Genomic DNA, 144,179 nt, shown 5'->3' on the forward strand with positions numbered 1-144,179 from the left:
ATTTTAACAGGCTCGGTTTCCAAATAGAGAGACTAGATTAGCATGTCCAAATAAAATAATATGAAGCAAGCTCACTCAGAGGCAAAATATCTTAGATTTTAAAAATCATACTGTATTTGTAGTATAGCAATGAATAAATAAAAATGTCTTAGCTCCAAGCACTAATGTTATGATAGCATATTAGAAAATACTGTTAATTGGAAATCATTTTTACCAAAAAAAGATAAAAGAACATGAATTGTGAACAGGGATAAGTAAAATGCCTTCTTAAGACCTTCAAAACAAATTCATAATAACTTTTAGCAAACTTACATTAGGAAAAAACAGACATTTTGGGACATCTATAATAAATATATTAAATGTAAAACATTTCAAACATCCCCACCAGAGTCCAGTAGAATTCAAAGAGGTACTCTATCAACTCTACTAGCAACCTGAAGAAAATATGTAGCTAGTATGCAAATATGACCAGAATATCAATGTAAATAATAAATACAATTAATAAAAATAGATAATAGTGATAATATAATCTGATTTTTCTAAAAATGTAATTGATGCAGGAAATATTTAAATATATGAAGAGATTCAGAAAGGTGGGATACAAAGCATCAACATGGGGAAAGAAAAAAAAAGAAATAATAATAGCTTAGATTCTAAATGTGCATGGAGCTACAACTTGTGTATTACCATGTCAGGAAGTGGAGGCAGGTTTGCAGAATACAATGGAGGCAGATGATAGAATCATTGGGGCAGTGCATTGTTTTCTGTTTCAATGATGGAAGCTGAGAAAGGAACTGCACCTGCCTTTACCATGGAAAAATATTGGGGGAAAAAAACAAACATTTGGTTTCATCGAGAAAGGAGGAGTCCAAAGATTGCACTAATAATCCAAAACCTCTTTAGTGGATGAAGCCTTAGCCATTCACATTAGAATGAAATTTTAAAGTGAAATTCAAAATTCACTTTTACAAGAAATTAGAATGGCAACTTATCACAGTGAGTATCAAATAAGGGTAGATATTCATTCCGGGATGTTTCAAATACAGAGAGAGATGCCAGTCAATAGAAATCTGAGGAATGATTGTCAGGCTACGGAGCTTCCTTATTTCTGGGGGGGATTTTGCAGTTTATGTTAAGAAGAAGAGGATGAGTTAATATCAGAAGGCAGCATGAGAACCTGAGAGAAGACAAAGATGCCACATAACTCAAAAGAGACAGGACTATACAGACTCTTCTCCGGACACTTCACGCCTCCAATGTACACTTAACTTACAAGCCATAGCCAAGTCTGGGAGGACCAGGTGGTCATGGAAGCAGTGTGTCAGTACTTGCTATCAGGAGTCTAGGAGAAAATTTCAGTCTTAGGGAAGGTCTGGCCTCAAGTCAATAGAAGGGAGGTGGGCAAGTAGCTACAAGTCATCCAGGTAAGACAAATAATGAGGACAGAAGACCCCGTCCATCCAAGAAAAGGGACCCCACAGATTCACCTGTATTGAGAGAGCCTAGGCATGGATGTTGGACTCAGCTTTCAACTACTTACTATCTCAAGAATCTCAGTGTAATGAGATCCTTGGCCTGAAGACGGTTGACTCATCTCAACCAAGAGAGAAACCACAGAGCCCATACAAAGGTAAGGTAAAGAACTTATGTGAGTTCCCTAGGAACACGGCTCCCCAAGAACAAAGGAGGAATGACACAGCCGCACCCGGGTTGTTGTACTCGGAGGGCTAGGGTGGGGGACCGGAAGTAGAACCCCTGACTTCCTGTTCGCCCCCTCTGGGCCTGAGGCCTTGTCCGGAGAGGGACCGCTACAGAAGACCTGAGAGACACATCGAAGAAGTGTCCGGTGGTTTGGTAAGCACCCTGAATTATTAAAAAGTAAAATCAAAGCACCCGGTAAACTTCGAGAACCCAGAATGTGTTTTTGGAGTAGGAGGCGTCCCGGGGACACCAAGCGGCTTGCGCTGGTCTCAGGGTCCGCGGAGAGTAGTTAGGCCCAAAGGCCGGCCACTACCCGAGGGGCTCAGGTCGCAGGCTGGGGCATCGGGGCCGGCACAGAGGGACACCTGGGCCCTGTAGAGTTGATCAGAGGACCGAGGGGAAGACAGTGGACTCCTGCCCCCAAACTCGGGATGAGGGTGGGGAAGGCCCCAGAACTCGGCCTGTTTGGTCCTGGGCAGCCTGTCCGCAGGGGTCCAGCCCCAGGTCATGGCGAGAGTCGCCGTTTGGACTGGCCAAGGTGGGAACCGACCTGCCCTGGCGAAAGAGCGCCCTTGCCTCAGCCCTAGGAGCCAGGTGTCCCAGAGTGAAGTGGCCTTGGCCACGCCCACCCCTTTCTCCACTCCTCCTCCTCCTGGGTTGGCACTGTGTAAATACTCTGGAAATGTGCAGTGTTTCCTTATGGTCCGCACTTGGCAAACAGTGGATGTGGTGGTGCTGGAGGTACCCTGATTGGCCTCTGACCCCTCAACCAACGGCCACTGCCTCTGGCCCCCAGTAGTCCCAAACTCAGCAGGCAGTCATGCAGGGGCCTAACACTCTAACTTCCTCCACAGGTTCTTGGCAAACAGGCCGCCAGAGAGCAGGAGCCTGGTGAGTTCCCAGAGCATGGTCAACCCCTGGCAGACCCCCCAGAAGGGCCTGGCTCTAAGCCAAGGTGCTCTTGCCCTGAGCACGGTACTCACTGTCATTCTCCCCCATCCAGGTTGCCGCCTTGCAGGCTGTCCGGCCTGGTATCCCTGACTCCAGCCATCATGCCGCGGGGTCAGAAGAGTAAGCTCCGTTCCCGCGCCAAGCGCCAACAGGAGCATGGGGAGGCCCAGGGCCTCAGAGGTGCTCAGGCCACCACAGAGAAGGAGGAAGGCTCTCCTCCTTCCTCTCCTGTTGGAGTTCCCCAGGAAACCGAGGGAGCTCCACCCTCTAGTTCTCTTGATGCAGGTGTTTCCAGTACAAGCCCTGAAGTGGAGACCGAGAATCCGGATGCAGGTGCAGGTGCAGGTGCAGGTGCAGGTGCCGCTGGGGAGGAAAATTCCAGTGCCTCGGGAGCAGCAGCTCCCACTCCGCGTGTGCGCAGAGATCCTGTCACCAGGAAGACCAGCCTGCTGATGCAGTACCTGCTGGAGAAGTTCAAAACCAAGGAGCCCGTCACAGAGGCAGATATGCTGAAGGTTATCAACAAGAAGTACAAGGTATTGCTCCCAGAGGTCCTCAGGAGAACCTCGGAGCGCCTGGAGCTGGTGTTTGGCGTGGAGTTGAGGAAAGTCAGCCCTAGCGCGCAGTCCTACAACCTTGTCAGTAAGCTGGGCCTGTCTAGTGAGGGCAGTCTGAGTGGCAGTAGGGGCTTGCCCAAGACGGGTCTCCTGATGACCCTCCTGGGGGTGATCTTCATGAAGGGCAACCGTGCCACTGAGCAAGAGGTCTGGGAATTCCTCAATATGCTGGGGGTGTATGCCGGGAGGAGGCACTTAATCTTTGGGGAACCCCGGAAGCTCATCACCAAAGATTTGGTGCAGGAAAAGTACCTGGAGTATCGCCAAGTGCCTGACAGCGATCCTCCAGTCTATGAATTCCTGTGGGGTCCCCGAGCCTATGCTGAAACCAGCAAGATGAAAGTGCTGGACGTTTTGGCTAAGATCAGTGATACTATCCCTAGTTCCTTCCCTAATCTGTATGAAGAAGCTTTGGAGGAGGAGAGAGAGCGAGCTGTGAGTGGAGCTGGCGCTGTTAGTAGGGCCAGGGCTGGATACAGTGCCCTGTCCCACAGCTCCTCCCACATCTAGATGGGTCTGAGGTAGAGGTTTCACTAGATGCTTGAAGAGGAGTGGAGGGTTGGAGAGTAGTATGGCTTGGAGAAAGCAAAACGTTTGTCTTCTTGTTCGTGTTTCATATGCATAACTTAGAGCTCTTATTAATTGTTGTTCATTGTTGCTATATTTGTTATTTCTGAAGTGTGTTTCTTTGTTGAGAACAGATCTTGCTACAGACTACCTATAACAACCTGTCCCACAGCTCCTTCCAGTTCTAGCTGTGTCTGAGGTAGAGTTTTCACTTGAAGTCTGAAGAGTTGTCAACCTTCTGTGGAGTGTGGAGGGCAGTATGGCTTGGAGAAAACAAATTTTAAACAATTGAAAAAATGGAAACAAATATTTGCCTCTTTTTTCCTCCTTATTTTGATTAGTTATTATTCAATGTTGTTAATAATTTGTTATTTATAAAGCATGTTTCTTTGTTGAGTATTTACTGTGCAGACTATATATCTTGTCAATGACATGACTGTCACATTCACTGATTGCATATGGGATTGAAATTTACAATCTTAGTATTTATAAGACAAAAGTCACAAACCATATTGGCTTTATGATCCACAACCAATAACAGGATAGTGGTAATTTTATGGAAATGTGAAAGAACCTCATTAAGAAATAGTTGACAACATGAAGTGGTTAAACAATAGTATAATTAAGGTTGACTGTATTCTTTTTTCACTTGATTGTAATGAAATATGCTGAATTTTCTTACTTCCTTCAAACTGTACAAGAAATTCAGTATCTTAATAAAGTCAACTTCTTATTCATCCTTTTTTGTAGTTTTTATCTATTTTCTCCAAATATTAGTTAAGCATCTGTTTTTGGAGCTCTCCTTGACAGGACTGGAAAGAGTAAGGAAAAGAAGACCCATCCATTTATCATAAATTTTAGAATCTAAGAGCACTTATATAGGAGAGTAGAGCGATACTATCTAATATATGCACACAGGTAAGCAGAAGGGATGAAGATGAGATTTAAAATAAATGAGAGCTGGGTGTGGTGGCGCATGCTTGTAATTCCAGCATTTGGGAGGTTGAGACCGGAGGACTGTGATTCGTGGACAGCCTCAGCTACTTAGTTAGGCCCTCTGCAACTCAGTGAGACCCTGTTTCAAAATAAACAATAAAAAATAGGGTAGGGGATGTAGCTTGGAGGTCAAATGCCCCTGGGTTCCATCCTCAGTCCCACAAAAAAAAAAAAAAAGAAAGAAAGAAATGAAAGGGTAAATTATCTGAAGAAGGCACTTTTAAGCTTTTGGGAACTGAAAGTCTCTCAAGAGGAGGGAATTCAAGTGAAATGCATGCCATGCTGAATGAGGCTCTATTATGCTGAGCAAGGGTCAGACCCTCAGAAGGTGCACCTCAGTTTAGAGCACCTTAGTTTTGAGTTGCTAGAATAAGTCAGGTATGGGAAATGAATCTTAAAAGTTCCTTTGGAACTGTTAAGTGTACTGGACAGAAATCCTCACCTATGCAGCAATAGAAATGGTCTGTGCCTACATGTAGGCAAACATGATGCAGAAACTATACACTGAATATTCAGGGAGTTTCTGAGAAATATGGGCCCTATTTTCTTGAGATTAAATGTCCTTGAGCCACTGATCTGTCCTCCTTTCCTGGGCTGGGAGATCCATATTCTGATCCATTAAAAGGACATTTCAAAAGGGAAACACCCTAATTGTCATGATGTATATTCATAAAATTATCAAATTCAATCACTAAACATAATGAGGGAGTGGGAGGGAAGGGGATGGAAATTGGGGAAAGAAAAATAAGCGATGTGAGCATGTACGTCTTTACCATTCTATACTCAAGCTGTATGATTACAATGTACCAATCAATTTTAAAAAGGAAATGTTAACTGGGTTGCTTAGAACGTAATTAGCTAATCTTAGAATGCTCAGTTTTGGGTGGTGATAGTGTAATGAAAAATAACAAGTGCCATGGGTCATAAAGCATCTAGGAGGAGAGGTGGTAGGTCCTTGACAAAAAATGGAAACTTTGAGTTGCCTATAGCTGGGTAAGAACAACCTCAAACCCAACCTGTAGAATATTCTTTGATGGAGATATACTACTTAGTGTCATTTGCTCAGCACCTTTTCAGCTGGTGTGCCTTTCTATGGCATTTAATCTTGCATTTTCTAAAAACCAAGTTCGTTGAGAGATGGTTTTACCATCTTGGGTCAAAATAATCTTAGCTAATTACTGATACTCATTAAAAAACAAAACTTTGCCCACTGTGTCCATTGATTTACATATAACTGATATGTGCCTAAATCCTACATGATTTTTATTGGATTCACTTTGAAGAGTAAAAACTTGCAATTTTCTCAGGTTCACAAGTCTGGTAAGTGAAAAGAGTCTTAACCCTGACTGATTTCTACTGCACCATTGGTTGTTGTTGTTGTTTTGCTTTTTGTTTTTTAGGTTTTTTGTGGTAATAGGGCTCCTGGAAACCCTTCTACCTCTAGGCTACATTCCTAGACCTATTTTTTATACTTCTTTATTTGGAAACAGGGTCTATTAAACTAGCCTGGTTGGCTTCGAACCTGTGTGATCCTCCTGTCCCCGCCTCCCAAGCACAGGGATTATATACTTGTGTCACAACGCCCAGCCTAAAGCAGACCTTGTATAATTTATTGATTTTATGCTCATTACTTCAAAATGCCTGTAATTGCAGTACTTGGGAGGCTGAGATAGGAGGATTTCAGGTTTGACAGCACCCTAAGAAACTTTGCAATACTCTCAACAATCTAACACGATGAGATGCTGATTCAAAAGTAAAAGGGCTGGGGAAGTGTAGCTTGTACACTGGAGAGAATACCCTGGATTCAATCAGAAATGCAACAAAAATGTGTTTCAAGTGATAAAAAGCAAAAATTCAAACACAAAGTACTGTTTTGAAATACAGAGCTCCACATATTAGCAAAGAAAAATACTTAAATAAATGTAAGACATGAATAAAGAGGTTTTGGTTGGCAATATCATTACTCACGAAGTCAAGGTCATAAACCTCAGGAGACTAAGGAACTCGAAAACTCATTGGGCTAATACTTCTTTCTGTAGAATCGATGTACATTTGAGAAGTTACATTAGGGTCTAAATCTGTCAAGTGAATAGATATGTCTTTAGATACAGAGAGAAGACAAAGTATAGATATGTGCTTCCAGGTTCTACAATGAGAAAGCACAGCCCTTAATTTTTTATCTCTTTCTCTATCTCATTCTCTCTTTCTGTCTTTCTCTCTTTCTGTCTTTTTTGCACACTCTCTTTGCTTCCTTCCCGTGCGTTCCCCAGATCCAACCTGACATAGACTACACACTAAAATCTCCAACAAACTGAGAAAATACATCTTCATTGCTCGAAGTTTTGTGCTCAGTTGTTTTGGATCATAGCGAGACCATTTATGGAATCTGAAAGAGTTGATCTCAAAAGTTAGAACTGTTGATACCAGATTTAAGGAAGAGTGGTAGGTGGTTGGGAACGTTAAATCTAAGTTACAGTTAGGTAAGAATATATCCAATTACAGTTAGATAGGAGTAAGACATTCTGGTGTTCTATTGTACTATAGTGTGAAGATAGGTAAAAATTCTATATTTAACATTTCAGAGAGATAGAAAACTTATTTAGAAAATTTAACTATAAAGAAATAGTAAATGTGTGAGGAGACAGATGTGTTTAAACTGATTTAAAAATCACACAAACTATACATGTTTCAAGACACTATACGATGCCCCATTTACATGTATATTCTTCTTTGCTTTATTATCATTTAAAAATAAATAGGAAAAGGAACCTCAGGTACTACATGGAGTCAAAATTAGGACAGTGAGTGAACACTGAGAACACAACATTCCTCGAAACAGAGACCCAAGTAGCTTGAATCATTCCTGGTAGGAAACAGAATTAGCCACATGTGCTACTCCCTGGGGAGTCTCAGGGAATAAGAATTTTGGTACAGTAGAGAAAAAGAGGTGTCCCATACCCTTTCAGGAATCAAATGTGGAACTGTTACTGATATCAAGGGGACCAAAGAGCCCAGACAACTGACAGTTCACAGAGATCTCTGTCAGATTAACCATTATAAGAAGGATCTCAGGAATTTTATAAAAGCCTTCAGCACAGGAGATGGGCCTGTGTATAAGCAAAGGAAGGAGTCCAAGTCTCAGCCAGGAGTTAAAATGACTATCCTGAGAGAAAACTTCTACAACACTCCACCCTCAGAAATGAGAGGACCAAATAAGGACCCACCCTTGCTGTAACCCCTGGATACCTGGGCATTGTTGACATAGTATGACATAGTCTGTGGTGTCACAAAGGAGTGAGGGACTTGGCCTGAGAGTTGTGCCCTAAGGTCAGTAGTGCCAGGATTTCCAGGCTGGTCCGAGGGTACAGTGAATGCTCTGAAGTCGAAGGGAACCACACAACAAAGAACACTTGGGACAACACTGAATCCATTCCTTCCTCTCAATCTTCGAAGACCATGAACAGGTAAGTTCAGATCAGAAGATTCTCATATCGCATGGATCCTTTGGGGTGTTTTTCTCCTTATTTTTAGGGAATAGACCTCAGAGTCAGGAAAGGGGGAATGCTAGGTCATACCCAGCATTAATGCAAGTGCTAATGGGACCATTCTTTACTAAGTAACAGAATGGGGGAAAATTGGGCCCTGCCCTGGTGTCAGTAATTGAAGACCAAGAACATGGTTTACAAGCAGAAGCTCTCACAACTTACATTTATCATAGGTCCTAGAAGGGAGATCCTTAGAAGATACAGCCACCATTCAGAAAAATGTGGAGTGTATCCCAAGATCTTTATGCTGGTATAAGGAGCCTGAATGAGGATTAAGGACCACCACCATTTCAGGACAGAAAAATCCCCATTAAAGGCACCTAAAGAGCAGTGATTAGCATGGGAGCCTTTTTCCCTTCTTTTGGGTCCAGAGAGACTTGTGATATCAACCTCAGATAGCAGAGGGGTCTCCCATGGCTTACCATCCAGTTGACATAACGTTTTGAAGGTGAAGTGAGGACCCCACAACTTAGGAAACCTCCAGCCTCTGCTTTCACCCCAGAGTACCTGAGGCAGGGCTGGCAAGCTCTAGGCAAGCGTTCATTCTCTCTTCCTCAACAGGTTTTCAAAAGGACAGAGGGTCAGATGAACAGGAGCCCAGTGGGTTCCTAGAGCAGTTCTCCCATGGAAAACTACAAATATAGCCTTCCTTAGAGCCATGGTGGGATTTCCATGCTGAAAGTTTACACGCCTTCCCAACTTCCCTCCTCTAGTGGACTCTCCCAACCTGTTCTCTTACCTACTCCCTGCTATTCCTGACCACAGCCATCATGCCTCGGGGTCAGAAGAGTAAGTTGTGCAGGCATCAGAAACGCCATCATGCCCGACATGACTTCCAAGGCCCTAAGGAAACACAACCCACTGCAGCAGTGGAAGAGGAGACACCCTCTTCCTCTACTCTTCCTGAGAATATTTCCCAGAGCTCTTCTACTTTGGAGTCAAGTAGCACTGCCCAAGGGCCTTGTAGCATGCCATCCAGCACCAGCCCTTCTACAGATGTTCTTGCCACACGTTGTGATGAGGGTGATGACAGCAGAGATGAACAGCATCAAAGTTCCTCCGAGATCCCACCCTCCACTGAGGATGATTCTCTAGCTGAGACGGTGTATTTGCTGGAGCAGTTCATACTCAACAAGTATAATATGAGACAGCGCATTACCAAAGAAGACATGCTGCAGGTAATGGACCAAGAGTACCAAGACCGGTTTGATGAGATCCTTAGAAGAGCTGCTCATCACCTCCAGGTTGCCTTTGCAGTTGACCTGACGGAAATCGACTCAACCTTTCACGTGTACAACCTTGTCAGCAAACTAAAACTCCCCAACAATGGCAGAGTTCGTGCTGGCAAGGGGATGCCCAAGACAGGTCTCCTGATGACCGTCTTGGGTGTTATCTTCACCAAGGGCAACTGCGCTACTGAGCTAGAGATGTGGAATTACCTGAAGACGATGAAAGTCTATCCTGGGAGGAAGCACCGCATCTATGGAGAGCCCCGGAAGCTGATAACCCAAGATTTTGTGAGGCTAGAATATCTGGTGTACCAGCAGGTTCCTGACAGCCAACCTCCAAGCTATGAATTCCTGTGGGGCCCAAAAGCATACACTGAAACCACCAAGATGAAAGTCCTAGAATTTTGGGCACGGATCCAGGGTACTGTTCCTAGTGCATTCTCCGAGCAATATGAAGAAGCACTGAGAGACGAAGAAGAGAGAGCCCGAGCTGAAGCCGCAGCCCGTCCTGGCAGCAGTGCCATAGCCAGGCTTGTTCCATGGCCACTTCCCATAACCTCTCCTACTCCTACTGAAGTCTGAGGCTTTGATCCAGACAAGAAACTGTGACCCACAGTAGGGGTTGTCTTGGAGATACAAACCAATCCCACAATAAAACATGGGATAATGGAAGAATAAAACAAAAGAAAACATGATCTATAATGGTTTTGCGCATTTCATTTTCTCTTTTGTTAGCTATTAGTGATTGCTTTATGCCTTGAGTTTCTTACTTCATTTAAAAATGTAGAGGAAATTAAATCTTAATAAGTTAGACTTCCTGCTCACTGTCCATCTTATTTCCCAAATATCAATGAGTATGCTTTTGAAAGCCTCTGTGCTAGTATAGTGGATAAAGATATAGCTTCTTCCCATATAATTTATTAATTTTTTTTACATCTTTGTTACTAGGGATTGAATCCAGAGGCAGTCTACATCCACATTTCAGCCTCAGCTTTATTTATTATGTATTTTGAAACAGAGTTTCACTAAGTTCTGAAGGGCCTCACTAAGTACCTGAGGCTGGCCTGGAACCTGAGATCCTCCTGTCTTAGCCTCCCAAGTACTGGGATTACACACATCCGCAACCACACCTGGCTGTCCATAGTATTTTACAAGATGTCCCTTATAATCATATGAGGAAAATGTTAAGATACCCTCAATGACTTTCAATATATAAGGAAGAATGTGTTAAAATGAGGGTAAATTGCCTGAGGCAAGACAGTTTGAATTTGGGGAAAGTTCAAGACAAAGTGATAAAACTTGTAAATTAAGGTTTGTGGTAGACATTATGAGGTTGTGGGTTTGGTGAGCAGAGGCTCCACCCTCAGCTGATGTGTTAAAAAGTTGAGCAAGTAGACCCTTACATAAAAAACTGTACTGTACGTAAGACCTAACATTAAAGCCCCAGCGGGTCGTGGTGGCGCATGCTTGTAATCCAGATTTGGTGTGCTGAGACAGGAGGATCTTGGTTTGTGAACAGGTTCAGTTTCTTAAGCCCTCTGCAACTCAGTGAGACAGTTTCAAAATAAAGGAATAAAAATATGGCTGGGGGAGTGCTTCGTTTAGAATGTTCCTGGATTCCATCCCTAGTGTTTCACAAAAATTTAAAAAATGAAATAAGAAATCCAATATAATGTGTGGCTTTGACATTCAGGAACAACAGCAGGGCCTCCAGTGGCCTTCCTGCAAGCTCCCCTCTATACTGTGTACTTTCAGATCAGATCACCTTGCTGAACAACCATCTCTAACAAGGAGATCAAATACAGATATTGTTTTTGCCAACATGGTGGTTTTCTATTCCATAGGAAATTTTGCACTTCTTCTAAGGAGTAAATCCCATCCTCTCATGGCAACTAAAGGTCAACCTCTTCCTTATTTGCAATCCTGCCTTCCACAGACCCTGTTTATCACTGGTTCTGAATTCACCTCCCATATGGCCCCATGTGGCATATCATGCCTGCCTTCCCCTGGCTGTGAGTACATGAGTACATATGATTCATGAACTGCTAGCAATACCATCTGCACATTGTCCAGTGTTGTGTGTTTGGATACCACATAAATATACCATGAAAACTCTTCCCTCAATAGTGGAGTAAAAAGGAGGTCATTAAACATGGTTTTAGAAATTAATTTTGGATCATTGATAATATACATCTTAAGAAAATGTCTACTTGGAGAAATAAATTAGAGATATTATCAAAAATACCAACTTGGGGCTGGTGGTGCATGCTTTCAATCCCAGCATTCGGGAGGCTAAGATTAGAGGATCATGGTTTGCAGACAGCCTCAGCCACCAAGTTAGGCCCTCCTCAACTTAGTGAGAACCTGTTTCAAAATCAAGAATAAAAATTAGGGCTGGGGCTGTTGCTCAGAGATAGAATGCCCCTGGGATCTATCCCCACTGACACACACACACACACACACACACACACACACACACACACACACAAGCCACAATAAGCTGAATGTCTTACAAAGCAGAAATTTATCTTCTCACCATTCTGGAGGCCACAGGTCCAAGCTCAAGGTACCAACTTGGTTTGTTTCCTCTGAGACCTCTCTCGGTAATTCTTAGAGGGCCATGTTCTTGCTTTCTCTTAATAGAGTTGCCGCTTTGTGTGTGCCCATACTTGGTTTTTCCTTTAAGTCTGGAGACACCAGAGATAGAGTCACCAACATATACTCTGCAAAGGGAAGGTCATCAGAAAGGAAAATGTTCTCTGTGCTTCAAGTGAAGCCAAGTGGTCAGCAATACAATGACATGACCTGTCCTAACAGATGGCACAGGTGGTATAAGTAAAGCCTCAACAAGTCCCTAAGTGAAACCCTGAAGTGCCTTGGCTGATATTAACAGCAAAAAAAAAAAAAAAAATATATATATATATATATATATATATATATATATATATATATAGTTGCCCAGCTTGGCCTTGAATTCCCAGAAAACCAGTATAACCAAAGGCAATTATGCTATTTCAAGGGTGATAAAAAGGATCTATACTAAAGACATTTATATAGTACTTCTATTTTAAAACCTACAAAATAATGAGATATGACACCAATACCCAAAACCTCCCTCCAGTTAAGTCCTAAGATTCTTAAAGTTAAACTTGTTGTTCTTGAGGTTTGACAAGTCCAGGACCATCTGATTTCTAACAAAAAGTGGAAATTCCTTTTCCTGTAAACTCCTATAGGATCCGAGTCCTATTCAAAATCCTACAGACACAAACCCTGTTTGAGCTAAGCAAAAAATTACATGCTGGATCTTTTTCAAGATTTGTGCCACAAAAGCTTCGCAGTGTTACATATAATGAATCGCGGCCTGTTGCAAATGGGTTTGGCTACCTGGCCTCAACTTAAACTGCTAACAATTGGATGACACAAGGTAATGGGTTATGTCAAAACCATTTTGGTGCGATATTGGGATTACTGTAACAGGTTTTTCATGTAGAATCTCAGCAAAACACCATAAATGACCTTGAGCCAAGATAACTAGACTCCTTTAGCCCTCCAGCTCCAGATGATTATGATCAACCTTGTTATGCCATTTCCCCCAAAATACCCTCATCCAAATTTGCTTCTTTTCATCCTGCCTTGCTTTCTCTGCCCTGGAAGTTCATCCCTTGCCCATAGTTCCCATAACAGATAAATAGGCAACAATTGATTACCTGCTCTTACTCTATCATTTGGAATGTCAGAGATTTCCTGGGATTTGTTGTTGAAATGTTACTGATAATTCAAAAGCATAACTAGTTTAATATGTGATATGTAAAACAACTGGAATATTGCAAATTACATGGAAACTTTGGGTATGGGTCCTCCTGGATAGCATGGCTCTTGCCATTTCTAACTCCTTAGTCCTGCTCATCTTTGGGCCATGCATAATCAACCTGATTATGTCACAAGTAAAAAATCACTAACTAGCTGGGCACGGTGGCATACACTTGTAATCCCAGCATTTGGGAACAGAGCCCTGCAGATTGTGGTTCGTGGACAGCCTCAGCTACTTAGTGAGGCCCTCTGAAACTCAGTGAGACCATGTTTCAAAATAAAGAATAAAAAGTAGGGGAGGGAGTGGGGCTCAGAGGTCAAATTCCCCTGGGTTATATCCCCAGATCCGCAAAACAAAAAATCACTAACTGATCTGTTAAAGAGGTTCTTCTCTTACAGACCAAAGGCTAATACATCTCTTCCCAAATGCACAGGAACTCTGAAGACCCTCAGCTCCAAGCCCTTGGTCTATTTTAATTCCATTATCATACAGTAAGTATCCAGAAGAAATCCAGCTGCCCATTTCCCAATATAAATATTATAAAACCTCTGGAATATGGACACTGTGAGGTCTGGATGTGAGGCCTGCCCAGAGAAGGTAGAGAAGAAAGAACTCCAGCAGTGGCAGGAAAAAGTGGCCCTAACCAGCTCTTTGCCCCCAGCCTATAAACCAACCTGTCTGGTCCCCTGTCAAGACCACCAATGGGAAAAAGCCTTAGTTATGACTGTATAATTATCCCTCCCTACTAATGCCCCATAAACACTCTCTAGTCTGTAAGACAGGACTCCCTAACTCTAGTCTCCTGTTCAGTTCCCTCCTCCCAAATTTATATACAAAAAAAATGTTTCTGCTGTCGAACTGTTCACTCCTTATCTCGATAATTTTCCAACATATAATATTTACCAACAATCTAAAAGAGTAATTTTTATTCTCCCTAGTATTTCTGTGTATAAGCACACATACAAAATATATACATATATAATTATATGTTCAAAATACTATAGAGCATTAAGAGATACACATTAAGCTTATAAAAACTTGAGCACTACACAATACAATTCTATTAGCATTCTGGTTTGAAATAAACCAAGTGACAGTCCCAGGAATACTTATTTCATTAAATTTATGTAAAAGATATATATTTAAAATATCCAAACAATTCAAGAAACTAGAGAATGGATAGCATATTAAACACAAAAAGCAAAATGTAGAAAATAATGCAGACAAATGCAAAAGTGATAAATTGGAAGAGTGAAGCCAACAGTGCAAGCCAGTTGTTTGTGTAATTTAAATAATTTTATAAGTACTATCAATTACAAAAACAAGAAACAAAAATGAATGTTAGTTAAGAAGTAAAAACAAATATTATCTAAGAAAGATTGTATAAACTTGTATACAGAAGAAATGTAACAGAAATAAAGAACACTATAGAAGCATTATGATCAAAATATCATGGTAACAAATGGTTGACCAGGAAAAGGTTCTACCAAAAAAATGTCAAGTAAGAAACTCAAGTGAATTTTAGAATTCAAGACTCACCATGCTATAGGCCCTCAGAGATTAACAGATAAAGGTGATTGCTGCCAACATCATAACACAAACTACAAAGGACACCAGGTATATACTAAAGGAAGTGCACAATGTCATCTATAAATTGCATTGACAAGAAAAAAACCAGCATTTAATGACAATAAAATTCTTCTTGAATTGAGAATTGCTGATGACAAATGTCAGGTAATAGATTAAATTATTCTATTATTCTATTTTTAATTATTCTATTCCCTATTCCCTAGACTACTCTGTTTTTTAAATTTTCATAGTAAATGCATTAGTTATAAATATCATTCCTCATATTATGAAAACAAAAGGAATTGGGTGCAGCGGTAATTGTCATTTTAATGACTCTAAAGGCTGAAACTGAAGAATGGCAAGTTCAAGGCCAGTCTGGGTAACTTAATGAGTTTTTTCTCTAAATAAAAAATGAAAAGGGTAGAGCATCTCTGGATTCCATCCCCCAAAACAAAATAGGTTTTAGAAAGTAAAGAAAAAAGTAAATCTGAGAATTCTTAGCAAAATATAAATGACTGATAGGGTCCAAAAAGAAACAGAAATATTCAATTGCACAGCAGAAATTGAACATATAGTGAAAACCCAAAGTACCATCAAAACACTGTATGGACAGCCATTTTCGTGGCCTATTAGATCAAATGTGAGAAGAAAAAGAATAAGGTCCATATTATATAAACTCTTCTAAATCAAACAAAATATTTGGGGATTACTGAACCATTTTAACAGAGTAGGAGCTTCCTCATTTTCTCTTTGGAGATTTTGCAGGTTATGATAAGAGGATGGGGATGATTTAATATGAGAAGAGGTTGATCCCAGGTTTTGGCAGAAGTCAGCAGGAGAACGTGAGAGAAGACAAAGGTGCCACATAACTCAAAAGAGACAGGACTATACAGACTCTTCTCCGGACACTTCACGCCTCCAATGTACACTTAACTTACAAGCCATAGCCAAGTCTGGGAGGACCAGGTGGTCATGGAAGCAGTGTGTCAGTACTTGCTATCAGGAGTCTCAGGAGAAAGTTTCAGTCTTAGGGAAGGTCTTGCCTCAAGTCAATAGAAGGGAGGTGGGCAAGTAGCTACAAGTCATCCAGGTAAGACAAATGATGAGGACAGAAGACACCGTCCATTCAAGGAAATGGACCCCACAGATTCAGCTGTATTGGGAGAGCCTAGGCATGGATGTTGGACTCAGCTTTCAACTACTTACTATCTCAAGAATCTCAGTGTAATGAGATCCTTGGCCTGAAGACGGTTGACTCATCTCAACCAAGAGAGAAACCACAGAGCCCATACAAAGGTAAGGTAAAGAACTTATGTGAGTTCCCTAGGAACACGGCTCCCCAAGAACAAAGGAGGAATGACACAGCCGCACCCGGGTTGTTGTACTCGGAGGGCTAGGGTGGGGGACCGGAAGTAGAACCCCTGACTTCCTGTTCGCCCCCTCTGGGCCTGAGGCCTTGTCCGGAGAGGGACCGCTACAGAAGACCTGAGAGACACATCGAAGAAGTGTCCGGTGGTTTGGTAAGCACCCTGAATTATTAAAAAGTAAAATCAAAGCACCCGGTAAACTTCGAAAACCCAGAATGTGATTTTGGAGTAGGAGGCGTTCCGGGGACACGAAGCGGCTTGCGCTGGTCTCAGGGTCCGCGGAGAGTAGTTAGGCCCAAAGGCCGGCCACTACCCGAGGGGCTCAGGTCGCAGGCTGGGGCATCGGGGCCGGCACAGAGGGACACCTGGGCCCTGTAGAGTTGATCAGAGGACCGAGGGGAAGACAGTGGACTCCTGCCCCCAAACTCGGGATGAGGGTGGGGAAGGCCCCAGAACTCGGCCTGTTTGGTCCTGGGCAGCCTGTCCGCAGGGGTCCAGCCCCAGGTCATGGCGAGAGTCGCCGTTTGGACTGGCCACGGCGGGAACCGACCTCCCCTGGCGAAGGAGCGCCCTTGCCTCATCCCTAGGAGCCAGGTGTCCCAGAGTGAAGTGGCCTTGGCCACGCCCGCCCCTTTCTCCACTCCTCCTCCTCCTGGGTTGGCACTGTGGAAGTACTCTGGAAATGTGCAGTGTTTCCTTATGGTCGGCACTTAGCAAACAGTGGATATGGTGGTGCTGGAGGTACTCTGATTGGCCTCTGACCCCTCAACAAAGGGCCACTACTGCTGGCCACCAGTAGGTCCCAAACTCAGCAGGCAGTCATGCAGGGGCCTAACACTCTAACTTCCTCCACAGGTTCTTGGCAAACAGGCCGCCAGAGAGCAGGAGCCTGGTGAGTTCCCAGAGCATGGTCCACCCGTGGCCGACCCTCCAGAAGGGCCTGGCTCTAAGCCAAGGTGCTCTTGCCCTGAGCACGGCACTCACTGTCGTTCTCCCCCATCCAGGTTGCCACCTTGCAGGCTGTCCGGCTTGGTGTCCCTGACTCCAGCCATCATGCCGCGGGGTCAGAAGAGTAAGCTCCGTTCCCGCGCCAAGCGCCAACAGGAGCATGGGGAGGCCCAGGGCCTCAGAGGTGCTCAGGCCACCACAGAGAAGGAGGAAGGCTCTCCTCCTTCCTCTCCTGTTGGAGTTCCCCAGGAAACCGAGGGAGCTCCACCCTCTAGTTCTCTTGATACAGGTGTTTCCAGTACAAGCCCTGAAGTGGAGGCCGAGAATCCGGATGCAGGTGCAGGTGCAGGTGCCGCTGGGGAGGAAAGTTCCAGTGCCTCGGGGGCAGCAGCTCCCACTCCGCGTGTGCGCAGAGATCCTGTCACCAGGAAGGCCAGCCTGCTGTTGCAGTACCTGCTGGAGAAGTTCAAAACCAAGGAGCCCGTCACAGAGGCAGATATGCTGAAGGTTATCAACAAGAAGTACAAGCTATTGCTCCCAGAGGTCCTCAGGAGAACCTCGGAGCGCCTGGAGCTGGTGTTTGGCGTGGAGTTGAGGAAAGTCAGCCCTAGCGCGCAGTCCTACAACCTTGTCAGTAAGCTGGGCCTGTCTAGTGAGGGCAGTCTGAGTGGCAGTAGGGGCTTGCCCAAGACGGGTCTCCTGATGACCCTCCTGGGGGTGATCTTCATGAAGGGCAACCGTGCCACTGAGCAAGAGGTCTGGGAATTCCTCAATATGCTGGGGGTGTATGCCGGGAGGAGGCACTTAATCTTTGGGGAACCCCGGAAGCTCATCACCAAAGATTTGGTGCAGGAAAAGTACCTGGAGTATCGCCAAGTGCCTGACAGCGATCCTCCAGTCTATGAATTCCTGTGGGGTCCCCGAGCCTATGCTGAAACCAGCAAGATGAAAGTGCTGGATGTTTTGGCTAAGATCAGTGATACTATCCCTAGTTCCTTCCCTAATCTGTATGAAGAAGCTTTGGAGGAGGAGAGAGAGCGAGCTGTGGGTGGAGCTGGCGCTGTTAGTAGGGCCAGGGCTGGATACAGTGCCTTGTCCCACAGCTCCTCCCACATCTAGTTGGGTCTAGTGGAGAGTTGGAGAGTAGTATGGCTTGGAGAAAACAAAATGCTTGTCTTTCTTGTTCATGTTTCATATGCATAACTTAGAGCTCTTATTGTTATTCATTGTTGCTATTTATTTATTTCTGAAGCATGTTTCTTTGTTGAGAATAGATCTTGCTACAGAATACTAATAATAACCTGTCCACTGCTCCTTCCAGATCTAGCTGGCTTTGAGGTAGTGTTTTCACTTGATGTTCCAAGAGGAGTGGAGTGTGAAGGCCGTATGGGTGAAAAAAGCAAACAGATATGTTAATAACAAAAATAAAATGTTTTACTCTTTTCCCCCCCTCTCATATAAAAAGCAAGATAAAAACAAAAAACATGTTAAAGATGTTTTTATTTCATATATGTATAACTTATAATTATTTGTTATTTTTGTTATTAATTTTTATTTATCAAGTGTGTTTCTTGTTGAGAATTTATTGTGATTCAAACTGTCCATAACACCCTGTCACACAGTTCCTTCCAGAGTTTTCACTTGATGTCTGTAGAGGAGTTAAATTTCTCTGGAGTGTAGAGGCTAGTATGTGTTGGAGAAAAATAAAATGTTAAAAAAAAGAAAACAAAATGTCTCTTTTTTCCTCTCATTTATTTATAATTTAAATTTTTTAGTTTTTATTCATTTTTAATTAATTTTTGTCATGTGTATTTCATTGCAAGAATTTTTTTTGTGCTTCAAACTCTAGCTATAAGATCCTATCCCACAACTCCTTCCTGATATAGTTGAGTCTGACAGAGTTTTCACTTGATGTCTGAAGAGAAGTCAACCTTCTGTGGAGTGTGGAGGGTAGCATGGCTTGGAGAAAACAAATTTTTAAAAAATTGAAAAAAAACAAATATTTGTCTCTTTTTATTTCCCTCAAAATTTTATTAGTTGTTATTCGTTGTTAATAATTTTTTATTGATAAAGCATGTTTCTTTGTTGAGTGCCGGAGCCAGCCGGCAAAAGTACGGGTTCTGAAAAGAGGAGTGAGGATGAAAAGAATTTTATTCAATGAATTTTATTCATAGAATACTTCATTCTCTCATGGAAGGATCGGCACTACACTCCCGGGTCGATATCTCTACTGACCGATCCCAGTTTTATCGCTCTCATCCTATTTATACCGCTCCCGGTCAACCAACCCTCATGACGTCACCACCTATGTGCGCAACGGTCAAACCAATCAAGCCTGTGCAGTCACCACCTGTGCGCTTAACGGTCAAAGCAATCAATTCCACCTGAGCTTCTTTCAGATGTTGAACTTTCCATGACCCCAAACCTTATTGGCTCTGGGCGAAGGACAGTCAGAAGTATTCTTAAAGGGGAAAACCTTAATGGCTCCTCACAGTTCCCCCTTTCTTATTATATTCAAAAGAATACTGTGCCTGTCTTAGGTTGTTTCCTTCAGGTATCAAGGATTACCCGTCTTTGGATAATACAGAGCTAAGCTGTATATCCTGTCTTAGGTTTCCTTGTCCCAAGGAAATCTTACCCGTCATTGACTACTAGTCTCTTAAATGGGGGTACTTTTTAGATGTAGATCATGTACTTCTGCTGAATAAAAATGTTCTCACTTCATCCAAGGTCACACTTTGTCCCAAGCCTCTAATAAACAAGTTATTGGGTATAACATGAAAAATGGGTATTTCAGTAAGACATTTTTTCCAGTTAACACTAGGATTTCCACTTGTTAAATCAGTTTAACAGGGTATACAAGTTATTGGTGGGCTAACATTTTTATCTTCTTTCCCTGTGTAACCGGGGTCCCACAAGACCACATCTTTAATAGCACAATTACTCTCAGTCTTAGTACTTGTCTGCAATACCACGGGCATCAACTGCAGACATCCCATCTTTTTGACATTTTTAGGAAAACATAAGAGTGTACCAGTTCTTTGTCCAAAATAACCAAAAGTTCCAATTCTTTGTCCAAAATAATTAAAAGTTTCTGTAATGGGTATAAAGTTCAAAGCAAGAAGTCCCAGCAATTGTGAGTTGTCACTGAAGACAGTGATCTTCCGTTGTTCCCAAACAGCTGGATGAATATGGGATGATGTAGAACGTAAGTCCATGTTTCATTCAACATTGAAGCTAGGAGCATCATCAGCATTGAGCTGAGATTCTTCCATTTTTGCTTGATCCATATGTCGTACCAGCTGCTCAGGTATCCATCGTGCATTATCTTCATCCTGTGAAAAAACACAAACATGCCCTCTTCCCCATATTAGTACAGGGTCAGGACCTTTCCAAATTTCTGTGCAAGGATCTTTCCATTTCACTAGGGCAAAATTGTTTTTGGAGGATGGATGCCAATATCTATCTGCTGCTGTGCAACCAGTTTTGTCAGCCTTCAAGAAATTAAGAATGAAAAGAGCATGATTTAAAGAGTTCTGTGGTGAATGGGGATATAACTCCCCCTTTTTATTTATTTTCAAAAGTGTTGTTTTTAAAGAATTGTGGGCACGTTCTACAATGCCCTGTCCTTGAGGATTATAGGGTATACCTGTAATATGCTGAATATTGTATGTATTGCAAAATCGTTTAAAAGCCATACTTGTATATCCTGAACCATTATCAGTTTTAATGTAGGTAGGAAGGCCTGAGAAAGCAAAACATTTCAAACAATGGGAAATAACATGCTTAGCGGCCTCCCCAGTTTGGGCTGTAGCCATAATAAATCCTGAAAAAGTATCAATAGACAAATGAACATACTTTTGTTTACCAAAGGCAGAAATGTGCGTAATATCCATTTGCCATAAATTATTGGGAATCAATCCCCGTGGATTTACACCTAAATGAGGAACAGGTAAATACTCTGGACATATAGGACATTGTTTAACAATTTGTCGTGCTGCTTCTCGAGTAATTTGAAACTGTTTACGAAGACCAGCACTATTTTGATGATGTAAAGAATGTGCTCGCTGAGCTTGTTCCAATTGAGAGGGGCAGACAAATTTTGTAGCATCGTCAGCAATTTGATTACCTTCTGCCAAAGGACCAGGTAGAGCAGAATGTGCTCTTCTATGCCCAATATAACAAGGATGTTGGATGCCCTACCATTTGATGAGCCATCAGTAAATACCAAGACCGCTTGAGATATGGGAGTAGCATGAATTATCTTAGGAAATATAAGAGCATGTTTATTAACAAACTGTAATAATTTATCATGAGGTAACTGATTGTCAATTTTTCCAATAAAAGATGCAAAAGCAATAGCCCATGAATCAGCATTTTGAAAAAGCCATTGTACTTGTTGTTTAGTAAAAGGAACACTAATAAGTGAAGACTCTTTACCAAAATATTTTATAGATTCTTATCTGACAGAACACACCAAGCAGGCAACTAATTCCCAGTATGGCATTAATACCAAAATATTTTATAGATTCTGATCTGACAGAACACACCAAGCAGGCAACTAATTCCCAGTATGGCATTAATACTCTGCTTGGAGTAGTGGGTAAATGTATCCACATTAATGGTCCATTCTGCCACAAAACAGCAGTGGGCGTACGTGCTGATGTTAATATATAAGCAGCCCATTCTTTAGCATAGTCAATGTACTGTTTTCTTTGACATTCAATAGCCAATTCAACTTTTTTAAAAGCAGCACGTCCTTCCTCTGTTAAGATCCGAGAGAAAGTTGGGTCTGAGTCTCCTTTTAAGATATCAAAGGTTTTAATTCTCCAGTAGTAATATTTAAAGATGGTCTTAGTCAATTAATATCTCCTAAAAGTTTTTGAAAATCATTTAACGGTTTTAAATTATCATTATGTAACTGATTTTTTTTAATTTTAATTTTTATTTTTTTTGGTGGCACTGGGGTTCCTGAAAGCCCTTCTACCTCCGGGCTACACTCCCAGACCTATTTTATATTTTTTTTTATTTGGAAACAGGGTCTCCTAAGCCAGCACACGCAGCTGGCTTCGAACCTGCGTTATACTCCTGTCTTTGCCTCTCAAGCCCGGGGACAAGCGTGCGCCACCACGCCCGGCCACAAGCTGTTTTTAATTCTTTTAATTGTTTGAAAGGAAAGGGTCTATGTCCTCTAATCATGCCTCCTCGACCATCAGGGTCTTCAGTAACGGGGAAAACTCTAAATCCCCTAGTATCTGCTCCGTTTTCTGCAGCCCGATTTATAGCCGCTTGAAGTGGTGATATTAAAGATAAAGGTTGGTGTTTTTCAGTGCTTTGTTTAGCAAATGCTACAGTTGGAGAATTTTGAAGGTTCGTATTGCTGATAATAGGAGAATATTGTTGAGGTCCTTCTTTTTCACTATTTGAAGGAGCTATCTGATCTAAACATTTAAAGTCTCTATGGCTACTTCTAATTGTTTTATACAAAAAGTGGGCTCCAGAGGTTCTGGAATATCAGGATAAGCCCCTAACTCATTTCTATGGAACTGAGCAGCAGTTTCCTGAAGCCGCTCCTCTTCTTCAGTTTCCTCATCTTCCTTAGGAAGTGAAGGCAAAACACCTTTGTGTTCTATCTTAGTTTTACTTACACCAAGCATATCTCTTAACATCTGTACAAAACACAAAAGACTATTTTTAGACCCATTGTATATTACAACTTCCACATTACTCACCACCACCACAAGTCGTCGAGTGCGCTCTCTTTCTCTTCAGCGGTGTCCTTCACTGCGTCCTCAGTTTCAGAATCTCCCCGTACGGGCCACCACCTGCCGGAGCCAGCCGGCAAAAGCACGGGTTCTGAAGAGAGGAGTGAGGATGAAAAGAATTTTATTCAATGAGTTTTATTCATAGAATACTTCATTCTCTCATGGAAGGATCGGCACTACACTCCTGGGTCGATATCTCTACTGACCGATCCCAGTTTTATCGCTCTCATCCTATTTATACCGCTCCCGGTCAACCAACCCTCATGACGTCACCACCTATGTGCGCAACGGTCAAACCAATCAAGCCTGTGCAGTCACCACCTGTGCGCTTAACGGTCAAAGCAATCAATTCCACCTGAGCTTCTCTCAGACGTTGAACTTTCCATGACCCCAAACCTTATTGGCTCTGGGCAAAGGACAGTCAGAAGTATTCTTAAAGGGGAAAACCTTAATGGCTCCCAACAGTTGAGAATTTACTATGCAGAGTATATAATTTGTCAATTACATGACTTTCACAATCACTGCTTATATATGGGTTTGAAATTTACAGCCTTAGTATTTATAAGACAAGTCACAACCCATATTGTTTTTATGATCCCCAACAAATAACGTGATAGGGGATAATTTGGAAATGTGAAAGAACCTCATTAAGAAATAGTTGACAACATGAAGTGGTCAAACAACAATACTCTAACATATAGTTGACTGTATTCTTTTTTAACCTGATTGTAATGTTAAATGAAATGTACTGATTTTTCTTAATTCTTTCAAACTGTACAAGAAATTCAGTATCTTAATAAAGTCAACTTCTTACTCATCCTTTTTTTTTTACTTTTTAACTATATTTCCAAACTTTAGTTAAGCCAGTTCTCATAAATTTTAGAATCTAGCAGCAGTTATAATAAAAAAGGAGTATAGAGATACCATCTAATATACGAGCACAGGTAAGCAGAAGGGATGAAGGAGGGTAAATTATCTGAAGAAGGCACTTTTAAGCTTTTGGGAATTGAAAGTCTCTCAAGAGGAGGGAATTCAAGTGAAATGCATGCCATACTGAATGAGGCTCTATTATGCTAAGCAAGGGTCAGACCCTCAGAAGGTGCACCTCAGTTTAGAGAACCTCAGGTTAGAGATGCTAAAATAAGTCAGGGATGGGAAATAAATCTTACCATTCCTTTGGAACTGTTAAGTGTACTGGACAGAAATCCTCACCTATGCAGCAATAGAAATGGTCTGTGCCAACATGTAGGCAAACATGATGCAGAAACTATACACTGAATATTCAGGGAGTTTCTGAGAAATGTGGACCCTATTTTCTTGAGATTAAATGTCCTTGAGCCACTGATCTGTCCTCCTTTCCTGGGCTGGGAGACCCATATTCTGATCCATTAAAAGGACATTTCAAAAGGGAAACACCCTAATTGTCATGATGTATATTCATAAAATTATCAAATTCAGTTGCTAAACATAATGAGGGAGTGGGAGGGAAGGGGATGGAAATTGGGGAAAGAAAAATAAGTGATGTGAGCGTATGATTACAATGCACCAATCAATTTTAAAAAAGGACATGTTAACTGGGTTGCTTAGAATGTAATTAGCTAATCTTAGAATGCTCAGTTTTGGGTGGTGATAAGTGTAATGAAAAATAACAAGTGCCATGGGTCATAAAGCATCTAGGAGGAGAGGTGGTAGGTCCTTGAGAAAAAATGGAAACTTTGAGTTGCCTATAGCTGGGTAAGAACAACCTCAAACCCAACCTATAGAATATTCTATGGTAGGGATATACTACTTAGTGTCATTTGCTCAGCACCTTTTCAGCTGGTGTGCCTTTCTATGGCATTTAATCTTGCATTTTCTAAAAACCAAGATCGTTCAGGGATGGTTTACCATCTTGGGTCAAAATAATCTTACCTAATAACTGTTACTCACTAAAAAACAAAACTTTGTCCACTGTGTGCAGTAAATATATATATAGTATGTGCCTAAATTCAACATGATTGTTTATCAGATTCGCAATTATCAGAATTGCAATTTTCTCAGGTTAACAAATCTGGTAAGTGAAAACAGACTTAACCCTGACTCTGATTTCTACTGCACCATTCTAAGCCTAAAGCAGAATTTGTATAATTTATTGATTTTATACTCATTACTTCAAAATGTATTTTATAATCGGGTAGGGTACACATGCCTTTAATTCCAGTACTTGGGAGGCTTTGATAGGAGGATTTCAGGTTTGACACCAGCCTAAGCAACTTAGCAAGACTCTCAAAAAGCTAGCATGATGAGATACTGATTCAAAACTAAAAGGGCTGGGGGAGTGTGGCTTGTAGAGAGAATACCCTGGATTCAATCCCCAGTATCACAAAAATGTGTTCCAAGTGATAAAAAGCAGAACTTCAAACACAATGTACTGTTTTGAAATACAGAGCACCACAAATTAGCAGAGAAAATACTTAAATAAATATAAGACATGAATAAAGAAAGAGTTTTTGGTTGGCAATATCATTACCCACAAAGGCAATATCAGTAATCCTTAGGATATTGGGTAACTCGAAAACTCATTGGGCTAATACTTCTTTCTGTAGAAACGATGTACATCTGAGAAGTTACATTAGGGTCTAAATCTGGCTGGTGAAGAGGAGTTATATGTTTAGATACAGAGAGAAGACAAGGTATAGATATGTGCTTTCAGGTTTTAGGCTGTGAAAGCACAGCCCTTAATTTTTTTCTCTCTTGCTCTGCTTTCTTCCCCCATGGCCTGAGTTTCACAGGTCTAACCTCATATAGACTAAACACTGAAATCTCCAACAAACTTTGAAAATACTCAGCTGTTTTGGATCATAATGAGAGTATTGACTTAGACAAGAGCTCATGATCTCACTCATTTATGGAATCTGAAAGAATTTATCTCAAAATTCAAAATTTATAATTCTTGATACCAGAATCAAGGAAGAGTGGTATGTGGGTGAGGAAATTTGACCTAAGTTATAGTTAGATAAGATTATAACAAGTTACAGTTAGAGAGGAATAAGACATTCTGGTCTGTTATCGTACTATAGGGTGACTAGGTAAAATTTCTGTACTTAACCTTCCAGAGACATAGAAAAATTATTTTGAAAATTTATTAAGAAACAGTTTATATGTGAGCAGATTGATGTGCTTAAATGGATTTGAATATCTCACTAACTATACATGTTTCAAGATATTATATAATGCCCCATTAACATGTATATTCTTCTTTGATTTATAATCATTTACAAATTAATAAAATAGAAAAAGAAACCTCAGGTCCTGCAGGTAGTCAAAATTAGGACAGTGAGTGAGGACTGAGAACAAAATCTCCACAAAAAAGAGACCCATGTAACTTGAATCAACTCTGTGAGGACACAGACAGGATTACACACATGTGGTATTTCCTGAGTCCCCTCTATGGAATCTCAGGAAATAAGAATTATGGTAGAGAAAAAGAGGTATGCCATACCCTTCCAGGAATCAAATACAGAACTATTAGTGATATCAAGGGGACCAAAGAGCCCAGACAACTGACAGTTCACAGAGACTTCTGTCAGATTAAGCATTACAAGAAGGATCTCAGGAACATAAAAGCCTTCAGCACAGGAGATGGGCCTGTGTATAAAGCAAAGGAAGGAGTCCAAGTCTCAGTCAGGAATTAACATGAAGATCCTGAGAGAAAACTTCCGCAACTCTCCACCCTCAGAAATGAGAGGACCAAATAAGGACCCGCCCTTGCTGTAACCCCTGGATACCTGGGCATTGTTGACATAGTATGACATAGTCTGTGGTGTCACAAAGGAGTGAGGGACTTGGCCTGAGAGTTGTGCCCTAAGGTCAGTAGTGCCAGGATTTCCAGGCTGGTCCGAGGGTACAGTGAATGCTCTGAAGTCGAAGGGAACACAACAAAGAACACTTGGAACAACACTGAATCCATTCCTTCCTCTCAGTCATTGAGACCAAGACCAGGTAAGGTCAGATGAGAAGATTTCATATCTCCTGGGGGATTCTTTGGGGTGTTATTGTTCTTATTCTGAGGGAAGAGACTGCAGAGCCAGAAAAGGGGGAATGCTACACCATACCTTCTTCCCTTCTTTTGGGACCCAGGGAGATTTTATCTCAACATCAGAGTAGCAAAGGGGTCTCCCATGGCTTACCCCCAGTTGACATAATGTTTTGAAGGTGAAGTGAGGACCCCGCAACTTGGGAAACCTCCAGCCTCTGCTTTCACCCCAGAGTACCTGAGGCAGGGCTGGCAAGCTCTAGGCAAGGGTTCACTCTCTGTCCCTCAAAAACGTTTCAAAAGGACAGGGAGGTCAGGTGAACAGGAGCCCAGTGGGTTCCTATTGCAGTTCTCCTAGGGTAAACTACAAATGTAGCCTTCCTTAGAGCCATGGTGGGATTTCCATGCTGAAAGTTTACACGCCTTCCCAACCTCCCTCCTCTAGTGGGCCCTCCCAACCTGTTCTCTTACTCACTCCCTGCCTACTATTCCTGACCACAGCCATCATGCCTCGGGGTCAGAAGGGTAAGTTGCACAGGCATCAGAAACGCCATCATGCCCGACATGACTTCCAAGGCCCTAAGGAAACACAACCCACTGCAGCAGTGGAAGAGGAGACACCCTCTTCCTCTACTCTTCCTGAGGATATTTCCCAGAGCTCTTCTACTTTGGAGTCAAGTAGCACTGCCCAAGGGCCTTGCAGCATGCCATCCAGCACCAGCCCTTCTACAGATGTTCTTGCCACACGTTGTGATGAGGGTGATGACAGCAGAGATGAACAGCATCAAAGTTCCTCCGAGATCCCACCCTCCACTGAGGATGATTCTCTAGCTGAGACGGTGTATTTCCTGGAGCAGTTCATACTCAACAAGTATAATATGAGACAGCGCATTACCAAAGAAGACATGCTGCAGGTAATGGACCAAGAGTACCAAGACCGGTTTGATGAGATCCTTAGAAGAGCTGCTCATCACCTCCAGGTTGCCTTTGCAGTTGACCTGACGGAAATCGACTCAACCTTTCACGTGTACAACCTTGTCAGCAAACTAAAACTCCCCAACAATGGTAGGGTTCGTGCTGGCAAGGGGATGCCCAAGACAGGTCTCCTGATGACCGTCTTGGGTGTTATCTTCACCAAGGGCAACTGCGCTACTGAGCTAGAGATGTGGAATTACCTGAAGACGATGAAAGTCTATCCTGGGAGGAAGCACCGCATCTATGGAGAGCCCCGGAAGCTGCTAACCCAAGATTTTGTGAGGCTAGAATATCTGGTGTACCAGCAGGTTCCTGACAGTCAACCTCCAAGCTATGAATTCCTGTGGGGCCCAAAAGCATACACTGAAACCACCAAGATGAAAGTCCTAGAATTTTGGGCACGGATCAAGGGTACTGTTCCTAGTGCATTCTCCGAGCAATATGAAGAAGCACTGAGAGACGAAGAAGAGAGAGCCCGAGCTGAAGCCGCAGCCCGTCCTGGCAGCAGTGCCATAGCCAGGCTTGTTCCATGGCCACTTCCCATAACCTCTCCTACTCCTACTGAAGTCTGAGGCTTTGATCCAGACAAGAAACTGTGACCCACAGTAGGGGTTGTCTTGGAGATACAAACCAATCCCACAATAAAACATGGGATAATGGAAGAATAAAAAAAAGAAAACATGATCTATAATGGTTTTGCGCATTTCATTTTCTCTTTTGTTAGGTATTAGTGACTGCTTTATGCCTTGAGTTTCTTACTTCATTTAAAAATGTAGAGGAAATTAAATCTTAATAAGTTAGACTTCCTGCTCACTGTCCATCTTATTTCCCAAATATCAGTTGAGTATGCTTTTGAAAGCCTCTGTGCTAGTATAGTGGATAAAGATATAGCTTCTTCCCACATAATTTATTATTTTTTTACATGTTTGTGTTACTAGGTATTGAACCCAGAGGCAGTCTACATCCAACCTGCAGCCTCAGGTCTATTTTTATTATGTATTTTGAAACAGAGTTTCACTAAGTTCTAAAGGGCCTCACTAAGTACGGCAGGCTGGTCTGGAACCTGAACCTTATTTTTATTATTTATTTATTTATTTATTTATTCACTCATTTTTTTGTTTGTTTATTTTTGGTGGTATTGGGGGACCTGGAAATCCTTTTGCCTCTGGGCTATATTACCAGACGTATGGAAACAGTGTCTTTAATGCCAGCCTCCCAAGTATTGGGATTACACACATCCACAACCACACCTAGCTCTCCATAATATTTTACAAGTTGTTGCTCATAATCATAGGAGGAAAATTGTTAAGATATCCTCAATGACTTACAATAAATAAGAAAGATTGGGTTATAATGAGGGTAAATTGCCTGAGGCAAGGCATTTTGAATTTGGAGAAATTTCCAAAGTGATATAAGTTGTAAATTAAGTTTTGTGGCAGACATTATGAGGTTCTTGGATTTGTGAGCAGAGGCTCCACCCTCAGCTGATGTGTTAAAAAGTTGAGCGAGAAGACGTTACATGAAAAACAGTACTGTAGTGTTATACCTAACAATAAAGTCGCAGCAGGTCGTGGTGGCGCATGCTTGTAATTCCAGATTTGGTGTGCTGAGACAGGAGGATCTTGGTTCGTGAAAAGGCTCAGCTACTTAGGCCCTCTGCAACTCAGCGAGGCAGTGTTTCTAAATAAAAAAATAAAAAATAAAGCCTGGCATGGTGGTGCAGCATTGTAATCCCGTGCTTGAGAGGCAGCGACAGGAGGATCGCACAGGTTCAAAGCAGCCAGCCTCGATGGCTTAAGAGACCCTGTTTCCAAATTTAAAAATATAAAAATAAGTCTATTAATGTAGTCCAGAGACAAAAGGGTTTCCAAGATCCCCAGTACCACACACAAAAAATAAATAAATATGTAAATATATAAATAAATAAATAATAAAACATATGGCTGGGTTGGGGTGCTTAGAGGTAGAATGACCTTGGGTTCCATACCCAGTGCGGAACAAAAATAAAAAAAATAAAATAAACAATCCAATATTATGCATGGTTTTTGACATTTAGTACAACAGCAGCAACTTTAGTGGCCTTCCTACAAGTTCCCCTCTATCTGTGTGCTTTCAGATCAGATCCCCTTGCTGAACAACCATCTCTATCAAGGAGATCAGGCACAGGTATTGATTTTGCCTACCTGGTGGTTTTCTACTCCATAGAAGTTTTTGCACTTCTTCAAAGGAGTAAATCCCATCTTCTCATGGAAGCTAGAGGTCAATCTCATCCTCTTCCACAATCCTGCCTTCTACAGACCATGTTAATTACTGGTTCTGAATTCAACTCCCTTATGTCCCCATGTGGCATATCATGGCTTCCTTCCCCTGGCTGTGAGTACATGAGTACATATGATTCATGAACTGCTAGCAATCTCATCTGTACATTTTCAAGTGTTGTGTGTTTGGATACCACATAAATATAGCATAAAAACTCTTCTCTCACCAGTGGGGTTAAAAGGAGTTCATTAAACATTGTTTAGAAATTAATTTGGGATCATAGATAAATTATACCTAAAAGAAATATCTGCTTCGGGAAGTAAATTAGTGTGTTAGTGATACTATCAAAAATAACAACTCCGGGCTGCTGGTACAAGCTTTTAATACCAGCATTTGGGAGGTAATACTTGAGAATATTGATTCGTGGACAGCCTCAGCTACTTAGACCCTCCTCAACTTAGTGAAAACCTGTTTTAAAATCTGGACCTCTGAGGCCAGAATCAGATCCTGCAGAGGGGTTAGGACTGTGCCGACACCAGCGAGGCACAGCATGAGAAACTGAGTGAAGACAAAGTTGCCACATAACTCAAAAGAAACAGGACTATACAAACTCTTCTCCGGACACCCCCCACCCCTAATGTGCACTTAACTTACAAAGAACAGCCAAGTCTGGGAGGACCAGGTAGTCATGGAAGCAGTGTGTCAGTATTTGCTATCAGGAGTCTAGGAGAAAGTTTCAGTCTTGGGGAAGGTCTGGCCTCAAGTCAATAGAAGGGAGGTGGGCAAGTAGCTACAAGTCACCTAGGTAAGATACTTAATGAGGACAGAAGACACCGTCCATCCAGGAAAAGGGACCCCACAGATTCACCTGTATTGGGAGAGCCTAGGCATGGATGTTGGACTCAGCTTTCAACTACTTACTATCTCAAGAATCTCAGTGTAATGAGATCCTTGCTTGAAGACGGTTGACTCATCTCAACCAAGAGAGAAACCACAGAGCCCATACAAAGGTAAGGTAAAGAACTTATGTGAGTTCTCTAGGAACACGGCTCCCCAAGAACAAAGGAGGAATGACACAGCCGCACCCGGGTTGCTGTACTCGGAGGGCCAGGGTGGGGGACCGGAAGTAGAACCCCTGACTTCCTGTTCGCCCCCTCTGGGCCTGAGGCCTTGTCCGGAGAGGGACCGCTACAGAAGACCTGAGAGACACATCGAAGAAGTGTCCGGTGGTTTGGTAAGCACCCTGAATTATTAAAAAGTAAAATCAAAGCACCCGGTAAACTTCGAGAACCCAGAATGTGTTTTTGGAGTAGGAGGCGTCCCGGGGACACCAAGCGGCTTGCGCTGGTCTCAGGGTCCGCGGAGAGTAGTTAGGCCCAAAGGCCGGCCACTACCCGAGGGGCTCAGGTCGCAGGCTGGGGCATCGGGGCCAGCACAGAGGGACACCTGGGCCCTGTAGAGTTGATCAGAGGACCGAGGGGAAGACAGTGGACTCCTGCCCCCAAACTCGGGATGAGGGTGGGGAAGGCCCCAGAACTCGGCCTGTTTGGTCCTGGGCAGCCTGTCCGCAGGGGTCCAGCCCCAGGTCATGGCGAGAGGCGCGGTTTGGACTGGCCACGGTGGGAACCGACCTCCCCTGGCGAAGGAGCGCCCTTGCCTCAGCCCTAGGAGCCAGGTGTCCCAGAGTGAAGTGGCCTTGGCCATGCCCGCCCCGTTCTCCCCTCCTCCTCCTCCTGGGTTGGCACTGTGGAAGTACTCTGGAAATGTGCAGTGTTTCCTTATGGTCGGCACTTAGCAAACAGTGGATATGGTGGTGCTGGAGGTACTCTGATTGGCCTCTGACCCCTCAACCAATGGCCACTGCCTCTGGCCCCCAGTAGTTCCAAACTCAGCAGGCAGTCATGCAGGGGCCTAACATTCTAACTTCCTCCACAGGTTCTTGGCAAACAGGCCGCCAGAGAGCAGGAGCCTGGTGAGTTCCCAAGCAGGGTCCACCCGTGGCAGACCCTCCAGAAGGGCCTGGCTCTAAGCCAAGGTGCTCTTGCCCTGAGCACGGCACTCACTGTCATTCTCCCCCATCCAGGTTGCCGCCTTGCAGGCTGTCCGGCTTGGTGTCCCTGACTCCAGCCATCATGCCGCAGGGTCAGAAGAGTAAGCTCCGTTCCCGCGCCAAGCGCCAACAGGAGCATGGGGAGGCCCAGGGCCTCAGAGGTGCTCAGGCCACCACAGAGAAGGAGGAAGGCTCTCCTCCTTCCTCTCCTGTTGGAGTTCCCCAGGAAACCGAGGGAGCTCCACCCTCTAGTTCTCTTGATACAGGTGTTTCCAGTACAAGCCCTGAAGTGGAGGCCGAGAATCCGGATGCAGGTGCAGGTGCAGGTGCCGCTGGGGAGGAAAGTTCCAGTGCCTCGGGGGCAGCAGCTCCCACTCCGCGTGTGCGCAGAGATCCTGTCACCAGGAAGGCCAGCCTGCTGATGCAGTACCTGCTGGAGAAGTTCAAAACCAAGGAGCCCGTCACAGAGGCAGATATGCTGAAGGTTATCAACAAGAAGTACAAGGTATTGCTCCCAGAGGTCCTCAGGAGAACCTCGGAGCGCCTGGAGCTGGTGTTTGGCGTGGAGTTGAAGAAAGTCAGCCCTAGCGCGCAGTCCTACAACCTTGTCAGTAAGCTGGGCCTGTCTAGTGAGGGCAGTCTGAGTGGCAGTAGGGGCTTGCCCAAGACGGGTCTCCTGATGACCCTCCTGGGGGTGATCTTCATGAAGGGCAACCGTGCCACTGAGCAAGAGGTCTGGGAATTCCTCGATACGTTGGGGGTGTATGCCGGGAGGAGGCACTTAATCTTTGGGGAACCCTGGAAGCTCATCACCAAAGATTTGGTGCAGGAAAAGTACCTGGAGTATCGCCAAGTGCCTGACAGCGATCCTCCAGTCTATGAATTCCTGTGGGGTCCCCGAGCCTATGCTGAAACCAGCAAGATGAAAGTGCTGGATGTTTTGGCTAAGATCAATGATACTATCCCTAGTTCCTTCCCTGATCTGTATGAAGAGGCTTTGGAGGAGGAGAGAGAGCGAGCTGTGGGTGGAGCTGGCGCTGTTGGTAGGGCCAGGGCTGGATACAGTGCCCTGTCCCACAGCTCCTCCCACATCTAGGTGGGTCTGAGGTAGAGGTTTCACTAGATGCTTGAAGAGGAGTGGAGTGTTGGAGAGTAGTATGGCTTGGAGAAAACAAAACGCTTGTCTTTCTTGTTCATGTTTCATATGCACAACTTAGAGCTCTTATTGTTATTCATTGTTGCTATTTTTTATTTCTGAAGTATGTTTCTTTGTTGAGAATAGATCTTGCTACATAATACCTATAATAACCTGTCTCACAGGTAATGTTTTCACTTGAGGTTTGAAGCAGTTTTGAGTGTGAATGCTTTATGGGTTGAAAAAACAAACAGATAAGTTGAAAAATAACAAAAATAAAATGTTTTCCTCTTTTTTTTCCTCTCATAAAAAAGCATGTTAAAAACTAAAATAAAACATGTTAAAAAAAGAAAATGTGTTTTTTTTCTTTTCATATATGTATAACTTATTTAATTTTTGTCAAATGTGTTTCTTTGGTGACAATATATTGTGATTCAAACTATCTATAACACCCTGTCCCACAGCTCCTTCCAGATCTAGTTGTGTCTGAAGTAGAGTTTACACTTGATGTCTGAAGAGGAGTCAAACTTCTCTGGAGTGTGGAGGCTAGTATGTGTTGGAGAAAAATAAAACATTAAATAAAAAGAAAACAAAATGTCTCATTTTTCCCTATATATTTAAAATGTAAAGGTTTTTTTTAGTTTTTATTCATTTTTAAATTTCTGTCATGTGTGTTTCTTTGTGAGAATTTTTTTGTGCTTCAGACTAGCTATAAGATCCTATTCCACAATTCCTTCTAGATCTAGGGGTCTTACGTAGAGTTTTCACTTGATGTCTGAAGAGAAATCAACCTTCTGTGGAGTGTGGAGGGTAGCATTGCTTGGAGAAAACAAATTTTAAAAAATTGAAAAAAAGAAAAGAAATATTTGCCTCCTTTTTACCCTAATTTTGATTAGTTGTTATTCATTGTTAATTATTTGTTATTGATAAAGCATGTTTCTTTGTTGAGAATTTACTATGCAGACTGTATAATTTGTCAATGACATGACTGTCACATTCACTGCTTGTATATGGGTTTGAAAGTTACAGTCTTAGTATTTATAAGACAAGTCACAACCCATATTGTCTTTATGATCCATAACCAACAAAATGATAGAGGATAATTTTATGGAAATATTAAAGAACCTCATTAAGAAATATTGACAACATGAAGAGGTGAAACAACAATACTATTTTGACTGTATTCTTTTTTCACTTGATTGTTATGTTAAATGAAATATGTTGAATTTTCTTACTTCCTTCAATCTTTACAAGAAATTCAATATCTTAATAAAGTCAACTTCTTACTCATCCTTTTTTTTTTACTTTTTAACTATTTTTCCAAACTTTAGTTAAGGATCTATTCCTTGGAAATTTCCATGACAAGACTGGAGATAGTAATAGAAGATCCGGCCAGTTCTCATAAATTTTAGAATCTAGCAGCAGTTACAATAAAGAGTAGAGAGATACTATCTAAAATATGAGCATAGGTAAGCAGAAGGGATGAAGATGATAAGATTTAAAATGAAATCAAAGGGTTACTTATCTGAAGAAGGTACTTTTACGCTTTTGGGAACTGAAAGTCTCAAGAGGAGGGAATTCAAGTGAAATGCATGCCCTGGTGAATGAGGCTCTATTATGCAAAGCAAATGTCAGACCCTCAGAAGGTGCACCTCAGTTTAGAGCACCTCAGGTTAGAGTTGCTAGAATAAGTCAGGTATGGGAAACAAATCTTATGAGTTCCGTTGGAACTGTTAAGTGTACTGAAAAGAAATCCTCACCTATGCAGCAATAGAAATGGTCTGTGCCTACATGTAGGCAAACATGATGCACAAACTAAACACTTGATATCCAGAGAGTTTCTGAGAAATGTGGACCCTATTTCATGATCTTATATGTCAAGGAGCCACTGATCCGTCTTCCTTTCCTGGGCTGGGAGATCCATATTTTGGTCCATTAAAAGGACATTTTAAAAGGGAAACAGCCTAATGATCATGATGTATGTTAATAAAATTATCAGAGTCACTAAACTGAACATAATAAGTAGGGTTGGAGGGAAGGGGATGGAAAATGGGGAAAGACTAATGAGCAATGTGAGCATGTACATCTTTACCATCCTATACTCATCATGCTGTATGATTACAATGCACCAAAGAGTTTTAAAGAGGACATGTTAACTGGGTTGCTTAGAATGTAATTTATTAATCGTAGAATGCTCAGTTTTGGGTGGTGATGAGTGTAATGAAAAATAAGTGCCATGGGTCATAAAGCATCTAGGAGGAGAGGTTGTTGGTCTTTGACAAAAAACGGAAACAATGAGTTGCCTGTACCTGGGTAAGATCAACCTCAAACCCAACCTATAGAATATTCTATGGTAGGGATATACTACTTAGTGTCATTTGCTCAGCACCTTTTCAGCTGCTGTGCATTTCTATGGTGTTTAATCTTGCATTTTCTAAAAACCAAGTTCGTTGAGAGATGGTTTTACCATCTTGGGTCAAATTAATCTCAGCTAATAACTGGCACTCATTAAAAAACAAAACTTTGCCCACTGTGTCCAGTGATTGTGTGTGTGTGTGTGTGTGTGTGTGTGTGTGTGTGTGTACATAAAATCTGATATGTGCCTCAATCCTACATGATTGTTTATCAGATTCACTTTGAAGAGAAAAAAAATTGCAATTTTCTCAGCTTAACAAATCTGGTAAGTGAAAACAGACTTAACCCTGACTGATTTCTATTGCACCATTCTAAGCCTAAAGCAGACCTTGTATAATGTATTGATTTTATGTTCATTACTTCAAAATGTATTTTATAATCAGGTAGGGTGCACATGCCTTTAATTCCAGTACCTGGGAGGCTGAGATAGGAGGATTTCAGGTTTGACACCAGCCTAAGCAACTTAGCAAGACTCTCAACAACCTAGCATGATGAGATGCTGATTCAAAACTAAAAAGGCTGGCGGTGTGTAGCTTATAGAGAGAATACCCTGGATTCAATCCCCAGTATCACAAAAATGTGTTCCAAGTGATAAAAAGCAAAACTTCAAACACAATGTACTGTTTTGAAATACAGAGCTCACGGAATTAGCAAAGAAAATACCCAAATAAATTGAAGACATGAATAAAGAGGTTTTGGTTGGCAATATTGCCCACAAAATCAATATCAGTTATCCTTAGGATACTGGGGAACTCAAAAACTCATTGGGCTAATACTTCTTTCTGTAGAAACGATGTACATCTGAGAAGTTACATTAGGGTCTAAATCTGGCTGGTGAAGAGGAGTTATATGTTTAGATACAGAGAGAAGACAAGGTATAGCTATGTGCTTCCAGGTTCTAGGCCATGAAAGCACACCCTTAATTTTTTTTCTCTCTGTCTGCTTGCTTCCCCCATGCCCTGAGGTTCACAGGTCTAACCTCATATAGACTAAACACTGAAATCTCCAACAAACTTTGAAAATAAATCCTCCTTTCTAACGTTTTGTGCTCAGCTGTTTTGGGTCATAATGAGAGTATTGACAGACAAGAGCTCATGATCTCACTCATTTATGGAATCTGAAAAATTTATCTCAAAAGTTATAATTCTTGATACCAGAATCAAGGAAGAGTGGTATGTGGGTGAGGAAATTTGACCTAAGTTACATTTCGATAAGATTATAACAAGTTACAGTTAGATAGGAATAAGACATTCTGGTGTGTTATGGTACTATAGGGTGACTAGGTAAAACTTCTGTACTTAACCTTCCAGAGAGATAGAGAAATTATTTTCAAAATTTAACTATAAAGAAATAGTAAATATGTGAGCAGACAGAAGTGCGTTAGCCGATTTGAACATCTCACAAACTATACATGTTTCAAGACATTATATGAGGACCCATTAACATGTATATTTTTCTTTGGTTTATTATCATTTACAAATTAATAAAAGAGAAAAAGGAACCGAAGGTTCTGCAGGGACTCAAAATTAGGACAGTGAGTGAGGACTGAGAACAAAACCTCCTCAAAAAAGAGAGACCCATGTAACTTGAATCAACTCTGTGAGGACACAGACAGGATTACACACATGTGGTATTTCCTGAGTCCCCTCTATGGAGTCTCAGGAAATAAGAATTGTGGTAGAGAAAAAGAGGTATGCCATACCCTTCCAGAATCAAATGCAAAACCATGAGTAATATCAAGGGGAGCAAAGAGCCCAGAAGGCTGAGGTTTCACAGAGACTTATGTCTGATTAAACATTATAAGAAGGATCTCAGGAAAGTAAACGCCTCCATCAGAGGCTATGGCTTGTATAAAAGTAAAGGAAGGAGGTCAAGTCTCAACCAGAAGTTAAAATGACTATCCTGAGAGAAAACTTAGATAACTCTCTACCCTCAGAAATGAGAGGACCAAATAAGGACCCACCCTTGCTGTAACCCCTGGATACCTGGGCATTGTTGACATAGTATGACATAGTCTGTGGTGTCACAAAGGAGTGAGGGACTTGGCCTGAGAGTTGTGCCCTAAGGTCAGTAGTGCCAGGATTTCCAGGCTGGTCAGAGGGTACAGTGAATGCTCTGAAGTCGAAGGGAATCACACAACAAAGAACACTTGGAACAACACTGAATCCATTCCTTCCTCTCAGTCATTGAGACCAAGACCAGGTAAGGTCAGATGAGAAGATTTCATATCTCCTGGGGGATTCTTTGGGGTGTTATTGTTCTTATTCTGAGGGAAGAGACTGCAGAGCCAGAAAAGGGGGAATGCTATGCCATACCTGACATCAAAGCAAGTGCTGTGGGGACCATCTATTTCTAAGTAAAAGAAATAACAAAGATTTGGCCCTGCCTTTGTTTCAGTACTTTAAGACCAAGAACAGGGTTTACAAGATGAAGCTCCCACCAGTCATACTTATCATACCTACTAGAGGTGAAATCCTTATTTGGAAGATGCAACAACCATTCAAAAAAGGCAGGAGAGTATCCCAAGACATATATACCAGCTCAAGGAGCCTGAATGAGTATTGAGGACCACTAAAATTCCAGAACAGAAAATGCCCCACTGAAGGCACATAAAAATCAGTGATTAGCAGGGGGGCCTTCTTCCCTTCTTTTGTGTCCCAGGAAACAAGTAATCTCAACATCATAGTAGCAGAGGGGTCTCCCATGGCTTACCCCCAGTTGACATAATGTTTTGAAGGTGAAGTGAGGACTCCACAACTTGGGAAACCTCCAGCCTCTGCTTTCACCCCAGAGTACCTGAGGCAGGGCTGGCAAGCTCTAGGCAAGGGTTCACTCTCTGTCCCTCAAAAACGTTTCAAAAGGACAGGGAGGTCAGGTGAACAGGAGCCCAGTGGGTTCCTATTGCAGTTCTCCTAGGGTAAACTACAAATGTAGCCTTCCTTAGAGCCATGGTGGGATTTCCATGCTGAAAGTTTACACGCTTTCCCAACCTCCCTCCTCTAGTGGACTCTCCCAACCTGTTCTCTTACTCACTCCCTGCCTACTATTCCTGACCACAGCCATCATGCCTCGGGGTCAGAAGGGTAAGTTGCACAGGCATCAGAAACGCCATCATGCCCGACATGACTTCCAAGGCCCTAAGGAAACACAACCCACTGCAGCAGTGGAAGAGGAGACACCCTCTTCCTCTACTCTTCCTGAGGATATTTCCCAGAGCTCTTCTACTTTGGAGTCAAGTAGCACTGCCCAAGGGCCTTGCAGCATGCCATCCAGCACCAGCCCTTCTACAGATGTTCTTGCCACACGTTGTGATGAGGGTGATGACAGCAGAGATGAACAGCATCAAAGTTCCTCCGAGATCCCACCCTCCACTGAGGATGATTCTCTAGCGGAGACGGTGTATTTCCTGGAGCAGTTCATACTCAACAAGTATAATATGAGACAGCGCATTACCAAGGAAGACATGCTGCAGGTAATGGACCAAGAGTACCAAGACCGGTTTGATGAGATCCTTAGAAGAGCTGCTCATCACCTCCAGGTTGCCTTTGCAGTTGACCTGACGGAAATCGACTCAACCTTTCACGTGTACAACCTTGTCAGCAAACTAAAACTCCCCAACAATGGTAGGGTTCGTGCTGGCAAGGGGATGCCCAAGACAGGTCTCCTGATGACCGTCTTGGGTGTTATCTTCACCAAGGGCAACTGCGCTACTGAGCTAGAGATGTGGAATTACCTGAAGACGATGAAAGTCTATCCTGGGAGGAAGCACCGCATCTATGGAGAGCCCCGGAAGCTGATAACCCAAGATTTTGTGAGGCTAGAATATCTGGTGTACCAGCAGGTTCCTGACAGTCAACCTCCAAGCTATGAATTCCTGTGGGGCCCAAAAGCATACACTGAAACCACCAAGATGAAAGTCCTAGAATTTTGGGCACGGATCAAGGGTACTGTTCCTAGTGCATTCTCCGAGCAATATGAAGAAGCACTGAGAGACGAAGAAGAGAGAGCCCGAGCTGAAGCCGCAGCCCGTCCTGGCAGCAGTGCCATAGCCAGGCTTGTTCCATGGCCACTTCCCATAACCTCTCCTACTCCTACTGAAGTCTGAGGCTTTGATCCAGACAAGAAACTGTGACCCACAGTAGGGGTTGTCTTGGAGATACAAACCAATCCCACAATAAAACATGGGATAATGGAAGAATAAAACAAAAGAAAACATGATCTATAATGGTTTTGCGCATTTCATTTTCTCTTTTGTTAGCTATTAGTGACTGCTTTATGCCTTGAGTTTCTTACTTCATTTAAAAATGTAGAGGAAATTAAATCTTAATAAGTTAGACTTCCTGCTCACTGTCCATCTTATTTCCCAAATATCAATGAGTATGCTTTTGAAAGCCTCTGTGCTAGTATAGTGGATAAAGATATAGCTTCTTCCCATATAATTTATTAATTTTTTTTACATCTTTGTTACTAGGGATTGAATCCAGAGGCATTCTACATCCAAGTTGCAGCCCCAGCTCTATTATTTATTATGTATTTTGAAACAGAGTTTCACTAAGTTCTGAAGGGCCTAAGTACCCAAGGCTCGCGTGGAACCTGAGATCCTCCTGTGTTAGCCTCCCAAGTACTGGAATTACACACATCCGCAACCACACCTGGCTGTCCTTAGTATTTTACAAGATGTTCCTTACAATCATATGAGGAAAATGTTAAGATACCCTCAATGACTTACAATAAATAAGGAAGAATGTGTTAAAATGAGGGTAAATTGCCTGAGGCAAGACAGTTTGAATTTGGGGAAAGTTCAAGACAAAGTGATAAAACTTGTAAATTAAGGTTTGTGGCAGACATTATGAGGCTGTGGGATTGGTGAGCATAGGCTCCACCCTCAGCTGATGTGTTAAAAAGTTGAGCAAGAAAACCCTTACATAAAAAACTGTACCGTAGTGTAAGACTTAACATTACAGGCCGAGCAGGTCATGGTGGTGCATGCTTATAATCCCAGATTTGGTGTGCTGAGACAGGAGGATCTTTGCGAGCAGGCACAGCTTCTTAGGGCCTCTGCAACTCAGTGAGACCCTGTTTCAAAATAAAGGAATAAAAATATGGCCAGGGGGGTGCTTCGGGTAGAATGCCCCTGGGTTCCATCACTAGTGCTGCATAAAAATTAAAATAATAAAATAAGATATCCAATATTATGCGTGGCTTTTGACATTCAGTAACACCAGCAGGGCCTCCAGTGGCCTTCCTACAAGTTCCCCTCTGTGTGCTTTCAGATCAGATACCCTTGCTGAACAACCATCTCTATCAAGGAGATCAGGCACAGATATTGATTTTGCCTACATTGTGGTTTTCTACTCCATAGGAATTTTTGCACTTGTTCAAAGGAGTAAATCCCATCCTCTCGTGGAAATTAGAGGTCAACCTCTTCCTCATCCACAAATCCTGCCTTTCACAGATCCTGTTTATTTACTGGTTCTGAATTCAATCCCTATATGTCCCCATGTGGCATATCAAGCCTGCCTCTCCCTGGCTGTGAATACATGAGTACATATGATTCATGCTCTGCTATCTATCTCATCTATACATTGTCCAGTGTTGTATGTTCTGATACCACATAAATATACCATGAAAACTCTTCCATCAACAGTGGAGTAAAAAGGAGGTCTGTTTTTAAACATAGTTTTCAAATTAAGTACAGATCACAGATAATAGACATCTAAAAGAAATGTCTACTTGGGTAAATAATTTGTTTGTAAGTGATACTATCAAAAATACCAACTCTGAGCTGGTGGTGCATGCTTTTAATCCCAGCATTCGGGAGTCTAAGATTAGAGGATCGCAGTTCTCAAACAACCTCAGCTATGTAGTTAGGCTCCCTGCATGTTAATGAGAATCTGTTTTAAAATAAAGAATAAAAAATAAAGAATAAAAAATACTGCTGGTGTTGTAGCTCAGTGGTAGAATGCACCTTGGATCTATCCCTAGTAATGCAATACACACACACACACACCCCATAAGGTGAAGTCTTGAAAAGCAGAAATTCATCGTCTTACAGTTCTGGAGGCCACAGGTCCTAGCTCGAGGGGCCATCTCGGTTGGTTTCCTCTGAAACCTCTCTCAGTAGTTCTCAGAGGGCCATGTTCTCGCTGCCTCTTCAAAGAGTGGTCCCTTTGTGTGTGCAAATCCTTGGTGTTTTCCTTTAGGTCTTACTGTCTTCTTATGAGGACACCCCATTCAGACTACATTAGAACCAACCCCAATGGCTTCACTGTACTCAGTTACCCTTTTAAAGACCTATCTCCAAACACAGTTATGCTGTAAGGTACTTCCGTGTATAAATTTTGAGGGAGAGGGTGTACAATTCAGCCTCCAACAGGCAAAACAGGAGGTGTCTTTGCCCTTATCTCAATGCAGGAGAAGAGAGTCCACAAATAAGTCTTATCTACATTGTTTCATGGAGTTTCTGGAGAAACTTGTCTAAGTAAAGCCTCACCAAGTCCTTAAGTGAAACCCTGAGGAGCCTTGACTGACCTTAACAGCAAAAATTAAAAAAAATACATACATACATACATACATATATATACATACATATATATTCAAGGCCAGCTTGGCCTTGAATTCCCAGAAAACCAGTAGAACCAAAGGCAAATGTACTATTTCAAGGGTGATTTAAAAGGATCTATACTAAAGCCATTTATTCAGTACTTTTATCTTTAAACCTACAAAAAATAAGATACAACACCAGTACCCAAAATCTCCCTCCATTTAAGTCATTATAAGATGCTGTAAAGTTAAACTTGTTCATGAGGTTTGACAGTTCCAGGACCATCAGATTTCTACCCCACAGTGGAAATTTCTTTTCCTGTAAACTGTACACATTCCCCTCAATACCCTCCTCCAAATTTGTTTCTTTTCACCCTGCCTTGCTTTCTCTGTCCTGGAAGTTCATCCCTTGTCCATAGTTCCTCTAACAGATAAATAGGGCAAGAACTAATTACCTGCTCTTACTCTATCATTTGGAATGTCAGAAATTTCCTGGGATGTGTTGTTTAAATAGTACCAATAAATCAAAAGCATAACTAGTTTAATATATGCTATACAAAAACAACTAGAATATTTGCTAATTAAGTGGAATCTTTGGGTATGGTTCCTCTGGGATACCATGGCTCTTGTCCTTTCTAACTCCTTACTCCTCATTATCATATCTTTGGGCCATGCATAATAAACCTGATTAGGTCACAAGTCAAAAAAGTCACTAACTAGCCAGGTGTAGTGGCATATGCTTGTAATCCCAGCATTCTGGAGGCTGAGACAGGAGAATTCCAGTTCACAGACAGCCTCAGCTACTTAGTGAGGCCCTCTGAAACTTAGTGAGACCCTGTTTCAAAATAAAAAAAATAGGGCAGGGGGTGTAGCTAGGAAGTCAAATGCCACTGTGTTCCATACCTAAATTCTCAAAAATAAAAAAATAATCACGAACTGCTCTGTAGAAGAGGTTCTTCTCTTAACATCTCCTCCCAAATGCACAGGACCTCTGAAGACCCTCACAGTTCTTTTATTCCACTGTCATGCAGGAAGTATCCAGAAGAAAACCAGCTGTCCATTTCTCAGTATAAATATTATAAAACCTCTGGAATGTGGGTGCTGTGAGGTCTGGCTATGAGGCCTACCTCTAGGAGATAGAGAACAAGGAACTCCAGCAGTGGCAGGAAAAGTGGCCATAATCAGCTCCCTGCCCCCAGCCCATAAACCTACATGTCTGGCCCCCTGTCAAGACCACCAATGGGAAAAAGTCTTAGTTACAACTGTGTAACTATCAGTCCCTCCTAATGCCCTATAAAAAACCCCTAGTCTGTAAGACAGGACTCCCTGACTCTAGGCTCCTGATTAGGTTCCTCCTCAGATTTATTTCCAAATAAATGTTTCTGCTGTCGAGTTGTGCACTTCTTGTCCTGATATTTTCCAACATATGATATTTACCAACAATCCAAAAGAGTAATTTTTATTCTCCCTAGTATTTCTGTGTATAAGCACACATAGAAAATATGTGCATATATAATTATATATTCAAAGTACTATAGAGCATTAAGAAAAATATATTCAGCTTATAAATGTTTAAGGACTACACATAAAATTCTATTGGCATTCTTGTTTGAAATAAACAAAGTGACTACTCACAGAAATAGTTACTTCATTGAACTTTTTAAAAATACATATATTTAAAATATACAAACAATTCAAGAAACTAGAGAATAAATACCATATTAAACACAAAAAGCAATTTATATAATTTTATAAGTACTATCAATTACAAAAGCATGAAACAAAAACGAATGTTAGTCAAGAAAGAAGCAAAAATGAATATTAGTTAACAAAGATTATATAAACTTATATACAGAAGACATTTAATGCAAATAAAGTAACCCTATAGAAACACTATTGTCAAAACATCATGGTAATAAATGGTGGACCAGGAAAAGGTTTTACCTAAAGAATTTCAAGTAAGAAAGTAAAAGGAATTTTAGAATCAAAGAATCACCATGCTACAGGCCCTCAGTGATTAACAGATACAGGTGATTGCTGCCAACATCATAACCAAAAAAAATGGACATGTATATACTAAAGTGTACAGTGTCATCTATAGATTGAATTGGCAAATAACCTTTAATATCAATAAGACCCTTCGTCAATTGAGGATTGCTGATGACAAATGTCAGGTAATTGGATTATTCTATTTTTTATTCTATTATATTTTATTATTTTATTTTTAATATTTATTATTCTATTCTCTATTCCCTATACTACTGTATGTTTTTTAAAATTTTCATAGTAAATGGATTTGTCATAAATATCATGCCTCTAATTATGAAAACAAAATCTCTTGGATACAGTGGCACTTGTTTGTAATTTTAATGATCCTAGAGGGTGACACAAAAGAATGGCAAGTTCAAGGCCAGCCGGGGTAGCTTAGTGAGATTCTTATTCAAAATGAAAAATAAAAAGGGTAGAGCATCTCTGGATTCCATCCCCAGCACAACAAAATTAAAAGAAAAGAAAAGAAAGAAAATATGAGAATTTTTAGCAAAATATAAATGACCAAAAGGGTCTATAAAGAAACAAAACTATTCAATTCACAACAGAAATTGAGCATATAGTGCAAACAAAGGAACCATCAAAACATTGTATAGGCAACAAGGTTTGGTGGCCCAATACATCAAATGTGAGAAGAAAAAAACTACGGTCCATTTTATATAAACTCTTCTATATCAAACAAAATGTTTGGGAAATACTCAACCATTTTAACAGAGTAGGAGATTCCTCATGACTTTTTGGAGATTTTTGTAGGTTATATTAAGAGGAATGGGATGATTTAATATCAGAAGAGGTTGAAATCCCAGGTTTTGGCAGAAGTCAGCATGAGAACCTGAGTGAAGACAAAGGTAACACATAACTCAAAAGATATAGGACTATAACAGACTCTTCTCCACCCCCCCCCCCCACAATGTGCACTTAACTTACAAGCAACAGCCAAGCCTGGGAGGACCAGGTGGTCATGGAAGCAGTGTGTCAATACTTGCTATCAGGAGTCTCAGGAGAAAGTTTCAGTCTTAGGGAAGGTCTGGCCTCAAGTCAATAGAAGGGAGGTGGGCAAGTAGCTACAAGTCATCCAGGTAAGACAAATAATGAGGACAAAAGACACCGTCCATCCAGGAAAAGGGACCCCACAGATTCACCTGTATTGGGAGAGCCTAGGCATGGATGTTGGACTCAGCTTTCAACTACTTACTATCTCAAGAATCTCAGTTTAATGAGATCCTTGGCCTGAAGACGGTTGACTCATCTCAACCAAGAGAGAAACCACAGAGCCCATACAAAGGTAAGGTAAAGAACTTATGTGAGTTCTCTAGGAACACGGCTCCCCAAGAACAAAGGAGGAATGACACAGCCGCACCCGGGTTGTTGTACTCGGAGGGCTAGGGTGGGGGACCGGAAGTAGAACCCCTGACTTCCTGTTCGCCCCCTCTGGGCCTGAGGCCTTGTCCGGAGAGGGACCGCTACAGAAGACCTGAGAGACACATCGAAGAAGTGTCCGGTGGTTTGGTAAGCACCCTGAATTATTAAAAAGTAAAATCAAAGCACCCGGTAAACTTCGAGAACCCAGAATGTGTTTTTGGAGTGAGGAGGCGTCCCGGGGACACCAAGCGGCTTGCGCTGGTCTCAGGGTCCGCGGAGAGTAGTTAGGCCCAAAGGCCGGCCACTACCCGAGGGGCTCAGGTCGCAGGCTGGGGCATCGGGGCCGGCACAGAGGGACACCTGGGCCCTGTAGAGTTGATCAGAGGACCGAGGGGAAGACAGTGGACTCCTGCCCCCAAACTCGGGATGAGGGTGGGGAAGGCCCCAGAACTCGGCCTGTTTGGTCCTGGGCAGCCTGTCCGCAGGGGTCCAGCCCCAGGTCATGGCGAGAGTCGCCGTTTGGACTGGCCAAGGTGGGAACCGACCTCCCCTGGCAAAGGAGTGCCCTTGCCTCATCCCTAGGAACCTTGGCCTTGGCCACGCCCGCCCCTTTCTCCCCTCCTCCTCCTCCTGGGTTGGCACTGTGGAAGTACTCTGGAAATGTGCAGTGTTTCCTTATGGTCCGCACTTAGCAAACAGTGGATATGGTGGTGCTGGAGGTACTCTGATTGGCCTCTGACCCCTCAACCAACGGCCACTGTCTCTGGCCCCCAGTAGTTCCAAACTCAGCAGGCAGTCATGCAGGGGCCTAACATTCTAACTTCTTCCACAGGTTCTTGGCAAACAGGCCGCCAGAGAGCAGGAGCCTGGTGAGTTCCCAAGCAGGGTCCACCCGTGGCAGACCCTCCAGAAGGGCCTGGCTCTAAGCCAAGGTGCTCTTGCCCTGAGCACAGCACTCACTGTCGTTCTCCCCCATCCAGGTTGCCGCCTTGCAGGCTGTCCGGCTTGGTGTCCCTGACTCCAGCCATCATGCCGCGGGGTCAGAAGAGTAAGCTCCGTTCCCGCGCCAAGCGCCAACAGGAGCATGGGGAGGCCCAGGGCCTCAGAGGTGCTCAGGCCACCACAGAGAAGGAGGAAGGCTCTCCTCCTTCCTCTCCTGTTGGAGTTCCCCAGGAAACCGAGGGAGCTCCACCCTCTAGTTCTCTTGATACAGGTGTTTCCAGTACAAGCCCTGAAGTGGAGGCCGAGAATCCGGATGCAGGTGCAGGTGCAGGTGCAGGTGCCGCTGGGGAGGAAAGTTCCAGTGCCTCGGGGGCAGCAGCTCCCACTCCGCGTGTGCGCAGAGATCCTGTCACCAGGAAGGCCAGCCTGCTGATGCAGTACCTGCTGGAGAAGTTCAAAACCAAGGAGCCCGTCACAGAGGCAGATATGCTGAAGGTTATCAACAAGAAGTACAAGCTATTGCTCCCAGAGGTCCTCAGGAGAACCTCGGAGCGCCTGGAGCTGGTGTTTGGCGTGGAGTTGAGGAAAGTCAGCCCTAGCGCGCAGTCCTACAACCTTGTCAGTAAGCTGGGCCTGTCTAGTGAGGGCAGTCTGAGTGGCAGTAGGGGCTTGCCCAAGACGGGTCTCCTGATGACCCTCCTGGGGGTGATCTTCATGAAGGGCAACCGTGCCACTGAGCAAGAGGTCTGGGAATTCCTCGATACGTTGGGGGTGTATGCCGGGAGGAGGCACTTAATCTTTGGGGAACCCCGGAAGCTCATCACCAAAGATTTGGTGCAGGAAAAGTACCTGGAGTATCGCCAAGTGCCTGACAGCGATCCTCCAGTCTATGAATTCCTGTGGGGTCCCCGAGCCTATGCTGAAACCAGCAAGATGAAAGTGCTGGATGTTTTGGCTAAGATCAATGATACTATCCCTAGTTCCTTCCCTGATCTGTATGAAGAGGCTTTGGAGGAGGAGAGAGAGCGAGCTGTGGGTGGAGCTGGCGCTGTTGGTAGGGCCAGGGCTGGATACAGTGCCCTGTCCCACAGCTCCTCCCACATCTAGGTGGGTCTGAGGTAGAGGTTTCACTGGATGCTTGAAGAGGAGTGGAGTGTTGGAGAGTAGTATGGCTTGGAGAAAGCAAAAAGTTTGTTTTGTTCATGTTTCATATGCATAACTTAGAGCTCTTATTAATTGTTATTCATTTTTGCTATTAATTTTTTTATTTCTGAAGTATGTTTCTTTGTTGAGAATAGATCTTGCTCCATAATACTTATAATAACCTGTCTCATAGCTCCTTCCAGATCTAGCTGGTTTTGAGGTAATGTTTTCACTTGATGTCTGAAGATGAGTGGATTTTGGAGGCTTGTATGGGTTGGAGAAAACAAACTAACAAAAACAAGTTAAAGAAAAAGAAAAGAAAATGTCTCTCCTGTCACATATGTATAAAATATACTTTTTAGTTTTTTTCATTTTTCTTAATTTTTTGTCAAGTGTGTTTCTTTGTTGAGAATTTAGTGATTCAGACTAGTTATGATACCCTATCCCACAACTCCTTCTACATTTAGTTGAGTCTGAGGTAGTTTTCACCTGATGTCTGAAGAGGAGTCAACCTTCTCTGGCATGTGGAGGCTAGTATGGGTTGGGGAAAACAACATAAAAAAAAAGTTAAAAAGAAAACAAAATGTCTCTTTTTTTCTGTTATATATGTATATTATAATTTTTTAAAATTTTTTTCATTTTTGTTAGTAATTTTTTATTTGTCACGTGTTTCTTTTTTGAGAATTTTTTTGTGCTTCAGACTAGCTATAAGATCCTATTCCACAACTCCTTCCGGATCTATTTGGGTCTGAGATAGAGTTTTTCTCGATGTCTGAAGAGGAGTCAACCTTCTCTTAGTGTGGATGCTAGTATTGATTGTAGAACACAAAGTAAAAAAAAAAAGTTTTAAAAAAGAAAACAAAAACAAGTTAAAAAAACAAGTTAAAAAAGAAAACAAAATATTTGTGTCTTTTTTCCTGTTATGTGTGTATAACATATTTTTGGTTATTCATTGTTTTTATTAATTTTTATGTGTCAAGTGTGTTTCTTTGTTGAGAATTTATTGTGCTTCAGACAAGCTATAACACCCTGTCCCACAGCTCATGCCAGATATAGTGGATCTGAGGTAGAGTTTTCATTTCCTGTTTGAAGAGCAGTTAGCTTTCTGCAGAATAAACATCAGTATCACCTGGAGGAAGCAATATGTATGTTTTTCCTTTCTGTATATGCGTAATTAATCGGTATAACTCATTGTTATTTTTCAAGATTGTTTCTTCAAGTTGAAGATTTATTATGCTTCAGATGGTAACATTATCAATGATATGTCTCTCACATTTAGTGCTGTTTAACAAGTGGAAAGCTTCAGTTCTAGTGTTTATAAAGCAAAATCACATACTGTATTCTCTTCAAGATTCAGAAGTATATAGCACTGTAATGAAATAAGAATTTTATGGAAGTATGAAAGAATGCCACATTAATGTATGTGTATCATTTTATGGAGAGAAACACTAAAAATAGTAATGTAAAAGTTATTTAATTTTTGGTTTTTCTTATTAGTATTTCTTTTAATAAAAATAAAACATAACTGAATCTTTGAGTTTCAGAGTGTTCATTTTCTTTTCTTTCTTCTTCTTTTTCTTTTTCTTTTTTTTTTTTTTTTTTTTTTGTGTGTGTGTGGTACTGTGGTACTGAGGATGGAACCCAGGGGCATTCTACCTCTGAGCTACACCCCTCATCCTATTTTTTTTATTCTTGATTTTGAAACAGGGTCTCACTAAGTAGCTGAGGCTTTATGCAAAGTGTAGTCCTTTGGTCTCAGCCTCATGAATGCTGGGATTACAAGAGTGCACCACCACACCCAGCTGAGAGTGTTTGTTTTGTAGTAGTTTACTGCATATTCTCTGCTATCTACTGGACAATAAAAAGAAAACCAAAAACAGGAAACAAGACCTCTGCTTGTTGGTTGGTGTTTTCACAGTTTAGGTTAACCTTATTCAATGTAGTTATTCATATTAGCCAGAATCTGTTCAAGTAAGCATGTTTTTAAAGCAAGGCTGCTAAACTCAAGAGACTTCCAAATATGTTTGCATGATGTCCAACAATTATATCATTCAGAAAAATAAAAAAACCTGTTTTCAAATATATGAAGTAATAACAGTAATAATAATAATGTTGAATAAATATATGAGTTGACTAAAATAGTGACAATGTTACCTACATATACAAATTATGATAACATGAAAAGATCATGAGCTCACAAAATCATGGTGCTTTGCTTTATCCTTGTAGAAAGTATATCTGTTCAAAGCAAAGTTCCATAACAGGCTAATTCTGGCTGGTGATGCAAAGGAATGGATCAGTGTTTTCTCTCTGACACTACAACACCTATTTTGGGTGTCCGGTCTTTAGTTACACCTTCTCTTCTCATCTAGTGTGTGGGGAGGAGTCTCACATTTTACCCTGAATCAAGGTTAGAAGCCTGAATGAGAACTGAGGGAGTTAGTGACTCCAAAAAAATGTGGACTCTTACAGAATTCTGACCATGTATCATCCCTTAAGAGCTCCCAACAGCTTTAGCTATATTTGGTTCCTCTTGAATTCCAATTTGGAGATTCCAGGAAGATAAAGTCCTTGGTTCAAGAATGGCCTTAGGTCATTGAAGGATGTTTGTAGGTCTTGTCATGAGTTAAGATGAATGTCTTTAGTGAGAATAAATGGTATACTCACCATAGAACAGAGGAAATGTCCAGTGTCTTGCCTCTTTTGTCAGCTCGAGGATGCCTAGGGCAAGTCTATCAGGATGAAGTGGTCTTCTCATTTCATTTGGGACGTCTCAGGAAAGTAAGAGCTTTGGTCTAATGAAAGCAATCCTATTCAGTGGAGTGGAAAACTAGTCCCTAAAAAGAGTCAAATTATTGCCCCTAAATGAGGATAACATTACCCTTCCCCTGGGGAAACACAGAGCCTTGCCACTGATGTCCCCCTTTTGGCAAGCCTGGAAATGTTGGTATGATGAGTCCCATTCATTTACTTTTGGGGTATCTCAGGGAGGTGAGGCGCTAGGTCTAAGGAACCAGCTTCAGGTTAGCACAAAGAGGAATTTCAGATCATTCTAAGAGTCAAGCTGAGTCTTCTGAGTCTAAAGGAACCACTCAAATCCTAAAAGTAAGGAGTCACACAATCCCTTCCTTATTGTCAGCCAGGCTGGACCACAACTCCTAGGTGGTCTCAGAGAATTATTCTATTTCATGAGGGGATAGGTTCCTAGGTTGTAGGAATATTCAGTGTGAGGATACTAACTGAGGAGTGAGGGGAGTGGCAACATAGAAGAGAGAGGACCCTTCCCCCAAATTATTCCCCTTTCATCCCTAGAAAGCTTCAGACACCCATTCTCTTCCAGCCCTGGCAGGCTCAGATCCCTAGAGGGAAGGTCTCAGATCCTTAAAAAAAAAAAAAAAAAAAGGAAGGTGTCATCAACCCCAGAACAATGGAACCCTATGGACTCTTCCCCTGCTGTTAGCTGTCAGAATCCTCAAATAGGCATGGCCGGATGGGGTTCACTTTGACTTCCACCTCTACTGCCCCAGGATAGTGAGGATTTTAGCCTGAGCCTGACTGATGCAGCACAGGAAGATTTTCCATGTTATACCAGGAGTTAGTCCTGAAAAAGTGGAACAAGAAACATATAAACAATATGGTAGCATATAATTCCTCTATTGGCAGTCCTGGGAGAGACAGATGTCTGTCTGGCAAAGTAAAGGCAGACTTCAATTCCTCCTCAAAATGATAGAAATTAGGGCATTCTTCTGAGCTGGATACTAACAGGCCAAGATAGAAATTGTAGGCACCCTCATGAGTCAGAAACGAATCTGAGTGAGGACAGTGAGGCCCACCATCAAAAGCCTGCTATTTGCCTGCCACAGTTTTCTGTCTTAGGAGACTACAAATAGGTGTGCTCAAATAAGGCTACCCTTCCTTCTCTCAACTGATTCTCAGGCAGTTCTTGGCATTCTGGGAGGAGATATTTACAATTGGAAAGAAAGAGGAAAAGCCATACCACTTTGAACACACCCAATCTCATCTGATCTGAAAGCTAAGTAGGATCTGGCCTGGTTAGAACTTGGATGGGAAACCACAAAGAAATACTGGGTGCTGTATGTAGGCTTTAACCAGATGTGGTGGCACACACTTGTAATCCCAGTACCTGGGAGGCTGAGACAGGAGAATTACAGGTTCAAGAACAGTCTCAACAAATAGTGAGGCTCTCATCAACCTAGTGAGGCCCTATTTCAAAACAAAAAATAAAATAGGGCTGGGGCTATACCCGAGAGGTAGAATGTCATGTGTTCAACTCCTAGTACCACAAAAAGGACAAAAGGAAAAAGAGAGAGGTCTAGGCTCTCCCAGGAGTCAAATTGAGGGCACTGAGTAAAGACCTCTGAGGAGACCTACACCTGTTAATAGTTTGGATAGGGTATGTCCCCTCCAAAACTCCATGTTGCAATTGAATTCCTATCTTGAGGTATCAAGAGGTTGGACCAGGTGAAATCTTAAGTGATGACTATAGATTAATCCTTTAATGGATCAATAGGTTTTTCTTGTATATGGATCTTTATAAAAGCCAGTTTGGGTCTTTCTGTTATATGTGCTCAATCTCACTCTGTGATTACCTCATCATGGGACTCTGCAGAGACTCCACCAGTAAGAAGCCTCTAACCAACTGTAAAATTCAATCTCCCAGCCACCAGAACCATGAGCCAGTAAACCTTTATTCTTTACAAATTACCTAGTCTGTGGTATTCAGTTATAGAAACAGAAATTAATACAATAGCCCTCCCCACTCCCAATAGATGGAACAACAGAAAGTCTGTCTCTATCCCTGATCCCATCACTTGAAGGCCCAGGGCAGGGCTGTTAGCAGAGGAACTCTCATTGCTTCTTTACTTTTGGTCTAAGGGAGGTGAGTTTCTTGTTCTGAAGGTAAAATCACCAAAGGACAGAAGGATATGTCTCAGGACCTACATGAATTTAAGATGAGAACTCTGAATAAGGATTGAGGATCCAATGATCCTAGGACAGAAAAACTCCCTCAGAGTTCTTGGCACTTAGTAACCCTGGGCAGGAATAGTATACTGAGGCAATCCCTGATATAATTCTTGTGGGTTTTAGGACACTTTGAATTTGAGACTTCAAGCAGTATAGGAAAGTCATTCTAAGCCCTTAATGTAAACCAAGAGGCCCTCCTATTACAAAATACAAGCAATTCCACTACAAGCCCCTGCTGTCACTCCAGTAAGCCCCAAGCTTAACTGGAAGGTTGCAGCTTAGACTCATTCTAACATCTTTCATATGGAATGGGCTGACCAAAAGAACAGGGGAAAGTAGGAGTGGCCTTGGTTAAAGCCAAGTTTATTATCTAACCTGCTGACAACACCATTTTATCATTTTATTCTTCTTTCTGAGGTTCCCACATCACCAGTCCAAATGCAAGCCTGTTGTCCTTGATGATACTTATGCCTCAGGGTCAGAAGAGTAAGTTCCATGCTCATGAGGAATGCCACTGGGGTCTCATGAGTGCTCAGATCACTACAAGAGAGCAAGAAATACACTTCTCGTTCTCTACTCCATGTGGGGTACTTCTCATAGATCCCCTACTTCTGACATTCCGCAGACACTGAGAGAGCCATGTCCATCATTACTGCCTTTGCAGGTGTTTCATATGTAAGATCTAATGACAATGCCAAGCGATAAGGAGAATAAAGACTGTGAGAGTACTGAAACGCAGGCTCCTGCTTAAAGGGTTAATGAAGCAACTCTGGCTCCTGAGAAGCAGCTTGGAATGCCAGGCAAACATACTTCCTCTAATCAATGAGCTATGAGTTTTGCCAAGTTCCCTTCAAGGACGGGAAAGCAGCTCCGGGCCTCTCTGAATGTCCTTCCCAGCATAGACATCTCTGAGAAAACTTATTGGTATGATAAACAGCTTGAGATGTTATGAGCGGTCACAGGAATTCTTTGCTTCTAATTATAAAACAAAGAGTTGCTTTGAGACTCGTCCTTTGGCTTTACTCACACACATCCATTGTTGCTTTAAGATAACCTTGTAATGTCTAAAATAGTTAATTTGTCTATGGATCCCATAGAAGCTTTCTCTATAAAAGTCTGATTGCTCTCTCAATAAAACATGCAGTGTACATAAAACCTGCATTCCATGTGTCCCGTGAATTGGCTTTACCCTTATGTCTCCAGTGCACTAGATACTGACAAAGACCAAGCACCACCCTCCATTCAGAGCTCACATAAAGACCTTCTGATTAGGAAATGAATATGTTGGTGAAATTCCTGCTGCAGAAAAATAAAATGAAAGCACTCATTCAGAAGCAACATTGCTGAAGGCTGCCGATGAAAAATGCAAAGAAGCTCTGAGTGTATAAATCCAACCTTTGGCCTCGAATTGAAGGAAGTTAACTACAGTGACCATATTGGTGTACTTGCCAATGAACTGGACCTCCTTGATGTTGGGAGTCTGAGTGTTTATAAGAGATTTCCCCAGGCCAGTCTCCTGATGGTATTCTTGGTTGTGATCTCCATGAAGGTCAAATATACTACAGAGGAGGAGAGCTGAAAATTTCTGAATAAGATTTGGATATATATTGGAAGGAAGACTTCACATATGAAGAGTTCAAGAAGACTCAAGATGAATTTGTAGCAGCAAAAGTACTTGGAATACTGTCAGTTGCCCAGTGATGATTTTCAATACTATCAATACCTGTGAGGGCCAAGAAATCATGCTGAAACCACCATGATGTAAAGGGAGTGGTCTTGGGCCAAAGAGAATGATATCATCCCCAGTGTCTTCTAATTCCATTATTAAATTGCTTTGAGAAATGAGGAAAAGAAACCAAGGGATAGAAGCAGTCAGGTTTTGCACTAATGTCATGGCAATTAAGGGATAGTCTTTACCATTTCTTTGAAGAATACAGTTAATTTTCCAAGTAGTAAAAGAGCAAGGCTGGACTGGAAAAAATACGGTGTATATCATGTTTCTATTCTACATGGGAAACTTGAATTTAAAAAATCTTAAATACTATTACACTTATGTATTTATTCATTTTTAAGAAAATACTTGAAACTTGCGTCAAAGCCTTAATATTTTCTTTTCTTTTCTTTTCTTTTCTTTTTTATTTTTTTGCAGTACTGGGGATGGAACCCAGGGGCATTCTACCTCCAAGCTACACCCCCAGCCCTATTTTTTATTTTTAACTGGGTCTCACTGAGTTGCGAAGGTCCTTACTAAGTAGCTGAGCCTGTCCATGAACCTTGATCCTCCTGACAGCCTCCCAAATGCTAGAATTACAAGTGTGCACCACCATGCTCAGCTTATTTCTATATTCTTAACACAACATATTTGTACATTCAGAAGTCACCTTGGTTTATTGAGATCAACCAGATTTCCATCTGCTCTACTATGCATTTGAAACATATTTATAGTTACAAAATATCAAATTACTTGTAAATATTCAATATTCTTTGAGATCCACGGAGCTCCATGTTGTTAAACATTAAAACTCTAGGTTTTTCTAGATGAATTCTCAGTCACAGGATTAAAGATTCCTTCTGGAATTGGATAAGGTAGGTCCTGTTTGTACTCCATTCAGAATTCTTAGCACTTGTGAATTCATAAGGCAATTTAATTAACACCAGCAGGCAGGAGGCTTAACTCTCCTACACATAACACTCAAGTTACTTTTCTCTCATGACTCAAATAACTGAGGAAGGGATGTTGAAGAAAGGGTAGGAAAGGTTTATTATTTCTTTATGTATATTTCACTATACTTTCCCATCTCACAAAGCATTTTTAAAGATCATTTTAATCTGGGAACTACATGTCTTTTAGGATACTGGTATTATTTAGGAAACAGAACAGTATAAAATGTCTTCATAACACAGTATATTACTTTTGTGACCCTTCCCCATTTTCAGAGTCTAAAAGACTACGTGGAATACAATAATTTAAAACCTCAAAATTTCTTTTAGACAGGAACATAATTATCAGCAGGCTTAATGCCACTGGGGACTGTCAAGAAAATTCCAGTCTGATTAATGGGAAATGTTATGGCACCAGATTCAAAGTTAACTACTAAAGGAGATTCAGGGAGGGCAAAGGAAATCGGCCGAAAGTGTCAATTTCCAAGGTTAACTTGCCAAAATCTTTAGTCTAACGTCCCACAGCACAGAGCCTGACCTTTTGCTCCTTTTCTGCAGGACTTCAGACAAAAGAATGAAAACTCCAGAGAGAGTTGGAGGCAACAGGAGATACAAACTAGCTAAGAGTAAGCACACCCAGGCTTATTGCCTTTCTATTTGGCTCTAAGATACCAGAGCCTTGGCCTGCCCCAAATTTTAAAAGATTGACTCTTAGCATCTTCTTAGTACTGATCACAGATCTACTATTCCCTAAGGTAATTAAGGCTGAGGTGCATCTCCTTCCAGATGTAGAATGGGTCCTTCTTGCTTTAAGTGTCCTCCTCTACCACAGTAGTGACCCTCTTATTCCATGGAATCACAATGCCATTAGACTTTCATTTTCATATGATGTTTTGTTAACATATAATGAAATGGGAAAGACACATTCAGAAGCTACTGAATGTCTATCACTGTAGAGACTTGCCATGGCTTAAACTTCAAAATTGGAGGGAGAATAATTTTTACATAGATAAAGCCTTTCTCCTGCCTCCCAAACTCTCCTAAAAGTTTACCCTGAAATGTTACACAAAGGCAACACTAATCTTGCTTACTGTCTTAAGAGACAGGACCTTATGGGCAAGACTGAAAAATCTGAGGGGGACATGAAATAAGGAAGAGGACATGGTGAGGAAGAGGATCATTTGAGAGCTCTCTCCTTGGGTGGGATGTCATCCCCCATACAGGTCTGAGTATCCACAAAGAAGCATTTAGTTTTGGATGTGATCTTACCTAGATATGTGGATTTTTAGTATTATAATTATATGTAGCTCCAAGAGCAATCTGGGGGCATCATGATGAAAAATTTAAAAACATGTCAACAAGGCACCTATCAGTACCATGTGGGAGTAGCCAAAGTAGAAGAGGAAGAATCACATTAATGGTCTTTCCAAATAATGTTTAAGGTTTAAGAACCTCAGATTTTTGCCTATTTCTTTTCTTGTTCCTTGGCAATACTCTAAAGTTAGCCTCATTTTCTTGGATGCACAAAGGAAACACATTTGTCTAAAAGCATATGACTTATGACTTCCGGGAAGATGGCGACCGAGAAAAGCAGGGCTTAAGAGCCCCGCTAGCAACCAATCTCTATTACCACAAAATCAGTGCCTTTTATAGCCAGAAAACACCATCACCAGAGAAACAAAAAAATCACCAGCCCCAGAGAAGAAGGGGTCTCATAACAGAGGTCAGAGCCACAGAGGAGATACGCCGGCCTCACGCCCGAGGACACAGCAACAGCACCTTATTGCCAGCAGCAGCGGTGAGCTCAACAGCCCACCAGATTCCAGAGAGGAGCTGCGAACAGCGAACCGAGGTGAGCCGCTGCGGAACAGCCCGGTGGGATTCGGCAGATTTCTCGGCACAGGGAGCATCTAAAGCTCCCAGTGGCAGGGCTCAGCACACACTGTAGGGACTCAGAGCGCAGCTCAAAACCAGAGAAAAATACACCAGCCTCACAGCCGAGGGCGTGGCAGCGGCGCCATATTGCCACCAGCGGCAGCAGCAGCGAATTCACCAAGTCCACAACAGCTCCATCTGCGTATTCAACAACAGTGAGTCAAATTGCAGGCCCCAGAGGAGAAATCCCAGTACTGACTCCCCAGGGACTTGACCCAGCGGGGGAGTGGCAGTGGCAGAGATATCACACCATAGGAGAATGCGCAACCTGGAACCCCCCCATAGTCTAAAGCAGCCTCTATTCACTCCCTGGGTCTGAGACTCTGCAATACAACCCAGTAAAGGAGTAGTGGGGTCTGAGATACTACAGACTCGAGATCCAGAGCACCTTAAGTGAAGTCGTAGTGACCCAAGGGAAGAACCCAGAGAAGGCACAAACTTCTGAAATCATGGGAAAGAGGAATAACAATGGAGCAATGAATGCCCACAATCCCACAACATCAGAACTCAATAAAACAGAAATTCAGAGATTTCTAGAAGATCAAATCAGGAAAATAACTCTAGAAATAATAGAGGTGTTTCGAAAAGAATTCAGAGAGAGCCAAAAAGAGATAAAGGATGCAATTAATGAAGTAAAGGCCTCAATTCAAAGTACAAACAACCGATTAGACCACATGGAGAATAGAATCTCGCTCTCAGAAGATGAGCAATCCAAAAATGAACGCATAGTTTCTAATCTAGAAAAAAATATCCGACAGCAGGAATCTGCCATTGAAGAAATATGGGCCCATTTTAAGAGAGCTAACCTAAGAATAATTGGAATAGAGGAGGGAAAAGAAGGTGAAACCAAAGGGATCAACAATCTCTTCAAGGAAGTAATAGCAGAAAATTTTCCAAACATAGAGCAAGAGGTCAATACACAGGTCCAGGAAACTTATAGAACTCCCTTTAGACAGGATCGGAGAAGAGGATCCCCACTCCACATAATTGTCAAAATGACCAATGTGAAAGCCAAGCAGAGAATCTTAAAGGCGACAAAAACAAAGGGCCAAGTGACATTCAGAGGCAAACCAATTAGAATCACTCCAGACTTCCCAAGTCATGAGAAGTCAAACCAAGTCATGAGAGCCAGAAGGGCTTTGAGTAACATATTCCAAACTCTGAAAGAAAACAACTTCCAGCCAAAAATTTCCTACCCAGCAAAACTTTCTATCAAATTAGATGGAGAAATAAGAAGCTTCCACGACAAACAGAAACTGTCTTCAAAACCAGCACTAGAGAAAATACTCAAAGAGATTAACTACAAAGAAGAAATAGGTAACACACACCAGAACCAAGATTTTCCATCCAACAGACAACTAAGATTAGTTATCTGTGGAGATTCATTATTTATGTTAGTCTTATACCTATCTCTAAATTGTATTGTTTGCTTTGATTGTTGTTAATTTTTAGGATTTCTAGTTGGAATATTAATATACCTTCAGATATAGCATTTAGAATTATTTTATCCCATTCTACCAGTAACATTTAACTCTGTTTACATTGTCTTTGGATATACAATATTTTATTTTTTAGGGAGTTTGTATACCCTTTTGTTGCCTGTGCCATTGAAATCATATTCAAGAAATCACTGCCAATTTCAATGTTGTGAGGTTTTATGACCCAGATTTTCTTCTAATAGTTTATAGTATTAACATTTATATTTAGGTCTTTTATCTATTTTGAGTTAATATTTGTACATGGGATTAGGTAAGGGTTCAATTTTATTCTTTTTCATGTAATTATTATTTTTCAACAATATTTAGTTAAAAGATTATTATTTCCTCCACCAAATGTTTGTGGAAACCTTGTCAAAAATAACTTGACAATATATGGAAGAATGTATCTCTAGGCTTTCATTTAACTCCAATGGTTTATATATCTGCCTTTAGAACAGTACTACACTTTTTCAATTATTGTAGCTTTATATGGTTTGAAATTAGAAAATATATATCTTCTAGCTTTGTTCTTTTTCAAGATCGTTTTGGGTATCTGGAGTCCATATTCCATATTAGGATAGATTTTTTCTGAAAAATAGATATATAAATATATGATAGTTTCACCTAAAAAAAAAAAAGAAAAAAATATTCTCTGGTAAGAAAGAAAGCAAAAAGAAATATTGAAATGTTATCTTTAAGTCATCAAAAGCTTGGTATCAGACAAATGAAACTGTTATGTGAGATTATCATTTTTAATTTTGGATAAATTGCTATAATACTAGATGTCAACCACTAAGCCAAGCATGGGAAGGAGGGATGGGGAGGGAATGGGGTGGGGATCGGGTGGGGGCTGACTGGGCGATGTGTGCATGTATGTCTACAAAAGTTTTTTGTATCCCACTATGATGTATGAATACAGTGCACCAATAAAAAATTAAAAAGTATCCCAAGTATCAGTCACTCCTAACTTCATTGCATTGGTCTTAAAAAAGGGCTCTGAGGCCAAGGGAAGCCTCCGTTAAAAAGTTCATTGCTGACTGCTATAGTTCAAACTTATTCCCACAAAAGCATGGGTTAGAAATAATTCCCAGTGCAATAGTGCTGAAAAATAAAGCATAATGAGAAATGATTAGGCCATCAAGGCTCCACCCTTGTTGTGGGTGTACATTTGAGTGGGTTCATAATCATGGGAACAGGTTTCTTATAAAAAAATAAGTTTAGGCTCTTTTTCCCTTTCCTCTCCCTTACCCCTTTCTCCTTCCTTTGCCTTCCAGCTTCTGCCGTGGGATGATGCACCAAAAAGACCCAAAACTTTGAATTTGGTCTTCTCAGCCTGCAGAACTATAAGAACTAAATCTGTTTTTCATAAATTACCCAATCTCACTTATTCCATTATAGCAGAACAGACTAATATGCTGACTCATGATAATTGTCTGTTCTATGGTGCTGGAGGAAATCAGACTTCTAAAAATAAAAGGAAGCCAGGCATGGTAGAACATACCTATAATTCCAATACTTGGGAAGATGAGACAGAAAGATCACAGGTTCAAGCTAGTACATGGTAACTTAGTATGAAATTATTTTTCAAAATAAAATAAAAAGGCTGGGGGTATAACTCAGAAGTAGAACACCCCTGGGTTCTATCTCCAGTTTGAAAAATATTTTAATAAGAAATAAATATATTGAAAAAAAGGAGTTGAAGAAGGTAATTAAGGGCTGCTTTAGTCAGTGTCATGGGGTAGATTTTGTATGTCCTAATTACCAATGAATTAGATATTTATTTCAAATCAAGGCATGAAAGATTAGGAAAAATCTCAAGGTCAGTCTCAATTTCAAGTATTTTTCTTTCTTCTAAGGTATACATGGGTTAAAATATGACTTATAAAGGATTAATAGTTTTGTATAATATGTGTCAATGTATACTCCACAGAATAGGATATTCCCCATAGTCTTAGATGCTACCAAGGAACCCTTCTTACTTGAAAGAAAGATAAAGACACTAGACATAAAAAGTAAAGCCAGGGCCAAAACACTAAATGTGATTAATTTATTATTAATTAATTAATTTAATTATTTTTTGTTTATTTATGTATGGCTGTGGGTGTGTATGTATGTATGTATGTATATATGTATGTATGTATGTATGTATGTATGTTACTAGAGACTGAATCCAGAGGTAATTCTACCTCTGAGTTATAACCTCAGCTATTTATTTATTTATTTATTTATTTATTTAATTTTTGAGGTACTGGGGATGGAACCCAGGGCCATTCTACCTCTGAGCTATACCTTCAGCCCTATTTTTTATTCTTTATTTTGAAACAGGGTCTCACTGAGTTGCAGAGGGCCTCAATAAGTAGTAGCTGGGGCTGTCTGTGAACTGCAAACCTCCTGACTCAGCCTCCCAAATGCTGAGATTACAAGTGTGCAGCACTATACCTGGCTCTCTTTATTTTTAATTTGAAATAGGATTTCATTAAGTTGCTTAGGATCTAGCTAAGTTGCTGAGGGTAGTCTCGAGGCTGTGATGCTCCTGTCTCAGCCTCATAAGTACTGGTATTACAGGCTGGCACCATCATTCCCAACAAAAGTATCTTTTTAAATTATCCTATTAATCTGAAAACCATTACATCAAAATTGTCATAGAACAGGAACTGCACCTTTGTTGTGTATGATACTGAGATTGAACCCAGGAGCACTCTACCTCTGATTTATATCCCTAGCCATATTTGTCTGTTTCTTTGTTTTGAAACAGGGTCTCACTAGGTTATTGTGCATTGGCTTCACACTTGTGTTCCTCTTATCTCCGCCTTCATAGTGTTGAGATTACAGTGTGTACCACCATGCCAAGCTAAAGAACTATATCTTTTTAAAAAATATCTACTGATAGCTGGGCTTGGTAACTCAAGCTTGTAATCCCAGCATTTGGAAGGCTGAGACAGGAGGATCATGGTTCACAGACAGCCTTGGATACTTTGTGAGGCCCTCTGCAACTCAGTGAGACCCTGTTTCAAAATAAAGAATAAAAAATAGGGCTGGGGGTGTAGCTCGGAGGTAGAATGCCCTGGGTTCCTAGTGCTGCAAAAAAGAAAAAAAATCTACTGAAACATTTCAGAGTAATTAAAGACTTAAATGGCAACAGGGAACCAATTAACCACTAACTTAGGAGGAAAAAAAAAGAATATAAACTATCATCAAGAAAGACCATACCCCTAAACAGATTCATGAAGCTTACAAATGCAAAGAACAGGATGTGTTATAAGTCAAACAACTATCCAGCAGTAGCGAAAGCTCAATCAACAGTTCTCAAGGTGGGCGGGGCACTGCAGTCACTGACCCTGCCTGGTGAGGAACTATAACTCCTTGCTAGTGCAACGTGTCTGTATTAACTAGAGGATAAAGAGGATTGCTATTCATCTATACCCAACATCTAAGAAAGAAAAGAGGTAGAAGAGGTAATAAAGGAAGAGAAAAGAAGAAGAGATGGGGAGACAAACATATTCATGGAAAAGTGACCAGGAGAAAGACCGAGAAATATTTTGACAGCATTTGAAAATAATGGATTTACTAAGAATGACTTTCATCTCTTGGGAAATCAAGATGGGGTATATGTGCCCTACTCTTACATAGGTAGACAGTACTGCACAATGATCCATTAGGAAACTTAGTCCCAGGGCCCCTTAGCAATCATCAGCTGTCCTATGAACTGCCAAGGCATTTTTTTCTCACCTGTGAGAGTCTCTCGGGCAAGGTTGGCATAAAATTTATGGCAACTCCAGGCATGGCAGCAGGCCAGCCAACCATATCTTAAATGTTTATTGGAACCTTGGGCTTCAGAGGTGAAGGAGCTTTGTGTTGAGGATTTTGAAAATAAAGGACAGACTATAGTATCTAGAGCCCTAGTGATCTACAAGATTCTCAGAAATGAGCTTATAGTTGCAAGGGAAAATAAAGGAAAGGCAAACCTCAAGTGTTGATATTTAGTATCCAAAATTTCTGCCCAGAGCCCCTGGCATGGAGGGCTTTTAGCAAGAATCACTCTATTGGCATTTAGCTAAAAAGAAAATAAAAAGTACTTGTTTAGATGGAATTGCAAAGAAAGAGGTAAAAAGAAACAAAAAAATACTCATTATTTTTGTGTTTATTCTGAGACCAATTTGGAATGGTTCCTTGATGCTGATAGCCCACAACATGTTCAAAGAAGACTGAATAAAAAGATTTTCAGGGCTGGGCATGGTGGCACATGCTTGTAATCCCAGAACTTGGGAAGCTAAGACAGCAGGATCATAGTTTGCAGCCAGCCTCAGCTACTTAGTGAAGCCTTCTGCAGCTTAGTGAGACCCTGTTTCAATAAAGAATAAAAATTAGAGCTGGAGGTACAGCTCAGAGGTAGAATGCCCCTGTATTCCATCCCTAGTACCACACATAAAAAAAGAAAAAAATATTCTCAGGGTAGGTCTGATGTTTGAGTGGCAAAAGTACACCATTTGGGCTATAGCCTATAATATTTATGACCAAGGAACAAAGATAACCGCCACAAAAGTCATAGCTCAAGTGAAAAGAAATCTGGAAAATATATAGAAAGGTAAGAAGTTATTTTTTTAATCCTAGATAGGTAGATAGGTAACCTCAAGTTATTTATTTATTTATTTATTTATTTATTTATTTATGGTGGTACTGGGGTTCCTGGAAACGCTTCTACCTCTGGGCTACACTCCCCGACCTATTTTATATTTTTATTTGGAAATAGGGTCTCTTAAGCCAGCGCGCCTGGCTTCGAACCTACGCAATCCTCCTGTCTCTGTCTCCCAAGCGCGGGGATTACAAGCATGTGCCACCACGCTCGGCAACCTCAAGTTATTAAATACCTCAAAATAAATTATTCACACATCTCTTCTTCTGTTCCTTAACATGCATGTACATATATGTATGGCAAGTTTCAAAGAAAATGAATTATCACTTATTGCTTTCTAATTTGTACTTTAAATACTAATGTGACTTCAGAAGTTAAGCATGTAAATCATATGAATTATATACTTAGTGATGGTTATCAGGTTTATAAGGTCAAGTTTTTATATTTTGCAAAACACAATTTAGAAACTGATTTTTTTTTTTTTGCAGTACTGGGGATGAAACCCGGGGCATTTTAGCTCTGAGTTACACCCCCAGCCCTATTTTTTATTCTTTATTTTGAAATAGGGTCTCATTGAGTTGCAAAGGACTTCATTTAGTAGCAGAGGCTGTCTATGAACCACGATCCTCTTGTCTCAGGCTCCCAAATGCTAGGATTACAAGCATGTGCTACCATGCCCGGCAACCTTGAATAATTTTTAATGATACAGAACCCAACAGCAGGGCAATGTGACAAGGATATTCATGGATATATTAATAAATATTACAGTAAAGTAATTATGGACAAGAAAAAGAAAAAGGTAAATCATAGTAAACTTTTGGTTGTTTTATTATTTTAAGTTTTGTAAAATTAAGATATATATATATATATATATATATATATATATATATATATGGATTTTTATCAGCTTATTCAAGATTATATAAGAAGATAAATCATAATTTGCAAACCTACTGTCTCAGCTGGCATTTTCACTGCTATAATACAAAAGGATTGACCACACAACTTAGAGAAAGGGATATTTATTTGCTTACAGTTTTGGAGATTTCAGGTTTATTTCATGTGAGGCCAGAGTCTGCAGATATCAGGACATGGCAGTGGAAATCACAGAGAGGGGGAGAGAGCAAGGACTCTTCCCTCACTTCATAAAGGCCCCAAACAAGAGACCTACCAAGCAAGGGGATTCAAAGACAAAAAGCACTGTCCCTAAGTACACACCCACAGGGGCATACCTTCTTCAGCCACGTTCCACCTGCCTAGGTTACTGCTAAGTAAACCCATCACAATGGATTTACTCACTGATGAGATTACAGTGCTCACAACTTAATTACATTAACTCTAAACATTAATATATGAGTTCTTTGGGGGATACTCTATTTCTAACCATAACATTATGCTCCTGGACCCTCAACAGGTCATGCCCATTTCAGAATGTAAAATGAATTTAGTCCATCTGCAAGAGTTCTCATGGTCTTAACAGTTCTAGCATCATTCACAAGTGCCAAAATCCAGCTGAGGATGGTGGCGCACATTTGTAATCTCAGCATTTAGGAGGCTGAGACAGGAGGATCGTGGCTTGCAGACAGCCTCTACTACTTAGTGAGGCCCTTTGCAACTCAGTGAGACCCTGTTTCAAAATAAATAATTAAAAATAGGGATGGGAGTATAGCTTAGAGGTAGAATGCCCTTGGGTTCCATCCCCAGTGTTGCAAAAAAAAAAAAAAAAAAATGTGCCAAAATCCAAAGTCTCCTTAGAGACTCAAAGTGAACTCTTGGCTGTGAGTCCCTGTAAAAGAAAATCAAAATGAAAATGAAAAGAAAGTTTCATGCATCTAATATACAATGGCAATTAATAAACATTTGCATTACAAAGGAGAGAAACGGGATCATAAAAAGAAGTAATGGGACCCAAACTAGAATGAAATTTAGCAGGGCAAGCATTTAATCTTGCAGCTCCATTTCTGCCACCCAGGGTACACAGTGATGAGATGTGATCTCCAAGGGGTCTTAGCAGCCCAGCCCCTATCACCTGATTGATTGCAATGGGAAGTGTATATTCTCACTTCGAGCTCCATGGCTCAAAGTTTGTAGCCTTTCCTTAACATCATTCCACATTTCTAAATCTTGGGTTTTTTTCCTGCTACTTTGGCTTCCCACTCACAGCTTCACAAATTGCCCCCATTTGGGTCTGCTTGCAGGGATTCCAACCCTGATGCCTGGCTTCCCAGGCCTGACTTTAAAATCTAGGGGAAGACTCCATGACCCTTTTATCCAGCAAAGCCAACATGACTTGAATACTGAAATAGACCACCAAGCCCTTTTCAATCACTGTCTCTGGGTCCTTTTCAATCACAGCTGTCCCTACGCCTGCCTCAATCTTGGTCACCCACCACTACCAGGACCTTTTCAATAATAGGCTATTGTTTCCATGGTTACACACTTGGGCTTGAACTACTTTAAAAATATTCCTTTCTCTGTTCCAATGGAAAACATTCAACTTCTGTTCAGCAGTATTTCTTTCCTTCACAACACCATCTCTCTGGGCCACAGCCTTGGGTAAACCCAAACCTTTCTGGCCAAACTGAAAAGTTATAAAGTCTCTCTGCTTTGTTTTCCACCCCCAAAATTCAGTATACAATTCACTGAATGTGAACATCAATATCCATAATGCAGTTTGAATACTTTGATGTTCTGAGATTTTGTCACCAGTTTATTAATCCATCTTTAAATTCAGATTCACACAAATTTTCAGGATGTGGGCAAAGTGCCAGTAAGTTTTTTGCCAGAATATAATATATGTGGTCTCTATTCCATTTTCCTCTGGAGTCCTCTTTGCTCTCCTAAACCTCCTGAGCACAGTTTCTACCATCTGTCTTTCTATTAACATTTTGGCCTTCCCAACTTCCTCTCACAACCAGTTACAAATGCTCACCAAGCACAAGATCAGACTTAAATAGAGCAGTGACCCTACTTCTCTGATATCAATTTATATCTCAGTCAGTATTCTCATTGTTATAATCCAGAAAGACTGACCATACACATTTGAGGGAGGAAGATTTATATGCTCACAGTTTTCTTGGATATTTTGGGTTCAGTCAATATGATGCCAGAGTCTACAGATCTCAAGATATGACTCCTGGAAGCAGAGAGAGGGAGAAAGCAAGGGGATTTAAAGACAAACATACAGTTCCTAAGGCCATATTCCCAGGAACCCACCTACTCTACCACACCTCACTTGCATATGTTACTGATCAATAAATACATCACAATGAATTTATGATGGGGTGTGTCCATACAGCCTAAGGAGATGCAGCCTTCTTCCTGAGTGGCCTACAGCCTAAGGCAAAACTTTAAGTAAAGTGATTCAGCAAAAAAGGGGCAAAGATGGAGCCTGGAGGAAGCTAGGAAGGCGTGGTTTCCCCATTCATTATGGGTGGGGAGACTGAGCGGTTTTTCCCTTTCTACCTTTAAAGGAGCTTCCTGCACACATGAATGGCTCATGTACTGGCCTGGGATTGGCTGTAAACTATGTGCTAGTGATCTTTATCCCGGATAGGCTAGGCTATTTCTCATGGGAATTCCCCTCGTGGCTTGGTGCTATATAAAGGATGGCTTGGAGAGAAATAAATGAGATCTCGCTTGACTTGACTCCCGGCTCGTGGGTTTGTGTTCGAGTCGTCAGTACTCATCATCTCGCCAAGCCCCGCCAGCTGTCAGGCTGGGTTCCCGACAAATTTACACATTAATGAGATTACAATGCTTACACATTAATTACATCAACTCTGAACATTAATATATGAGCTCTTCAGGAGACATTCTAGAACTACAACTGCTCACTGTCTCTCTTACTCCACAATACTAATTTAACACCTTTTTTAAAATATCTTCAAGATTGAGCCAGTGCTTATAGATTTTTTGAGCCTAGGATTGCTATCATATAAGGGAGATTGTGAAACTCAAAAATATAAATAAATGTCAAAATTAAGAAAGAATATTGGTGTGGTGGCATACACCTGTAATCTCAGTACTTGGGAGGCTGAGATAGGATGATTGCAGGTTTTGAGACAAGGCTCAGAAACTTAATGAGGAGGTCCCTCAGCAATTTAGTGAGACCCTATATCAAAATAAAAAATATAATAGGGCTGGAGATGTAGCTCAGAGATAGATTGCTTCTAGTTTCAACCTCTAGTATAGATGAAGAAGGAGGAGGAAGAGGAGGAAGAGGAGGAGGAAGAAGAAGAGGAGAAGGAAAGGAAGAAAGAAACTTCCAGATGAAGTAGTGGAGAATGAAGAGCCTGAATCCAGGCAGTTTGAGGCTCTAGGGTACTTCAGTGACTTCAAAGGAGGTAATTTTTGTGGTACTAGTGATTGAACCTAGGTGGTGGATCACTCTACATACCGCACCAGCAGTCCTTTCATTTTTTTAAATTTTTTATTTTTTAGTTCTAAAACAGGGTCTTGCTAAGTTATTACATGCTGACCTCAAACCTGGATCCTTCTGTCTCAACCTCCCAAGTACTAGAACTACCTGCATGCACCACCACACTGGGCTTCAAGGAGTAAATTTTAAGTGAAACAGAATAGTGTGCTAGATGAGGCTATGCAAACTGTGAGCAGGGAACTGACCCCCCAAAGCTGGGATAGATCAGGATTGGTGGTGCATGCCTGTAATTCTAGTACTAGGGAGGCTGACGTGGAGGATTACAGGTTTGAGGCAAGCCTCAGCGACGTAGTGAAGCCCTCTACAACTTAGTAAGAGCCTGTTTCAAAATAAAAAATAAAATAGTGCTAGTGTATGGCTCAGAGGTAGAAGGTCCCTGGGTTTAATACCTAGTATCATGCTCATAAAAACAAGAAAAGCTGGGATGGAAAGCTGTCCCTAACATTAGCTTTGGGAATATAGGTAATCTAGAGGGGATCAACACGTAAGGCAAGAAAAAAAGTTATCTTAGGCACTTATCCAAGGAGAAGTGAACACAGTGAATGAACTAGGTATTCATGTATAATTTCAAATGGTTTCTGAAGTAAGGGTGATACTCCCTTGAGATGTGATGTCAAGATGCCACTGTGATGCTGCTCTCTGCACTGGAATGGGAAGGTGTGCTAGGGCCCATTTCAATAAAGGTGAATTTTAGTATTCAAGTTATCATGAGTACAATTGTTGGACTATATTGGACAGCTTGATTTTTGGTTTTGTAAAATGGGAAAAACACGTATGACTAAATGAAAAAAAAAAAAAAACATGGAGGGAGGTTTTTGATCCTTGATATAAATTCTAGGACTTCTGCTGAGTTGCTTTCAGCTTGAGGAGATTCCCTCACTATAAATTAAATAAGATAGTTTCAAATGAGAAAAATAACTTAATTTTACTTAGTAAACATTATTTTGCTTTCTCCAAAGGTGCTGCATATTTTCTGATATGTCACAAATTATTCCCTGCCTCTCCCCCCTACACACACACACACACACACACACACACATACACACACACAGAAAGGGAGATATCTTACTATTACATACACATATGAACGTATATATGTAATACATGAGGCTCGTCTCCTACATATATACGTAATAGTAAGAAGTTAAGTAATCATTATAATCTAATAAATATGTTACTGGTTTTATATTCATATGTACTTTCACATATAAAAAATTTTATAAAAATTATTTGTGATTCCCTGATATACTCTATTCTCTTTTTAGTTGATGCTCTATAATCCATAAACATTAAAAATTCCAGTTCTTAGCCCTACAGAAGTTTTAGGTGCTTATTATTATATCCTCTGGGGTCAGAATGCCTCAAACATCCAGAATATTGTGCTTTATTATATGTCCTCATGGTTTTATAACCTATGATATGATGTGCTTTCTCAGGTTCCTACAGTGAAGCAGTAGATATTCAGTTTTACAAGGAACACTGGGAAGAAGCAAGGTCAGAGCTCTAAAATATTTTTGCTTATCTAGTCTTGTAATATATATTCTACTGCAGGCCACAGAACATCCCCAATTTGAGGGCATGTCCTTTCCCCCTCTACCTTGAAGATTTTGTGTGTGTGTTGTTAAAAATAAAATGTATTGGGGGAAGCGGCTGGCGCTCCATGCGGCCCGAGTGAGGCGAGCGCAGCCACAGCCGGCCCGCGGGGCTGCCGAAGCGCGGCGGCCGCGGCCCCGGGGAGCATGTCGGACGGTTTCAATCGGGCTCCAGACCAAACGAGGCTCCTGAGAGCTCCACCTAGTTCATTGGATAAAACCCCACAGCAGAACTCCGAGTCAGCAATGGCTAAGACCCAGGTGGTTGTGGCTCCTGTGTTAATGTCTAAGCTGTCTGCGAATGCCCCCGAATTTTACCCATCAGGTTATTCTTCTAATTATACAGAATCCTATGAGGATGGTTGTGAAGATTATCCCACTCTACCAGAATATGTTCAGGATTTTTTGAATCATCTTACAGAGCAGCCTGGCAGTTTTGAAACTGAAATTGAACAGTTTGCAGAGATGCTGAATGGCTGGGTTACAACAGATGATGCTTTGCAAGAACTTGTGGAACTCATTTACCAACAGGCCACCTCTATTCCCAATTTCTCTTACATGGGAGCTCGCCTGTGTAATTACCTGTCCCATCATCTGACTATAAGCCCACAGAGTGGCAACTTCCGTCAATTGCTACTTCAAAGATGTCGGACTGAATATGAAGTTAAAGATCAAGCTGCAAAAGGGGATGAAGTGACTCGAAAACGATTTCATGCATTTGTACTCTTCCTGGGAGAACTTTATCTTAACCTAGAGATCAAGGGAACAAATGGACAAGTTACAAGAGCAGATATTCTTCAGGTTGGTCTGCGAGAATTACTGAATGCCCTCTTCTTTAACCCTATGGATGACAACTTAATTTGTGCAGTGAAATCACTGCCAATTTCAATGTTGTGAGGTTTTATGACCCAGATTTTCTCCTAAAAGTTTATAGTCTTAAGATTTATATGTAGGTCTTTTATCTATTTTGAGTTAATATTTGTATATGGGATTAGGTAAGGGTCCAATTTTATTCTTTTCCATGTAATTATTATTTTTCAACAATATCTAATTAAAATGTTATTATTTCTACCACCAAATGTTCGTGGAAACCTTGTCAAAAATAACTTGACAATATAGGGAAGAATTTAGCTCTAGGCTTTTATTTAACTCCAATGGTTTATATATCTGCCTTTAGAATAGTACTACACTGTTTCAATTATTGTAGCCTTATATGGTTTGAAATCAGAAAATATATATCTTCTATCTTTGTTCTTTTTCAAGATCGTTTTGGGTATCTAGAGTCCATATTCCATATTAGGATAGATTTTTTTCTGAAAAATAAATATATAAATATATGATAGTTTCACCTAAAAAAAATAGAAAAAAAATCTCTGGTAAGAAAGAAAGTAAAAAGAAATATTGAAATGTTATCTTTAAGTCATCAAAAGCTTGGTATCAGACAAATGAAACTGTTATGTGAGATTATCATTTTTAATTTTGGATAAATTGCTATAATACTAGATGTCAACCACTAAGCCAAGCATGGGAAGGAGGGATGGGGAGGGAATGGGGTGGGGGTCGGGTGGGGGCTGACTGGGCGATGTGTGCATGTATGTCTACAAAAGTTTGTATCCCACTATGATGTATGAATACAGTGCACCAATAAAAAAAAGTAAAATAAAAATATAAAATAAAAAACTGATATATCTGCAGTGATACAGAAAGGAAAAAAAAAGTCCTATTTGAAAATGCACATACAATTTGAACATACATTTCATAAAAGAGGACATATGGATTACAAGAAACCAGAAGTAAATTTATTTAGTTTTTATATTAAAGAAATGTAAATATATGCTATTATGTCACCACCAACTTATTACAATGGCTGAAATAAAAATTATTAAAATACCAATTGCTGGTGAAGTTCTTTCATACACTAATAATGAGAACATAAAATGGTTCAGGATCTCTGGAAATCTCTTTGCCATGTTCTGGGGAAAGGTATTTGGGGTCTAACTCAGGAGCATTTTACCCTCAAGCTACCCTTCCAGACCTTTTTATTTTTACTTTGAAATAAGGTCTCACTAAGTTGCTGAGAGTCTTGCTAAATTGGTGAGGCCAGCTTTGAACTTGTGATCTTCCTCTCTCAGCCTCCCAAGTACTGGGGATTACAGGCATTTGCCTCCATGCTTGGATATTTTGCCAGTTTTTATAAAGTTAAACATACACTTACCATATGAGCAGGTAGAGTGGTCCTGAGAATCTCCTGTAAAGAAAACACAAAGCATCATAAACCAATGTACACAGCTTGATTTATGATATCCCCTTGTTGAAGATACTTCAGTAGTCCTTTAAGGAGTGTATTAAAAGAAAATAACTAACATATTTTAATGCAATGGAATACTACTCAGCATTAAAAATAACTAATGATGGAGAATAGGTTGGTGTTTTCAGAGATTAAGGTTGGCGTAAATGCATGACTCTAAATTGGAAGGACTGGGGACATGGTATATGGTGATGAAATAGTTCCTTATCCTAATTGTGTTAGTGGTTATATGAATGAGTACATTACAAATAAAACTGTGAGAAGCTGTGCTTGGTGGCGCACGCTTGTAATCCCAGCATTTGGGAGGCTGAGACAGGAGGATCATGGTTCAAAGCCAGCCAGCCTCAGCTACTTAGTGAGGTTCTTTGCAACTCAGTGAGACCCTGTTTCAAAAATAAAGAATAAAAATTAGGGCTGGGGGTATACTCTGAGGTATAATGACCCTGGGTTCCATTCCCAGTGCCATAAATAAATAAATAAATAAATAAATAAATAAATATAAAATAAACTTCATAGGACTGCTACTAATCTCCCGTCAAATCAATGCATGTTAAAACCTTGCAATCGGAGCCAGGCATAGTGGCGCACGCTTGTAATCCCAGCATTTGGGAGGCTGAGACCGGAGGATCGTGGTTCGCAAACAGCCTCAGATACCTAGTGAGGCCCTCTGCAACTCAGTGAGACCCAGTTTCAAAATAAAGAATAAAAAATAGGGCAGGGGGTGTAGCTCAGAGGTCGAATGCCCCTGGGTTCCACCCCTAGACCCACACACACACACACACACAAAAACTTGCAATCGGAATTAAACTGCATTCTTATTAATAATATTGTAACAGTGCCATTTTCTAAATTTAGGTAAAGGCCTCTTCTACATAACTGATAACTTTAAGTGCTGTGTGCATGTATGACACTATCACTCTGAACTATACTGTGATGTGAGACTATAATGTACCAATAAAAGTATTTAAAAAGCTTGTAAATTAGTAAATTAGACAAACCTAAGTTAGATAAACATTTATAAATGTATGTTTTACAAATCTGTAATGCCTGTAAATAAGATAAAGTAAATTGTTAAATATAAGTTCAAGTACTCTTGACTTCTTAGAGTCAGCACAACAACATATTTGGTTCTATCAAATGTATTTTAATGTATGTGAAATACAGTTTAAGATTGCTTTCCTTTTTGGATCTTAACTAAATATAAGATTATTAGAGTTAAAATTATAATCAACATATGTAATTCTATATACAAAATAAAAATGATTTTAAGCTGTGTCTTGATGAGAAAACTATATAGAACATAAAGTATTTTGTCATACAAAGGGGAATAATTTGTCTAAATTTAAAAAGTTTTAGCTGGGCATGGTGGTGCATGCCTGTAATTCTAGTACTTGGTGGGCTGAGACAGGAGGACTGCAGGTTGAATGACAGCCTCAGCAAGTAGTGAGATTCTCATCAACCTAGCAAGACCATGTTTCAAAATAAAAATTTAAAAATAGGGCTGGAAGTGTAGCTTGGAGGCAGAATAGCTGCAGGATTCAATCTGCAGTACCATAAACAAGTTTTATAATGATTGTTTTAAATTATAAATATAGGCCGGATGTGGTGGCGCACGCTTGTAATCCCCATGCTTGGGAGGCAGAGATAGGAGGATCGCGCTGGTTCGAAGCCAGCCTGGCTGGCTCAAGAGACCCTGTTTCCAAATAAAAATATAAAATGGGTCTGGGGGTGTAGCTCGGAGGTAGAAGGGCTTCCAGGAACCCCAGTGCCACAAATAAATAAATAAATAAATAATATAAAAATCTTAAGGTAAAAGTAAAAATACCCAATAAATAAAATGAGATATTAAAGGGAGGGAGCAGGTCCCCTGAGCCCCAGAAGACCCAGTTCGGGGGCAGGTGCCCTGATCCCCAGAACCCGGTCCCGGGTTGGGGGCAGGCGAACTGCGACCCGGAAGGCCCGCTCTGGGCAGGGGGAAGGCAAGGCGTCCTGTGCCCCGGAAGGTCCGGTCGGGGCGGGGGTCAGGTGCCCTGCTCCCTGAAACCCAGTCCCATTTGGGGGGCAGGCGCTCTGCTCCCCAGAAGACCCGGTACTGGGCGGGTGACTGACACTGAAAGGCTCCATTTAGAGAAAAAATCATAAGCCCCTAGCAGCTAGCTAATAGTTAAAACAGCCACCTAATAGTTAAAAAGAAAAAGCATATTTTACTTCAGCTTACAGCTTAGGAATGTAAGCTATGCGATAAGCCCACCCCATCTTATCTATACTGTCTGGGCCAGAGCGCCTTGACCCGGGAGCTTACTGACTACACCTGGTATTTTATCTAACACTTGACTACAGAATGTACTTTTCAAATGATTCTGTAATTTTCTGTAAACGCATGCAATTTAGCCCAAAACCCCCTAACTAATGGTCTTTTCCCTATAAATACTCTCAGTTTCAGTGGCTCTGGGCCGAACTCCTATACGAGTCGGCCCCAGTGCACTGGCTCCTTAATAAACCTTTATCTTTTGCTCATTGCATCAAGGACGTAGTCTCTCGTGGTACTTGACGTCGCTTATCCCAAGGTTGATTGAGGGTTTCCCCTCGGCGGGGGTCTTACAATGCCCAGCCCGCTCCTGGGAAGGCCTGGTGCCGAGTGGGGGGCGGGTGACTCTGCCCCTGGGAAGGCCGGAAGTGGAGCCCTGTGTACTGAAAGAACTCAGCGCTGCTGCACTGCGCCAGGCCCTGGTGTGATTAGAACAGCAGATTCTGCTCTGCGTGGTGAGACTGTGGGACTCCGCTCTTGGAAGGGAGAAAAAAATTCATTGCTCCCGAGTGCCTGATCCCACAACCTCTTCAAACCACACACACTGTCTTCTCTTATTCAAAAAAAAAAGAAGAAAGAGAGAAAGAAGGAAGGAAAGAAAGAAAGAAAGAAAGAAAGAAAGAAAGAAAGAAAGAAGAGAAAAAGGAAAAAGTAAAGAAAAAATACTGGAGAGGGGTCAAGATGACGGCGGCAGCAGCCAGAACTCTGAAGATGCAGAGAAAACATATCCAACTGACCTGGAACTTTTGGAAAAACTCCCCATGAAGGGCGACTGCTTCGTCTTTATATGCTTAAGAATCCTGGACATCATCTGTAAGGAGGGAGGTCAGTGGAGACCTAGGAAGAAGGCCGTGTTGGCAGCTGTGGCTGCGGGGGTGGTGGAGACTAGTATTTGGGAGAAGCAGAGATCTAATCCAACCCACCCTGATCCTCTGAAGAAATTGCCCCAAAGGTGGAATGCTACCATCGCACACACTCAGGAATACTGGACAACATGCAATGTGAGAAGAGAGTTTGGGAAAGAACTGAGATGGTGGAGACAGTGACAATGACAGCGGCCAGTACTCAGGAGAGGCAGAGATCTGATGCAACATACCTGGATATTTTGAAGAAATAACCCCAGAGGCAGAATGCTACCACCACGCATGATCGGGAACTTTGGATAACATGCTGGGTGAAGAGGGTGCTTGGATCGGAACTTGCCGAGGGGTAAGGCCAGTGCAGGGGACAGCAAGGCCGGGATCAGCAGAGGCTAGGCTGGTTCAGGGGCCTCTGAGGCCGGAATTGGAGCCAGCCAAGGGGTTAGGCTGGTGCCAAGGCCAGCGAGGCCAGGATCGGGGCCTACTGTGAGGCAAGGCTGGAGCTGGGGCCTCCAAGGCCAGGATCGGAGCTTGCTGAGTGGTGAGGCTGGTGCCAGGGCCAGCAAGGCTGGGATTGGAGCCTGCTGTGAGGCAAGGCCAGTGCTGGGGCCTCTGAGGCCGGGATCGGAGCCTGCCAAGGGATTAGGCCTGTGCTGGGACAAACGAGGATGGGATCACAGCCTCCTGTGAAGCTAGGACTGTGCTAGGACCTTCGAATCCAGGATTGGAGCCTGCTGAGGGGTGAGGCCGGTGGCAGAACCAACGAGGCCAGGATTGGAGGCTGCCATGAGGATAGGCTGGTGCAGGGGCCTTCGAGGCCGGGATCAGAGCTTGCCTAGGGATAAAGCCGGTGCCAGGGCCAGCAAGCCCAGGACCGGGGCCTGCCATTGAGGCAAGGCCGGTGCTGGGGCCTTGAAGGCTAGGATCAGAGCCTGCTGAGGGGTTAAGCTGGTGCCGGGGCCAGAGAGCCTGGGACCCGGGCCTGCCGTGAGGCAAGGCCGGTTCTGGGGCCTCCAAGGCCAGGATCGGAGCCTGCCGAAGGGTGAAGCTGGTTCTGGGGCAAGTGAGGCCAGGACCTGTGCCTGCCATGAGGCAAGGATGTTACAGGGGCCTTCAAGGCCGGGATCATAGCTTGCCGAGGGGTGAGGCTGCTGCTGGGGCCAGCAAATCTGGGATCATAGCCTGCTGTGAGGCAAGGCCGGTGCAGGGGCCTCCGAGGCTGGGATCAGAGCCTGCCAAGGGGTAGGCTGATGCCGGGCCAGCGAGGCCAAACCGGAGCCTGCCGTGAGGCAGGCCAGTACAGGGGCTTTCTATGCCAGGATTGGAGCCTGCTGATGGGTTAGGCCGGTGTCAGGGCCAGCAAGGCCAGGACCAGTGCCTGCCTTGAGGCAAGGCCGGTGCTGGGGCCTCCAAGGCCGGAATCGGAGCCTGCCGAGGGGTTATGCCGGTGCCGGGGCCAGCAAGGCCAAGACCAGGGCCTGCTGTAAGGCAAGGCTGGTACAGGGGCCTTCGAGGCCAGGATCAGAGCCTGCTGAGACGTTAGGCCGGTGCCAGGGCCAGCGAGGCCAGGACTGGGGCCTGCTGTGAGGCATGGCTGGTGCTGGGGCCTCTGAGGCTGGAATTGGGGCCTGCTGAGGGGTGAGGCCGGTGCCGGGGCCAGCGAAGCCCGGATCGGAGCCTGCCATGAGGCAAGGCTGGTGCAGGGGCCTTCTATGCCAGGATCGGAGGCTGCTGAGGAGTTAGGCTGGTGCCAGGGCCAGCAAGGCCTGAACCAGGATCTGCTGTGAGGCAGGGATGGTGCTGGGGCCTCCGAGGCCGGAATTGGAGCCTGCTGAGGGGTGAGGCCAGTGCCAGAGTCACTGAAGTTGGGATTGAAGTCTGCCGTGAGGCATGGCCAGTGCTGGGACCACCGAGACCGGGATCACAGCCTGCCGAGGTGTGAGGCCCGTGATGGGGCCAGCAAACCCAGGATCGGAGCCTGCCATGAGGCAACGCCAGTGCAGGGGCTTTCTATGCCAGGATCGGAGCCTGCCGAGGGGTTAGGCCAGTGTTGGGGCCAGCAAGGCCAGGACCAGGGCCTGCTATGAGGCAAGGCTGGTGCAGGGGCCTTCGAGGCTGGGATCGGAACCTGCCGAGGGGTAGGCCAGTGCCGGGGCCAGCGAGGCCAAGACCGGAGCCTGCCGTAAGGGGCTTTCTATGCCAGGATTGGAGCCTGCCAAGGGGTTAGGCCGGTGTCGGGGCCAGCGAGGCCAAGACCGGAGCCTGCCGTGAGGCAAGGCCGGTGCAGGGGCTTTCTATGCCAGGATCGGAGCCTGCCGAGGGGCTAAGCTGGTGTTGGGCCCAGCAAGGCCAGGACCAGAGCCTGCTGAGAAGTTAGGCCAGTGCTGGGGCCAGGGAGGCCAGGACCGGGGCCTGCTGTGAGGCATGGCTGGTGCTGAGGCTTCCAAGGCCAGGATCAAAGCTTGCTGAGAGGTGAGGCTGGTGCCGGGGCCACTGAAGCTGGGATTGAAGCCTGCTGTGGGGCAAGGCCAGTGTAGGGGCCTTCAAGGCCAGGATCAGAGCCTGCTGAGAAGTTAGACCGGTACCAGGGCCAGTGAGGTCAGAATTGGGGCCTGCCGTGAGGCATGCCAAGGCTGGGATAGGAGCCTGCCTAGGGTTGAGGCCGGTGCCGGGGCCAGCGAAGCGGGGATCAAAGCCTGCCATGAGGCAATGCCAGTGCAGGGGCTTTCTATGCCAGGATCGGAGCCTGCCGAGGGGCTAGGCCGGTGTCGGGGCCAGCAAGGCTGGGACCAGGGCCTGCCATGAGGTATGACCGGTGCTGGGGCCTCTTAGGTTGGGATTGGAGCCTGCCGAGGGGTGAGGCTGGTGCTAGGGTTAGCAAGGCCAGGACCGGGGCCTTCCATGAGGCAAGGACAGTGCTGAGGCCCCCGGGGCTGGGATTGGAGCCTGCCGAGGGGTTAGCCTGGTGCTGGGGCCAGCAAGGCTGGGACCGGAACCTACCATGAAGCAAAGCCGGTGCGGGGGCCTCTGAGGCTGGGATTGGAGCCTGCTGAGGGGTTAGGCAAATGTCGGGGCCAGCATGATGGGATTGAAGCCTGCCGTGAGGCAAGGCCTGTTTTGGGGCCTCGGAGGTCAGGAATGGAGCCAGCTGAGAGGTGAGGCCGATCCCAGGGCCAGCAAGTCCGGGATTGGAGCCTGCCATGAGACAAGGCCGGTGCTGGGGCCTCTGAAGATAGGATAAGAGCCTCCCGAGGGGTGAGGGTGGAGCCGGGGTCAGCTGGGCAGGGATGGGGGCCTGCCATGAGGCAAGGCCATTGCTGGAGCCAGCAAGGCCGAGATCAGAGTCTGCCAGGGAGCAAGGGCGGCGGTGGGGACTTCAGGAGGGGGAACGGAACTTGCAATATGGCATACACAGAGAAACATCACAGAAAATAGAAAATCGGATGCTTTCCCTAATATGCAAAAATTAGGAAGAAATGGGTAATGGGAGGAGAGCTAGTTGAAAAAAGGGCCCCATGGAAGAGCAATCAAGGTGACCAGTCAGAGGGGATGGGATGGGGGAAGACGGACTATCTTTAAAACGCATGATGTACGTAAACAAATGTATCAAAGTTAATCACCAAATCAAGCTTGGGATTGAGGGAGGGGGAGAGAATGGGACAGGAACAGGATAAGGACTAATTGGATGATATATGCTTGTATATCCTCACAAGTATTGTATTCCAATGTGATGTTTGACTACAATGCACCAATAAAAATATATTTAAAAAAAGGAAAAAGGATAATATTGCACTAAAATTCTCTACTTTTTTCAGTTTTGATGTAAGTCTAAAATTATTTTCATAGAATTTATTTATTTATTTATTGGTAGGACTGGGGTTCCTGGAAACCCTTTTACCTCCAGGTTACTCTCCCAGACACCTATTTTTTATATATTTTTATTTGGAAGCAGATCTCTTAAGCCAGTGCGGCTGGCTTCGAACCTGCGCAATCCTCCTGTCTCTGCCTCCCAAGTGCAGGGATTACAAGCATGCACCACTACGCCCGGCAAAACTATTTTCATAGAATTTAAAATAAATCAAGAGGTTATAATTTGTGGTACATTTCCTAGTGTTCATAAATGTCCAGTTTTTCTCTCCTTATAGAACAGTATTTATTATTTGCATCTTTCTGATTGCTAAAGATATTGAAATTTTTTTTCATACTTTTATTTGCTGTTTGTATTTCTTCTTTTGTGAAGTGTCTACTCAGTTCACCTGCTTTTTTATAAATTGGGTTATTTGGGGAGGGTTTGGCAGTGACTTTCTTGAGTTTTCTGTATATTCTAGATATTAGTCCTCTATCAGAGGACAGCTGGCAAAAAGCTCCCATTTTGAATGGCATTCATCAAAATACAAACAATAACAAAAGCTAGTGAGAATGTGAAGATATAGGAACTCTAATATACTGTTGGTGAGATTCCAAATTAGTGCAACTACTTTGGAAAACAGTGTGTAGGATTCTCAGAAGAATGGGAATGAATCTACCATATGACCCAGCTATACTACTCTTGGGTATCAAGTTAAAAGAATGGAAACAGCCAGGTGTGGTGGTGCTCGCTTGTAATCCCAGTATTCGGGAGGCTGAGACCAGAGGATCAAGGTTCACAGACAGCTGGTTAGTGAGGCCCTCCGCAACTTAGTGAGACCCTGTTTCAAAATAAAGAATAAAAAGTGGGGCAGGCAGCCGGGTGTGGTGGTGCACGCTTGTAATCCCCGCACTTGGGAGGCTGAGACAGGAGGATCGCGCAGGTTCGAAGCCAGCCTCAGCTACTTAGTGAGGCTCTCAGCAACTTAGTGAGACCCTGTTTCCAAATAAAGTATAAAATAGGTCTGGGAGTATAACCTGGGGGTAGAATGCCTCTGGGTTCCACCCCAGTGCCACCAAAAAAAAAAAAAATAGTGGGGCAGGGAGTATAGCTTCAAGGTCAAATGCCCCTGGGTTCCATCCCCAGACCCCCACACACACACAAAAAATGGAAACAACAAAACTACCAGAGTAATACATGCATATCTGTGTTTATAGCTATACAATACATAATTGCCAAACTATGGAACTAGCCAAGATGTCCATCAACAGATGAATTAATTACAAATCTATGGGATATGTACACAGTGGAATTTTACTTAGCCATAAAGAAAAGCAGAATTATGTCATTTGCCCAGAAATGGATGGAAGTAGAGCATATTATGTTAAGTGAGATCAGACAATCACAAAAAGGGAAAAGCTGGATGGACAGCTAGGGGATAACACAGGACACAGGAGGGACTCCAAACAAAGGAGGAGAAACCTTAGATGAGAGAAGAAGGAAGCCTAACTGAGGGAGATGGGAGAGAGGAAGAGGGAAACACCTCAATGAACATGATATACATACACAAACTTATCAAAGTCAATCACTGTACTGAGTATGGGAAGGGAGGAGTGAATAGGGTGGGGACTGAGGGAGGGCTCAATGAATACTGTGCGCTTGTATGCCTGTATCATCCTGAACTTCATCATGATGTATGATTACAATGCACCAGTTTAAAAAAAAAGAAAAAATGGGAAAAGTGAGAGATAGAAAAAAATATTAGTGTTTCTGAAGCCCATTAAAGTTGACTGGGCCACTTGATTAGATTATGCGTTTACTAGAGCCAGTTATTTCAAATAGAATGCAGAGCTATACAAAGATTCTGAGTTATTATAGAATTGACTATGCAAGCATATAAAGAGAGACAAGGACTAATTTCTAGGTAATGGATGGTGGAAAAGGTCAAAATGAAGGACAAAAATAAAAACCTGCTAAATAGAGAATGAACCAACTTCAGGGTAAAAAATTTATTATTTTTAGCTGTTGTTATTCAACAGTTTTACTCTGTTGGCACTTTTGTTAGCAGTGAATGTGAGATTTTTACTAATATAAGATTTCACTTATTCCACATTAACATCTCAAAAAATATTCTTTTCATTTCAATATAGGTCAGGTAAATATTATGGTGATGGCTAGTACCAATCATTTTTTAAAATTTTTTTATTGGTGCATTGTTCTCATACATCTTAATGGGATAAAAGACTTGTGTAAACATATATGCACACATCACCCAGTTAGCCCCTACCCAATCCCCACCCCATTCCCTCCTCATCCCTCCTTCCCAGGCTTGGCTTAGTGATTGACTTTGAGATGTTTAAGTACATCACATGCTTTAGAGAGTTTCCCTCTTCCCCCCTCCCATCCCCTCAATTAGGTTGCCTTATTTACTCCTCTATAGGATCTCCTTCATCTCAATCATTTTTAAAGTATTTTTTGAATCAGTACGGTCACATTATTACAAAAAGCCTGAGTTATTTATGCCTTCTTTTTTTCAAGCCATGTAACTTATTCGGGGCATAATATCCTTATCTATACAGAAAGAGAATGAATACCATAGTATAGACCTCGATTCTAAAACAAAAAAAAATGTAAGATGGGATGGAGACATGCCTAAAATAAAAGACATCAAAAAAGCTGTACCAAAAAGAAAGCAGAATGGGGTCTATTTTGTAGAATGAAGGAAGAAAAGTGAAGCAAAGAAATGTTAGTAGATTTGGAGACTCTTTGAAAGCTCAGTAGAGCAAAAACAAACTAATACATGGAGAAAGATTGGCTAAAGATATTTAATGGGTTTTTTTTCACATAATTTTTTTTTACCATTAGTACACCTTTTTAGAAGTATCTGCTTAGATCAACTGTCCATTCATTTATTTATATTATCTTGGTGTTAATGTTTTAGAGTTCTTTATATAGTCTGGACATTATATGTACTACTCTGTCTGAAGAGTCGCTGGCCAAGATTTTTTTTTCTATTCTTTACATTTTCTTTTCAGTATGTTGTTTCCTTTGCTATGCAAAAGATTTTTAAATTTATTCCATGCCACGTATTGATACTTGGTCTTATTTCCTGAACTTTAAGGGTCTTATTGAAGAACATTGCCTGTGCCTATATATTGGATAATTGGTCCTATGGTTTCTTCTAGTAACTGAAAATTTTCTGACTAATTTCCAAGTATTTGATCCATTTTGAGTTGACTTTTGTGTAAGGTGAGAAATAGGAATCTAGTTTTCTTCTTTTATGTATGTTTTACTAGCACAATTTGTTAAAGAAGCTGTCTTTTCTCCAATGTATGTTTTTGGTGTCTTTATAATAATCAGATGATTGTTGCTCTGCAGGTTTGTCTTTGTGTCTTCTACTCTCTTCCATTGGTATATATGTCTATTTTTGTCAGTACCATTCTATTTTGTTACTATAGATCTGTAGTAGAATTTAAAACAGCTAACTATTATTAGTGTTCAAGCAGTGCTTTTATTGCTCAGGATTGCTTTGGCTATTCTTCTTTTTTTGTTTGTTTAGTTTTGTTTTTTGGCTATTCTGTTTTGTGTGTGTGTGTGTGTGTGTGTGTGTGTGTGTGTGTGTGTGTGTGTGTTGGGGATTGAACCTAGGGGTATTCTACCTCCAAGCTACACCCTCAGGCTGATTTTTTTATTCTTTGTTTTGAAAAAGGGTCTCATTAAGTTGCAGAGGGCCTCACTAAGTAGATGAGTCTGGCCACAAACCAGCATCCTCCTGTCTCAGCCTCCCAAGTACTGGGATTACCAGCATACGCCACCATGCCTGGCTCTATTCTATTTTTTTAAGATTATATTTTCTATGAAGAGTGCCACTGGTATTTTGATGGGAATTGCATTGAAATCTATAGTTCACTTTCAGTAGTATGATCATTTTAATATTAATTCTGTTTATCCATGAGAATGATCGGTTTTTCTACCTTCTATTGTCTTCTTCTATTTCTTTCTTTTTAGTGTTCCTTATTTTTCTTATAGAGGCCTTTTATATCCTTGCTTATATTTATTCCTAGTGATGTTTTATTTATTGGTTGATGCTGGCAATTAAAGACAAAGACACTCTACCTAGAGGCTGCAACCTCAGCCCTTTTTATTTTTTTTATTTTGGAATAGGGTCTTGCTAAGTTGCTGAGGCTGGCCTTCAACCTGTCTCAGCCTCCTCAGTTGTGATTACAGGCATGAGCCACTGCACCTGACTTATTTCTAGGTATATTTTGAGGCTATTGTGAATGAAATTGATTTCCTTATTTCTTTCTCATTGGTTTCAATGAGTCCACTAATCATTCACAAGTATATTACCCCATCTCCATGTATCCAATACATGTATTTCTACAGTTTCTATAGTTTTTCTTGGTGTTAGGTTCTAATTTCACTCCATTACAATCCAATTAGATACAAGCAATTATTTCAATTGTTTGGTATTTGCTAATATTTTCCTTGTGGCCTAATAACTGCTTTTTTTTAAAAAAAAGAAAGATTCATGAGCCACTGATAAGAAAGTGTATTCAGTTATTTGGGATAATAGTCTAGATGTTATTCAAGTCCATTTGATCAAAAATACTGTTTAACTCCACAGTATCTTTAATGATTTTCTGTTTGGATGACCTATTAGTTAAAAGGTAAATTGAAGTCATCCACTGTTATTGGGGCCTAGATGTCTGTATCTGTCAGCATTCTTACTGCCATTATATAAATATCTGACCACATAACTTTTTTTGGTACTGGGGAAGGAACTCAGAAACCTTCTACTTTCAGGCTATACCCCCAGACCTATTTTATATTTTGTTTGGAAACAGGGTCTCACTAAGTTGCTGAGAGCCTCACTAAGTAGTTGAGGCTGGCTTTGAACCTGTGCAATCCTCCTGTCTCAGCCTCCCAAATACTGGGATTACAAGCATGCACCACCATGCCCGACTCTAACAAGAGAGAGTGATCACTAGTAACCACAACCATATACTATAAAATAAAACATATACTGATGCTGTTCTTTACAACTCCACTAGCCCAGAAGAGGAAAAGTGAAGTAATACCCTAATATAGGCTGAAAATTAGTTATTAAAACTATATAGATCACGAAAATAAAAGAGAAAGAAGAAACAAAAAAGAAGGGAGGGATTTAAAAGAGACAAAGTTTGATGTGAGAAAAGGAAAAAAAGAGGGTTAAAGTAGAGAAAAAGAGGAAAAAGTATAAATAAATCCAATTAACATTTTATAGCATTAAAAACTGGAAGGAGAAAGAGAAGATAGAAAAGGAAAAAGCATGAAGAGGAAAAAAGAATATAAGAGAAAAAGACAGAGAAAATAACTCCAACACTATAGTATTAAATAAATACATATTTTCAAAATGGCCATTCTACCAAAAGCCATCTACATATTCAGTGTAATCCCTATTACAACACTAATGTCGTTTTTCACAGAACTAGAAAAAAACAGTACAACTTTGGAGGCTGAGACAGGGGTATCACAGGTTCCTGGCCAGCCTCAGCTACTTAGTGAGGCCCTCCATAACTTAGTGAGACCCAGTTTCAAAATAAAGAATAAAGCTGGGTGTAGTGGTGCATACTTGTAATCTCAGCATTTTGGATGCCAAGACTAGAGGATCACTGTTCGAGGACAGCCTCAGCTATTTAGTGAGGCCCTCTGCAACATAGTGAGACCCTGTTTCAAAATAAAGAATAAAGACACAGGGCAGGGGGTGTAGCTCGGAGGTCAAATGCCCCTGGGTTCCATCCCCAGACCTGCAAAATATAAAATAAAATGAAGAATAAAAAATAGGGCTGGGGTTGTAGCTAGGAGGTAGAATGCCCCTGGGTTCAATCCCAATTACTGCAAAGAGAGAGAGAGAGAGAGAGAGAGAGAGAGAGAGAGAGAGAGAGAGAGAGAGAAAGAGAAAGCCTAAAGTTAATATGAAAAAACAAAAGACCCTGATTAGCCAAATAAAATTTTAATAATAATAACCATGATGGAGGCATCACAATCACAATACCTAATTTTAAATTATACTACAGGACTATAGTAATAAAATAGCATCAGAACAAAAACAGACACAAAAACCAATGGAACAGAACAAAAGATACAGAAATTAATCTTCATACTTATATCCAGTTGATTTTTTACCAAGGTGCTGAGATTGCTTGCTGGTGAAAAAACAGCCTTTTCAAGAAATGAGGTTGGGAAAACTGTTTGTCCATTTGTAGAAGAATGACATTCATTCCCATTCTCTCACCCTGTATAAGAGTCAACTTAAGATGGATAAAAGACCTATAAAATAGACCACAGACTTTACAATTACCAGAAGAGAACATAGAATCAACTCCAAAATATAGTCACTGGAATATAGTGTCAATAAGACCCCTAAAGTTTAGTTAAAAATAAGTATTAATAAATAGGATGATATTAAATTAAAAGCTACTGTATAGCAAAAGAAACTTTCAAAAGTCTAAAGAGAAAACCTACAGATATACAGAAGCTCTTTGTCAGGTGTTCCTTTGAAAGCGCACTAATGACTCTGGGCCCCAGACTGGACCATGGGGAGCATGCCAGACCCCTGGAGAAACTGGGGCCTGGTCATAAGACCCTGAGTACTGGGCGGGGGTCAGGCGGGACACAGGGGGAAGAGCAGGGACCCGGGTCACAGGATTCTGGGCCCCGGGCCGGACCACACAGAGCACGCCAGACCCCTGGAGAAACCAGGGCCCAGTTGTAAGACCCTGGGTCCCAGGCAGGGGTCAGGGGGGCACGCCGGAACCCGTAAGAGCCAGGGCCCGGGTCGCAGGACTCTGGGTCCCTGGGCCGGACCTCGCAGAGCACACCAGACCTCTGGAGAAACCGGGGCCCGGTCGGAAGACCCTGGGTCCCGGGCGGGAGTCAGACAGGGCACACCGGACCCCGCAAGAGCAGGGGCCCGTGTTGCAGGACTCTGGGCCCCAGGCGGAGTCATGTGCAGCACACTGGCCCCATGGGGAAACCAGGCCCAGGTCACAGTGCTACTGAGTGCCTGATCCCACAACCTCCTCAAACCACACATACTGTCTTATTAAAAAAAAAAAAAGGAAAAGAAAAAGAAAAAGAAAAGAGAAAAATATTGGAGAGGGGTCAAGAAGGCCGTGGCGGATACCAGGATAAAAAACTTATCCAAATGAACTGGAACTTTTGGAAAAATTCCCCATGAAGGAGAACTATTTCTTCTCTACATTCTTAAGAATCTTGGACATCACCTGTAAGGAGAGAATTTAGTGGAGACCTAGGAGAAAGGTAGTATTGACTTGTATTCAGGAGAAGCAGAAATCGGATCCTACCAACCTTATTTTTTGGAGAAATTACACCAAATGTCGAATGCTACTGTCGTGCATGCTTAGGAACACTGGGCAACATTTAGAGTGGAAAAAGAGCTTGGGAAAGATTTGAAATGGTGGAAGCAGTGGCAATGGCAGTGGCCAGTACTCAGGGGAGGCAAAGATCTGATGCATTACACCTGGAACCTTTGAAGTAATAACCCCAGAAGCAGAATGCTACCACCACGCATCAACGAGAACATGGGACAAATGGCTGGGCGAAGAGGGTGCTCGGATTGGAGACTGCTGAGGGGTGAGGCTGGCGACGGACACAGCAAACCTGGGATTGGAGCCTGCCGTGAGGCAAGACCAGTGCTGGGGCCTTCGAGGCCGGGATTGGAGCCTGCTGAGGGGTTAGGCCAGTGCCAGGGCCAGCAAGGCCGGGATTGGAGCCTGCCGTGAGGCAAGACAGGTGCTGGGGCCTCCAAGGATGGGATCGGAGCCTGCCGAGGGTTTAGGCCAGTGCCGGGGCCAGCAAGGCCGGGATTGGTGCCTGCCATGAGGCAAGGCCGATGCTGTGGCCTTCGAGGCTAGGATCAGAGCCTACCTAGGGGTTAGGCCGGTGCCGGGGCCAATGGCCGGCATCGGAGCCTGCCGTGAGGCAAGGCCATTATTGGGGCCTCTAAGGCCGGGATCTGAGCCTGCCGAGGGGTTACACCAGTGCTGGGGCCAATGAAGCTGGGATTGGAACCTGCCATGAGGCAAGGCCGGTGCTGGGGCCTCTGAGGCCGGGATCTGAGCCTGCCGAGGGGTTAGGCCGATGCTAGGGCCAGCGAAGCTGGGATCAGAGCCTGCCGTGAGGCAAGGCCGGTGCTGGGGCCTTCGAAGCTGGGATCGGAGCCTGCCGAGGGGTTAGGCCGGAGCCAGGGCCAGCAGCAGGCATTGGAGCCTTCCATGTGGCAAGGCCACTACTGAGGCCTCCGAGGCCGGGATCGGAGCCTGCCGAGGAGTTAGGCTGTTGCTGGGGCCAGTGAGGCCGGGATCGGATTCTGCCATGAGGCAAGGCCAGTGCTGTGGCCTTCAAGGCTGGGATCAGAGCCTGCCGAGGGGTTAGGCCGGAGCTGAGGCCAGCAAGGCCGGGATCAGAGCCTGCTCTGAGGTAAGGCTGGTTCTATGTCCTCTGAGGCCGGGATCGAAGCCTGCTGAGGGCTTAGGCTAGTGCAGGGGCCAGTGGCCAGCATCGGAGCGTTCCGTGAGGCAAGGCCACTACTGAGGCCTCCGAGACCGGGATCAGAGCCTGCCTTTAGGGTAGGCCAGTGCTGGGGCCACCCAGGCCGGGATTGGAGCCAGCCGAGGGGTTAGGCCGGTGTTGGGGCCAGCGAGACCAGAATCGGGGCCTCCCATGAGGTAAGGCTGCTGCCTGAGCCAACGAGGTCTGGATCAGTCCACCAGGTAGCCAGGCCACTACTGGGCCATCAAGAGTGGGATTGGTACTTGCAACACGGCATGCACTGAGAAATATCGCAGAAAATAAAAACCACATGCTTCCCCTAATCAGCAATAACTAGGAGGGAAGGGGCAACAGGAAGAGGTTGGAGCTATAGAAAGGGCCCTATAGTGAAGTAATTAAGGTGACCAATCAGAGGGTATGGAATAGGGGAGGATGGAGCCTCTTTAAAACGCAGGAGGTATATAAACAAATGTATCAAAGTTAATCACCAAACAAGCATGGGATCGAGGGAGGGGGAGGGAATGGGATGGGGGCTGGATGAGGGCTAATTGGATGATGTGTGCTTGTATATCCTCTTAAGTCTTATATTCCAATGTGATATATGATTACAATACACCAATAAAAATAAAATTTAAAAAAAACGCACTAATATCTAGAATCTACAAAAAACAACAACAAAAAACCTTAGCACTAAAAAAACTAATAACCCAAACCAAAATGGGCAATTTAACAGACACTTGTCAAAAGTAGTAAAAAAATAAAAAGGACTTTTAACTCTGTTCACATTGTCTTTGGATATACAATATTTTTTTTATTTTTTAGGGAGTTTGTTTACCCTTCTGTTGCCTGTGCCATTGAAATCATATCCAAGAAATCACTCCCAATTTCAATGTCGTGAGGTTTATGACCCAGATTTTCTTCTAAAAGTTTATAGTCTTAAGAATTATATTTAGGTCTTTTATCTATTTTGAGTTAATATTTGTATACGGGATTAGGTAAGGGTCCAATTTTATTCTTTTTCATGTAATTTTAATTTTTCAACAATATTTAGTTAAAAGATTATTATTTCCTCCACCAAATGTTCGTGGAAATCTTGTCAAATATAACTTGACAATATATGCAAGAATTTAGCTCTAGGCTTTTATTTAGCTCCAATAGTTTATATATCTGCCTTTAGAACAGTACTACATTGTTTCAATTATTGTAGCTTTATATGGTTTGAAATCAGAAAATATACATCTTCTAACTTTGTTCTTTTTCGAGATTATTTTGGGTATCTAGAATCCATATTCCATATTAGGATAGATTTTTTTTCTGAAAAATAAATATATAAATATATGATAGTTTCACCTAAAAAAAAAAAAGAAAAAATATTCTCTGGTAAGAAAGAAAGCAAAAAGAAATATTGAAATGTTATCTTTATGTTATCAAAAGCTTGGTATCAGACAAATGAAACTGTTATGTGAGATTATCATTTTTAATTTTGGATTAATTGCTATAATACTAGATGCCAACCACTAAGCCAAGCATGGGAAGGAGGGATGGGGAGGAAATGGGGTGGGGATTGGGTGGGGGTTGACTGGCGATGTGTGCATGTATGTCTACAAAAGTTTTCTTTGTATCCCACTATGATGTATGAATACAGTGCACCAATAAAAAATTTAAAAAAGAAAAAAGAAAAAAAAAGAAAAAAACCAAAAGAAAAAAATAAAAAGGGCAATAAATATATTAAAAGATGTTCAACATCATTAGCAATGAGGGAAATGCACATCAAAATTACACTAAGATTCCATATAACTCCATTCAAAATGGCAATCATAATGAATATAAATAATATATACTGGCAAGGATGTGGGGAAATAGAAACACTTATACACTGTTAGTGGGATTGAGAATTAGTACAGCTGCCATGGAGATTAGTGTGGAGGTTCCTTAGAAGACTGGGAATGGAACCACCTTTTGACCTAGCTATATACCAGACCTTCCTATCTTTCCAAAGGAACTGAAGTCAGTTAAGCCTAGGGCATTCTACTTCCAAGTTGTACTCCAAAAATTTTATAAATTTTGAAACAGTGTCTCAGTCTCATTAAGTTACTGAGGGTCTCACTAAGAAAATGAAAACAAATGCAAGTTGTTCAAATTTTAGATTCTCTAAATTTTCAATTTGATGTTCTTGGGTTTCACTAAGTTTATTCAAAAAAATTTAGGAGAAATTAAATCTTATCAACTTAAATACCATGGACAGATTAAACTATATACATTTATTTCTTACAGTTTTAGAGGCTGAGATATATAATATCAAGGTACAAACACACCTCATATCCAGTGAGCATATCTGGTATCTGGTGTGGGTGTTCTTTCTCATTTGCAGATGGATGCCTTCTCATGCTATCCTTACATGTCAGACAACAAATAGAGAGGGATGGTGGGAGAGAGGGCTAACTTTTATGTCTTTTTATAGGGCACTAATCTCATTCCTAAGGTCTCTATTCTTATAACCTAAGAACTTTCCCAAGGCCTTACTTGTTAATATCATCACATTGAGGGTTAGGATTTCAACATAAGAATTTGATAGAGGAATCAACATTCAGTCTATATCAATAGATATTGGCTCATTTATTCTGTAAACATTAATAGAATATTTTCTTTCTAAAAAAAACACTGTGTCATTGTTGGGGATCCTAGGCTTTTTGTGACGGAAGCAATAGGAAGTTTATGGTAATTACGGTAGTCCAGAAGCTTAATTTTTTAAAGTGTTATGGGATAACAATCTAAGCAAGAACAATTAAATGCAAGTGTCCTGAGACAAGTTTGTTTGGGAACTCAGAGCTACAGTTCTTCAGTGCTACTGCCATTTATTTATTTTTTAAGACTTTAATGTCATCATTTTATTTTTTATTTTTATGTGGAACATATTGCAAATGGTATACATTTAGATTGTGCTTGGTGCCCTCTCCCGCCCCCCCATTCCTCTTCCACCCCTCCCAACAATGAGTGTCCAGGTTAACCATGCTATATTCATACTTTTACACATATTCGGATATAGATCCTACATTAATCAACCTCAGCCTTCTTTTTCTCTTATCCTTTCATTCTAGCTTTGCTTAGATTTCCCCTCCATTATCTGGAGTCCATCTGGTATCCCCACTACTCCCTAGTTTGGGCATATTAGAGAAAACATATGTCCCTTGTCTTTCTGTGCTTGGCTGGTCTCACAATTTAATGTTCTCCAGATCTTTCCATCTTCTTGCAAATGACATGATTTTGTTCTTTTTTTATAGCTGAATAGAATTCCATTGTGTGTATTTCCCATAATTTTTCAATCCATTCACCTGTTGATGGAGACCTAGGCTGGTTCCATATTTTGGCTATTACAAATTTTGCTGCTATGAACATGGCTATACATAACAAACAACCCAATCAAGAAATGGGCAACTGAACTGAATAGACACTTCACAAAAGAGATACAAAAGGGCCAATAGAAACATGAAAAGATGTTCAACATCATTAGTCATCAGGGAAATACAAATCAAAACTATGTTTGAAATTCCATCTAACCCCAATCAGAGTGGCAAGCATAAATAACTCAAATAACAAATGCTGGTGAGGATGTGGGGAAAGAGGAACTCTTTTACACTGTTGGTGGGAGTGAAAACTAGTTCAGCCACTATGGAGATCAGTGTGGATATTCCTTAGAAAACTGTGAATAGATCCACCATATGATCCGGCTATACCACTCCTGGATATTTGTCCAAAGGGGTTGAAAGCAGAGAACTATAGTAACATATACTACTAACATTTGAGTTCAGCCCTATAGCTTTTGAGGTCAGTCTATGGTAGCGGTGAAATGGCAAAGAGCCTTAAATGGTGTATCTCAGAGTTGAGATATTAAAGCCTAGAATGAAACATGGCTTTTAGCCATTATTATTAAATCCAGGATAAAATAAAGCAAAACTATCTATTTAAGAAGGAAAGGCTGATATTCCAAGTAGCTGATTTAGTGAATTTGATCACATATTGGGAAGTAATTATTTTATATACTTAACTACAAGCACATGTTACTCTCAATAAAAGAAGGAAGGATGACAGAGAGGGTAGAGCAAAAGCACACAGGATAGAGCCAATAGGCATAATTTTTAGGTTTTGAAATCTAATCAAGAAATTATGATGCTGGGTGTGGTGGCGCATGCTTGTAATCCCAGCATTCGGAGGCTAAGAGGAGGATCGTGGTTCACACACAGCCTCAGCTACTTAGGCCCTTCGCAACTCAGTGAGACCCTGTTTCAAAATAAAGAATAAAAACTAGGACTGGGGGTGTAGCTTGGAGGTAGAATACACCCAGGTTCCATCCCCAGTACCACACACACAAAAAAAAAAACTATGTACTTTTGTTCATTGGGATTTCATAACTACTATTTCCTACCTTCTCGTTTGTACCCCTAAGTATGCTTTTGTTTATCAAAGCATGCCTAAAACTATTATCCTAAGCCTATCACACCAATGTATATTGAACATTTTGGACACATGATTTGTGTTTTGTTTCACATACTCAAATGCTAAGGTGTTATCTTGCCTAGTTGATATACATAACACCTATACTCAAGAGCCTCATCATCACATGGCCCTGATACATAATCAATTCTGAATTTTGAGCTGATGTGGTTACTTAATCAGTGTTTGGGGATCTTTGTTTTTTTTTTTTTTTTTGGTTTTTTTTTTTTTTTGGTGGTACTGGGGTTCCTGGAAGTCCTTCTACCTCCGGGCTACACTCCCAGACCTATTTTATATTTTTGAAACAGGGTCTCTTACGCCAGCACGGCTGGCTTCAAACCTGCCCGATCCTCCTGTCTCCACCTCCCAAGCGCGGGGATTACAAGCATGCGCCACCACGCCCGGCAGTGTTTGGGGATCTTTGGAAGGGGTGAATATCCTATTCCTAAAATAGGAACATGAAACACTGGGACCTAGAGGGCAGACTGTGGCAGAGAATACGTTAGGGGTCTCCAAGAGCTTGCTCTCTTGGTGGCCATGACTTGTGTACTAACTTAAGTGTGGGTAGGACCTGTGATTTGATTCTAAAGAAAAGATTATGAGAAATTGTTGGGATAGCACTCTAATAATTACTATATTTTATATACCAAAGTTAAGATACATTCTCCTGATAATGTATATTATGTAAGATAATACCATTTTGTTGCCAGTTAAGATTTAGCTATCCTGCTTGTTTTAAGGAAGAAAGCCGCCATGTTTTGAATGGCCTATGGAGAAGGAAATGTGGCATGAAATTGCAGGTTTAGTTTAAGAACTGAGGTTGGTCTCTAAGCAACAGCCAGAAAAATTAATAAATGCTCTTAGTCCTACAGACTAAAGGAAATGAATTCTGCCAACAAACTCAGTGATTTTGGAAGTGGATTCTTTTCTTGCTTGCTTCCAGCTTCTAGTCCAGCATGTAAAGAGCTTAGATGCCATCATTCTCATACTCCCAACAAGAAAAAAGCAGAATACCTTGAAAATAAACAATTCTTCTTAGTTCAGCCAAGAAATGAATTACAAGGCAAATTGTTGATTCCAAAAAATGAAGACGCAGACTGGTAGATACAGAGAATCACAGGTCGCTGGAGCCAAAACCCAGAATCGGAAGCCACTGCTAGAGATAAGAAAACTTAAACTGTATTTGAAAAATTGCTGTATCCTCAGTATACACCAGCTTGAGAATGAAAAACTCAAGTGGTAGGAAGCATAAGGAGCATAATAGGTGCCCCCATGATTTTTTGAGTTTTACCTCTGAGATCCCTAACAAGTTCTCAGAACACAGATCAAAGATTAAATAAAAAATGTCCTTGTACTTCCAGCAGAGGGAGAGAAAAAGCTATTTTGATGAATGCCCAGAGCAATCTGTTCTTCATAACAAAGGCTGCCTGAAGAGAAACTATTTACCAATGCCTAACTGACAAAGGTTTTATTAGAGCCTAAACAACTTAGAGGAAGGGGAATACCCAACTCCAGACCTCTCCAGATTTCAAAGTATAGAAGTGGAATACTAAATCGCAGCCTTGTTGACCTTCTGCTTCCCCTAAGGAGTTAAAAAATGATAAATACTTGAAAAGTAGCCAAGTGACAGAGGTTCACTAAAAGAGTGAGACCTAGCAATGAGATTATAAAATGCTTCTCCTCACTCCACACCTTACCACCACATCAACAGGCCTCCTACGTAACAGGATTACAACTGAAAAAAACTGCACAGATCATATCAGACCTTGTTAAGAAGAACAAAGGAGAAAAAAAATAAAGACACCAGAGAAAACTTAAGTCTCTAATACCTACAGCTACAGCAAACAGTAAACAGAAAGCCAGAAAAATATAAAACTTCACACCAAAGACCCATTTTTCTTAGTTTCTTTACCTAATACATTATATCCGGCTTTCCATAACAACAATAACAACAAATTAGAAGGTATCCTAAAAGTCAAAAGACCAAAAATAAATAAATAAATAATTTAAAGAGACAGAGGACGCATCAGAACCAGACACAGATATAGCAGACATTTTGGAACTATCCTACTATGAATTAAAAATAACTATGATTAATATGCTAAGGTCTAAAATAAAGTGGACAACATGGGAAAATAGGTGGTCAAGTCTCTTCTATCATCAATAAGTAAAATGTAATACAACAATACAGCCATGGATCCTGAAGTTTTTCCTATTAATTCTGTTTATTCATGTGGGCACTGTGAGGTCTGGCTGTGAGGCCTGGCCAGAGGAGGTATAGAACAAAGAACTCCAGCAGTACCAGGAAAAGTGGCCCTAACCAGCTCCTTGACCCCAGCCCATATATCTACCTGTCTGGCCCCCTGCCAAGACTACCAATGGGGAAAAGTCACAACTGTGAAACTATCCCTCCTTCTTAATCCCCCATAAAATCCCCTAGTCTATAAGACAGGGGCCCTTGACTCTCCTGGACTCTCTCAGTCAGGTGCCTCCTCCCAGATTTATCTCCAAATAAATCTGTTCCTGCTGCCGACCTGTGCACTCCTTATCTCGATATTTACCAACATATGGTTCATTGGCCGGGAAATGAACTCAGGGACCAAAGTGGTGGCCAGTCACTCTCCAAAGGGCCAGTACCACATCCCCTCCTCCTCCCCTTCTTAGCACAGCTACAGTATTTGGAAGGTCTTTTTGCTGATCTGGGACTTTAGATTGCAACAGTGGTCACAAATCTTGGCTTGGTAAGTTTTGCCCGCATCTGCCTTTCTGAGGTATACAGAAAGGCTCCCCCAAATCCCCTCCCAAATTTTCTCCTGGGGATTTTTTTCACTGCTAAGAACAGAAAATTGGGGACTCCTGCCTTTCTATTTCTGGCCCCACCTACTCACCAGGTGGGTGATCCAGACTGAGTGCATTCTTTACCTGGGACACTGGGGGAAACACCTTGGTCTTCCCTGCCAGTTGTCTTACTGGCCCTTTTCACAATCCTCCAGAGTCCCTCTGGCATGCTTTTTACATCTTTCTACTTTGACACTCAAAGGGGAAGCTTAAACCAAAATTCTCTGCCAAAAATTGGCACATTTGACCCTAACAGCCTAGAGACTTAGATAACTACATTGCAGGAAGAACCAAGGACAGGAGGAAACACCCCTCTATTTTCAAGCTTTCTTTCCTCTCCACTCTTGCCCCCTGTTCTGTATCACATCCTCTGCCCAGTCCTCCTTGACACAAAACTTCCCAGGAAAAGACAATCCTCTCCCACAGTCTCTGTCTCCATCCCCACAGCTCTGCTCCCCAAACCCTAGATAAGACTAGCCTGCAGCCAGCCCTGCCAGAGTGCTTCTAGCTCCCAGGTTCATTCCACTTTGGGGTGCTTGCTAACTTTCCCCCTCCAACCCTGAAGCCAGTGGGGCTGCCTGAGCATCTGCACATTCCCCTGACCTTGCTCCCAGCAGCATCCTGACCTGACCCGCTTTCTTGCTCCTGCCCTTTCCTCTGCCTGGCAGTCAGCTTCAGAGCCTGGCCAGCTAGGCTGGCACACCCCATAGGCAACCTGGAGATTGGACCTGTGTGGAGTCCCTCCCCAGTGTAAACAGAGAATTAGCCCGATAAGAGGGATAGGACAATTTAATTTAAACACTTCTGGTTTTTATAACATAGCCCTGGCCAAAGGTAAGACCGTGTATGGGCCAGGGGCTGGAAAGCCAGAATTAACTACCTGGACCATCAGGTTGATTAAAGAGAGACCTGCTCCCACTTATCAGCCTCCAGAGCTTTCTTTGCCTGTGAAATCTGGCTGTGAGAAACAGTCTTATGCAACACAGAGGAAGGGGAAATTTTTGGCCTTTTATTTTAATACATTTTGGGGTCTACTACAATACTTTTCAGGGGGTAGCACCCCTCCCTCCCTTCTTTCTTTCTTTCTTTCTTTCTTGCCAGTTCCAGATCCAATTGCCCAACACCTTCCAGATTTATTGGTAAGTTTTGCCTCTGTCTGCCTCTTGTAAGTACCCAAGATATTTCCAAGTACTTAATTCCTGCACTGCCTCCTTGACCCTTGGGATTCCAGCTGGGTCCTGCAACTCCCACCCACCTGGTTCTGGGACTTCTAAGAAGTCTCACACAATCCCCAGGCTCTGGGACCCCAGCCAGAAGTCTGGGGACACTTTGCATTCTGTTCCTAAACACCCCCCACCCCCCATCTTTTTTTTTTACCACCTGGCCTGTCATGACTGCGCCCTCTGGGTCCCTGGGACTTCCAGGAAGTCCCATACCACCCTAGGCTCTGGGACCCCAGTAAAAGGCTGCACTCATCCCTCTGGCATCTTGCTTACCAACATAAGGGTTCTAAAACCTCAAAGATACGCCCCCCCCCCCCCCGCCTGATTCCCCGTTGGCATGCCTCTTGAAAGACCATTCTACTCTGGGACTAAAAGGGAAACTTAGGTCAAAATGCCTTATTTTTTTTTTTACTGAAATACAACCTGGCCTCAATACAGATTGGCAAGTGAGAGCCGATGCCCCAAAATGGGACATTTGATACGCAAATTCTACAAGATTTGGATAAATTTATTATTTATTATTAACTTTGTGACAAAAGGCAGGAGTCTATCTCCATGTTTTTTTTTTAACTCTGTTCCCAAGCCATCTCTTTAAAAACATTGCTCCCTTTCTCATGTCCTCATCCTCAATCTTAGACTCAGAAAACAAAAATCCTCTTCCGATTCCCATTCTAATTCCTGTGATTCCTAGAATGAGCCCCTACATACCTAACTGCCCCTCTCATTTTCATGCTAGCCCACGGCATCCACAGTAGCAGCTGTGCCACCTACCTTCATCCACCTGGCCCAGAATCCAGGCTTACAGGCTGTCTATTTCCCTGCCCTGATACTGAGCCTCAGCCTTGCCTCTGTACCATCCTAACCTAAAGAGCTTTGAAATGGCTTGGTGGCCTTGGTTCTATTCCCATTTAGGGACTCAAAACCCCTAAACGGCTGAGTTGCAAAACTAGCCCTCTTATGCAAGCCTTCATAGAAGTTTACAGCAAACGATAGCTTTTATGACAGAAAATATGGCCAATTACACTCTTTTAGAAATAATGAACATTTCCAAATGCAAGATTCATTGCTTTTAAAGGTTTTTCTTTGCCACTGGAAAAATGCATTGCTGTGATGACCCTTCTTACCACACTGACCTGCCTGGGGTAAAGTTTTACAAAATCCATACATTCATGGACTATAATGTATTAGATATTTGTTTTTCCAAAAGGAATAGCCCTAATTGCACTATGGCCATCTTCTTTTTTGTAATTCTACTTTGTGCGTTTTCCAAAAGAGCTATGTAACTATTCTACCACCTGCAAGTCAGCTTAAAACACCTGCTGTACCTGACCTTCTGGGTCTCCAAGCTGAAACATATGGAACAATCTAGAAATAGAGGACTAATAAAAGATTACCAATATTTTGGGTCTACTCCTGCAAGTTCAAATGCAACCAGGGAATAAGTGGTAGGACTTCTAAGTGTTTTGTAAATTCTGGGAAGTCACACAATCCTGTGAGAAGGGAGATTGTGGAGACACAAGAGATACAGCCACCAGCATATACTCTGCAAAGGGAAGGTCATCAGAAAGGAAAATGTTCTCTGTGCTTCAAGTGAAGCCAAGTTGTCAGCAATACCATAACATGACCTGTCCTGACAGAAGGCACAGCTTGTCTAACTAAGGCCTCACCAAGTCCCTAAGTATAACCCTGAGGAGCCTTGACAAATATTAACAGCAAAATTTCTAAAAAAAAAAAATATATGGTTGCCCAGCTTGGCCTTGAATTCCCAGAAAACCAGTATAATCAAAGGCAATTATGCTATTTCAAGGATGATAAAAAGGATCTATACTAAAGACATTTATATAGTACTTCTATTTTTAAACCTACAAAAGAACGAAATATGACAGCAATACCCAAAACCTCCCTCTAGTTAAGTCCTTATAAGATACTTAAAGTTAAACTTGTTGTTCTTGAGGTTTGACAAGTCCAGGACCATCTGATTTCTAACAAAAAGTGGAAATTCCTTTTCCTGTAAACTCCTATAGGATCCGAGTCCTATTCAAAATCCTACAGACACAAACCCTGTTTGAGCTAAGCAAAAAATTACATGCTGGATCTTTTTCAAGATTTGTGCCACAAAAGCTTCGCAGTGTTACATATAATGAATCGCGGCCTGTTGCAAATGGGTTGGCTACCTGGCCTCAACTTAAACTGCTAACAATTGGATGACACAAGGTAATGGGCTATGTCAAAACCATTTTGGTGCGATATTGGGATTAGTGTAACAGGTTTTTCATGTAGAATCTCAGCAAAACACCATAAATGACCTTGAGCCAAGATAACTAGACTCCTTTAGCCCTCCAGCTCCAGATGATTATGATCAACCTTGTTATGCCATTTCCCCCAAAATACCCTCATCCAAATTTGCTTCTTTTCGTCCTGCCTTGCTTTCTCTGCCCTGGAAGTTCATCCCTTGCCCATAGTTCCCATAACAGATAAATAGGCAACAATTGATTACCTGCTCTTACTCTATCATTTGGAATGTCAGAGATTTCCTGGGATTTGTTGTTGAAATGTTACTGATAATTCAAAAGCATAACTAGTTTAATATGTGATATGTAAAACAACTGGAATATTGCAAATTACATGGAAACTTTGGGGTATGGGTCCTCCTGGATAGCATGGCTCTTGCCATTTCTAACTCCTTACTCCTACTCATCATACTCTTTGGGCCATGCATAATCAACATAATTAGGTCACAAATCAAAAAAACCACTAACTAGCCAGGCATGGTGGTGCACACTTGTAATCACAGCATTTGGGAGACAGAGCCCTGAGGATCGTGATACTCTGACAGCCTCAGCTACTAAGTAAGGCCCTCTGAAACTTAATGAGACCATGTTTCAAAATAAAGAATAAAAAATAGGGAAAATAGGGAAGGGGGGGGCTCAGAGGTCGAATGCCCTGGATTCTATACCCAGATCTGCAAAAAAAAAAAAAAAAAAGAAAAAGAAAAAGAAAGAAAGAAAGAAAGAAAAATCATTAACTGCTCTGTTACAAAGGTTCTTCTCTTACAGACCAAAGGCTAATACATCTCTTCCCAAATGCACAGGAACTCTGAAGACCCTCAGCTCCAAGCCCTTGGTCTATTTTAATTCCATTGTCATACAGTAAGTATCCAGAAGAAATCCAGCTGCCCATTTCCCAATATAAATATTATAAAACCTCTCGAATATGGACACTGTAAAGTGTGGCTGTGAGGCCTGGCCAGAGAAGGTAGAGAACAAAGAACTCCAGCAGTGGCAGGAAAAGTGGCCCTAACCAGCTCCCTACCCCCAGCCCATAAACCTACCTGTCTGGCCCCCTGTCAAGACCACCAATGGGCAAAAGCCTTAGTCACTATTGTGTAGCTATCCCACCCTATTAATGCCCCATAAAAAAACCCTAGTCTGTAAGACAGGAATCCCTGACTCTAGACTCCTGGCCAGGTTCCTCCTCTGAGATTTATCTCCAAATAAATCTTTTCTGTTATCCAGCTGTGCAATCCTTGTCCCAATATTTACCAACATATAATATTTACCAAAAATTCAAAAGAGTAATTTTTTCTCCCTAGTATTTCTGTGCATAAGCACACATACAAAATATATACATATATAAATATATGTTCAAAATATTATAGAGCATTAAGAGAAATATATTCAGCTTATAAAAATTTGAGTACTACACAATACAATTATATTAGAATTCTTGTTTGAAATACACCAAGTGACATACCCAGGAATATTTCTTTCATTGAACTTATTTAAAAGACAAATATTTAAAATATCCAAACAATTCAAGAAACTAGAGAATGAATAGCATATTAAACACAAAAAGCAAAAGGTTGAAAATAATGCAGACATATAAAAAAGTGATAAATTAGAAATAGCGAAGTCAACTAATCAAGCCAATTCTTTGGGTAATTTATATACCTTATAACAATTATCAATTATAAAAGAAAGAAGCAAAAACAAATGTTGGTTAAGAAAGATTATATAAACTTGTATACAGAAGACATTTAATTCAAATAAAGAAAAACTATAGAAACACTATGGTCAAAATATCATGGTAATAAATGGTGGACAAGGAAAAGGTTTTACTAAAGAATTTCAAGTAAGAAACTCAGCTGAATTTTAGAATCAAAGAATCACCATGTTACAGGCCTTCAGAGATTAACAGATAAAGGTGATTGCTGCCAACATCATAACAAAGGAAACAATGGACATCGTTCATATACTAAAGGAAGTGCACAGTGTCATCTATATATTGAATTGAAAATAAACAAATAAACTTTAATGTCAATAACAATCGTTTTGAATTGAGGATTGCTGAAGAGAAATGACAGGTAATTAGATTATTCTATTTTTTATCCTATTTTTATTTATTATTCTATTTTATATAATTATTTATTATTCTATTCTATATTCCCTACAACACTATATTTTTTAAATTTTCATAGTAAATGGATTAGTCATAAATATCATAGCTTTCATAATGAAAACACAAGCAACAGAGTGCAGTGGGACTTGTTTGTGATTTTAATGACTATAAAGGCTGAAACAAAGAAGAACGGCAAGTTCAAGGCCAGCCTGGGTAACATAATGAGATTTGTTCTCAAAATGAAAAATGAAAAGGGTAGAGCATCTCTGGATTCCATCCCCAAATACAAAATATTTTTTAAAAAGTAAAGAAAAAAGTAAATCTGAGAATTCTTAGCAAAATATAAATGACTGAAAGGGTCCATAAAGAAACAGAAATATTCAATTACACAACAGAAACTAAACATATAGTGCAAAACCAAAGCACCATCAAAACACTGTATGGCCAACCAGGTTTGGTGGCCTATTACGTCAAATGTGAGAAGAAAAAGACTAAGGTCCATCTAATATAAACTCTTCTAAATCAAACAAAATATTTGGGAATTACTCAACCATCTTAACAGAGTAGGAGATTCCTCATGACTATTTGGAGATTTTTGCAGGTTATGTTAAGAGGAATGGGATGATTTAGTATCAGAAGAGGTTGAAATCCCAGGTTTTGGAGGAAGTCAGCATGAGAACCTGAGAGAAGACAAAGATGCCACATAACTCAAAAGACACAGGACTATACAGACTCTTCTCCGGACACTTCACGCCTCCAATGTACACTTAACTTACAAGCCATAGCCAAGTCTGGGAGGACCAGGTGGTCATGGAAGCAGTGTGTCAGTACTTGCTATCAAGAGTCTCAGGAGAAAGTGTCAGTCTTAGGGAAGGTCTGGCCTCAAGTCAATAGAAGGGAGGTGGGCAAGTAGCTACAAGTCATCCAGGTAAGACAAATAATGAGGACAGAAGACACCGTCCATCCAAGAAAAGGGACCCCACAGATTCACCAGTATTGGAAGAGCCTAGGCATGGATGTTGAACTCAGCTTTCAACTACTTACTATCTCAAGAATCTCAGTGTAATGAGATCCTCGGCCTGAAGACGGTTGACTCATCTCAACCAAGAGAGAAACCACAGAGCCCATACAAAGGTAAGGTAAAGAACTTAGGTGAGTTCTCTAGGAACACGGCTCCCCAAGAACAAAGGAGGAATGACACAGCCGCACCCGGGTTGTTGTACTCGGAGGGCCAGGGTGGGGGACCGGAAGTAGAACCCCTGACTTCCTGTTCGCCCCCTCTGGGCCTGAGGCCTTGTCCGGAGAGGGACCGCTACAGAAGACCTGAGAGACACATCGAAGAAGTGTCCCGTGGTTTGGTAAGCACCCTGAATTATTAAAAAGTAAAATCAAAGCACCCGGTAAACTTCGAGAACCCAGAATGTGATTTTGGAGTGAGGAGGCGTCCCGGGGACACCAAGCGGCTTGCGCTGGTCTCAGGGTCCGCGGAGAGTAGTTAGGCCCAAAGGCCGGCCAGTACCCGAGGGGCTCAGGTCGCAGGCTGGGGCATCGGGGCCGGCACAGAGGGACACCTGGGCCCTGTAGAGTTGATCAGAGGACCGAGGGGAAGACAGTGGACTCCTGCCCCCAAACTCGGGATGAGGGTGGGGAAGGCCCCAGAACTCGGCCTGTTTGGTCCTGGGCAGCCTGTCCGCAGGGGTCCAGCCCCAGGTCATGGCGAGAGTCGCGGTTTGGACTGGCCACGGTGGGAACCGACCTCCCCTGGCGAAGGAGCGCCCTTGCCTCAGCCCTAGGAGCCAGGTGTCCCAGAGTGAAGTGGCCTTGGCCATGCCCGCCCCGTTCTCCCCTCCTCCTCCTCCTGGGTTGGCACTGTGGAAGTACTCTGGAAATGTGCAGTGTTTCCTTATGGTCGGCACTTAGCAAACAGTGGATATGGTGGTGCTGGAGGTACTCTGATTGGCCTCTGACCCCTCAACCAATGGCCACTGCCTCTGGCCCCCAGTAGTTCCAAACTCAGCAGGTAGTCATGCAGGGGCCTAACACTCTAACTTCCTCCGCAGGTTCTTGGCAAACAGGCCGCCAGAGAGCAGGAGCCTGGTGAGTTCCCAAGCCGGGTCCACCCGTGGCAGACCCTCCAGAAGGGCCTGGCTCTAAGCCAAGGTGCTCTTGCCCTGAGCACGGCACTCACTGTCGTTCTCCCCCATCCAGGTTGCCGCCTTGCAGGCTGTCCGGCTTGGTGTCCCTGACTCCAGCCATCATGCCGCGGGGTCAGAAGAGTAAGCTCCGTTCCCGCGCCAAGCGCCAACAGGAGCATGGGGAGGCCCAGGGCCTCAGAGGTGCTCAGGCCACCACAGAGAAGGAGGAAGGCTCTCCTCCTTCCTCTCCTGTTGGAGTTCCCCCGGAAACCGAGGAAGCTCCACCCTCTAGTTCTCTTGATACAGGTGTTTCCAGTACAAGCCCTGAAGTGGAGGCTGAGAATCCGGATGCAGATGCAGGTGCAGGAGATGCAGGTGCAGGTGCAGGTGCCGCTGGGGAGGAAAGTTCCAGTGCCTCGGGGGCAGCAGCTCCCACTCCGCGTGTGCGCAGAGATCCTGTCACCAGGAAGGCCAGCCTGCTGTTGCAGTACCTGCTGGAGAAGTTCAAAACCAAGGAGCCCGTCACAGAGGCAGATATGCTGAAGGTTATCAACAAGAAGTACAAGCTATTGCTCCCAGAGGTCCTCAGGAGAACCTCGGAGCGCCTGGAGCTGGTGTTTGGCGTGGAGTTGAGGAAAGTCAGCCCTAGCGCGCAGTCCTACAACCTTGTCAGTAAGCTGGGCCTGTCTAGTGAGGGCAGTCTGAGTGGCAGTAGGGGCTTGCCCAAGACGGGTCTCCTGATGACCCTCCTGGGGGTGATCTTCATGAAGGGCAACCGTGCCACTGAGCAAGAGGTCTGGGAATTCCTCAATACGCTGGGGGTGTATGCCGGGAGGAGGCACTTAATCTTTGGGGAACCCCGGAAGCTCATCACCAAAGATTTGGTGCAGGAAAAGTACCTGGAGTATCGCCAAGTGCCTGACAGCGATCCTCCAGTCTATGAATTCCTGTGGGGTCCCCGAGCCTATGCTGAAACCAGCAAGATGAAAGTGCTGGACGTTTTGGCTAAGATCTGTGATACTATCCCTAGTTCCTTCCCTAATCTGTATGAAGAAGCTTTGGAGGAGGAGAGAGAGCGAGCTGTGGGTGGAGCTGGCGCTGTTGGTAGGGCCAGGGCTGGATACAATGCCCTTTCCCACAGCTCCTCCCACATCTAGATGGGTCTGAGGTAGAGGTTTCACTAGATGCTTGAAGAGGAGTGGAGGGTTGGAGAGTAGTATGGCTTGGAGAAAGCAAAACGTTTGTCTTCTTGTTCGTGTTTCATATGCATAACTTAGAGCTCTTATTAATTGTTGTTCATTGTTGCTATTAATTTGTTATTTCTGAAGTGTGTTTCTTTGTTGAGAACAGATCTTGCTACAGACTACCTATAACAACCTGTCCCACAGCTCCTTCCAGTTCTAGCTGTGTCTGAGGTAGAGTTTTCACTTGATGTCTGAAGAGTTGTCAACCTTCTGTGGAGTGTGGAGGGCAGTATGGCTTGGAGAAAACAAATTTTAAACAATTGAAAAAATGGAAACAAATATTTGCCTCTTTTTTCCTCCTTATTTTGATTAGTTATTATTCAATGTTGTTAATAATTTGTTATTTATAAAGCATGTTTCTTTGTTGAGTATTTACTGTGCAGACTATATATCTTGTCAATGACATGACTGTCACATTCACTGATTGCATATGGGATTGAAATTTACAATCTTAGTATTTATAAGACAAAAGTCACAAACCATATTGGCTTTATGATCCACAACCAATAACAGGATAGTGGTAATTTTATGGAAATGTGAAAGAACCTCATTAAGAAATAGTTGACAACATGAAGTGGTTAAACAATAGTATAATTAAGGTTGACTGTATTCTTTTTTCACTTGATTGTAATGAAATATGCTGAATTTTCTTACTTCCTTCAAACTGTACAAGAAATTCAGTATCTTAATAAAGTCAACTTCTTATTCATCCTTTTTTCGTAGTTTTTAACTATTTTCTCCAAATATTAGTTAAGCATCTGTTTTTGGAGCTCTCCTTGACAGGACTGGAAAGAGTAAGAAAAAGAAGACCCATCCATTTATCATAAATTTTAGAATCTAAGAGCACTTATAATATATAGGAGAGTAGAGCGATACTATCTAATATATGCGCACAGGTAAGCAGAAGGGATGAAGATGAGATTTAAAATAAATGAGAGCTGGGTGTGGTGGCGCATGCTTGTAATTCCAGCATTTGGGAGGTTGAGACAGGAGGACTGTGATTCGTGGATAGCCTCAGCTACTTAGTTAGGCCCTCTGCAACTCAGTGAGACCCTGTTTCAAAATAAACAATAAAAAATAGGGTAGGGGATGTAGCTTGGAGGTCAAATGCCCCTGGGTTCCATCCTCAGTCCCACAAAAAAAAAGAAAGAAAGAAAGAAAGAAAGAAAGAAAGAAAGAAAGAAAGAAAGAAAGAAAGAAAGAAATGAAAGGGTAAATTATCTGAAGAAGGCACTTTTAAGCTTTTGGGAACTGAAAGTCTCTCAAGAGGAGGGAATTCAAGTGAAATGCATGCCATGCTGAATGAGGCTCTATTATGCTGAGCAAGGGTCAGACCCTCAGAAGGTGCACCTCAGTTTAGAGCACCTTAGTTTAGAGTTGCTAGAATAAGTCAGGTATGGGAAATGAATCTTAAAAGTTCCTTTGGAACTGTTAAGTGTACTGGACAGAAATCCTCACCTATGCAGCAATAGAAATGGTCTGTGTCTACATGTAGGCAAACATGATGCAGAAACTATACACTGAATATTCAGGGAGTTTCTGAGAAATATGGGCCCTATTTTCTTGAGATTAAATGTCCTTGAGACACTGATCTGTCCTCCTTTCCTGGGCTGGGAGATCCATATTCTGATCCATTAAAAGGATATTTCAAAAGGGAAACACCCTAATTGTCATGATGTATATTCATAAAATTATCAAATTCAATCACTAAACATAATGAGGGAGTGGGAGGGAAGGGGATGGAAATTGGGGAAAGAAAAATAAGCGATGTGAGCGTGTACGTCTTTACCATTCTATACTCATCAAGCTGTATGATTACAATGTACTAATCAATTTAAAAAAGGAAATGTTAACTGGGTTGCTTAGAACGTAATTAGCTAATCTTAGAATGCTCAGTTTTGGGTGGTGATAGTGTAATGAAAAATAACAAGTGCCATGGGTCATAAAGCATCTAGGAGGAGAGGTGGTAGGTCCTTGACAAAAAATGGAAACTTTGAGTTGCCTGTAGCTGGGTAAGATCAACCTCAAACCCAACCTATAGAATATTCTTTGATGGGGATATACTACTTAGTGTCATTTGCTCAGCACCTTTTCAGCTGGTGTGCCTTTCTATGGCATTTAATCTTGCATTTTCTAAAGACCAAGTTCATTGAGAGATGGTTTTACCATCTTGGGTCAAAATAATCTTACCTAATAACTGGAACTCATTAAAAAACAAAACTTTGTGCACTGTGTCTAGTGATTTATATATAACTGATATGTGCCTAAATCCTACATGATTTTTTGGATCAGATATACTTTGAAGAGTAAAAACTTGCACTTTTCTCAGGTTCAAAATCCGGTAAGTGAAAAGCGACTTACCCTGATTCTGATTTCTACTGCACCATTGTTTTTTTTTTTTTGTTTGTTTGTTTGTTTTTTTTTTGTTTTTTTTTTTTTTTTGGTGATTCTGGGGTTCCTGGAAACCCTTCTACCTCTGGGCTACGCTCCCAGACCTATTTTTTTTTTATACTTTTTTTATCTGGAAACAGGGTCTATTAAACTAGCTCGGCTGGCTTTGAACCTGTGTGATCCTTCTGTTTCCGCCTCCCAAGCATGGGGATTATAAGCATGTGCCACAACCCCCGGCTCTCTACCACACCATTGTAAGCCTAAAGTAGACCTTGTATAATTTATTGATTTTATGTTCATTACTTCAAAATGCCTGTAATTGCAGTACCTGAAAGGTTGAGACAGGAGGATTTCAGGTTTGACAGCACCCTAAGAAACTTTGCAGGGCTCTCAAAAACCTAGCATGATGAGATGCTGATTGAAAAATAAAAGGGCTGGGGAAGCATAGCTTGTACACTGGAGAGAATACCCTGAATGCAATCGGAAATACCACAAAAATGTGTTTCAAGTGATAAAAAGCAAAACTTCAAACACAAAGTACTGTTTTGAAATATAGAGCTCTACGAATTAGCAAAGAAAAGTACTTAAATAAATGTAAGACATGAATAAAGAAAGAGTCTTTGGTTGGCAATATCATTACCCACAAAGTCAATGTCAGTAAACCTCAGGAGACTGGGGAACTCGAAAACTCATTGGGCTAATACTTCTTTCTGTAGAATCGATGTACATTTGAGAAGTTACATTAGGGTATAAATATGGCAAGTGAAGAGAAGTTATAAATACATGTTTACATACAGAGAGAAGACAAAGTATAGATATGTGCTTCCAGGTTCTACAATGTGAAAGCACAGCCCTTAATTTCTCTCTCTCCCCCTCTCTCTCTCCTCTCTCTCATTCTTTCTTTCTCTCTGTCTTTTTCTCACACTCTCTTTGCTTTCTTCCCATGTGTTACCCAGATCCAACCTGACAGACTAAACACTGAAATGTCAAACAAACTGAAAAAAATACATTTTCCTTGCTCTGAGTTTTGTGCTCATTTTTTTTTTTATCATAGTGAGAATATTGACTGAGACAGTAGCTCATGATCTCACTCATTTATGGAATCTGAAAGAGTTGATCTCAAAAGTTAGAATTGTTCATACCAGACTTAAGGAAGAGTGGTAGGTGGATTAAGAAAGCTTGATCTAAGTTACAATTAGATAAGATTATATAAAGTTACAGTTAGATAAAGTAAGACATTCTGGTATTCTATTGTACTATAGTGTGAAGATAAGTAACAATTCTGTACTTAACATTTAAGAGATAGAAAAATTATCTTGAACATTTAACTATAAAGAAATAGTATATATGTGAGGAGACAGATGTGTTTAAACCGATTTAAAAATCACACAAACTATACATGTTTTAAGACATTATACGATGCCCCATTAAGATGTATATTCTTTCTTGTTGTATTATCATTTAAAAATTAATAAAAGAGGAAAATGAACCTCAGGTCCTTCAGGGATCAAAATTAGGACAGTGAGTGAGGACTGAGAACACAACACTCCTCGAAACAGAGAACCAAGTAGCTTGAATCATCCCTGGTAGGAAAAAAGGATTAGCCACATGTGGCATTCTCTGACTCCCCTTTATGGAGTCTCAGGGTATAAGAATTTTGGTACAGTAGATAAAAAGAGGTGTCCCATACCCTTTCAGGAATCAAATGTGGAACTATTACTGATATCAAGGGGACCAAAGAGCCCAGACAACTGACAGTTCACAGAGACTTCTGTCAGATTAAGCATTATAAGAAGGATCTCAGGAACATAAAAGCCTTCAGCACAGGAGATGGGCCTGTGTATAAGCAAAGGAAGGAGTCCAAGTCTCAGCCAGGAGTTAAAATGAAGATCCTGAGAGAAAACTTCGGCAACTCTCTACCCTCAGAAATGAGAGGACCAAATAAGGACCCATCCCTGCTGTAACCCCTGGATACCTGGGCATTGTTGACATAGTATGACATAGTCTGTGGTGTCACAAAGGAGTGAGGGACTTGGCCTGAGAGTTGTGCCCTAAGGTCAGTAGTGCCAGGATTTCCAGGCTGGTCCGAGGGTACAGTGAATGCTCTGAAGTCGAAGGGAACCACACAACAAAGAACACTTGGAACAACACTGAATCTATTCCTTCCTCTCAGTCATTGAGACCAAGACCAGGTAAGGTCAGAAGAGATTTTCTCATATCACTTGGGGGATTCTTTGGGGTGTTATTGTCCTTATTATGAGGGAAAAGACTTCATAGCCAGGAAAGGGGGAATGCTACGCCATACCTGACATCAAAGCAAGTGCTGTGGGGACCATCTATTTCTAAGTAAAAGGAATAACAAAGATTTGGCCCTGCCTTTGTTTCAGTACTTTAAGACCAAGAACAGGGTTTACAAGATGAAGCTCCCACCAGTTATACTTATCATACCTACTAGAGGTGAAATCCTTATTTGGAAGATGCAACAACCATTCAAAAAAGGCAGGAGAGTATCCCAAGACATATATACCAGCTCAAGGAGCCTGAATGAGTATTGAGGACCACTAAAATTCCAGAACAGAAAATGCCCCACTGAAGGCACATAAAAAGTAGTGATTAGCAGGGGGGCCTTCTTCCCTTCTTTTGTGTCCCAGGAAACTAGTAATCTCAACATCATAGTAGCAGAGGGGTCTCCCATGGCTTACCCTCAGTTGACATAATGTTTTGAAGGTGAAGTGAGGACCCCACAACTTGGGAAACCTCCAGCCTCTGCTTTCACCCCAGAGTTACCTGAGGCAGGGCTGGCAAGCTCTAGGCAAGCGTTCATTCTCTCTTCCTCAACAGGTTTTCAAAAGGACAGGGAGGTCAGGTGAACAGGAGCCCAATTGGATTCCTAGAGCAGTTCTCTCTGGGAAAACTACAAATGTAGCCTTCCTTAGAGCCATGGTGGGATTTCCATGCTGAAAGTGTACATGCCTTCCCAACCTCCCTCCTCTAGTGGGCCCTCCCAACCTGTTCTCTTACTCACTCCCTGCCTACTATTCCTGACCACAGCCATCATGCCTCGGGGTCAGAAGAGTAAGTTGTGCAGGCATCAGAAACGCCATCATGCCCGACATGACTTCCAAGGCCCTAAGGAAACACAACCCACTGCAGCAGTGGAAGAGGAGACACCCTCTTCCTCTACTCTTCCTGAAGATATTTCCCAGAGCTCTTCTACTTTGGAGTCGAGTAGCACAGCCCAAGGGCTTTGCAGCATGCCATCCAGCACCAGCCCTTCTACAGATGTTCTTGCCACACGTTGTGATGAGGGTGATGACAGCAGAGATGAACAGCATCAAAGTTCCTCCGAGATCCCACCCTCCTCTGAGGATGATTCTCTAGCTGAGACGGTGTATTTGCTGGAGCAGTTCATACTCAACAAGTATAATATGAGACAGCGCATTACCAAAGAAGACATGCTGCAGGTAATGGACCAAGAGTACCAAGACCGGTTTGATGAGATCCTTAGAAGAGCTGCTCATCACCTCCAGGTTGCCTTTGCAGTTGACCTGACGGAAATCGACTCAACCTTTCACGTGTACAACCTTGTCAGCAAACTAAAACTCCCCAACAATGGCAGAGTTCGTGCTGGCAAGGGGATGCCCAAGACAGGTCTCCTGATGACCGTCTTGGGTGTTATCTTCACCAAGGGCAACTGCGCTACTGAGCTAGAGATGTGGAATTACCTGAAGACGATGAAAGTCTATCCTGGGAGGAAGCACCGCATCTATGGAGAGCCCCGGAAGCTGCTAACCCAAGATTTTGTGAGGCTAGAATATCTGGTGTACCAGCAGGTTCCTGACAGTCAACCTCCAAGTTATGAATTCCTGTGGGGCCCAAAAGCATACACTGAAACCACCAAGATGAAAGTCCTAGAATTTTGGGCACGGATCAAGGGTACTGTTCCTAGTGCATTCTCCGAGCAATATGAAGAAGCACTGAGAGACGAAGAAGAGAGAGCCCGAGCTGAAGCCGCAGCCCGTCCTGGCAGCAGTGCCATAGCCAGGCTTGTTCCATGGCCACTTCCCATAACCTCTCCTACTCCTACTGAAGTCTGAGGCTTTGATCCAGACAAGAAACTGTGACCCACAGTAGGGGTTGTCTTGGAGATACAAACCAATCCCACAATAAAACAGTTGTGATAATGGAAGAATAAAACAAAAGAAAACATGATCTATAATGGTTTTGCTCATTTCATTTTCTCTTTTGTTAGGTATTAGTGACTGCTTTATGCCTTGAGTTTCTTACTTCATTTAAAAATGTAGAGGAAATTAAATCTTAATAAGTTAGACTTCCTGCTCACTGTCCATCTTATATCCCAAATATCAATGAGTATGCTTTTGAAAGCCTCTGTGCTAGTATAGTGGATAAAGATATCGCTTCTTCCCATATAATTTATTAATTTTTTTTACATCTTTGTGTTACTAGGGATTGAACCCAGAGGCATTCTCCATCCAAGCTGCAGCCTCAGCTCTATTTATTATGTATTTTGATACAGAGTTTCACTAAGTTCTGAAGGGCCTCACTAAGTACCCGAGGCTGGCCTGGAACCTGAGATCCTCCTGTCTTAGCCTCCCAAGTATTGGGATTACACACATCCGCAACCACACCTGGCTGTCCGTAGTATTTTACAAGTTGTTCCTTACAATCATATGAGAAAAATGCTAAGATATCCTCAATGCCTTACAATAAATAAGGAAGACTGGGTAAAATGAGCGTAAATTGCCTGAGGCAAGGCAGTTTTAATTTTCGGAAGCTTCAAGACAAAGTGATATAAGTTGTAAATTAAGGTTTTTGGCAGACATTGTGAGGTTGTTGGATTTGTGAGCAGGGGCTCCACCCTCAGCTGATGTGTTACATAAAAAACTGTACTGTAGTGTAAGACCTAAAATTAAAGTCCCAGCGGGTCGTGGTGGCGCATGCTTGTAATCCCAGATTTGGTGTGCTGAAACAGGAGGATCTTGGTTCATGAACAGGCTCAGCTAATTAGGCCGTCTGCCACTCAGTGAGACCCTATTTCTAAATTAAAAATTAAAACATAAAGCCTGGCATGGTGGTGCACCATTGTAATCTCCGTGCTTGGGAGGCAGCGACAGGAGAATCATGCAGGTTCAAAGCAGCCAGCCTCGCTGTCTTAAGAGACCCTGTTTCCTAATTTAAAAAATATAAAAATAAGTCTGTTAATGTAGGTCAGAGGCAGAAATCTTTCCAGGATCCCCAATACAACCAAAAATAAATAAATAAATAAATAAATAAATAAATAAATAAATAAATAAATAAAACATATGGCTGGGATTGGGAGCTTAGAGGTAGAATGCCCTTGGGTTCCATACCCAGTGCTGCACAAAAATAAAAAAAATATAATAAATGATCCAATATTATGCGTGGCTTTTGACATTCAGTACAGCAGCATGTTTAGTGGCCTTCCTGCAAGTTCCCCCCTATACTGTGTGCTTTCAGATCAGATCCTCTTGCTGAACAACCATCCCTATCAAGGAGATCAGGCACAGCTACTGATTTTGCCTACCTGGTGGTTTTCTACTCCATAGGAATTTTTGTACTTGTTCAAAGGAGTAAATCTCATGCTCTCATGGAAGATAGAGGTCAACCTCATCCTCTTCTACAATCCTGCCTTTCACAGACCCTGTTTATCACTGGTTCTGAATTCAATCACCATATGGCCCCATGTTGCATATCATGCCTTCCTTCCCCTGGCTGTGAGTACATGAGTACATATGATTCATGAACTGCTAGCAATCTCATCTGTAAATTGTCCAGTGTTGTGTGTTTGGTACCACATAAATATAGCATGAAAACTCTTCTCTCACCAGTGGAGTAAAAAGGAGTTCATTAAACATAGTTTTAGAAATTAATTTGGGATAACAGATAATTTACACCTAAAAGAAATGTCTGCTTGGGGAAGTAAATTAGTTTGTTAGTGATGCTATCAAAAATACCACCTCCAGGCTGCTGGTTCATGCTTTTAATACCAGCATTCGGGATGTAATACTTGAGAATATTGATTCGTGGACAGCCTCAGCTACTTAAACCCTCCGCAAACTTAGTGAAAACCTGTTTCAGAATCTGGACGTCTGAGGCTGGGAAAAGAGCCTGCCAAGGGGTTAGGACTGTGCTGGGACCAGCGAGGCCGGGATCAGATTCTGCCATGAGGAAAGGCTGGTGCTGGGGCCTCCGAGGCCAGAATCCAAGCCTGATGAGGGGTTAGGCCGGTGCTGGGGCCACCGAGGCTAGGATTGGGTCCTGCTGTGAGGCAAGGCCAGTGCTGGGGCCTCTGAGGCCAGGAACAGAGCCTGCTGAGGGGTGAGGCCGGCACTAGGTCCAGAAAGGCTGGGATCGGGGGCCTGATATGAGGCAAGCCTGGTGCTGGAGCCAGGAAGGGCGGGATCATAGTCTGCCGGGTGGCCAGGCCAGTGCCAGGGCTATCAAGAGTGGGATCGGAACTTGCAATGCGGCATACAAAGAGAAATATCACAGAAAATACAATGCCAGATGCTTTCCATAATATGTAAAAACTAGGAAGATATAGGTAATAGGAGGAGATCTAATTGAAGAAAGGGCCCTATAGAGGAGCAATTAAGGTGACCAATCAGAACGGATGGCATGGGGGAGGATGGAATCTCTATAAAACTCATTATGGATATAAAGAAATGTATCAAAGTTAATCACCAATCAAATATGGGATCGAGGGAGGGGGAGGGAATGGGATGATTGGATAAAGGCTAAATGGATGATGTGTGATTGTATATGCTCACAAGTCTTGTATTACATTGTGATGTATGACTACAATGCACCAATAAATAAATATATATATATATATATATATACACACATATATATTTTAAAAATTGGGCTGTGGATATACCTTGTGAATCCCCCTTGTTTCTATCCCTAGTACTGCAATATATATATACAATATTATATATATATATATATATATATATATATAATCATAAGATGAAGGCTTAAAAGCAGATATTCATCTTCTCACAGTTCTGGAGGCCACAGGTCCAAGTTTGAGGGGCCATCTCATTTGGTTTCCTCTGAGACCTCTCTCAGTAGTTCTCAGAGGGCCATGTTCTCGCTGCCTCTTCATAGAGTGGTCCCTTTGTGTGTGCAAATCCTTGGTGTTTTCCTTTAGGTCTTACTGTCTTCTTATGATGACACCCCATTCAGACTACATTAGAACCAACCCCAATGGCTTCACTGTACTCAGTTACCCTTTTAAAGACCTATCTCCAAACACAGTTATGCTGTAAGGTACTTCCGTGTATAAATTTTGAGGGAGAGGGTGTACAATTCAGCCTCAACAGGCAAAACAGGAGGTGTCTTTGCCCTTATCTCAATGCAGGAGAAGAGAGTCCACAAATAAGTCTTATCTACATTGTTTCATGGAGTTTCTGGAGAAAGAAAGTGATACTCCCTTGAGGTGAGATGTACAGAAGCAACTGTGTCATTTTGCCTTAGACTAGAAGAAATAACTCCCACTTCATTAAAATTATATTCCAAATATTTTTAGAGTAGTTTGGTAAATTCTCTATACAAGTTTACAGCCAAATACAGCGTTTATGACAGAAAATATGGCCATTTTAACTCTTATAGTGATCATGGACATCTCCAAATGCAAGATTCATTTTTTTAAAAACTTTATGACACTCAAAAATTACATTGCTGTGATGACCCTTCCTACCACACTGGCTCACCTTGGATAAACTTTGACAAAACCTGTATATCCATAGACTATAATGTTTTACATATTTGTGTTCCCAAAATGAATAGCCCTAATTGCACTATGACCATCTTGTTTTCTGGTAATTCTACTTTGTGTATTTTCCAAAAGAGATATGTAACTATTCTACCACCTGCAAGTCAGCTTAAAAGATCTGGTGTAAGCCAGGTGTGGTGGTGCATGCTTGTAATCCCCGCACTTGGGAGGGTGAGACAGGAGGATCGCACAGGTTCGAAGCCAGCCTCAGCTGGCTTAAGAGATGCTGTTTCCAAATAAAACATATAAAATATGTCTGGGAGTGTAACCCGGAGGTAGAAGGTCCCTGGGTTCATCCCCAGTACCACAAAAAAAAAAAAAAAAAGATCTGGTATAACTGACCTTCTGGGTCTTCATGCTGAGACTTATGGAACAATCTAGAAAAAGAAGACTAATAATAAAGACTACCAACATTTTGGCTCTACTCCTCCAAGGTCAAATGCTACCTAGGGAATAAATGATAGGACTTCTTAGGGCTTTGTAAATTCTGGGAAGTCACCCAATCCACTGAGAAAGGAGATTGTGGAGACGCCAGAGATACAGCCACCAACATACCACCAACATACAACCTGCAGAGGGAAAGTCATCAGAGATGAAAACGACCTCTATGCCTCAAGTGAAGTGGTCAGCAATACCATGACATGACCTGTCCTGACAGATGGCACAGCTGGCATAGGTAAAAAGCCTCACAAAGTCCCTAAGTGTAACCCTGAGGAACCTTGACTGACCTTAACAGCAAAAATTTAAAAAAAAATGTGTTTGTCCAGCTTGGCCTTGAATTCCCAAAAAACCAGTATAAACAAAGGCAAATATGCTATTTCAAGGGTGATAAAAATGATTTATACTAAAACTATGCATATAGTACTTCTATCTTTATGACACCAATACCCAAAACTTCCCTCAGATTAAGTCCTCACAAAATGCTGTAAAGTTAAACTTGTTGTTCTTGAAGTTTTACAGATCCAGGACCATCAGATTTCTACCCCAAAGTGGAAATTCCTTTTCCTGTAAACTATACCCGTTCCCCTCTATACCCTCATCCAAGTTTGCTTTTCACTCTGCCTTGCTTTCTCTGCCCTGGAAGCTCATCCCTTGTCCATAGTTCCTCTAACAGATAAATAAGGCAACAATTGATTACCTGCTCTTATTCTATCATTTGGAATGACAGATTTCCCGGGATGTGTTGTTTAAATATTACCGATTATTCAAAAGCATAACTTGTTTAATATGTGATATGTAAAAAAAAAAAAACTGGAATAATTGCCAATTACATGGAATCTGAGTATGGGTCCTCCTGTATAGCATGGCTCTTGCCCTTTCTAACTCCTTACTCCTGCTCATTATATCTTTGGGCCATGCATAATCAACCAGATTAGGCCACAAATGAAAAAAAAAAACCCACTAACTTGCTGGGCATGGTGGTGCACGCTTGAAATCCAAGTATTCAGGAGACTGAGACCAGAGGATAGTGGTTTGTGGACAGCCTCAGCTATTTGGTGAGGCCCTTCGCAACTTAGTGAGTCCCTGTTTCAAAATAAAAATAAAAAACAGGGCAGGGCATGTGGTTCAGAGGTCAAATGCCCCAGGGTTCCATCCCCAGATACACACACACACACACACACACACACACACACACACACACACACACATCATTAACTGCTCCTTTAAGGAGGTTCTTCTATTACAGACCAAAGGCTAATCCATCTCCCCCCAAATGCACAGGACCTCTGAAGACCCTCACAGCTCCTAGCCTTTGTCATGCAGGAAGTATCCCAAAGAAATCCAGCTGCCCATTTCCCAATATAAATATTATAAAACCCCTGTAATGTGGGCACTGTGAGGTCTGGCTGTGAGGCCTGGCTGGAGGAGACAAAGAACTCCAGCAGTGGCAGTAAAAGTGGCCCTAATTGCTTCCCTATAGGGCCCTTTCTATAACTGGACCTCTTCCTGTTACCCCTTTCCTCCTAGTTGACCAATCAGAGGGTATGGGATAGGGGAGGATGGAACCTCTTTAAAACTCAGGAGGCATGTAAGCAAATGTATCAAAGTTAATCACCAAACAAGCATGGGATCGAGGAGGGGGAGGGAATGGGATGGGGGCTGGATGAGGGCTAATTGGATGATGTGTGCTTGTATATCTTCTCAAGTCTTGTATTCCAATGTGATGTATAATTACAATGCACCAATAAAAATAAATTTTAAAAAAGTGGCCCTAACCAGCTCCCTGCCCCCAGCCCATAAACCTACATGTCTGGCCAGCTGTCAAGACCAACAATGCTGAAAAAAAAAAGCCACAGTTATGACTGGGTAACTATCCCTCCCACCTAAAGTCCAATGAAAAGCCTCTAGTCTGTAATACAGGACTCTGACTCTCCAGGACTCTCTGGCCAGTTGCCTCCTATCACATTTATCTCCAACTAAATCTGTTCCTGACAATCTGTGCACTTCTTGTCCCGATATTTTCCAACATATGATATTTACCAACAATACAAAAAATAATTTTTATTCTCCTTAGTATTTTTATGCATAAGCAAACATACAAAATATATACATATATATTTGTATGTTCAAAATAGTATAGATGATTAAGAGAAATATATTCAGCTTATAAAAATTTGAGCACTATACATACAATTCTATTATTATTCTTGTTTGAAATAAACCAAGTGATACTCCCAGGAATATTTATTTCATTAAACTTATTTAAAAGACATATATTTAAAATATCCAAACAATTCAGCTGGGCGTGGTGGCGCACACTTGTAATTCCCGCGCTTGGGAGGCTGAGACAGGAGGATCGCACAGGTTCGAAGCCAGCCTCAGCTACTTAGTGAGGCTTTCAGCAACTTAGTGAGACCCTGTTTCCAAATAAAATATAAAAAAGGTTTCAGAGTATAGCCCAGAGGTAGAAAGCCTCTGGGTGCCACCCTCAGTACCTCCAAAAAGAAAAAAAAATTAAATAAATAAATAAATATCCAAACAATTCAAGAAACTAGAGAATGGATAGCATATTAAACACAAAAAGCAAAACGTAGAAAATAATGCAGGCAAATGCAAAAGTGATAAATTAGAAGAGTGAAGCCAACTAATGCAAGCCAGTTCTTTGTGTAATTTATATAATTTTATAAGTACTATCAATAACAAAAGCAAGAAGCAAAAATGAATGTAAGTTAAGAAGTAAAAACAAATATTAGCTAAGAAAGATTATATAAACTTGTATACAGAAGAAATTTACGGAAATAAAGAGCATTATTGAAAAACTATGGTCAAAATATCATGGTAACAAATGGTGGACCAGGAAAAGGTTTTACCTAAAAAATGTCAAGTAAGAAACTCAAGTGAATTTTAGAATCAAAGAATCACCATGCTATACGCCCTCAGAGATTAAAAGATAAAGGTGATTGCTGCCAACGTCATGTCAAAAACTACAAAGGACACCATGTATATACTAAAAGAAGTGCACAGTCATTAAATCATATATAGATTTAATTGACAAGAAACAAATAGAATTTAATGTCAATAAAAATCTTCTTGAATTGAAGATTGCTGATGAAAAATGTCAGGTAATTAGATTAATTATTCTATTTTTAATCATATTTTATTTATTATTCTATTTTTATATTAATTATTCTATCCCCTATTCGATACACTACTCTATGTTTTTTAAATTTTCATAGTAAACGGATTAGTCATAAATGTCATGCCTCAAATGACAAAAACAAAAGCAATTATGTGCAGTGGCAATTGTGTGTTATTTTAATGACTCTACAGTCTGAAACAGAAGAATAGAAATTTCAAGGCCAGCCTGGATAAATTAATGAGATTCTTTCTCAAAATGAAAAATGAAAAGGGTGGAGCATCTCTGGATTCCATCCCCAAATACAAAATATTTTTTAAAAAGTAAAGAAAAAAGTAAATCTGAGAATTCTTAGCAAAATATAAATGACTGAAAGGGTCCATAAAGAAACAGAAATATTCAATTACACAACAGAAACTAAACATATAGTGCAAACCCAAAGCACCATCAAAACACTGTATGGCCAGCCAGTTTTGGTGGCCTATTACATCAATGTGAGAAGAAAAAGACTAAGGTCCATCTAATATAAACTCTTCTAAATCAAACAAAATATTTGGGAATTACTCAACCATTTTAACAGAGTAGGAGATTCCTCATGACTTTTTGGAGATTTTTACAGGTTATGTTAAGAGGAATGGGATGATTTAGTATCAGAAGAGGTTGAAATCCCAGGTTTTGGAGGAAGTCAGCATGAGAACCTGAGAGAAGACAAAGATGCCACATAACTCAAAGGACACAGGACTATACAGACTCTTCTCCGGACACTTCACGCCTCCAATGTACACTTAACTTACAAGCCATAGCCAAGTCTGGGAGGACCAGGTGGTCAGTGTGTCAGTACTTGCTATCAGGAGTCTAGGAGAAAATTTCAGTCTTAGGGAAGGTCTGGCCTCAAGTCAATAGAAGGGAGGTGGGCAAGTAGCTACAAGTCACCTAGGTAAGATACTTAATGAGGACAGAAGACACCGTCCATCCAAGAAAAGGGACCCCACAGATTCACCTGTATTGGGAGAGCCTAGGCATGGATGTTGAACTCAGCTTTCAACTACTTACTATCTCAAGAATCTCAGTGTAATGAGATCCTCGGCCTGAAGACGGTTGACTCATCTCAACCAAGAGAGAAACCACAGAGCCCATACAAAGGTAAGGTAAAGAACTTATGTGAGTTCTCTAGGAACACGGCTCCCCAAGAACAAAGGAGGAATGACACAGCCGCACCCGGGTTGCTGTACTCGGAGGGCCAGGGTGGGGGACCGGAAGTAGAACCCCTGACTTCCTGTTCGCCCCCTCTAGGCCTGAGGCCTTGTCCGGAGAGGGACCGCTACAGAAGACCTGAGAGACACATCGAAGAAGTGTCCGGTGGTTTGGTGAGCACCCTGAATTATTAAAAAGTAAAATCAAAGCACCCGGTAAACTTCGAGAACCCAGAATGTGTTTTTGGAGTGAGGAGGCGTCCCGGGGACACCAAGCGGCTTGCGCTGGTCTCAGGGTCCGCGGAGAGTAGTTAGGCGCAAAGGCCGGCCACTACCCGAGGGGCTCAGGTCGCAGGCTGGGGCATCGGGGCCGGCACAGAGGGACACCTGGGCCCTGTAGAGTTGATCAGAGGACCGAGGGGAAGACAGTGGACTCCTGCCCCCAAACTCGGGATGAGGGTGGGGAAGGCCCCAGAACTCGGCCTGTTTGGTCCTGGGCAGCCTGTCCGCAGGGGTCCAGCCCCAGGTCATGGCGAGAGTCGCGGTTTGGACTGGCCACGGTGGGAACCGACCTCCCCTGGCGAAGGAGCGCCCTTGCCTCAGCCCTAGGAGCCAGGTGTCCCAGAGTGAAGTGGCCTTGGCCACGCCCGCCCCGTTCTCCCCTCCTCCTCCTCCTGGGTTGGCACTGTGGAAGTACTCTGGAAATGTGCAGTGTTTCCTTATGGTCGGCACTTAGCAAACAGTGGATATGGTGGTGCTGGAGGTACTCTGATTGGCCTCTGACCCCTCAACCAATGGCCACTGCCTCTGGCCCCCAGTAGTTCCAAACTCAGCAGGTAGTCATGCAGGGGCCTAACACTCTAACTTCCTCCGCAGGTTCTTGGCAAACAGGCCGCCAGAGAGCAGGAGCCTGGTGAGTTCCCAAGCAGGGTCCACCCCTGGCCGACCCTCCAGAAGGGCCTGGCTCTAAGCCAAGGTGCTCTTGCCCTGAGCACGGCACTCACTGTCGTTCTCCCCCATCCAGGTTGCCGCCTTGCAGGCTGTCCGGCTTGGTGTCCCTGACTCCAGCCATCATGCCGCGGGGTCAGAAGAGTAAGCTCCGTTCCCGCGCCAAGCGCCAACAGGAGCATGGGGAGGCCCAGGGCCTAAGAGGTGCTCAGGCCACCACAGAGAAGGAGGAAGGCTCTCCTCCTTCCTCTCCTGTTGGAGTTCCCCAGGAAACCGAGGGAGCTCCACCCTCTAGTTCTCTTGATACAGGTGTTTCCAGTACAAGCCCTGAAGTGGAGGCCGAGAATCCGGATGCAGGTGCAGGTGCAGGTGCCGCTGGGGAGGAAAGTTCCAGTGCCTCGGGGGCAGCAGCTCCCACTCCGCGTGTGCGCAGAGATCCTGTCACCAGGAAGGCCAGCCTGCTGATGCAGTACCTGCTGGAGAAGTTCAAAACCAAGGAGCCCGTCACAGAGGCAGATATGCTGAAGGTTATCAACAAGAAGTACAAGCTATTGCTCCCAGAGGTCCTCAGGAGAACCTCGGAGCGCCTGGAGCTGGTGTTTGGCGTGGAGTTGAGGAAAGTCAGCCCTAGCGCGCAGTCCTACAACCTTGTCAGTAAGCTGGGCCTGTCTAGTGAGGGCAGTCTGAGTGGCAGTAGGGGCTTGCCCAAGACGGGTCTCCTGATGACCCTCCTGGGGGTGATCTTCATGAAGGGCAACCGTGCCACTGAGCAAGAGGTCTGGGAATTCCTCAATACGTTGGGGGTGTATGCCGGGAGGAGGCACTTAATCTTTGGGGAACCCTGGAAGCTCATCACCAAAGATTTGGTGCAGGAAAAGTACCTGGAGTATCGCCAAGTGCCTGACAGCGATCCTCCAGTCTATGAATTCCTGTGGGGTCCCCGAGCCTATGCTGAAACCAGCAAGATGAAAGTGCTGGATGTTTTGGCTAAGATCAGTGATACTATCCCTAGTTCCTTCCCTGATCTGTATGAAGAGGCTTTGGAGGAGGAGAGAGAGCGAGCTGTGGGTGGAGCTGGCGCTGTTGGTAGGGCCAGGGCTGGATACAGTGCCTTGTCCCACAGCTCCTCCCACATCTAGTTGGGTCTGAGAGTTTTCACTGAATGCTTGAAGAAGAGTGGAGTATTGGAGAGTAGTATGGCTAGAGAAAGCAAAACGTTCATATGCATAACTTAGAGCTCTTATTAGTTGTTATTAATTGTTGTTATTAGTTATTTCTCAAGTTTGCTTCTTATTGAAAATAGATCTTGCTACAGACTACTTATAACAACCTTTCTCACAGCTCCTTCCAGATCTAGCTGGTTTTGAGGTAGTTTTTTCACTTGATGTTTAAAGAGTAGTGGAGTGTGTACGCCTTATGGGTTGTAAAAACCAAACAGATAAGTTAAAAAATAACAAAAATAAAATGTTTTCCTCTTTTTTTCTTCTCATATAAAAAAGCAAGTTAATACTAAAATAAAACATGTTAAAAAAGAAAATGTGTTTTTAATTTCATATATGTATAACTCATTATTGTTTGTTGTTATTTATTTTTGTTATTAATTTTTATTTGTCAAGTGTGTTTCTTTGTTGAGAATTTATTGTGATTCAAACTATGTATAACACCGTGTCCCATAATTCCTTCCACATCTAGTTGTGCCTGAGGTAGAGTTTTCACTTGATGTCTGAAGAGGAGTCAAACTTCTCTGGAGTGTGGAGGCTAGTATGGGTTGGAGAAAAATAAAACGCTAAAAAAAGAAAACAAAATGTCTCGTTTTTCCTGTCATTTATTTATAACTTAAAATTTGTTTAGTTTTTATTCATTTTTTAATTAATTTTTGTCATGTGTGTTTCTTTGTGAGATTTTTTTTGTTTGTGCTTCAGACTAGATATAAGACCCTATCCCACAACTCCTTCCAGATCTAGTTGGGTCTGACGTAGAGTTTTCACTTGTCGTAAGAGGAGTCAACCTTCTGTGGAGTGTGGAGGGTAGTATGGCTTGGAAAAAACAAATTTTAAAGAATTGAAAAAAAAGAAAACAAGTATTTGTCTCTTTTTTCCCCCTCTAATTTTGATTAGTTGTTATTCATTGTTAATGATTTGTTATTGATAAAGCATGTTTCTTTGTTGAGAATTTCCTATGCAGAGGATATAATTTGTCAATCACATGACTTTCACATTCACTGCTTGTATATGGGTTTGAAAGTTACAGTCTTAGTATTTATAAGACAAAGTCACAGAACATATTTATGATCCACAACCAACAAAATGATAGGGGATAATTTAATGGAAATATGAAAGAACCTCATTAAGAAATACTTGACAACATGAAGTAGTGAAACAACAATACTATTTTGACTGTATTCTTTTTTCAATTGATTCTAATGTTAAATGAAATATGCTGAATTTTCTTACTTCCTTCAAACTGTACAAGAATTTCACTCAATAAAGTCAACTTCTTACTCGTCCTTTTTTTTTTCTTTTTAACTATTTTTCCAAACTTTAGTTAAGCATCTATTCCTTGAAAGTCTCCATGACAAGACTAGAGATAGTAAGAAAATAAGACTCATCCAGTTCTCATAAATTTTAGAATCTAGCAGCAGTTATAATAAAAAGGAGTAGAGAGATACTATCTAAAATATGAGCGATGAAGATGATAAGATTTAAAATGAAATCAAAGGGTAAATTATCTGAAGAAGGCACTTTTAAGCTTTTGGGAACTGAAAGTCTCTCAAGAGGAGGGAATTCAAGTGAAATGCATGCCATGCTGAATGAGGCTATATTATGCTGAGCAAGGGTCAGACCCTCAGAAGGTGCACCTCAGTTTAGAGTACCTCAGGTTAGAGTTGCTCAAATAAGTCAGGTATGGGAAATAAATCTTAGGAGTTCCATTGGAACTATTAAGTGTACTGGAAAGAAATCCTCACCTATGCAGCAATAGAAATGGTCTGTGCCTACATGTAGGCAAACATGATGCACAAACTAAACACTTGATATCCAGAGAGTTTCTGAGAAATGTGGGCCATATTTTCTTGAGATTAAATGTCCAGTACCCAATGACCTTTGTCTCTTATCTTGGGCTGGGAGATCCATATTTTGGTCCATTAAAAGGACATTTTAAAAGGGAAACAGCCTAATGATCATGATGTATGTTAATAAAATTATCAGAGTCACTAAACTGAACATAATAAGTAGGGTTGGAGGGAAGGGGATGGAAATTGGGGAAAGACTAATGAGCAATGTGAGAATGTACATCTTTACCATCCTGTACTCATCATGCTGTTTGATTATAATGCACCAAAGAGTTTTAAAGAGGACATGGTTACTGGGTTGCTTAGAATGTAATTTGGTAATCTCAGAATGCTCAGTTTTGGGTGGTGATAAGTGTAATGAAAAATAAGTGCCATGGGTCATAAAGCATCTAGGAGGAGAGGTGGTAGGTCCTTGACAAGAAAAAGAAACAATGAGTTGCCTGTAGCTCGGTATCAACCTCAAACCCAACCTATAGAATATTCTTTGATGGGGATATACTACTTAGTGTCATTTGCTCAGCACCTTTTCAGCTGCTGTGCATTTCTGTGGTGTTTAATCTTGCATTTTCTAAAAACCAAGTTCTTTGAGGGATAGTTTTACCATCTTTGGTCAAAATTATCTTACCTAATAACTGGAACTCATTAAAAAACAAAACTTTGTGCACTGTGTCCAGTGATGTGTGTGTGTGTGTGTATGTGTGTGTGTGTGTGTGTGTGTGTATATATATATATATATATATATATATATATATATATATAATCTGATATGTGCCTAAATCGTACATGATTGTTTATCAGATTCATGTTGAAGAGAAAAAAATTGCAATTTTCTCAGGTTAACAAATCTGGTAAGCAAAAAGAGACTCAACCCTGACTCTGATTTCTACTTCAACATTCTAAGCCTAAAGCAGACCTTGTGTAATTTATTGATTTTATGCTCATTACTTCAAAATGTATTTCAGAGTCGGGTAGGGTGCACATGCCTTTAATTCCAGTACTTGGGAGGCTGAGATAGGAGGATTTCAGGTTTGACACCAGCCTAAGCAACTTAGCAAGACTCTCAACAACCTAGCACAATGAGATGCGAATTCAAAACTAAAAGGGCTGGGGGAGTGTGGCTTGTAGAAAGAATACCCTGGATTCAATCCGCAGTATCACAAAAATTGTGTTAGAAGTGATAAAATGCAAAACTTCAAACACAAAGTACTGTTTTGAAATACAGAGCTCCACAAATTAGCAAAAAAAAAAACTTAAATAAATATAAGACATGAATAAAGAAAGAGTTTTTGGTTGGCAATACCATTACCCACAAAGTCAATATCAGTAATCCTTAGGATATTGGGGAACTCGAAAACTCATTGGGCTAATACTTCTTTCTGTAGAAACGATGTACATTTGAGAAGTTACATTAGGATCTAAATCTGGCTAGTGAAGAGGAGTTATATGTTTAGATACAGAGAGAAGACAAGGTATAGATATGTGCTTCCAGGTTCTAGGCCGTGAAAGCACACCTTTAATTTTTTTTTCTCTCTCTCTGCTTGATTCCCCCATGGCCTGAGTTTCCCAGATCTAACCTGACATTGACTAAACACAGAAATCTCCAACAAAGTTTGAAAATACATCCTCCTTTCTAAAGTTTTGTGCACAGTTGTGTTGGATCATAAGGAGAGTATTAACTGAGACAAGATCTCATGATCTCACTCATTTATGGAATCTGAAAGAATTTATCTCAAAAGTTATAATTCTTGATACCAGAATTAAGGAAGAGTGGTAGGTGGGTTAGAAAAGTTTGACCTAAGTTTCAGTTAGATAAGATTATAACAAGTTACATTTAGAGAGGAATAAGACATTCTGGTCTGTTATGGTACTATAGTGTATCTAGGTAAAAAATCTGTACTCAAACTTTCAGAGAGATAGAAAAATTATTTTGAAAATTTATAAAGAAACAGTAAATATGTGAGCAACAGATGTGTTTAAGCGGATTTGAACATCTCACAAACTATACATGTTTCAAGACATTATATGATTCCCCATTAACATGTATATTCTTCTTTGATTTATTACCATTTACAAATTAATAAAATAGAAAAGGGAACCTCAGGTCCTGCAGGGAGTCAAAACTAGGACATTGAGTGAAGCCTGAGAACACAACACTAACCCAAACAGAGAGAAATAAAAGTAGCTTGTATCATCCCTGGGAGGACACAAACAGGATTACCCCCATATGCCATTCCCTGACTCCTCTCTATGGATTCTCAGAAAAAAAAATTTTGGTACAGTAGAGAAAAGGAGGTATCCTATACCCTTCCAGGAATCAAATCTAGAACCATGAGTAATATCAAGGGGACCAAAGAGCCCAGAAGAATGAGGTTTCACAAAGGCTTCTGTCCAATTAACCATTATAAGAAGGATCTCAGGAATGTAAAAGCCTTCAGCAGAGGAGATGGGCCTGTGTATAAGCAAAGGAAGGAGTCCAAGTCTCAGCCAGGAGTTAACATGAAGATCCTGAGAGAAAACTTCGGCAACTCTCTACCCTCAGAAATGAGAGGACCAAATAAGGACCCACCCTTGCTGTAAACCCTGGGATACCTGGGCATTGTTGACATAGTATGACATAGTCTGTGGTGTCACAAAGGAGTGAGGGACTTGGCCTGAGAGTTGTGCCCTAAGGTCAGTAGTGCCAGGATTTCCAGGCTGGTCCAAAGGCTAGAGTGAATGCTCTGAAGTCGAAGGAATCCACACAACAAAGAACACTTGGAACAACACTGAATCCATTCCTTCCTCTCAATCTTCGAAGACCATGAACAGGTAAGTTCAGATCAGAAGATTCTCATATCGCATGGATCCTTTGGGGTGTTTTTCTCCTTATTTTTAGGGAATAGACCTCAGAGTCAGCAAAGGGGGAATGCTAGGTCATACCCAGAATCAAAGCAAGTACTGAGGGGACCATCCATTATTAAGTAAAGGAATAAGAAAAACTTGGTCACTGCCCTGCTTTCAGTCCTTTTAGACCAAAAACAGGGTTTACAGGTAGAAGCTCTGACAACGTATATTTATCTTATCTCGTAGAGGAGAAATGCTTAGTCAGAAGATGTAGCTACCACTCAGAAAAAGGGGGAGAGTATCCCAAGATCTATATGCCAGTGTGACAAGACTGATTGAGAATTGAGGAACCCCCCAAAGATTCCAGGACAGAAAATTCCCAACTGAGCACCGAAGGACCTAAACAGCAGTGATTAGCAAGGGAGCCTTTTTCCCTTCTTTTGGGTCCAGAGAGACTTGTGATATCAACCTCAGATAGCAGAGGGGTCTCCCATGGCTTACCCCCAGTTGACATAATGTTTTGAAGGTGAAGTGAGGACCCCACAAATTGGGAAACCTCCAGCCTCTACTTTCACCCCAGAGTACCTGAGGCAGGGCTGGCAAGCTCTAGGCAAGGGTTCACTCTCTTTTCCTCAACAGGTTTTCAAAAGGACAGGGAGGTCAGTTGAACAGGAGCCCAGTGGGTTCCTAGAGCAGTTCTACCAGGGAAAACTGCAAATGTAGCCTTCCTTAGAGCCATGGTGGGATTTCTATGGGGAAAGTGTACACGCCTTTCCAACCTCCCTCCTCTAGTGGGCCCTCCCAACCTATTCTCTTACCCACTCCCTGCCTGCTATTCCTGACCACAGCCATCATGCCTCGGGGTCAGAAGAGTAAGTTGCGCAGGCATCAGAAACGCCATCATTCCCGACATGACTTCCAAGGCCCTAAGGAAACACAACCCACTTCAGAAGTGGAAGAGGAGACACACTCTTCCTCTACTCTGCCTGAAGATATTTCTCAGAGCTCTTCTACTTTGGAGTCAAGTAGCACTGCCCAAGGGCCTTGCAGCATGCCATCCAGCACCAGCCCTTCTACAGATGTTCTTGCCACACGTTGTGATGAGGGTGATGACAGCAGAGATGAACAGCATCAAAGTTCCTCCGAGATCCCACCCTCCTCTGAGGATGATTCTCTAGCTGAGATGGTGTGTTGCCTGGAGCAATTCATACTCAACAAGTATAATATGAAACAGCCCATTACCAAAGAAGAAATGCTGCAGGTAATGGACCAAGAGTACCAAGACCAGTTTGATGAGATCCTTAGAAGAGCTGCTCATCACCTCCAGGTTGCCTTTGCAGTTGACCTGACAGAAATCGACTCAACCTGTCACATGTATAAACTTGTCAGCAAACTAAAACTCCCCAACAATGGCAGAGTTCGTGCTGGCAAGGGGATGCCCAAGACAGGTCTCCTGATGACCGTCTTGGGTGTTATCTTCACCAAGGGCAACTGCGCTACTGAGCTAGAGATGTGGAATTACCTGAAGACGATACAAGTCTATCCTGGGAGGAAGCACCGCATCTATGGAGAGCCCCGGAAGCTGATAACCCAAGATTTTGTGAGACTAGAATATCTGGTGTACCAGCAGGTTCCTGACAGTCAACCTCCAAGCTATGAATTCCTGTGGGGCCCAAAAGCATACACTGAAACCACCAAGATGAAAGTCCTAGAATTTTGGGCACGGATCAAGGGTACTGTTCCTAGTGCATTCTCCGAGCAATATGAAGAAGCACTGAGAGACGAAGAAGAGAGAGCCCGAGCTGAAGCCGCAGCCCGTCCTGGCAGCAGTGCCATAGCCAGGCTTGTTCCATGGCCACTTCCCATAACCTCTCCTACTCCTACTGAAGTCTGAGGCTTTGATCCAGACAAGAAACTGTGACCCACAGTAGGGGTTTTCTTGGAGATACAAACCAATCCCACAATAAAACAGCTGGGATAATGGAAGAATAAAACAAAAGAAAACATGATCTATAATGGTTTTGCTCATTTCATTTTCTCTTTTGTTAGCTATTAGTGACTGCTTTATGCCTTGAGTTTCTTACTTCATTTAAAAATGTAGAGGAAATTAAATCTTAATAAGTTAGACTTCCTGCTCACTGTCCATCTTATATCCCAAATATCAATGAGTATGCTTTTGAAAGCCTCTGTGCTAGTATAGTGGATAAAGATATCGCTTCTTCCCATATAATTTATTAACTTTTTTTACATCTTTGTGTTACTAGGGATTGAACCCAGAGGCATTCTCCATTCAAACTGCAGCCTCAGCTCTATTTATTATGTATTTTGAAACAGAGTTTCACTAAGTTCTGAAGGGCCTCACTAAGTACCCGAGGCTGGCCTGGAACCTGAGATCCTCCTGTCTTAGCCTCCCAAGTATTGGGATTACACACATCCGCAACCACACCTGGCTGTCCATAGTATTTTACAAGTTGTTCCTTACAATCATATGAGAAAAATGCTAAGATATCCTCAATGCCTTACAATAAATAAGGAAGACTGGGTAAAATGAGCGTAAATTGCCTGAGGCAAGGCAGTTTTAATTTTCGGAAGCTTCAAGACAAAGTGATATAAGTTGTAAATTAAGGTTTTTGGCAGACATTGTGAGGTTGTTGGATTTGTGAGCAGGGGCTCCACCCTCAGCTGATGTGTTACAAAGTTGAGCGAGAAGACCCTTACATAAAAAACTGTACTGTACTGTAAGACCTAAAATTAAAGTCCCAGCGGGTCGTGGTGGCACATGCTTGTAATCCCAGTTTTGGTGTGCTGAGACAGGAGGATCTTTGTTTGCGAACAGGCTCAGCTTCTTAGGGCCTCTGCAACTCAGTGAGACACTCTTTCAAAATAAAAAAATAAAAATATGGCTGGCGGGAGTGCTTCGGGTAGAATGCTCCTGGGTTCCATCCCTAGAATTGCAAAAAAAAAAAAAAATGAAATAAGAAATCCAATATTATGTGTGGCTTTTGACATTCATTGTAACAAGTCTGGTCTCCAGCGGCCTTCCTGCAAGTTCCCCTCTATACTCTAGTGCTTTTAGATCAGATCCCCTTGCTGAACAACCATCTCTATCAAGGAGATGAGGTACAGCTACTGTTTTTGCATACATGGTGGCTTTCTACTCCAAGGGAATTTTTGCACTTGTTCTAAGGAGTAAATCCCATCCTCTCATGGAAACTAGAGGTCAACCTCATTCTCTTCCACAATCCTGCCTTCCACAGACCCTGCTTATCACTGGTTCTGAATTCACCTCCCATATGGCCCCATGTGGCATATCATGCCTTCCTTCCCCTGGCTGTGAGTACATGAGTACATATGATTCATGAACTGCTAGCAGTCTCATCTGTACATTGTCCAGTGTTGTGTGTTTGGATACCACATAAATTTAGCGTGAAAACTCTTCCCTCAGCAGTGGAGTAAAAAGGTCATTAAACATAGTTTTCAAAATTAAGTAGGGATCATAGATAATATACATCTAAAAGAAATGTCTACTTGGTAAAGTAATTTGTTTATAAGTGATACTATCAAAAATACCAACTAGGGGCTGGTGGTGCATGCTTTTAATCCCAGCATTCGCGAGGCTAAGATTAGAGGATCGCAGTTTGCAGACAACCTCAGCTATGTAGTTAGCCTCCCCGCATGTTAGTGAGAACCTATTTTAAAATAAAGAATAAAAAAATAAAGAATAAAAAATACACCTGGGGTGTAGCTCAGCGGTAGAATGCCCCTTGAATCTGTTCCCGGTACTCGAAAAAAAAAATACTGTAATCTGAATGTCTTATAAAGCAGAAATTCATCTTCTCACAGTTCTGGAGGCCACAGGTCCAAGCTCGAGGGGCCATCTCGGTTGGTTTCCTCTGAGACCTCTCTCAGTAGTTCTCAGAGGGCCATGTTCTCGCTGCCTCTTCAAAGAGTGGTCCCTTTGTGTGTGCAAATCCTTGGTGTTTTCCTTTAGGTCTTCCTGTCTTCTTATGATGACACCATATTCAGACTACATTAGAACCAACCCCAGTGGCTTCACTGTCCTCAGTTACCCTTTTAAAGACCTATCTCCAAACAGAGTTATGCTGTAAGGTACTTCCGTGTATAAATTTTGAGGGAGAGGGTGTACAATTCAGCCTCCAACAGGCAAAACAGGAGGTGTCTTTGCCCTTATCTGAGCGCAAAAGAAGAGAGTCCACAAGTAAGTGTCTTGCCTACATTGTTTCATGGAGTTTCTGGAAAATAAAAGTGATATTCCCTTGAGGTGAGATGCACAGAAGCAATGTGTCATGTAGTTTAGATGAGAAGAAATATCTCACTTCTTTAAAATTATATTCCAAATATTTTATCTTGAGTGTTGTTTGGTTGATTCTGAGAGGAGGCTAGATTTTGTGTATGGAGAAAAAAAATGAATGAAAATTGAGGTTTTGGGGGATGAAAATGCAGCTGAGAAGCAATGAAGGAGTTGGTCCTTGATAAAATTCTAGGTGCTTTGAGTTGCATCCAGATGGAAAAATTCCCCACACCCCAATTAAATAGCAAATCGCTATTTTTCTTCCATAGCCTTGAGGTTAAATTTTTAATTTTACTTGCTAGAATACATTTTTGGCTTATTCAATGTCCTTTGATAGTATTTCATTTTCCCTAATATATCCTGTATTTTAAAAATTCCCATGGAGGAAGACAGTATTATCTACATAAAAATCATTATAACAGGGATTCATTAAACACTGAATATTTGCCAGTCATCACAACAGGTGATTTCTATATAATATGCATAATCCACCAATCCTACACAATTGGCTTGATTTAGTTTAGGCTTTGATATTAGAATAGGCTGTTATATAATATGTAACATATATAACATATGTAATATGTTAAAAATTTTAGGCCAAGCAGCTTAGACAACATTAATTTCTTTGTATTTTGGAGGCTGAAAAGTTGAAGGTCAAGGTGCCAGCAACTTTTGTTCCTCCTGATGTCTCTCTTGCAGACAGTAACCTTTGGGCTCTATTTTTCATACTGGAGAGAGAGGGAACACAAGCTTTCTGGTCTCTTATATTATTCTCATCCTATGGGCTCCACCCGCATTACTTCATCAAAAGCTAGCTCCAAAAGTTCACTCAGCAACATTATCACACTGGAGATTACAATTTTTGACATGAATTTTAGAGAAACATAAATATTCCGTATGTAGCATGGCTTAGCAAACCGAAATGGCTAATAAAGAACTAGCAATGGTTTTGTATTCTCAAGGTAGGAAATGATAGAACTAGGATATGTCTCTGATATGAGTTCATCTGGAACCCACATTATTCCACTACTCCCAACTCGATGTTCACCTCGTGTATGCTCATTCATTTCTTTCCTCAGTACTATAAAATATAACTGATGAAAAAAATTTTGTGTCCAAAGTACTGGATTAGAATCCATAGTCAGAGCGACAGAAATACAAAAATATATGTGAGGTTTCCATAACAAAAAGAAAAGATGATGATGATGATGATGATGATGATGATGATGATGATGATGCTTTGTGTGTGGGTCTGGGGATGGAATCCAGGAGCATTTGACCTCCACCTACACCCCCTGCTGTACTTTTTTTTTTTTTTTTTTTTTTTTTTTTTTTTAGTGGTACTGGGGTTCCTGGAAGCCCTTCTACCTCCGGGCTACACTCCCAGACATATTTTATATTTTTGAAACAGGGTCTCTTACGCTAGCGTGGCTGGCTTCAACCTGCGCGATCCTCCTGTCTCCGCCTCCCAAGCGTGAGGATTACAAGCGTGCGCCACCACGCCCGGCGTTATATTTTTCTTTTTTTTATTTTGAAACAGGGTCTCACTGAGTTGCGGAGGGCCTCACTGAGAAGCTGAAGCTGTCTGCGAACAGCGATCATTCGGTCTCAGCCTCCAGAATGCTGAGATTACCTGCGCCACCACGCCAAGCAAGAAAGTAATATTTTAAACTATTATCGTGTACATGTGCAGTGTGTTAAGTTCAAAAGATTGGGATCCACAATTACCTAGCTGCATTGAGATAAGGAACAGATGGGTTTTTTTTTTTTTTTTCCTTGTTGTTGGTTTGTTTTGTTTGATTTTTGGCAGTACTGGGGATAGAATCCAGGGTCATTCTATCTCCAAGCTATACACTCAGCCCTATTTTTAAATTCTTTATTTTTCGACAGGGTCTCACTAAGTTGCAGAAGGCCTCACTAAGTAGCTGGGGCTATCCTCAAACCGAGATCCTCCTGTCTCAACCTTCCGGATGCTGGGATTATGAGCATGTGCCACCAAATCCGGCAAGAAAAGAATATTTTTAACTATAATTGTGTACATGTGCAATGTGTTAAGTTCAAAAGATTAGGATTCAAAATTACCTAGCTGCATTGAGATAAGAAACAGATTGGTTTTCTTGTTTGTTTCTTTATTTGTTGTTTTTGTTTGTTTTGGCAGTACTGGGGATATAACTCAGGGGCATTCTACCTCCAAGCTAAACATTCAGCCCTTTTTTTTTTTTTTTTTTTGTGGTACTGGGGGTGGAACCAGGGGTTTTCTACCTCCGGGCTACACTTCCAGAACTATTTTATACTTTATTTGGAAACAGGGTCTCACTAAGTTGCTAAGAGCCTCACTAAGTAGCTGAGGCTGGCTTCGAACCTGAGCGATCCTCCTGTCTCAGCCTCCCAAGCGCGGGGATTACAAGCGTGCGCCACCATATCCGGCTCAGCCTTATTTTTTATTTATTTTGAGACAGGGTCTCCCTGAGTTGCAAAGTACGTCTAAGTAGCTGGGGCTATTCGCCAACCGAGATCTTCCTGTTTCAGCCTCCTGGATGCTGAGATTACAAACTTGAGCCACCACGCCCGGCTCAGATCAGTATTTTCCCTGGTAGCCATGTTCTATTCCAAACTCTCCCACTTTTTTTCAGCTCTCTCACCTCAGATCTCTATTTGAAGTCGGGAGACATCTCAAGAATTTTCAAGTATGCGGCATTTGTCACGCAGCCTTTTATTAAATATACAGGAGCCAGCAATGCTTGATGGCGCATGACGGGGATCCCAATACTAGGGAGGCTGAGACAGGAAGATTGCAGGTTTGCCGCCAGCCGTAGCAAAATAGTGGGGTCCTCCGCAACTTACCGAGACCCTGTTTCCAAATAAAATACTGCTCTGGGTGTAACGCTGGAGTGGAATGCCCCTGGGTTCAATCTCTATTTCAACAACAAAAGAGAGAGAGAGAGAGGAGAGAGAGAGAGAGAGAAATACCCAAAAGGAGTATATGCAGAGTCGTCTTAGATCGTGAGCGCCCAATCCATGACGCCAGGCTGACTTCTGTAAGGAGGTTCTCAGAAATAGAAGGGTCGTGCTATAAGGGGGACTTGGCAAATGAAGGTGCCTATAGCTTTAAGAGGAGTCAAATCTAGAATCTTCTATGAGACTGAGGGAACCATACACCGGAGCAGAGGGGGCGCCAGCCGAGTCGCTGTCTCATTGGTTACATTCACTTCCTTTTGCCGCCTCTGAAGGAATCCAGTCTGACGCCTTCAGCCCCCGGCGCGGCTCCTCGAGGAAGAAGCCCCGTCTGGTGGACGTCCAGGTGAGCAGTTTAAATGAGACGGAGAGAAGCACCTATCCCAAACAGTTTTCCCCGCACTGAACAAAACCTCGGGTTTTCCCTCAGGATTTCTTTATCGTAAATAAATAAATTAAAGATTTATTTTTGTGGTGCTGGGGATCGAACCCAGATGGATTCTACCTCCGAACTTTGACTCCGGACCGATATTTTTGTACTTATTTAGTATCTTTTGGGAAATGGCCTCGCGATGTCTTTGCGAACCACGCTAACCTGCAAACCTTCTATTTCAGCCTTCCGAGTCCCGGGTTAGGGGTCACAGGTGTATGGCGCTGCGCCCGCTTTTTTCCCTCCATCTCAAAAAGCCGCGGGTCAGGTTCCACGGAGAGCCGAGCGGCGTGGCGGGCTCCACCGCTGGGGAGGCGGGAAAAGCGGACAAATAAAGATGGGCGGACATGATGGCGCACGCGTCTCCTCCCGGTACTTGGCGGGCACACAGAGAGGAGGATGGCGGGCTTGTAGCCCCCCCCCTCAGCAATTTACTGAGGTTCTCTGTAACTCAGTGAGAATCTTTTTCAAACTAAAACAATAAAAATAGGACTAAGCCAGGCATGGTGGCTCACACTTCTAATCCCAAAATTTCAGAGGCTGAGACAGGAGGATCACGCAAATTTGAGGCAACCTCAGCTACTTTAAGATAGCCTGTTTACAAATAAACTATAAAAATAGGTCTGAGAGTGTAGCCCAGAAGCAAAAGTCCCCTGGATTCCATCCCCAGTACCACCATAAAAAAAAAAAAAGTAAAAAGAAAAATAGGTTAAGCCAGGCATAGTGGCACACTCTTGTAATCCCTGAGCTTGGGAGTCTGAGACAGGATGATAGTGCAGGTTCAAAGACCCTGTTTCCAAATAAAAAATATAAAAAAATAGGTCTGGGAGTGTAGCCCAGAGGTAGAAGGCCCCTGGGTTCCATCCCCAGTACCACAAAATAAATAAATAAACAAACAAACAAACAAAACAGGGCTAAACCAGGAATAGTGGCATACGCTTGTAATCCCAAGGCTCCAGAGGCTGAGACAGGAGGATAGCCCAGGTTCGAATCCAGCCTCAGCTACTTAGTGAGGCTCTCAGCAACTTGGTGAGACCCTGTGTCCAAAGCAAGTATAAAATAGGTCTAGGAGTATAGCTAAGGGGTAGAAAAGCCCCTGGGTACCACCCCCCGCACTATAAAAAATTTTTGGAGCTGGACGTAGTGATACAGACTTGTAATCCCTGCACTTGGGAGGCTGAGACAGGAGGATCACGCAGGTTCAAAGCCAGCCATGCTGCCATAGGAGATCCTGTTTCCAAAAAAAAAAAAAAAGTATAAAATAGGTCTGGGAGTGTAGCCCAGAGGTAGAAAGGTTTCAAGGAACCCCAGTACCACAACCCCCCCAAAAATTGGATAGCTGGGTGGATGGAGACACTTGTAATCCCATTGCTTGGGAGGCTGAGACAAGAGGTTCACACAGGTTCAAAGCCAGACTCAGCTGGCTTAAAAAACCCTGTTTCCAAATAAAAAAATCTAAAAAAATAGGTCTGGGAGTGCAGCGCAGAGGTAGAAGGTCCCTGGGTTCCATCTTCAGTAACACACACACACACACACACACACACACACACACACACACACACAAATAGGGCTAAACCAGGCATTGTGGTGCACACTAGTAATCCCAATACTTGGGAAGCTGAGACAGGAGGATCGCCCAGGTTCAAAGCCAGCCTCAGCTACTTTGTGAGGCTCTCAGCAACTTAGTGAGACCCTGTTTCCAAATAAAATACAAAAAAATAGGTCTGGGATTTTAGCCCAGATGTAGAAAAGACCCTGAGTTCCAATTCCTGTACTATAAAAAAAAAATGTATACCCAGGCGTGGTAGCACACGCTTGTAGTCCCTGTGCTTGAGAGGCTGAGACAGGAGGATTGCATAGGTTCGAAGCCAGCAGCTGGCGTAAGAGACCCTGTTTCCAAATAAAAAATATAAAAAATAGGTTTAGGAGTGCAGCGCAGAGGTAGAAGGCCCCTGCGTTCCATCCCCAGTACCACACACACATACACACACACACACACACACACACACACACACACACACACACATATACACACACGGAGGGGTATACCGGGCCTGGTAGCACACTTCTTAGGAGTGCGGCGCAGAGTTAGAAGGCCCCTGCGTTCCATCCCAATACCACACACACACACACACACACACACACACACACACACACGGCTAAACCAGGTGTGGTGCTGCAGGCTTGTAATCCCAGTACTCGGGAGGCTGAGACAGGAGGATCACCCAGGTTCAAAGCCAGCCTCAGCTACTTTGTGAGGCTCTCAGCAACTTAGTGAGACCCTGTTTCCAAATAAAATACAAAAAATAGGTCTGGGATTTTAGCCCACATGTAGAAAAGACCCTGGGTTCCAATTCCTGTACTATAAAGAAAAATTGTATACCCAGGCGTGGTGGCACACGCTTGTAGTCCCTGTGCTTGGGAGGCTGAGACAGGAGGATTGCATAGGTTCGACCCTGTTTCCAAATAAAAAATATAAAAAATAGGTTTAGGAGTGCAGCGCAGAGGTAGAAGGCCCCTGCGTTCCATCCCCAGTACCACACACACATACACACACACACACACACACACACACACAGAGGGCTATACCGGGCCTGGTGGCACACACTTGTAATCCCAAGGCTCCATAGCCTGTGAAAGGAAGATACCCCAGGTTCCAAGCCAGCCTCAGCTACTTAGTGAGACTCTAGCAATTTAGTGAGACCCTGTTTCCAAATAAAGTATAAAATAGGCCTGGGAGTATAGCACAGAGGTAGAAAAGCGTGTGGGTTCCACCCACCGTACTATAAAAAAATTTTGGATAGCCAGGCATGGTGGCGTACACTTGTAATCCCCGTGCTTGGGAGGCTGAGACAGGAGGATAGCACAGGTTCAAAGACCCTGTTTCCAAATAAAAAATATAAAAAAAAAAGGTCTGGGAGTGTAGCCCGGAGGTAGAAGGCCCCTGGGTTCCATCCCCAGTACCACTAAATAAAAAAATAATTAAATAAATAAACAAAATAGGGCTAAACCAGGCATGGTGGTGTACGCTTGTAATCCCAAGGCTCCAGAGGCTGAGACAGGAGGATAGCCCAAGTTCGAAGCCAGCCTCAGCTACTTAGTGAGGTTCTCAGCAACTTGGTGAGACCCTGTGTCCAAAGCAAGTATAAAATAGGTCTGGGAGTATAGCTCATGGGTAGAAAAGCCCCTGGGTACCACCCCCCGTACTATAAAAAAATTTTGGAGCCAGGCGTAGTGATACAAACTTTTAATCCCTGCACTTGGGAGGCTGAGACAGGAGGATCACGCAGGTTCGAGGCCAGCTGTGCTGCCTTAAGAGACCGTATTTCCAAATAAAAAAGTATAAAATAGGTCTAGGAGTATATCCCGGAGGTAGAAGGGTTTCAAGGAACCCCAGTACCACACCCCCCCCAAAAAATTGGATAGCTGGGCGGGTGGGCACGCTTGTAATCCCATTGCTTGGGAGGCTGAGACAGGAGGATCACACAGGTTCAAAGCCAGACTCAGCTGGCTTAAAAGACCCTGTTTCCAAATAAAAAAATCTAAAAAATAGGTCTGGGAGTGCAGCACAGTGGTAGAAGGTCCCTGGGTTCCATCTTCAGTAACACACACACACACACACACACACACACACACACACACATAGGGCTAAACCAGGCATTGTGGTGCACACTTGTAATCCCAATACTTGGGAGCTGAGACAGGAGGATCGCCCACGTTCAAAGCCAGCCTCAGCTACTTAGTGAGGCTCTCAGCAACTTAGTGAGGCTCTCAGAAACTTAGTGAGACCCAGTTTCCAAATAAAGTATAAAATAGGTCTGGGATTATAGCCAAGATGTAGAAAAGACCCTGGGTTCCAAATCCTGTACTATAAAAAAAAATTGTATACCCAGGCGTGGTGGCACACGCTTGTAGTCCCTGTGCTTGGGAGGCTGAGACAGGAGGATTGCATAGGTTTGAAGCCAGCAGCTGGCGTAAGAGACCCTGTTTCCAAATAAAAAATATAAAAAATAGGTTTAGGAGTGCAGCGCAGAGGTAGAAGGCCCCTGCGTTCCATCCCCAGTACCACACACACATACACACACACACACACACACACACACACACACACACACACACATACACACACACACACAGAGGGCTATACCGGGCCTGGTGGCACACACTTGTAATCCCAAGGCTCCATAGCCTGTGAAAGGAAGATACCCCGGGTTCAAAGCCAGCCTCAGCTACTTAGTGAGACTCTAGCAATTTAGTGAGACCCTGTTTCCAAATAAAGTATAAAATAGGTCTAGGAGTGTAGCTCAGAAGTAGAAAAGCATGTAGGTTCCACCCACCGTACTATAAAAAATTTTGGAGTCAGGCGTGGAGGCACACGCTCGTAATCCCTGCGCTTGGGAGGCAGAGAAAGGAGGATCACATAGGTTCAGAGCCAGCCTCGCTAGCTTAAGAGACCCTGTATCCAAATACAATAGTACAAAATAGGTCTGGCCTATAGCCCGGAAGTAGAAGGGCTTCCAGGAACCCAGGACCACCAAAAAAAAAAAAAAAAAAAAAAAAAATGGACAGCCGGGTGTGGTGGCGTACATTTGTAATCCCCGTGCTTGGGAGGCTGAGACAGGAGTATAGCACAGGTTCAAAGACCCTGTTTCCAAATAAAAAAAATATAAAAAAATTGGTCTGGGAGTCTAGCTCAGAGGTAGAAGGCCCCTGGGTTCCATCCCCAGTACCTCTACATAAATAAATAAATGAATAAATGAATGAATGAATAAATAAATAAATAAATAAATAAATATATAAAAAATAGGACTAAACCAGGCATGGTGTTGTACGCTTGTACAGGAGGATAGCACAGGTTCAAAGACCCTGTTTCCAAATAAAAAATATAAAAAAATTGGTCTGGGAGTCTAGCTCAGAGGTGAAGGCCCCTGGGTTCCATCCCCAGTACCTCTACATAAATAAATAAATAAATAAATAAATAAATAAATAAATATATAAAAAATAGGACTAAACCAGGCATGGTGTTGTACGCTTGTACAGGAGGATAGCACAGGTTCAAAGACCCTGTTTCCAAATAAAAAATATAAAAAAATTGGTCTGGGAGTCTAGCTCAGAGGTGAAGGCCCCTGGGTTCCATCCCCAGTACCTCTACATAAATAAATAAATAAATAAATAAATAAATAAATAAATAAATAAAATAGGGCTAAACCAGGCATGGTGGCGTATGCTTGTAATCCCAGAGCTCCAGAGGCTGAGACAGGAGGATAGCCCAGGTTCGAAGCCAGCCTCAGCTACTTAGTGAGGCTCTCAGCAACATAGTGAGGAACCCCACTACCACCACCCCCTAAAGAAATTGGATAGCTGGGCTGGTGGGCACGCTTGTAATCCCCATGTTTGGGAGGCAGAGACAGGAGGATCACACAGGTTCAAAGCCAGACTCAGCTGGCTTAAAAAACCCTGTTTCCAAATAAAAAAATCTAAAAAAATAGGTCTGGGAGTGCAGCGCAGAGGTAGAAGGCCCCTGCGTTCCATCTTCAGTAACACACACACACACACACACACACACAAATAGGGCTAAACCAGGTGTGGTGCTGCAGGCTTGTAATTCCAGTACTAGGGAGGCTGAGACAGGAGGATCACCCAGGTTCAAAGCCAGCCTCAGCTACTTTGTGAGGCTCTCAGCAACTTAGTGAGACCCTGTTTCCAAATAAAGTATAAAATAGGTCTGGGATTTTAGCCCAGATGTAGAAAAGACCCTGGGTTCCAATACCTGTACTATAAAAAAAAAAAAATGTATACCCAGGCGTGGTAGCACATGCTTGTAGTCCCTGTGCTTGGGAGGCTGAGACAGGAGCATTGCATAGGTTCGAAACCAGCAGCTGGCGTAAGAGACCCTGTTTCAAAATAAAAAATATAAAAAATAGGTTTAGGAGTGCAGCGCAGAGGTAGAAAGCCCCTGCGTTCCATCCCCAGTACCACACACACATACACACACACACAGACACACAGACACACACACACACACACACACACACACACACGGAGGGGTATACCAGGCCTGGTAGCACACACTTGTTAGGAGTGCGGAGCAGAGGTAGAAGGCCCCTGTGTTCCATCCCCAATACCACACACAGACACACACACACACACACACACACACACACACACACACACACACAAATAGGGCTAAACCAGGTGTGGTGCTGCAGGCTTGTAATTCTAGTACTCGGGAAGCTGAGACAGGAGGATCACCCAGGTTCAAAGCCAGCCTCAGCTACTTTGTGAGGCTCTCAGCAACTTAGTGAGACCCTGTTTCCAAATAAAATACAAAAAATAGGTCTGGGATTTTAGCCCACATGTAGAAAAGACCCTGGGTTCCAATTCCTGTACTATAAAAAAAAAATTGTATACCCAGGCGTGGTGGCACACGCTTGTAGTCCCTGTGCTTGGGAGGCTGAGACAGGAGGATTGCATAGGTTCGACCCTGTTTCCAAATAAAGAATATAAAAAATAGGTTTAGGAGTGCAGCACAGAGGTAGAAGGCCCCTGCGCTCCATCCCCAGTACCACACACACACACACACACACACACATACACACACACACACACACAGAGGGCTATACCGGGCCTGGTGGCACACACTTGTAATCCCAAGGCTCCATAGCCTGTGAAAGGAAGATACCCCAGGTTCAAAGCCAGCCTCAGCTACTTAGTGAGACTCTAGCAATTTAGTGAGACCCTGTTTCCAAATAAAGTATAAAATAGGCCTGGGAGTATAGCACAGAGGTAGAAAAGCGTGTGGGTTCCACCCACCGTACTATAAAAAAATTTTGGATAGCCAGGCATGGTGGAGTACACTTGTAATCCCCGTGCTTGGGAGGCTGAGACAGGAGGATAGCGCAGGTTCAAAGACCCTGTTTCCAAATAAAAAATATAAAAAAAAAAGGTCTGGGAGTGTAGCCCGGAGGTAGAAGGCCCCTGGGTTCCATCCCCAGTACCACTAAATAAAAAAATAATTAAATAAATAAACAAAATAGGGCTAAACCAGGCATGGTGGTGTACGCTTGTAATCCCAAGGCTCCAGAGGCTGAGACAGGAGGATAGCCCAAGTTCGAAGCCAGCCTCAGCTACTTAGTGAGGTTCTCAGCAACTTGGTAAGACCCTGTGTCCAAAGCAAGTATAAAATAGGTCTGGGAGTATAGCTCAGGGGTAGAAAAGCCCTTGGATACCACCCCCCGTACTATAAAAATTTTGGAGCCAGGCGTAGTGATACAAACTTTTAATCCCTGCACTTGGGAGGCTAAGACAGGAGGATCACGCAGGTTCGAGGCCAGCTGTGCTGCCTTAAGAGACTGTATTTCCAAATAAACAAGTATAAAATAGGTCTAGGAGTATATCCCAGAGGTAGAAGGGTTTCAAGGAACCCCAGTACCACACCCCCCAAAAAAAATTGGATAGCTGGGCGGGTGGGCACGCTTGTAATCCCATTGCTTGGGAGGCTGAGACAGGAGGATCACACAGGTTCAAAGCCAGACTCAGCTGGCTTAAAAGACCCTGTTTCCAAATAAAAAAATCTAAAAAATAGGTCTGGGAGTGCAGCACAGTGGTAGAAGGTCCCTGGCTTCCATCTTCAGTAACACACACACACAAACACACACACACACACACACACACACACACACACACAGGGCTAAACCAGGCATTGTGGTGCACACTTGTAATCCCGATACTTGGGAGCTGAGACAGGAGGATCGCCCAGGTTCAAAGCCAGCCTCAGCTACTTAGTGAGGCTCTCAGCAACTTAGTGAGGCTCTCAGCAACTTAGTGAGACCCAGTTTCCAAATAAAGTATAAAATAGGTCTGGGATTATAGCCCAGAGGTAGAAAAGCCCCTGGGTTCCAATCCCAGTACTATAAAACATTTTTGGATAGCCGGGCGTGGTGGCGTACACTTGTAATCCCCGTGCTTGGGAGGCTGAGACAGTAGGATCACACACGTTCAAAGACCCTGTTTCCAAATAAAAAATATAAAAAATAGGTCCGAGAGTGTAGCCCAGAGGCAGAAGTTCCCTGGATTCCATCCCCTGTACCACTAAATAAATAAATAAATAAATAAATAAATAAATAAATAAAATAGGGCTAAACCAGGCATTGTGGTGCACACTTGTAATCCCAAGGATCCAGAGGCTCAGCAGGAGGATAGCGCAGGTTCGAAGCCAGCCTCAGCTACTTAGTGAGGCTTTCAGCAACTTGGTGAGACCCTGTGTCCAAACAGAGTATAAAATGGGTCTGGGATTACAGCCCAGAGGTAGAAAAGCCCCTGGGTTCCAATCCCAGTACTATAAAAAATTTTGGATAGTCGGGCGTGGTGGCGCACACTTGTAATCCCCGATCTTGGGAGGCTGAGACAGGAGGATTATGTAGGTTCGAAGCTAGCAGCTGGCGTAAGAGACCCTGTTTCCAAATAAAAAATATAAAAAATAGGTTTAGGAGTGCAGCGCAGAGGTAGAAGGCCCCTGCGTTCCATCCCCAGTACCACAAACACATACACACACACATACACACACACATACACACAGACACACACACACACACACACACACACACACATACACACACACGGAGGGGTATACCGGGCCTGGTAGCACACTTCTTAGGAGTGCGGCGCAGAGGTAGAAGGCCCCTGCGTTCCATCCCAATACCACACACACACACACACACACACACACACACACACACACACGGCTAAACCAGGTGTGGTGCTGCAGGCTTGTAATTCCAGTACTCAGGAGGCTGAGACAGGAGGATCACCCAGTTTCAAAGCCAGCCTCAGCTACTTTGTGAGGCTCTCAGCAACTTAGTGAGACCCTGTTTCCAAATAAAATACAAAAAATAGGTCTGGGATTTTAGCCCACATGTAGAAAAGACCCTGGGTTCCAATTCCTGTACTATAAAAAAAAAATTGTATACCCAGGCGTGGTGGCACATGCTTGTAGTCCCTGTGCTTGGGAGGCTGAGACAGGAGGATTGCATAGGTTCGACCCTGTTTCCAAATAAAAAATATAAAAAATAGGTTTAGGAGTGCAGCGCAGAGGTAGAAGGCCCCTGCGTTCCATCGCCAGTACCACACACTCACACACACACACACACACACACACACACACACACACACACACACACACAGAGGGCTATACCGGGCCTGGTGGCACACACTTGTAATCCCAAGGCTCCATAGCCTGTGAAAGGAAGATATCCCAGGTTCAAAGCCAGCCTCAGCTACTTAGTGAGACTCTAGCAATTTAGTGAGACCCTGTTTCCAAATAAAGTATAAAATAGGCCTGGGAGTATAGCACAGAGGTAGAAAAGCGTGTGGGTTCCACCCACCGTACTATAAAAAAATTTTGGATAGCCAGGCATGGTGGAGTACACTTGTAATCCCCGTGCTTGGGAGGCTGAGACAGGAGGATAGCACAGGTTCAAAGACCCTGTTTCCAAATAAAAAATATAAAAAAAAAAGGTCTGGGAGTGTAGCCCGGAGGTAGAAGGCCCCTGGGTTCCATCCCCAGTACCACTAAATAAAAAAATAATTAAATAAATAAACAAAATAGGGCTAAACCAGGCATGGTGGTGTACGCTTGTAATCCCAAGGCTCCAGAGGCTGAGACAGGAGGATAGCCCAAGTTCGAAGCCAGCCTCAGCTACTTAGTGAGGTTCTCAGCAACTTGGTGAGACCCTGTGTCCAAAGCAAGTATAAAATAGGTCTGGGAGTATAGCTCATGGGTAGAAAAGCCCCTGGGTACCACCCCCCGTACTATAAAAAAATTTTGGAGCCAGGCGTAGTGATACAAACTTTTAATCCCTGCATTTGGGAGGCTGAGACAGGAGGATCACGCAGGTTCGAGGCCAGCTGTGCTGCCTTAAGAGACCGTATTTCCAAATAAAAAAGTATAAAATAGGTCTAGGAGTATATCCCGGAGGTAGAAGGGTTTCAAGGAACCCCAGTACCACACCCCCCCAAAAAATTGGATAGCTGGGCGGGTGGGCACGCTTGTAATCCCATTGCTTGGGAGGCTGAGACAGGAGGATCACACAGGTTCAAAGCCAGACTCAGCTGGCTTAAAAGACCCTGTTTCCAAATAAAAAAATCTAAAAAATAGGTCTGGGAGTGCAGCACAGTGGTAGAAGGTCCCTGGGTTCCATCTTCAGTAACACACACACACACACACACACACACACACACACACACACACACACACATAGGGCTAAACCAGGCATTGTGGTGCACACTTGTAATCCCAATACTTGGGAGCTGAGACAGGAGGATCGCCCACGTTCAAAGCCAGCCTCAGCTACTTAGTGAGGCTCTCAGCAACTTAGTGAGGCTCTCAGAAACTTAGTGAGACCCAGTTTCCAAATAAAGTATAAAATAGGTCTGGGATTATAGCCCAGATGTAGAAAAGACCCTGGGTTCCAATTCCTGTACTATAAAAAAAAAATTGTATACCCAGGCGTGGTGGCACACGCTTGTAGTCCCTGTGCTTGGGAGGCTGAGACAGGAGGATTGCATAGGTTCGAAGCCAGCAGCTGGCGTAAGAGACCCTGTTTCCAAATAAAAAATATAAAAAATAGGTTTAGGAGTGCAGCGCAGAGCTAGAAGGCCCCTGCGTTCCATCCCCAGTACCACACACACACACACACACACACACACACACACACACACACACACGGCTATACCGGGCCTGGTGGCACACACTTGTAATCCCAAGGCTCC

General features: G+C 42.4%; 12 protein-coding genes across 12 annotated transcripts; all 12 read left to right on the plus strand.

The window, feature by feature from the left end:
- Positions 1 to 2,753: 2,753 nt before the first annotated feature.
- Positions 2,754 to 3,779, plus strand: LOC308278805 (melanoma-associated antigen B4-like; the record flags this gene model as incomplete). The annotated part of the gene is made up of 1 exon (XM_080718818.1): positions 2,754 to 3,779. One exon carries the CDS (start codon positions 2,754 to 2,756, stop codon positions 3,777 to 3,779), a length of 1,026 nt encoding a protein of 341 aa, XP_080574944.1.
- Positions 3,780 to 9,147: 5,368 nt separating this feature from the next.
- LOC308278807 (melanoma-associated antigen B5-like) lies at positions 9,148 to 10,188 on the plus strand (the record flags this gene model as incomplete). The annotated part of the gene is made up of 1 exon (XM_080718821.1): positions 9,148 to 10,188. One exon carries the CDS (start codon positions 9,148 to 9,150, stop codon positions 10,186 to 10,188), a length of 1,041 nt encoding a protein of 346 aa, XP_080574947.1.
- A 6,672-nt stretch (positions 10,189 to 16,860) lies between these two features.
- LOC308278808 (melanoma-associated antigen B4-like) lies at positions 16,861 to 18,420 on the plus strand (the record flags this gene model as incomplete). Its single annotated transcript, XM_080718822.1, has 2 exons — positions 16,861 to 17,055; positions 17,209 to 18,420. The coding sequence occupies 2 exons, from the start codon at positions 16,861 to 16,863 to the stop codon at positions 18,418 to 18,420; spliced, it is 1,407 nt and encodes a 468-aa protein (XP_080574948.1).
- Positions 18,421 to 27,587: 9,167 nt separating this feature from the next.
- LOC308278809 (melanoma-associated antigen B5-like) lies at positions 27,588 to 28,628 on the plus strand (the record flags this gene model as incomplete). Its single annotated transcript, XM_080718823.1, has 1 exon — positions 27,588 to 28,628. The coding sequence occupies one exon, from the start codon at positions 27,588 to 27,590 to the stop codon at positions 28,626 to 28,628; it is 1,041 nt and encodes a 346-aa protein (XP_080574949.1).
- A 3,819-nt stretch (positions 28,629 to 32,447) lies between these two features.
- LOC308278810 (melanoma-associated antigen B4-like) lies at positions 32,448 to 33,461 on the plus strand (the record flags this gene model as incomplete). The annotated part of the gene is made up of 1 exon (XM_080718824.1): positions 32,448 to 33,461. The coding sequence occupies one exon, from the start codon at positions 32,448 to 32,450 to the stop codon at positions 33,459 to 33,461; it is 1,014 nt and encodes a 337-aa protein (XP_080574950.1).
- Positions 33,462 to 38,979: 5,518 nt separating this feature from the next.
- LOC308278811 (melanoma-associated antigen B5-like) lies at positions 38,980 to 40,020 on the plus strand (the record flags this gene model as incomplete). Its single annotated transcript, XM_080718825.1, has 1 exon — positions 38,980 to 40,020. One exon carries the CDS (start codon positions 38,980 to 38,982, stop codon positions 40,018 to 40,020), a length of 1,041 nt encoding a protein of 346 aa, XP_080574951.1.
- A 6,351-nt stretch (positions 40,021 to 46,371) lies between these two features.
- On the plus strand, positions 46,372 to 47,918 carry LOC308278812 (melanoma-associated antigen B4-like; the record flags this gene model as incomplete). Its single annotated transcript, XM_080718826.1, has 3 exons — positions 46,372 to 46,588; positions 46,702 to 46,738; positions 46,850 to 47,918. The coding sequence occupies 3 exons, from the start codon at positions 46,372 to 46,374 to the stop codon at positions 47,916 to 47,918; spliced, it is 1,323 nt and encodes a 440-aa protein (XP_080574952.1).
- Positions 47,919 to 69,827: 21,909 nt separating this feature from the next.
- LOC308278813 (polyadenylate-binding protein-interacting protein 1-like) lies at positions 69,828 to 70,577 on the plus strand (the record flags this gene model as incomplete). The annotated part of the gene is made up of 1 exon (XM_080718827.1): positions 69,828 to 70,577. One exon carries the CDS (start codon positions 69,828 to 69,830, stop codon positions 70,575 to 70,577), a length of 750 nt encoding a protein of 249 aa, XP_080574953.1.
- A 32,189-nt stretch (positions 70,578 to 102,766) lies between these two features.
- LOC308278814 (melanoma-associated antigen B4-like) lies at positions 102,767 to 108,243 on the plus strand (the record flags this gene model as incomplete). Its single annotated transcript, XM_080718828.1, has 3 exons — positions 102,767 to 103,748; positions 106,218 to 106,229; positions 107,978 to 108,243. The coding sequence occupies 3 exons, from the start codon at positions 102,767 to 102,769 to the stop codon at positions 108,241 to 108,243; spliced, it is 1,260 nt and encodes a 419-aa protein (XP_080574954.1).
- Positions 108,244 to 109,335: 1,092 nt separating this feature from the next.
- On the plus strand, positions 109,336 to 110,376 carry LOC308278815 (melanoma-associated antigen B5-like; the record flags this gene model as incomplete). Its single annotated transcript, XM_080718829.1, has 1 exon — positions 109,336 to 110,376. One exon carries the CDS (start codon positions 109,336 to 109,338, stop codon positions 110,374 to 110,376), a length of 1,041 nt encoding a protein of 346 aa, XP_080574955.1.
- Positions 110,377 to 119,944: 9,568 nt separating this feature from the next.
- Positions 119,945 to 120,958, plus strand: LOC308278816 (melanoma-associated antigen B4-like; the record flags this gene model as incomplete). The annotated part of the gene is made up of 1 exon (XM_080718830.1): positions 119,945 to 120,958. One exon carries the CDS (start codon positions 119,945 to 119,947, stop codon positions 120,956 to 120,958), a length of 1,014 nt encoding a protein of 337 aa, XP_080574956.1.
- A 5,607-nt stretch (positions 120,959 to 126,565) lies between these two features.
- On the plus strand, positions 126,566 to 127,606 carry LOC308278817 (melanoma-associated antigen B5-like; the record flags this gene model as incomplete). Its single annotated transcript, XM_080718831.1, has 1 exon — positions 126,566 to 127,606. One exon carries the CDS (start codon positions 126,566 to 126,568, stop codon positions 127,604 to 127,606), a length of 1,041 nt encoding a protein of 346 aa, XP_080574957.1.
- Positions 127,607 to 144,179: the final 16,573 nt, after the last annotated feature.

This window comes from Muscardinus avellanarius (genome assembly GCF_963383645.1).
Source record: "Muscardinus avellanarius genome assembly, chromosome: X".
Lineage (NCBI taxonomy): Eukaryota > Metazoa > Chordata > Mammalia > Rodentia > Gliridae > Muscardinus > Muscardinus avellanarius.